Below are 144179 nucleotides of genomic sequence, written 5' to 3'. Positions count from 1 at the left end.
GGACAAGTACCAAATACAATTTTGATATTATGTACATCTGAATTTGAAACATATACAAATGGTGTGCTTTGGAAGTACTTTGTTCCTGTGAAACTGTACAAAGTAAATGCTTACTTTTGGTAAGTTTTTCATAAACATTACAAGTATACTGTAAACAAATAAGAGGGAATCCTCAACAGCCAAGACACTTGAAATTCTTCTAGGCAGAGTTGGAGTAAATTAATATACAATACTTGTGTTTCCCTTTTTACTACCTTTATTTTTGTGCACTAGCAATACCGAGCATGGGCCCCCATATACTCAATTCAAATTTATTACTCATTGGGACATGACCAGCCTACCCTCAATTTTAAATTATTTTAGGCACAATTAGAGTAAGTTAACATATGAGACCTTGGGTATGGTCAAATTTGTAAATTGAAAAGGTTTGACTTCCTGAGTCCAAAACTATAAGTGGATCTCAAATTGGTCAAGAGATGAGGAAGCTACAAGCTTAAAGTTTGTACTTGAAACAAAATGTTATAATAAGAGTTGTTCTATGAATCACAGTGTCACATCTAAAAATAATTATTTTTATATTTACACAAAAGATTTATTTATGAATTTACAGTGTTGGTCTGACTCTAATGCTGAATAATCTGAGTGCAAGATGATTTCCACATTAATAATTAAATTGCTTTTCAATTTAGTTTTCATATTTCATTTATTTAACTACTAGAAATCTCCTAAATGAATAGCAAGTTTTTCAGAAAAACTATTTTACCTATTAATTTCTCTACCCTAACACTATATACGTAAGCAAATAGAACAGTGTAGGATGAAATGAAAAGTTAAAAAACATTATAAAACTTAAAATTACTCACTTTCTTTCTAGAATGACTGCATATTGTATTAGGCAATTATACACTATTTATTTTTACAACCAAAGCTAACATTTTTCAAATCTTAAAGGTAAAATACATTTATTGTTCTACAGCTGCACTTAAATATTGCAAAAGCAACTTATCATAATGGAGTAGCTTCATGTGATCAGAGTATCAAGTCTCTAGTAAGCATAGTCAAATTATAAATCATGCTTTGTGCTTAGCCCTACAATCTGCACTTGCTATCTAAAGTAAATTTGTTATTTCTTCTCTTAAGTTTTCTTATCTTACCTAACAATTTTTACATTTTAGTTAAATGCATAACAATAATAAAAATTATAAATAAAAATTAATTTTTTTGAAACTACTCAAATTTATGCTCTCAAGTTTCATCAAAACTTAACCATACATTTTTGGAAAAGTTATCATTACAAATAGTAATTCCTATTTATTTCAAATATGCAACTTATGACATAATATATTCATATGTATATAAAAAAGTCATAAAATTGGCTAACTACTTTGTAAATAGGTTCAAATGTACCTTGAAAAATATACAATTTTGGTACTAATTACGGCCAAATATCACTTTCTAGTTTTGAAATTTAGAGTGAAATAAATGCACACTATAAAAATAGGGAAACAATGTAGTTTAGACAGAATCAATACTTTGTGATTCTTTTTTTAACTTTCATGACAAAAAGTTACATTACTGACATTTTGGGGGGAAAACAGGATGTGATAGGAGGGTGTGGGCATGCAGATTTGCTTTCTGGTCATATGTCAGTTAAGCAGTAAGACTGAAGTCTACAAGTTTACATTATGGCTTAGCAGTCAGTGTCTATATTACAAGTGTGGACTTTGTGAAAAACACAAAAAGATCATATACAGATAAAAAGAAAATCTAAAGTGGACAATTTGGAATGAAGAAGTGCCACATGATAAGTGAAAATTTAGAATTTATTCAAATATTTTCTTCCAAAATTAAGAAGTTAAAATAAAGAGTATTACAACCTGAATTATAAATATCTTAATACCAAGTTTATTTACATACATACGTTGATGTTAAAAACAAACAGAAACAAAAAAAACATTTAAATTAACTTCATAGATAATATTAAGATCATATAAACGGTCTAAAATTACTGCATTAGGTCGCCAGTTGAACACCCAACATTTTTATCATGAAATACTTTATTAAGTGTAAAATATATATATATATTTTTTTATTTCAGTCACTCTATTCGTGTTATGATACAGAAATAAAGTACTGATTAGACTTACCTCAGAGGGGAGAGTAAGATATTCATGTACTCAGGAGGATAAATTTCTTCAGATTTTAAGTTTTGCATGGAATGTGCTCTGCTTGAATTCTGCAGACCTTCAAATTCCTCTAACTGATACCTCTCAACTGATTGCTGAGAAGAGGAACAATAGCCAGTTCTTTCTGAGGTGTTTCCAATATTATTAGTGGATGGGTAATTGATACCTGACTCTATAACAACAATAAAAAAGTAGCATTTAAAAAATAGTTTGAAAAACTTTAATGGATATTGGCAAAAGTCTGCTTTAACTTCTCAAAACAACAAACACATTTCTGTATTGGAAGCTATTGACCTCTATTTTGAGAAGTGGGTCTCACCACAGAAAAACACACTACCAGTATTCTTTAATGGATTCTGTAACAAGTACTCATCATTTTCATTAACATTATAACACATAGACGAATCATGTGTGAACTAGACAGATATGCTTACAAATACTTGAAGAGGAAAACCATTCACATCCATTTAATTAAATCTTGCCTCAACTAGATGAAATCAAAGTTGTCCAATGTAGTTCACCAAATATAAAAATGATCTTGATATATAAAACTAATAAGACCATTTGTTTTAATTATTAAATAATAACCAAGATTTCCAATTATCAGTATGCTACCACAACAAACTTCAAAAACACAACTAAACAAATATAAAGAACACTGTGAATTTTGGTTATTTAGAGGCCTATGGAACAGAAACAATCTGTCTTCAAAATTTCATGACACACCTTAAAAACGTTGCCATAAAATTTTGCACAAGCATCTGTAAAACTAACAATGAAACCTGAGCTTGACAATAGTGCACCTAAGTAAAGTTACAGTTTGTTCTTCCAGAATATAAGAATATTCTGATACAAAACCATGTACCAAATATCACACAAACTGCTGGACAAAATCTTAAGGCCAATGAACATAAAGAAAAAATATGCATTTTGCATTGTTAGACTCAACCTCTGATTTGAGTAGAGCTTTGAAAGATGAAAATAAGAAAAGGGAAAAAGAAAATTAAAAACTTTTTTAGCATTTAACAGGGAAAATATGAACACTATGAAATTAGCCTAAATACTGGCTGGTCAAAAGTTTAAGACCATACTGAAACGAAGAGTTAATCGGTAAACACGTAACAAAATTTAGTTATTTGTATTCAAACATTAGCGTTGTCAACATCTCCCACTGACATCTCTTGTGTTACATTGGGTAAAAACATGGCAAAGGCTAGAAAGTTGACAGAGTTTGAATGTGGCAAAATTGTTAAGCTGCAAAAGCAAGGTCACTCTCAATGTGCCATTGCTGGTGAGATTGGGCAGAGTAAAACTGCTGTTGCGAATTTCTTAAAAGACCCTGAGGAATACGGAACGAAAATTTCAAGCGGTAGGACCAAAAAAATTTTGCCAGCGTTGAGCAGGAAGATTTGACAGGTTGTCCGGCAAGATACCAGCTAATTGCCAAACAAGATCAAAACCCTTAGGAACGCAGAATGCAGCTAAAGAACAATAAGACGGCATCTACGAGAGAAAGGCTTTAAAAACCGTAAACGTCTTCAAAGGCCACACCTCCTTCCACACCATGAAACATCTTAGTTAAACTTTGCTGAGAAGCACCAAACATGGGGCGTAGAAAAATTGACAAAGGTTTTGTTCTCTGATGAGAAAAAAATTATCCTGGATGGTCCAGATGGCTTCCAATGTTACTGACATGATAATGATATCCCACCAGAGACATTTTCTGCACGACATAGTGGAGGAGGTTCCATCATGATCTGGGGTGCTTTCTCCTCACATGGAACAATGGAGCTTAAGGTTATACAGGGGCATCAAACAGCAGCTGGCTACATTGGCATGTTGAAGAGAACATCCTTATTGACTGAAAGCCCTCGCTTGTGTGGAAATGACTGGATCTTTCAGGAGGACAACGCTGCAATCCACAATGCCCACAGGAAAAAGTACTTTTTCATGGCAAATAATGTGATTATTTTGGACCATCCACCGTGTTCGCCCAAACTGAACCCCACTGAAAATGTTTGGGGGTGGATGGCAAGGATATGGTCTTTTTGGTATGGTCTTAAACTTATGACCAGCCAGTATTTAGGCTAATTTCATAGTGTTCACATTTCTCCTATTAAATGCTAAATTTTTTTTATTTTCCCTCTTCTTATTTTCATCTTTCGAAGCTTTACTCAAATAAGTGGTTAAATCTAACAATGAAAAATGCATATTTTTTCTTTATGTTCATTGGCCTTAAGATTTTGGCCAGCAGTGTATTTACAAAAATATTTACACAACAAACTTTTCCATTCATTCATGGGTTAAAATAATAGGCTTTCTCATTATCCAAACTAATGTTTATCTTGAGGATTTTATGGGGGATGACCTGACACAGACTATTATTTGTGAAATTACAACATTACTAAACGCATTCCTGGAGAAAGTGATTATTATTTCACATAAAAAAATTTTTGAACATGTTTTTGCCTCTTTGTGTTGCACTATATACTGCTCAAAACAAATTTGATAAAATACAGGCAGTGCCAAACAACCACGAGCATTTGGCTCTGCTGAATAAAACCCAGACCATGAATACTTGCATGCAGATGCCACTGGTCTGAGTAACTCCTTACTTTCATTTTATATTTACTTGAAAGTGTTGTCTCCATTACATCTTTTTAAAGACAATTTGTAAAAAAAAAACTTAAATTCTAGAATCTAAACATTTACCTCAGTAATATTTTTTCCTTTGAAATACTTATTATAGTGCTTAAATGTATAAATTTATATTGTTGATAATTTATTTGATATTAGTAAAAGATACGAGTCTATGGTATGCAAAATATATCAAAGAGACATTTTGCTATATTCTGTTATTTTCTACAATTTTAATGGACAAAGACCCTCCTTGGAATCAATTTTAAAAAAAAACAATTTTATCAAATTTTACTGTCATCAAAAAATATCCAAGAACAAATGTAAGGACAAAAGTAGGCCTGAAGAATTAATAAATTTCAAGCATGTCTAAACTTACCCTAGATTCAAGCATATACTAGCTTTAGTACTTTTTACTTAAACCTGACCTTAGAACAACGTCATGTTTATTCCACTTCAAAACACTAGCAATCTATTGATAACACATATTACACGTATCAAATACTAAGATAAATACACGAGGTGTTAGTATTCAAAAATTTCAGTAAACAATTCCCTTCATCATATTTTGAAAATGCCAGCCAGGTGCAACTTAAAGTGTAAACGTCTCATTAATTTTGAATAGCACACAAAACTGCACATTACTTTTACGTGAGTTTGCAATTCGATTTGTTTACTTAATATGCAAGCTGTCTCACAGTCTTGATACAAATGCTGTTGTACAGTTGCTACTTTCAAACCCAGAAGTTTATAAACACAAAAGTAGCAGTTGTATCAATATTTCTAGATTTTAAATATATTTAAAATCTAGAATGATTGATATAACTGGTACTTTTACTACACTAAAACCTTCCAAAAATGAGCAATTTTATTTAACACAGAGAAATAGACTCTTTGCAAACTACTGTATTGGTTAACATTAAATAACATTTGTGAATATTGGTACCTCACTGCTTTTAATTCTTATATTTACACAAAAGAGCTTTTTGAAAACAATGACATGTATTCTGTTAAAACATTGAGGTCAATCTTTTTGTTATTCCTCCCAGTCTGCTGGTGGTAAGTTAACAAGATAGGCCTAATGAAGGTTATCAAGCACATACCAACTATGAAAAATGTTAAAACAACATTACAAAGCACATACACTTTATATGCAAAAATGGCTCATTTGGGTTGAAAAAATATTTTGTTCGCTCTTCTATGTAAAATATTTTCTCAACCCAAACGAGCCATTTTTGCATATAAATTTCTCAACAAGTGGGTTTCTCGACATCACTGAAAGCACATACACATTTTAACACTATTCACCTTAAATTGTGAAAAATTACAAGTGGAAGATCCACAAATATCACATTCCAAAGGCTAGTTACCATTATGGATACACTCTAGGTATCATACAAAGAAAGAGCATTGGCTCTGTTAAATAAAAACTAGAAATCAGTGTCAGAGCACTTAAATCAGGTATCAGCAATAGATACAGGTGAAAAAACTTTCAGGGGGTCAAAGTGGTTGCTGATGACTTTTAAGCCAATAAAACTTCTCATGTCTCACAGATCTGCCTTGTCCTTCGTAAAAACAGTATAGTACAGATGTTGATTACAAAAGTTACAGTACTTAAAAAAAAAAAAAAATTTGATATGAAAGATGCATTAAAGTACATTGATAAGGAAGTTCTTGTTTTGCAAACTGCTCCTGATAGAATGAGGTGGCAGAACTAAGTATTGTCCTGGAGTTGAGTCTGTGCATAAAGATGTCAAGATCCTAGTGGACAAACTGTTAAAATCAATAGCAAATTTGAATTTCAGAATTTAGCTTGAGAATCAGTAATTAACAAGTCCAACAAATAAATAACTTACTTTCATGTAGGTTAGAATTATCTGATTGTACTAAACAATGCACTTCACTGGGAAACTCCGACTTGACTTGATTGGAAACCTGTTTGAAAACAAATATAAATACAAAATTTAAGCTTCTGGATATTTTTCATGTTGTACAATTACAGAAATATGCTTAAATGAGGAAACAGTTACCTAAACATTACACTTAGACTCATCTGCTTGAAATAAAAAAAAATTCAAGGTACTAATTTTAGTACCTTACATTCTAACTTTTATTAAAACTACTTTCTGTTTATGTTATACCAATTAGTTTACATAAAATATTAATCAATAATCCATATTTCCATAGCATATAAATTTTAAATTCCTAATTCTACAAGGTAATATTATAAACAAATCTTGAATTTCCCCTAGTATGACATATCTAACATTTTCTCTGGGCATCTTGTCTTTTCAATTTTATCCACCACCCTTGGAAAAGCAGGAAATTAAGTTGTAAGTTACTATTATTATTACTACTACTCAGACAAACCATAATTTTTATAGCCTTCAATTCCATTTCATTACAGAGCTATCAAATAAAACATACCCACCCATCGCATCCTTTCTTCCAGGATTTGTTAACAGTTCTCTCATATTTAATTATACATTACCTGTAACCACAAAGTCAAGGCTTCCATCTATCAAATGATGCATAACATAACGTTGTCTTCCAAACAGATATTAATTACAATATTATGCTATACTAAGTGATATAAACATAAAATAGTTTGATAAAATTTTGAATGTATAACACAAAAATTTTCTGTCATGAGAACTAAAGGATACCTGGTGCAAAATGGTTAAAAAAACACATGCACACGTAAATAATAATAATAAAAAAAAAACAAAATCTAAAAAATATTTTTGCCTGTTTTAATAAATGAACAACACTTTTTTTTACTATTAAGAGACATTCCTGAAAAATACAAACAAAACACTTAATTACATAACCAAATGAAAAAATTACCTTTTGAACACCTTCACTGATCAAATTTTCATTAGATATATTTCCCCTGTAATGAGGATTTTCCTTCAAAGATTTTTCTTCTACTTTTTCAAACTTCTTCTTAAGAGTTGAGTTCCAGTGGTTTTTTATTGAATTATCTGTCCTGTAAAAAAAACAACTTCTATTTGTCAGATATATATAAATATACACACACATATCCAAGAAAAACTGAGACTAAAGTTAAGCTATAGTTTTTGTTATCCTATTATTGCACTAAAAATATCATTTTAAATATGAATAACAAATCCACACAGTTTATAAACTGAATTTCACATTTAACCAACTTGATTCAGGTGTGGTAGACAGAGTTCGCCTTCCATGAAAGTTGCTGCTATTGTATTTTTGAATTAACTATTCAGTTCAGTATGTTACTCATTAAAAATTAATTCACACACTTAGTTATTCCAGAAACTAAAAACGTTTTACATGTCTTATATTATATCTCTTACACACACACACACACACACACACACACACTTTAAATGAATAAAACAACAAGAAAGTGCAATGGACCAAAACATATAAAAGGACACTCTTCTAACTATTAAACATACAAAAATAGTAAGAATAATAACAATTCTACAAAAATGGACAGTTACTAGAAAAAATATACCAGACCTGACTTTACAAATGGTATTAAATTTCATTAGTTAAGATCTTTTCCCTTTCAAGGAAGAATCCTAGTGGTGGAATGAACAAGTGTGAGTGTAAATAAATTTAAGTGCAGATTTTATTTTGAAGCTGAATCCTTTATGTAAAAATTTATAAAGTATAACCTAATGCAACAAAAACTTTTAGGCACAAATTTTGTGTGAAGAGCATTTTTAAATACACAAAATGTTGTGTATATTGACTGATAGAATTAAAGCTACTGGAATTATGTATGTTTATACATATCAAAAACAGCTTTAATCCTATCAGTCTTAATATATGTAAAACTAGTGACAATTCTCTCTCTTAATTGTTCATAATCTATGAAATATAAGCCTAAAGAACACAGAACAGTAATTCTGAAAGGGTGGAAACAATCGAACACCCGGGAGTGATCATTGCTGTATTAGGTTTGATGTTTGCTGCATATGGAAATCAGGAATAATGACATTTTTATTATGAATTTTAAAAGAACGAGTAAAATTTGAATAAATGCAACAAAAATTATCTGTTGTGACCCAGCCAGCTGAGTTACAATGAGCAAATGTGGAAATATTTTAATGAAACATTTTTCAATATTCAAAACAAATACATTCCTTACAGAGAGAAAAGAGTAGCTGTAAGTAAAAAAAACAGGTTGACTGACAAGTGATATAAGAGATGAAATTAAAGAAAAGTATCAAATTTAATAAATTTAAATTCACTGGAATTATAGAGAACAAAAAAGTTGGTCAAACAACTGAAACATTCAAAAGGATGTATGTATTCCTTATCTTGCATAAATGACAGATGAAAACAAAGTTGAACAAGACAACTGCATAAATTCTGAGCTTGTTAAAATACAATAGGAAGTTTAAAGAATGATAAGGCTCCTGGACCAGATAATATTTCCCCAAGGGTTTTAAAGGAGGTCAAGAACCAGATATGCGAGCCACTTGTTACAATTTTTGCAAGTCCTTGAATACTGGACAAGTACTAACAAATTAGAAATCAAATGTCACTCCTACCTTCAAAGGAGGTAGTAGAAGTTGTTCTAGTAATTATATGTCTGTTAGTCTTACACGAGTTTTAGAAAGTCTAATGAAAGATACTTCTCAAAATCATTCAACAAAGTTGAGAATTCTATCTGATAGTCAACATGGTTTCACTCAAGGAAATTCTTGCCTTACAAATCTCTTGACATGCTTTAAAAATGTAGATGAGGGAAAGGAGTATTAATCTGGAGTATTTGGATTTTCAGAAAACATTGGACACATAAAAGGCTTGTAGAGAAACTTATCTCTAAAGATGTGGGGAATAAGATAGCTAATTGGATAGAAGAGTGGCTCAATGAAAGTAAGCAAAAGGTTGTTATAAATGAAGTTCAATCAAACTTACTTAATGTTGCAAGTGGTGTACCTCTGGCCTCAGACTACATTCACTTGTACTATTGTGGGCCTAATTTACAAATAATTTTTCAACAGAAATACTTTGATAATAATACTAACATAGAAATAAACTTACTTGTATTAGGTTGAGGAATAATTCGTGAGCGTTTTTAAATAATTTCATTTAAGCATTACATGCAAGACTATACAATACTTCAATGCATGAACACATTACACCCAAAACATTTATTATGATACTTTATTTCATGTAATACCTAGGTATATAGTATGCATTGTTTTAAATGAAATTGCAAGAAATTAAATGCGAAAAGCAGATGGTGTCGAAAATGCTCGATTTTGTCCACTTGACATTCCATTTAATGAGCTGAAAATGAAAGAAAAAATTAAAGACATATGAAAATCAAACACACCATCTATTAGAGCAAAAAATTATCTACCAAATGACATGAAATATTTTGCGAAAGCGTTTAATTTATGAATATATTTTTTTAACTTGAAAAAACGCTCACGAATTATTCCTCAACCCAATACAAATGCTAACTGTTTAAGTAATTAACATACATGATAACCAATATTTAAACTTCTGACACTCAACTAACTCATTGAGTACTCAATCAATTCTCAACAAATACTCAACTGACTTCATATTCATTCCTCATTAACTCCTTCACTAATATTGAACTGTAGCTGTATTTCTTGATATTTTGCAAACATCCTTGATCATTACATTGACATATGCAGCTGTCTCTAATAAATAAATGACTCCCAACATTGAAAATATAGCTTACAACATTATACTTGTATATTTCTCCTTATACAAGTAACAGCCTTGACACATTTTACAAAAAATATTTGGTGAAACATACCAACACTTACTGAAATCAGTTTTATCAACAAATCAGAAAATAACAACAAAACTGACAAAAACAAAGATACTTTTATATTTCACATATTTCATTTACTTTAGTAATAAATGAGATATATGATATTTGTTGTCCTTACTTCTGTGATTATAAAATTTCCTCAAGTACCAACAGTTTCAATTATTAATTATATAAAAATATTGCTCAGAAAGTGTTCATTCATAAAAGTCGCAGTTAAGATAATTTCTAAATATAAAAAATAATTGTTTTTCATTGTACACGAGAACACCTGAAACTGAGGAATGTTGGAAAAAATAAATAAACCTACACAATATTACTTTGTTTATAACTCCAACTGTGTGGAATATATTGTTTTTTGTTTTATCTTTAGTTATTAAAATACAGAATAGCAATTTATTATACTATTACAATTTATTCATGAAATACTTACTGAAAGTTTCTAAAACATTACACTTCATTTTTTTAGTTGATAGCAATATCTGAATAAACACTAACCTCCCAGGCAGTAATTTGGCAATTTTAGCCCACTGGTTTCCAAACAGTTTGTGTGCATGAAATATAATAGTTTCCTCACCATCAGTCCATTTTGACTTTTTAATAGATGGGTTCAAATGATTATGCCATCTGGAAAGAATATAATAAAAAAAAAACATCTATTCTATTTATTGTTTTAAAAAAGTGGTTATAATACAGCAATATATTACCATAAATTAATCAACTTATTCATGCAAATAATCTAATTATCAGTTTAAAGTGAAAAATATGAAAACTCAATCAGTATACAAAACTTTATATATAACTATTGTCATCATCCTGCTTTTGACTCCCTTCTTATTATAAAATAAGGTGAACTGTTTAGTTGAGACAGCAGAAATTGTATACATGATGAAAATGGACAGTTTTCTTTGAAAAGTAATCTAGTTTAGATATTTACTCAAACTATTACACAATAAACTTTTCTTAAACTCCAGCTTGTAAAAACAAGACTAAATTAAGGTTAACAGTCTAACTTATTTTCAGTAATGAATGTAAACCTTACAAACAGGTCAGTGCAAATTTCTTTCACATAAATTTTAATTAAAAAAATCTTTATAGAAGATTTTGATGTTAAAATTTTAAATTTTCTTCATCACTCTCACAAAAGTAAAAATGCACCACATTTTCAGTTTGAAAGAATAACAGTTTGTTTTTTTAAATAAAGTCTGTGAAATCTACAAATAATTTTATTAATATTGGTAGTTTTCCTAACATAGAAATTATGTGTAAATTATGCATAGAATAAACATTTCTAACTCATAAACAATCTGCACTTCCACATGCATTTAAGCTCTAGGTGTCATTAAGCAAAATAATGCTAACTACTGAAACAGCATTTCTCAAACTGAAGTCCAAGAAGGTATTCCAGGAGGACCACAAATTATAACCAAAATTTTAATAAAATAAATTTTTTTAAATATGATTTCTAGAATAAAAAACATTTTTGTGAAATTAAATTTATATGAATTAAAGCATATTTGGAACATATATTTTCATGCACACAAAACCTTGTTTTTCAAATAAAATATATGAATAGTTTTGGGAGTCTGCAAAAAAAAGTTGAAGTGAAAGGAGTCCTTGGTTTACTAAAGTTTGAGAACTGCTTCACTGAACATTTATAAACATTTCAATCACATTCAATTTCAAAAGACATGGATGTCACGTGGCTTTTTTGCAGTTCATTAAACTACTTACAAAGAAAGTTTCTCATAACTTCAATACAATTAATATTAAAACTCACACACAAGGTTGACAAAACTTTAACAATAATTACGATGTTGTGACAAAGAGAAATTAAACATAGATGTGATTAAAATTTTAAATTAAATGCATTGTATCAATGATGTATGGAAATTTTAACTACAGTAATACAGAAAATTATCCCTTTGAAATATTAACAATTCTGTTGTAATACTTTCTACCAAATATTATGGGAGGATTTTATGATGCAAAGTGCAGTCTACTTAATGATAATAAAAGCATTTAATTCTTCAACTGTGAGATCTATAAGTTAGTTTCATATCTGCCAGAAAGGACTATATTCAAGTACACTCTAACATACAAATTTCATACCAAATCAGTTCCAAACTCAAGGATCAAAATATTACATCCCTGCATTCCTAAGGAATTTAACTTCACTTGAATTTAATTTTATTAGTTTTTTTCTCAACTGGGAATGCACGGGTCCATCCATATTCCTTTAGTTATGACCAACAAAAATAAACATATTGCATGGATTAAATAAAAAATTAAAAAAACAATTCATGAGGCAAAGCAACTTTACATGAAATAATGTAATCTTCCAACAACATTCTCTCAAGTAAATGTAATTTCATTTCTATCCTTGTAACTTCACCTTACATGTTTAGACCAAACTCCATATTCATAAAAATGAGCTAACAGGTTCAGATTAACTAAAAAACTGACATACTTACTAACTGAATAACCAACTATCATATTCGTTAGCATAACTTAAATTGTTTCACACTACTCATTTCCTAAACTTTCAAAGTAGATTCTGGTAATAAAGTCATGCCTATTACACTACCTCTAATCTCCCTTTGGTTAAACAACAATATAAACATCTAAATAATAAAATATAGCATGCTACAAAATAATTTTACTTAAACAGTACTTACAGCAAAACATGTAAAAGAAAAAACTATGTACCATTATTCAGCATAGCTTTCAGGAAGCAATCTTAATAAATATGATGCAGACTTAATTCATCTTATTTGTAAAACTTACATTCATTACAGTTGAATTACAATTACTAAATATATTATACTTGTCATTAGACATTATGTAAGGCTTATTATGTTTAACACTATATTCTTGCTCTAATCCCTTGGAGAATTTCAAGAATTAGAAGAATTTGTAACAACTGTTATAGTAGGAAATAGCCTATAGAAAGTTTCACAGCCATTACCATGATACAATGAATTTTAGTCAATCTGAAGAGCTATTGAATGAGCAAAATGCATCATTGGCAATGGATGTGTCAAACAATGTGGCTGAAATACTACTGTTAATATCATACATGCTTCTAAATCTTGAAAACCTCAAAAATGTTCTGTAAAAACATAATATGGCTAACATAATGTTTTGTGACAAATATAATTAATTATAATCATAGTTTGTCAGCTTGTAAAAAGTGTTTACACTGTATAAGTTATTACATATTAGTGTTTATAAGCTGGAATGTTATATTATTTTAGTCTACAAATATATACTAAGTATTTCACAGATATTTTTAATTACAAAGTTTATTTAAGATTTAAGAAAAAAGGCCACTACCTTGTTTGAAAACCAATAAAAACATTTTTATCTTTCATATTTAATCAGAAAAAGAATGAATATTGAAACAGATTACAAATATTCCAAACTCTACGTGGATTCACGCTATCTGAATAGTTAGTTTTTTGCTAAAACCCTGATAGTAAAGCTTCTAGGCTAAACTATAATATACTCCTAAAAAATCCAATTTAAAACAAACCATTTGCCTTTTGAGTTAAAAGTATTAAATTACAAGAAGCAGATCATGATATTTGGGCCTAATTACAAAAAAAAATATTGACCTAATGTATATGACTTAGTATTAAATATGATTTGTTCATCTTTACTACAAATATGTTTAAAAGTACAAAATAATAAATTTTACCAAAACTGTTTGTAGACAAACTTATAAAATAAATGTAAGGATTTCTAATTTCTCTAAAATATAAACACAAGAATTTTCTTAAAACAAGTGAAACTGAAAAGATATAAAAGGTAACTACTGAATAATAAGCCTATTTAAACCATCCATCTCAAAAGACAAAATTTCCAATCATTTATGAAAAAAATATATACAAAGTTTTCACAACTATACCTCTCTCGACACTGTTTGCCAATTCGTCCCCTCAGGTGCTTTGCAATAAGAGTCCATTTTTTCGGGCCATATTTTTTAACTAACTCAACTACCTTTTCATCTTCCTGAAATTATTCAACAGTAAAGAATGAAAACCTGGCACACTTTTCCCACATGCTCAAATGCAATGCAAGAGACTGAAACAAATCCAGGGTGAAATATCTAATTACCTCACAAGCCCTAACTTACCAATCACATTACCAGAAATTTTATATGCCTAAAACAACATACAGCAAATTATGCATACCAGAATTATACTTTCTCTTGTTTTTCATTCATACATTCAGATTAGAACAAAACTTATCTTGCACATTTTAAAAATGTATGCTACAATTTCAACTTCTATTTTTGACCTTCCACCTAAACATTCAGTTGTTACATAGGAAACTATTCCCTTCCATGATGCCCCAACTACTTCCCTTCATTTCAGTGTATTGATGACAGTTGTGAAACATTAACTACTTTAAGTATTGGTTCATTCTAAAAGCTATAGTTTTATGTTTGAATTAGATGTCTTTTTTTTTCTTCACAAACTTCTAACCCTGTTGAAGAGTTGGAGGTTAAAGTGGGTATGCCACAACCATTAACAAAGTACCATTCAAGATGGTATTTCATATTTGATGTCAGAGTTATTAACTGTTCATTTTACCCTACATTGCTGATTGGGTAAATGATAGTTCATGGAAGAGATGCAACATACAGCAAAACTATAATATGCATTTCAGATGTTCCAGAGAGTATATAAAGGTAATATGCACACTGCAAAATGGACAAATATGTATACTATCATCTACACTACCATCATCTCACTTCAACCTGTCAGGGTTTAAGTCAGGTTGACTTACCTTGAGAACAAATACATTTGTAACACAACTAATTTTTTTGTGTACAGACTTGTACATTTTACTAAAAGCTTGTAGATACAGAAACTTGGAATTACAGCCAACAATCCTTCTCTGATGATTGGGTATGTTCAATGAACTGACCCAGCATACATTTGATTATTTGTTTCATTACTTCTAGCATTGTTTAACCTTTACTTGTTATGTATGTTGTCATCATCTACAACAATTGGAGTCTTTAAATATAGTTAGTTCTTTGTATTTTCATCAAAATAATACAATTCTGACACAAGTACTGTAATGTGTTTTCTCTCTCTAGAACTTTTTTGTTTAATTCTTTGGTAAAAAGAATGCAAAATTCAGTTTGTGTAATGGCTTGTTTTTTCCAATAACATTTTCTCTACACTACATTCACATTAATGTAGGTTGTAGGTTAAAGTTCACAAATAAAAGTTTAACATAAACTCTGAAACTACTGTAGACCTAATACAATAACATTTAACAACAGTTTACATGATGGATTAAACATGCTAACTAATTAATTAGCTTACAAAAGCACTAACTCTTACTGAATAGCTGCTCAATATTCTCCCAAGTAACAACTAACAAATCATAAATGACTTGTAACTTGTAACATTTTTATTAAGGAAAAAGTTTCTAGGATTATTTTTATTAAAGTTCTTGACCTAAATGTCATGCATACCCTAGCTAACATCTAAGTTAAAACATTAAAAATATTGCTTAAAATATTATACTCATGTGCCAAGTTTATAAGTATTTTTTTTTATATTAGTCTTAAATATTAAAAAAATTTCATAAACCAGACACAAAGAGAAACTAATTCATACACGGGATGGTTGTGAAGTCTTTATTGGTATTTTAAACAGTTCGTTGGATAAACTGTGCAAACTACAGGTGAAACAGTTTGTGAAAAGGCATAAGGAATCAAAATTGGTAAATTCTTATAAAATCTGGAAACAGTAATACAGAAACTGTACAATTCTATCACCACTACTTTCAACTGCTACATCCTTTCTGACAACATAAACAATTATAACATAAAATCTACCACACCTTTCATAAAGTTCTTCAGTTAAGGAAAATATCTCATCCTATGCTATTGACAACACTTTCCCATACTATATGTCATACACAAGTATCCATTCAACTTTATAACTGCAGTTATTTCAAAAGTATAATCTATATTAACACAAAAAATAGTGTAAAAAACTGTTTTACATATAAACTAAAACTTGTGTGAATTTTTTGGAAAAGTAAGTAACTCTGATAAAAAAAACAAAACAAATACCTTTTTATTTATGCTCAACAAAAAAAAAAAAAAAAAGGAATCTTCTAAAATTTAATGCATTCATTTTATGTGAATACAATCTACAGTTTAGGTAGGCCTAGTTTAAAATTGTACATATGCTTGAACAGATCATGTTTTTTTTAATACCCAATATAGAAAAGAAAGCTTCAACCCATTGTGTCATTAATAAACTTTTATGAGATGACGAAAATACTGAAACTATCTTACTTCTGCAATAAGACAGTTTTTTCCTTCAACTTTCTGTAATAAGAAAGTTTATTATTATTATTATTATTATTAGTCTACTAATTCTTGAAAGAAACAAAATAATTTTACAAGTAAACACAGAAAAACACTTCAACAAGTTAGCCAAATGAAAAATAGCCCAAAGCTTGGGACTGGGTAAACTCTTAAGTGTTTTAAAGTGTCTTGACGTGATCTCTCCTAAATGTAACCTACAAAATAGCCCACATGAGGTGTAGACTCAACAAGTTCAAAATAACAGTAACAATCTAACCCCATGTTTAAAATGTTTACCATACAGTACATCTGTATAATGCCAGTTCCTTTAAGAAGAAAATTTGACTCCACTTTTAACACCACTTATTTAAGTTGTGAACAAAGATACACGTATATCGAAACCAGATGTTTAACATTAAACCCCACCAGAAATAACAGGGGACTTCTTTCTGATTTACAGCTAAAACTGAAAATCTCTATATTGTCCTTTTTTATATTCTTAATAATTTAATAAACATTACAGTGAGTAATCTTGTAATATAATGTTTGACTGTTTTTCTAATTTAACACAAAGCTACACACAGGCTATTTGCCCTAGTTGTCCATAATTTAGCAGTGAAAATTTAAACGGAAGGCTCCTAGCCATTATTACCCACTGCCAACTCTTGAACTATTCTTTAAAATGAATAATGGGATTGACCATCACATTATAATACCCCTATGGCTGAAAAACCAAGCATGTTTGGTGGGGCATGGATTAGAACTCACAACCTTCAGATTACAAATCGAGTGACCTGACCACTTGACCATGCTGGGCCACTGCAAGGTAATTAAGCTTAAATATCTATAATCTCCCCAAGTTGTTTTCTTAACAAGACACCAGTTTCAGGAATACATTTGATATTTTACTCATTTTTACAACGAATGTTAAATTGCCATGTCAAGCATAGTTTTATTAAAACCAAACTAATTTGCCGATGCTTATAAAGCCAACCGTTACTACACAACATTCAATAACATTAACTGCATATTATTTATGTTAAAAACACAGGTAAGTGTGATCTGTAAACTGATCAGGTATAAATATAATGTTACAAACTTCCCTCTCTCTTTGACAAAATCTGGGTGGGGTGGTGCTAAAAAATTCAAGCAACATGTGTGATGGTAAGTTTCCATAAATCATTTATGTTGCTTTTCAGAAATTCTGGAAAAACATTTTCATCACCCCAAGTGTACCTAGGGGTAGAAAAAAAAAAGAGGAAGTAATCAAGGCTCTGAAAGACATACCACTCTTGACAGAGTACAGCAGTCAGATCCATTCCTGAATCTCCTACTTCTGATAACTATTAACAATTGGAAACATTGACAACAGAATTTTTAATGAGGCATATTAATTTCCACGATATAATGGTTTAATCGGTAAGTTTTGTCATTTCACTGTTTCACAGAATTACCCTCATATATGTAGATATTAACAAAACTAGGTTAGTGTTAATGAAAAAGTACAATGGTACAGAATTATATAAAGTTTTTGTGGTTCACAAAGTTTTGTGCAAAACTGCACAAGAATATACCTGCACATAGCTGACCTAATTTTTAGTGAAAAAACTTGAAGAGAGGCAGCTAAATGACAGTACCTGTTATCTACTTTTATCAAATCAACAGACCCAAATATCATGGCACTTTTCTTAAGGCACCTGATTAATAGTTTAGAGACATTAAAATTTAAGCCATGACTAGCATGAATAACAAAAGGTTCAATAACTGATTTACATTAGAAAGAAAAACCATTTATCTATACAAATAAGTGCAAGTCTCTCTCTCTCTATATAGGTCTGTTCCTTATGCAGAGCCACATCTCTAAAGCTATAAACTCCAAACTCAAAGTAGAGGAAAAACATTGTGCAGGAATTAACTCAAGCTATGTGACTGTGGCCTCAGATGCCAACAAGTGAAGCCAAAGTGACCAATATAGCAATCTTCAGCAAACAGAATGACCAACTGATTTGAAGTTGAAAAGGCCAGCTAATTTTTTGATAATTTCAAGAGGGCTATTATTTATATTTCTTCTCTATGTGGTAGTTTATCACAATCGTTATATCCATGAGCAATTGTATTAAGATAATTCTAAAAATTTGTGGAGCCATCATTTGCTTCTCTGCCCAATCTTTCTTTGTTTTCTCTCTCTCTGCTCTTTCTCCCTCTCTATTTCTTCTACACGTCCTTGTCTACTCTCCGATTCCCCCTAACTGAAAAAAAATGCTTGTACTTTCTCTCCAATATGTGAACACACTCCCTCAACTAAATAGGCTTGATTCAGCCCAATCTTTTACTTTGTTTAGATGTAGTCACAATAATTAGCTGGACAATGATTTTGTAGAAAATTTGAATTGTGTTGCAATAAGAGAATAAATTCTTCATGAAATGACTTTATACCAATAAATTAGTATGTAAATAAGAACAAAACAAGTTAAGACCATTTTCATCCAAGCAAACCAGCACTGTGTTAATAATAATAGAAATGTTAATGAACAAGACAGTTGATACTAAGAGGAATATCAAATATTTTATTTCAAACACAAATCTGCACAACAGGTTATCTGAGCCATGCAAATTACTCCAAAATTTTATAGGTGCAGAACTTGTCATGGGAATGGCCAGATGATGACACAAGGATCATAAAAATATATGAATACTTCAATAAAATATGGATTTTTTTCAGAAGTAATTTAAACAAATTTTACACATTTTGCCATTTAAGTTTGTAAAACAAAATTTCATAAAATACTCTATCAAAAATATGTAACACTACTGCTGCATAATATAGTACATAAGTCAAAATACTTGTTTTTCAATCACTAAAAATAATACACTATATAAAACAAGATTATTATTGTAAAATATTTGTTTTAACAATAACTGTAGTTAAAATAATATATATTATTACTTTTAGTAATTAAATACCAGGATATGTGATCAGTCATATATAAAAATTTTGACTTTTTTTTCTTAAATTGCATCAGGTTTAAGACTTCAATCCTATATGAATTAATTTTCTTTAAGAAATTATTTTTCAATGTACTGTACTTTGAGTGTATATAAATTATAAATTTCAAACACGCCTCACACACACATCTCCAAAACTTTACTTTTTTAAATTAGCATCCAAAATCACTATCGACTGCAGATATTTTCCTCTTTTAACTCACGATTAACCCAATCATATGCACATTCAAGTCTTGTAAAACAATTTGTCAGCTCTGTCAGGAGTCTTATGATTATTTGTTTTTCGATAATCATGTAAAACAACTCACAGGCAATTTGCCTTCGCCGTCTTTACTTTTGAACCGTTTGGCCAGTCAGAAGACATTTTCAGTGGGACTCACTGCCAATTCCTGAATGGCTCTTGTCTTATTGAATAGTGAGATTCCTGACTGACATTTAAAATGCATCCATGGCCCCAAAGTACAGAGAAAAATGTCTTTCGCTGTTGCCATGTTTCACAAAAAATAAGCTCCAGCTCTTCAATGTAGTACACTAATAACTTGAGCCTCACCTTCCTATTTGTTTTTATCACATTATTATACTCTATACAAAGTAATAATTTGGATGCACTAGTTTGTTTTATATTTAGTACAGGTAATGCATTTTCATACTAAACAACAAGCATGTTAAGCAGCAACATGTGGTGGACAAAAGATTTAAAATGTTATATTCATGTACTTCCGATTTGGAACTCACAGTGGAATATTTTAATATGAAAAAGCCAAAATTATAATATGTATGTATAAAATCTTTTATTTTTCTTAAATTACATCATGTTTAAAGATTTCACTCCTCCATGAATTAATAATCTGTGATGAGGAGAAAATACACTTGTAGAGAAAACTATATACAGGGTGGCCCGTAAGTCCCTACCTATCCATATGTTATTATGTTACATTCAATTACACATGTATTATAAATATGTTTCTTTTTTTTTCAGAGAAATATGTCCGATGTAAGCCCATGTTGAGGAAAATGTCTCACAGAACATGGCGTCGCATAATATTATGCAGCGAGAATGAGAGACAGCACACAGATACACTGGGTACATAAGATATATGGATGGGTAGGGACTTATGGGCCACCCAGTATGTATAAAACGACTGGTATGGGTAGAGAAAGCTCTATGAAGAAGAGTGAACAAAGTTGACTTTCTTTGGTCATCGTCAGGTTCACAAAGAAAGAAAGATAACTGACCACATGTTTGAAGGGGGTTGTGTAACTGAGTGTAGGAATGTAGAGGGAATGCTTAGATGTTGGATTTTATTTATTAATATAGGTATAAAGGTGTTCCTTTGTATTGGTTTATTTTGGACTTGAGTTGTTGTATAAGTAAGGCTTCTTTAATTTTGCATTTGTTTGTTTCTTTATTTAGTATTTGGGTGTTTACTATGGTTATCTTGTGTTGTGTTTATTTGATTTGCAGTGTTTGAAAACGTGTGGTGACTTTTTGATTCTTTGAATCTGGTTTCCATTTTTCTACTTGTTTCTCCAATACAGAAGTCGTGGCAGTTATCACATTGTATTTTATAAATAATGTTGGTGTTGTGTTTGTCAGTGTAGTTTTTACATAGTATGGCTTTTTGTTTTATACCTGGTTTTTGAATAAATTTGGTGTTTACTGGAATGTCATATTTTGTTACTAATTTTTGCCAAATATAATAATAATAATAAATTTATTAAGCAATAAATTAGATACAAAAAATCAAATAACAATATAAAACCACACTTTATTGGGTATTGCTGGGTATTTTTCTGCTGATGTCGGGAATAGATGGTATGCAGCAGTATATGATTTCGTGATTTTTTTAAATCATGGGGTATATTTACTTTTGTTGGTTGATTTTGCTTTCTGTCTAGATGTGTGCGTATAATGTTTTCTACAGTCTGTGGAGGAAACTTGTTGATGTTGATGAAGTATTGTTTTATTTTGTCTAATTCATCATTAATTTTATCTTGTGAGCATTGTTTTATGGCTGTGTTTATTTGGTTTCTTAGTATGTTGAGTTTTTGTTTTGTTTCATGTGCTGAGCCCCAAGGAATATATAGTCCAGTATTGGTGATTTTTCAGTGGATTCCCATTTTAAATTGGATTTCTGTTTTAAATTGTGTATCAGTTCTTGTAACAGAGGTAAAGAAATATTTGATTGCTTTCTTCCTGTTCACATGTGAGGTTAATGTTGGGATGTATAGAGTTAATGTGACTGAAAAAAAAAGTGTGTGTTCTGTAGATGTGAATCCTGCAATTGTGTCATCTACATATCTCTACCAGTATAGCAGTGGATGTAATGCTGTGTTAATTGCTTGTGTTTCAACTTGTGTCATAAAAATATTGGCTAGAACTGATGATACTGGATTGCTCATGTTCAGGCCATTTGTCTGTATATAGTTGTGGTTTTTGAACATGAAGTTTGTCTTCATCATGGTGAATTCTATGACGGTTTCTAATTGGTTGCTGGGAATATCTATTGATGGGTTACGGTCTTGGGTTCTAAGGCTATCTTGCAGGCTTCAGTATAGACGACACGACTGCAGGATTCACATCTACAGAATACACACTTAAATTTTTCAATAGCATTTACCTTCAAACACATTCGTTATACATACAACACAATAAAAAGTCATCACACAGGCAGTGAACATTTAACCATTCTGCATGCAATCTCTCATGCTTGGAAGATGTCATTTTTATCATTATAACAATGCCATTGTGAGAAAATACCATTTTTCAAAAGGCATGTATTAAACTAAAAAATAAATTATTCCAGACATAAAATAAGGTTAACATAGCATGTGTCTTTGAAGTAAACAGGTAAAGTTTTAAGTCAATCAATTCTGTTGATGTAATGACAAAGTATGGGCATAACATTAAAAACTATTATTTCAATGATCATTATTTGTTGAGTTTTACAGAAAACTGGGTAGAGCTTTAATCTTATACTTTATAAATTGTTACCCCTCACAGATGGATATATATAAACATTATCAAGGTTTCCCACCTAACTTCTGTCTTGTAACAAATCCCTTCCAATATTTCTTGAGGTTCTGCTACCCAATCCGAATTACACACTTCTCCACTTTCACTACCAAATCTAATTCATGATGACGGGTTTACGTACATAGTCCCTTGTTAGGAGTTCCAGTTTCAAGTTAATAGTAATTTAAACTGGTTCACAGAACTAACAAAAGCAAAGATTACACTTAAAAAAAAAAAAAGATTTTATCTATTTCTTTTACAGTACGAATGTACTGACTGGTACAATTTTGTTTAACATTTTAGGTTTCACTTATACTTAAGACTTATTTTGCTTTGAAGTCAAAATACTGACCTACAAACAAAAGTTGAGAAGTGCCAAAAACATTTCCTAGATGTTACATCATACCAAAATGTTTGGACTTCTTTTTATAGTAATATATTTTTTTATTATTACTTATTAAATTAAAAAAAACTATGTATTTTCAATGTTCAAGGATCTGAATTTTTTATTGCATCTTGAAGTGTTGACTTGTAATGTCAGTTTTGAACACTAGGAACAATTTTCAAAAGCCTTAATGTAGGTTTATTCTCATACAAAATTTTACCCTTGCTGTATAGCAACTGATCTTTGGACTGAAACTTTATGAAGATGTGTAAGCTAATAAATATACCGTTATTCATCTGATCTGGCAAGCTTGTGTTGCTGGATATTTTATTAATGTAATAGTCAAAGAAGTACCTCTGATATCCATTTGTTGAAAAACACTAATATTTTTTCAATTCCATTTATTTTGCAGATGAACTAAACTGTTCATAAAATAAATATTTTTATTTAATGGTTAAAAAAGTTGTACTTTATTTCAAGACAATCAAATAAGTAATTCTACTATATAGTAATATTTCATTAGTTATTGCGATACCTTAACCTCAATCAAAGAATCTCACAACTGCTGAGGCAATAAAAACACATTTATGAAGTGCATTCTTATATATATATTAATTCTACAAACAAACAAAAATACAAGCATGAAAAAACTTTTATTTTAGCATCATGTGTTTATTCATCTATCTATTCTATGATTTGTTTCCACATTACATATATAAGTAAGCCTTTTTCTCCCTTTTACCATTTTAAGATTAGGTGTACAAGTTTATAGTTTTCCCATAAACCAATAATTTTAACAATTTTTTTGCCTTTTAAGTTCCACTAATTTTATAGAAGAAAAAAGTAATAATGAAAATAAGTTTACAAAGTCATGTACAACTGTGTGATACTGATACATTCTGTTTATATTTTGAATGGAATTTAGCCTGGCTATGGACAATGTTTAGATTTCTACATTCAATTTATCTTTTGTTTAATTAAACAACTCAATTTCTAAATCATCACAACACAAATATTTTACAGCTGTACAGTTCTTAAAACACACTGGCAAAATCAATTTTTAGAAAAAAAGAAAAGAAAAAACAACAACTTACATTTTGCTTAGTATGGAAATAATGAAAACTACTCGTCCAAGGGACAAAATGCTAGAATAATGTGTCCCCTGTCCTCACCCCATAAAACATACACAAAAGTAGGATGTAACTTTTAGGCTTTTGCTTTTATTTAACAGCAAACACAATGCCATTAAAAGCTCAATTTATTGAGAACAGTGTATAACATGCTTTGCTAATCTCTTTGTACAGATAAATATTTGTTTGTTTGTTTGTTTTTTTTGTAACTTATTACATTACATATTCTCCCCAAAGCTGGCAGTCAAATTTCACTGGGCTCCTGCTCTACACAAAAGCAATGTAATAATACCACTGCATTAATTTCAATATATCTACTACATTGTGCAAGGTGACCGAGTACTTGTAACCAGACTTTCAAAGTTCAGATTTTTACCTTGTTTGTTTTTACTAGCAACAACTAGAAATGATGTGAATAAAACATGTTTATCCAACAAAGTTTAATGGGAAACGTAATTACAGTTCTTTACACGTAACAAGGACCATTACATTTCAAATAGAGAGGAAAAAAAACAAAAAAACAACTCAATCTATAATGTCACAAATAATTTATAATTTTCTAAAGCAGACATCTGATAACTGTGATAACTGATTCATAAAATCTATTTTAAAAAACAAACTAAATCTTTAAATAAACCTTCATAAATATACTTCATTTACCAACCTCCTTCGTCCATGGTCCCTTTATTAAATCAGGACTCACAACTTTCTGCCATCGTTGTTGACACTGTAACTCATTTCGATCAGGAAAAAAGTTTGCAATGTACATCCAATCATCAGAACCATGTTTTTCAACCAAAATCTTTAACTTTTCATCCTGTATAATATGAAAGTTATTTAAAATAAAGTATTTCCCAGAGTTTAAAATCAGTGTTTACTTTTTATCTACATGACAAAAGTCCTTCAGTCATAAAGAGCACCTTTCCTTGTCTTTCCCGAAGAATAAAAGCAACCTTCAACAAGGCATTTTAGTTATTACAAATAATAAATTCATGGTGCACACAAACTAATTTATATTATTATAAAAGTCAGAAATTACATACACTTTTATATTCAATGCACAATATTAAAGATTAATACTCAAACTCAAGTTCTATCATTGAAATTTAATACATGTAATTAGACATTGGATAATAACACAAAGCCTTGCTGTCAACTTTTATACAAGTGTGGGTTTAGCTGTTAATCATGCTCTGTGAACATACTTAACAGTATGCAGAAAAAATGTTGCAACCTGCTTTATAATTGGCATATTTAGTTACAACTGCCCCATGTTTTTTTATGGAGCTTTGTATTGAATAGTAGCTTTAAATTATATTAAAACATAATGCAAAAGTTTGTGTTCAAAATTAGGATGAATCATAATCTTACATTAATGACTTAGTATTTAACTGTTTCAAAAATACTGCATTTAAAACAGAAGTCTACTACTGCCAAGTATGGAATAAAAAAAAATTTTATTAATTGTATCCAACAGTTATATAATTAGGCTTAACAATCACATTCATTGTGAATATTGTATGTTCTGCAACTGTAAAATACGTAAACAGTGAGTGCTGATACAAAAATCTTTTATACAAGCTGTAAATCTTTATACATAACAAACTTATATGCATTATTTAATTGGTAGCCTTATCCTGAACAGTTAAAAAAAAGTGATATGCATCCAAATATGCAGAACAAAAAGAAAGGTGCTTTCTCTGACAAAAAAAATCTAAACTTTCCCTTTCAGATAATTAACATGACAGAGCAAAAAATAAACACATTTAAACATACCTGTATTCTTTACACATTTTAGGCATTTTCAATTAACTAAAAATTAAAATCCATAATTATAAAAAATTATGTATTGTTGGTAAGGGAAACTTGAGATGTGAAGTGCTGAATAAATTTTTTTTTTCTAAGATGGCACATTAACTTTCCATTAAAATAGCTTTCTTTTTAACCATAGAACTACCAGTGGACTCATATAAACATTGACTTTTAAAACAAAATTCCTCTGGATTGTTTATACACAAATTTATTCAGGAATCTGTTACTTTGTTAGTTACAGGAGTTCTATGCATTTTATACAGAAAATAAATGATTTCACAGAATGTTTTCTCTCAGTTCTTTATACTAAGTCATAACAAGCAAAGGCTGAAGCTATTCTGTGTGGTACAATATTTAAACATCCTTTAGAAGTGAATGACACACAAACAAGTGTATAACTTGAGGGTTCAGATAATGCAGTCTCAAAACACTTTTTTCCATTTCTATGTTAGTTACTCAAATATGTACTATATACTTGTGTGCATGAATTTTCATTATTTACATAATTAGTCACAAATCACAGTATATGGATACCACCATATAATACAAAAAAAATAATTTTAATATTGTAAGAGAATTTATGTAAAATTCTATGCTAAATTCTCAAGTAAAAAATAAGAGTAAACTTACAATGAACTTCCAATTTAAAAAAAAAATCATCTTACCAATTTAACATCCAATCAATTTTCTGTAAACTAGTTATAAAATTACATATAATAATGCATAATTTATATTTCTAGATTTTAAAAAATTATATCGTGATAGTTATATCACCTCATCTTTTGACCAACGTCCTTTATTGATATGCTTCTGTGCAGATGAGCAACGCCCCATTCCAATCTGTGACTCTGAAGTATCACTTAAGGAATCGTCGGAGTCATCTTCACTGGAGCTACTGCTATGCTTGCAAAGACTATGAAATATACAAACAATTCTTTACATGCATATGTGATTGTAATACAATTTACATCATGCTGTATTTTGTTATTTTTACTAAAACTAAAATACTAAACAATTTTAATCTGAAAAACCATTTATTTTTCTCAGTATACCAATATTTGATATTTAAAACTTTCAAAAGTCAAAATGTACAGTAACCATATAAAACAGAAGGTTGATCTTATGAAACTATAATTTTACACTTAAAACAAAACTTAATAATTCAATCATTGTATCAAGTCATCCCATAAGCAATGTCTGAAAATTTAATACAGAAAGTGCATCATCATTGTCTTTGTAGAAGGCTTTAATGACTAAAATATACAGTAGGACTTGTATAAAAATGTTCAAACAAATGAAAGAAACTAACCAAACTCCACTTTTTCAGATCATTAATCAAATAAACCTTTATGAAGATGGATGTGTTTGAGGAGCACAATAGGTATATAGTTTGCTTTATGAGTTTAAAAAAGGCAATAGTGCAGGAGAAACTACACGAAACATTCAGGGTGTTTATGGTGTAGAGTCTCTCAATGAAAGAAAATGTCGAAGGTGATTTCAGAAGTTCACATCATATGATTACACCTCAAGTGACGTGCCACGTTTAGATCATCCTGTTGAATTTAATGACGACTTGCTGCTGGCTGCACTTGATGAATATTGTGCTGTAACAGTTAAAGAACTAGCACAGAAGTTTAATTCAACTCATTCAACAGTTCACTGCCATCTGCAACAGTTTGGAAAAGTGTCAAAACTTGGAAAATGTGTCCCCCATGATTTGACAGAAGCCAACCTTAGAGCAAGAGTGAACATTTGCACTTCTCTGCACTCTCATGAATCTAACTCACCTTTTTTTGGACAGGTTAGTAACTGGAGATGAAAAATGGATATTTTGTAAAAATGTTGAACACTGTAAACAATGGCTCACTGCAGGTAACCTGGGTGAAGCACAGCCCAAAATGGGCCTCCACCCTAGGAAAGTCTTGTTAAGCATTTGGTGGCATCTTGTTGGTGTGATCCACTTTGAGTTACTGCCACTTAATGTAACAATTACATCAAACTTCTATTGTCAACAGTTAGAGCGTTTGAATGTTGCACTTAAAGAAAAGAGGCCTACTTTGATCAATCGTAAAGGTGTTGTGTTACACCAGGATAATGCACAATCACATTTGCAAAGACTGAAGAGCTAGATTGAAAAAAACTTCCACATCCTCCTTATTCTCCAGACCTTGCTCCATCTGATTATTATCTATTCCAAAGTTTGCATAACTGTCTTCATGGAAAAGAGCTTGGAAAACATGAAGATGTCAGAACTACTCTCTCTACACTCTCTTCCTCCAAACTCCAAGAATTTTATAGAAGCAGCATTCAGAAGCTTGAGAATCATTGGCATGAAGTAATTAATAATAATCGTGGAACATAAATTATTGATTAAATAACATTAAAAGCATTTGAAATCGTTTCTCTTTCTCTGAACCTAAAATCGAACATTACTTAAAGGTTAACCTGATAGTTTATTACAAAAACATTAATATTTTTTTTCTAAAAGAACAATTTAATTAATTATACACAACTCAGCTTTACTAAATTATTGAGAACTTTAAACAAAGCCATTTATTTTATTAAAATTAAATCGTCAAGCGGCCATAACTGTTCATGTCATGTTGATTATATATTCTGTTAGTACCATACTTAAACAAACTTGTGAGACTAGGAAGATCTATTAACTAAAAATTGATGAATCAACAATGCCCTCATACCATCTGCTCTAAGCCAACAAAAATGTACATAGTACATGTACACTAGCAGCCAGCAGGTGACAGTGTCACGAATTTCAAACGTTTTCAAAAATCGAATTATTACTGGTAAAATGAAATTTGCATAAGCAAAGTTGCACTGAAAAATATTTTTCTTTGTACTAAGATGGGAAAATCCATTTAAAAAAACAATATTTTGTAAAAAGTTCATTATCTGAACAATAAATCTGGTTCAACGTAATAATACTCTTTAATTACATACACTTTTTACTAAAACCAAAAAAAATGCCATTTTACGTTATTAGAATTATATTTCAATATAATGGCTTACCCCGAATGATCATGCCCCACTTTCTTCGCATTTTCAAAGTCAAAATCAGAAACGTTTAGATTCAAATCTTCGATCTCTTCAACACTGTCGAAATGATCTACTTCAGCCATATTAACTAATTCATACCTTTTAGATAAGTTACTTTGAAATAAACAAACACACGAATTTTACTATATTTAAAACTTGGCCAGCCTGCACTTATCTTAAAGTTGCTATAGAAGTTTATACAAATCTAACCACGATCACAATTCAGTTTTACAACTTTCAATATGATGAATCACAATCAGCCTAAATCTGTTAGAACTCGAAGTAACGTAAAACATGGCTTAATCTTTTTGCCTTATTTTTCACACATTCAAGACTGTTAATATTAAGTCTGCTTCAAATTCACGAAAAAAAAAAAAAGAGTAACTTAATCTATTCTACTTCTAAAAATACTTGTACAAAATCTAACTAAAATAATTTGCTTTCAGAAGTTTTAAATTCCGTAGTGTTATAAACTCCAACAACCTCTATAAAACGTTTTGTCTTTTAACTTAAGGTTTCCAATTAACAAGACAATAAATTTTGATCTTCCAACACGTGCCACATGATTAAAAATCGGTGCTTCTGATTCGAGTATATTTGAATTATAATTGAAAAACTTTGTAAAACAATAGTTTGTATATTGTTATTACTCAATATCGTTAATTCTGTGCAAAGCACAGAAATATACAAAACCTTATCAATGTTGAACTACTTTTGTCAGTAGTAGTTAAAAGTTAATAACAAACTAATTTTTCTGCAACATCTCTTTAACTTGTGTAAACGTTAGCTTGCCTGTTGCGTGTACCCATATTATTTAGTAGAACTTTAACTTCACGTAGAAGTAAAACATAAGAGGAATAATTTTACTTAGTTGTACACAAATTAGTCAAATTCCATGGTATTCAAAATGTTGAATTATAAAGAATTATAATTTATATGGTAACTATAAATCCATAATGAACAAATAACTACGCAGTAGTCTACTATTAACAGTAAGAGTATTCGCCTAACTAAACTTTGCTTCATACTTTGGTAATACTAGAACCTGTATATTACGATTATTACCATTACCAGAGATGAAGCGGTGATACCTTCCTTACATTACACGCTCGGTTATACCTAAGTTCCCTACCCAATCTCAGCACCTGCTTCGATACTCTACAAATAATAGTAATAACAGTCAGGCCTACGACTTATTATAACTATAATTAGGATGACTTTAAGGTAAAGTATCATACTAATATTGTAACAGCTAAAGTTAACTCGAATATTGACGCCAATGAATAAACAAAATAGTAAATAAAATTATTTGTGTTACAATGTAACTTTTAATGTTATACTCTGCACCAAAGCTGCTTTTCTTGTTTTCTAACCTTATACAAAATTGCGGTTAGCGATAAACTACGACGAGTTACTTCGGCTACATTACCGGTCGAGTACATCAAACATTTCAAAACTTATATTTATTTTACTTTTACCACATGAGTTTACTTACCGTGTGTATGAAGCTTTACGCATGACTAGACTTTTCTTCCAGACATTAAGTACTAAACCACACAACAAATGAGTCTGTGATTTTAACAAAAATAACCGTATCTTCACTACATCTCACGACGACAGAACTATGGCGGACAAGCGCGTTAAATTTGCGCGCTACGATATCATCTGCCCTAAGAGGCGGGTTTTGATTGGCTAAAAATTTCCTTCCAATGTTAAAGGCAACTGGCAAACTAACTTAGCTTGGCATTAGTGTGACTGCAGAATTATGTATCACTGACTCACTTTAATGTTGTTTAATTCTTTTAGTATTAATAATGTGTGAGTACCACAATACCTTGAAAAAGAATTTCGTTGCTGTTTTCGAAATGATGAAACATATAAATGGTAAAAAGTAAATGTTGAAATAGTTAAGATAATAAATTACACTATGTATTTTATACTCTTTATTTGTTTACTGGAAAAAAGATGGTCAAATGGTTAAGGCGCTCAACTAGTAATCCGAAGATCGCGGGTTTGAATCCCTGTCCCACCAAATATGACTGTGGGTACATTATAATGTGACTGTTCTTTAGTAAAAGAGTAGCCCAAGAGTTGTCGTTGGGTGGTGATGACTAGTTGCCTTCCCTCTAGTCTTAAACTGTTAAATTAGGGTCAGCTAGTGCAGATAGTCCTCGGGGTAGCTTTGCACGAAATTCAAAAATAAACAACGCAGTAAGTCGATAGTTTGCTAGAATCTTGGGATTCTCCAAGGCTTAGAAAAGGGTAATATAATAGCGAGGGTAATATAATATCCAGTTGAAAACAACCAAAAGCCAGGTAGATGGAACAAATAAGAACTACCAAAAGAAAGGTGAATTGTCACAGCTTCAGGTAGAGTGGCTAGTAGCACAGATATGAAGGGCACATACCAGACGACCAGCAAAGCCACCCAACCATGGGTTCGACCATCACACACCCTGTTTTTCCTATAGAGGGAAACTGCCAACGAGTGATGGTACTGGCAGGATGGAGGAAAGTTTCCTGTAAGGAGAAAGAGACTAGACGGTATGAATTAATCAGGGTCTTAATATCGTCCAAGTTGTAACGTGAGCCTTGACAGATTTCTTGTATCAGTATGGCAATTGCTATTTAGTAGAAGATTAGGGCAGAAAGCCCTTTGGTTTGCAACCACGCTATATCTCTTTAGAAGGCAGAGGTCTGCCAACGTTCATGGATTCTGCTCAATGTCAAGTGGAAAAATCTCTGTCAGAAGATGGCGAATCTACCTACTGTGAGCGCGACGATATCACGATTTTGCACCTCGGAACTAATTGAGAGGGATCCAAGCACCTACTAGAAACAGATGCAGGAACAGAGACAGGAATTGACAAGAACCTGCCAAATCTCTTTTTTCATAGAGGACATCAAACTCTGAAGATAAGAGGAAAAAGCTCTTCAGGAGGCAAGGAAATGTCAGTCTGCACACTCACCGAGGTGGTAAAACAGAGACCAGCAGCATATGTCTATCAGTGTGGAAGATAAAATTTTCCATGCCTCAAAATAGGAGATGTTTCTAACATTCCTCAAGCAATGTGCCTCTTTTTCCTCGATCCATTTGAACAAAAACAGAAAAGAAAGGATGGGAACCATCACAGTAAATGCAACGAGGCTCCTTGTCACTTAAATCTGCCAACGAGGTGAATTGTCACAGCTTCAGGTAGAGTGGCTAGTAGTACAGATATGAAGGGCACGTACTAGACGACCAGCAAAGCTACCCAACCAGAGAAATCATAAGAAAGAGAAAAGTTCCATGTCCACTGACCCTATCCACCTCTGGGGGAAGCGCTACAGAGACAAAATCAAAAGACTTGGCAGCAATGCCAAGGTTTTGTAAACACTATATCAAAATACCACCATCACACACAAAGTCCACAGTACCTGTTGAGAACGTCCAATAATGGTACTAGATTGACCCTAGCCCAAAAGAACCAGCTGATTGATCCTGGGGTGCTACCCCAAGGTCACCAGTCTACAGGAATTCAAGATCAATATGGTGCTGAAGTTGGACCCTCGACCACCAAGATACTATTCTTCTCTTCACGGATCGCCACTCCCGGCAAGCACATTGGTGAATGTTCAGAACCCAGAAGAGGTGAACTTAAAGGACAGAACCTTCTCTGGGAGGTCCTCTTTCCATGTACAGAAATCCACACTGAGAAAAATAATAAATAAAATGCACACAGTTAGCAAAGACCCTTGATAACAAAAATTATAGTGAAGCATAGTACTACTATAATGGAAGAAAATAAATTAACTTCAATAAAACGTATCAGCTTATTAAAATATACAATGAACACAGAAAAAAGAAAGCTGAATATATTAATTTTAGAAAATTTAAATATAAAAGTATTTAACAAAAAATGATAATCAAGCCCAAAAAATAAATACAAGAATAAAAATACAGAATAGAACCATGTCTACAATACATAAAGAATGTTTTAATAAAGATATGTAACACGAACTATTTCAGTAACAACACAAATTCAAATATAAATCAAATTACCATCAGATAATGCAAAAATAAGCCCTTTAGTATTGGTTAAAAAGTAAAATATCAATTTCAAATTATCACCCAATCCCTTTTACAACTGCAATAATAAAGAAATTATAATTCTAACTTCTTGAAAAGTCAATGTGTCACGTCATGCTTAATATCTTCAAATAGGATTTGTTTGTTTGAAATTAAGCACAAAGATAAATAATGGGCAATCTGTGCTCTGACCACCGCGAATATCGAAATCAGGTTTCAAAATAGGAAGAGTCATAAAAGCCAAAATTCATTTATCCAAATAGAATAGTTCGATAACTGTCTGCCCATTTATTTTAAAAATAAATCGTTTCTGAATTAATCTATTTTCGCTACATCATCAACACTTTAAATAAAAAACAAGCCTGTTTAATTAACAGAAAACAGAGAATATAAATTAATAAATCAACAAATATTTTTTTTTTCCAGTTTTGGTGTCCAAACATTTCGTTTTATTCTTCGAGTACACAGACTGAATATAATATTAAATTACACTTTTCATGCTAAACAATATGGCATAAAAGCCATTGTTTTACCGACCTTTGACTGCTTTCATTGCACTTTTCTATCTCTTTGTTGCTCAAACTTGGTTTCGCAAAATATATTTATTCTAATCAGCTATGAAATATGAGGTAAGGTATACTATGAGGTAGGGCCTGTAGTACTTGCCCCGTCATTTTTATTACGCTATACGTTAGTACCAAATAATAGCACAAACAATAAAATCTTAGTTAGTTAGTTAGTTATCACCATTAGATTCCGTCAAGGAACATGGGGCCGCAATCTCTTGCGGATTCTTCAACAGGTATTTAAGTGAGTAGGTTGTTAGCCCACTGCACCGAGCCGTCCCTAATTTAGTAGTGTAAGACTAGAGGGAAGGCAGCTAGTCTTGGGCTACTCTTTTACCAACGAATAGTGGGATTGACCGTCAAATATAACGCCCCCACGGCTGGGAGGGCGAGCATGTTTGGCGCAAGCCTGCGAGCCTCGGATTCGTCGCACGCCTTAAGCGCTTGGCCATGCCAGGCCATAATAAAATCTTACACATAAAATAAACCCTTTAACAAATACCATAATCACGATGCAGAAACTTAAATACAAAAAAATTCTAAATGGTAACGATAACAAGCAATTATATAGAAAAGAAAGCGTTAAATGTTCCAAGCGTATTATTGTGGTAAAGTCAGGTGAAACTACATATAACCTTGGAATAGAGGAATAGCTCTGTATTATAAAAAGACGTTCAAAAACATATTTTTTGTGAAGTAATACCGAATCTCTGAAGAACTGATATCATGAGAAATAAAATAAACGGACTGGATACGATCTAATGTATAATTGATCATTTTTTATCACAGCATAATTAACACAAAAATAATGTGTATACTTACACAGATTCTGGCCGAGATCATCTATCAGACCTGGTTAAATTTAATGTATCTTATATCACGGATGAAACTAGGTTTTCCAAAAGTAACTTGTACTACCCATGTGACTGATCGTTGTCATTCACCAAAACGAAAATATAACATCAAGATTCCACGTGAATTACCAATGAAGAACTTAGAACATTACAGCCACATGAGTTTATTTTTGTTTGTTTGTTTTTTGGAATTTCGCACAAAGCTACTCGAGGGCTATCTGTGCTAGCCGTCCCTAATTTAGCAGTGTAAGACTAGAGGGAAGGCAGCTAGTCATCACCACCCACCGCCAACTCTTGGGCTACTCTTTTACCAACGAATAGTGGGATTGGCCGTAACATTATACGCCCCCACGGCTGGGAGGGCGAGCATGTTTAGCGCGACGCGGGCGCGAACTCGCGACCCTCGGATTACGAGTCGCACGCCTTACGCGCTTGGCCATGCCAGGCCAGGACATGAGTGACGTGAATCGAATTACAAGAAACTAAGGCAGTTAGAACATCAACTTAACTTTCTTAGCCACATGTTATGTAAAACAACACTTCGAGTTGAGATTTCTAACTACGAGTGTGTCACTTGACAACAAAAATTGCAATTTTAATTATTGAGATATTTCTTTTTTTTTTTAAACAGCACAGATAGCCCTCGAGTAGCTTTGTGCGAAATTCCCAAACAAACTTTTTTAAATAAAGGAATAAAAACTTAGCATTAAACTTTGAATTATAATATACTTGATTAGAATAATTTCATCATAATACATTGATAGTAAAGTGGTTCAATTGAATTTTCAATTCAATTTTGAATGTAACCAGAAGCATGTGTAAAAAGGGATTTAAAGTGATGCCATTGTAATAGAGATAATAAGAAATAACCGACAAATTTATAATAAATTATATTGAAACAAGGAGGTAGAAATGTATGATATATCTACACACACACATATACATTAAATTACATATACAAATAAACAAAATTAGCATTTGAATATGTACAGCTATAGAAAGGGATAAACATAAATAGATTATGTGAAACGTGAAAATAAAAGAAAAATGCAGACATACATATTTCGAATACAACATTTAAACTTGACTTAAAAGAAGCATGCAAAATGTATACTTACCCACAGGTAATCAAGAGGTCCAACTACCATCATTCAGCCTCTTCATCAGGCTCTCTAATGTAACAGTTGAATGTTGACTGGCTGTGGTAATTACATGGACAGGGTCATAGGCTCAGGCCAAGGCTGTTTTCTTTTATGTTAGTTCTGCATACAACTGGTGCAATTCCGGTTTTAAATAACGCAACAGAGATTGTACAAGACTGGGTGCTCAGTCCACTTTGTGGCCATCTCTTGACAAAGCCACTTCAGAATCAGGAGATTCATGGTGATTATGTAAAATGAGTTCATCAGTAGGCTAGTCCTCAGTTGGCATTCGTGGTAGTTCATGAGGCATATTGTGCAGTAATGATTGAGTTGCTAACGAGATGGAAACCTTTCATTTACCTCAAACTTTTTAGGTACAGAAAATATTTATTTCAACATTAATATAGGTATTTGGTCAGTGTTTATGCTGCAGTTCGTTGCTTTACAGGTTATGATAGTGGTTGGCAGGATTTCTGTAGCTGCTTATAGGTCTTTCACCCTCAGCTTTGAAATAATGCCCTGAAGCCAGAGTTGATTCTCAAATAGACTTCAGCTCCAGAAGCGTCTTTCATGAGTTTGATATCAAGTGACCTTACAAAAGGTTGGCATATAAATGATAACACTTTTGCAAGGTGGTTAACAGAACATTTAGTAAATGGCTCTTGGTATCTAAATGATTACATAGACTCTTTCTTCACTGGAATTGTGAAAGGTACTGGGACAACATCGTTGGGCTTTGGGCCACCTGCAGTCCCAGTTCTGCTACTTGTATTGGGTTCACTGGCTTCTTGTCTGCTGTTGGCAGTATGTCCAAAGTGGTTTTGGTTTTGAGTAGTCAGTTCACAATCAACAGGGCCTGTCTGCTTTCATGAAACGTTAGAGCTAATCTGACAACCAACAAAGCATGGTCCCATGCACAAGATTCAACTGCAAATAGTGCATCTATGTCCATAGGATCTACAGGCCAAATATTAGAATAAAACCAGGGGTCTCAAGAAAAGCAGCATATAACAGATATTTGCCAAAAAAAGACTAAAAAAATTGTTTTTCCTTATTACAGTTGCTTATAAGGAGTTGGAAAAGGAAAACCAGATTCAAAGAACACAAAAAGTCACCTTCATACGTTTTCGAACACTGCAAATCAAATAAACACAACATAACCATAGCAAACACCAAAATACTAAATAAAGAAGCAAACATAAACAAACGCAAAATTAAAAAAGTCTTACTTATACAACAACTCAAGCCCAAAATAAACCAATACAAAGAAACACCTTTATACCTATATTAATAAATAAAATCCAACATCTAAGCATGCCCTCTACATTCCTATTACACAGTCGCTTTCAAATGTGTGGTCATCTATCGGTCAGTTACCTTTTTCTTTCTTTGTGAACCTGACGATGACCGAAGAAGTTCGAAACTTTGTTCGTTCCTCTACATAGAGCTTTCTCTACTCACACCAGCCGTTTTCTTACATCCATAATTATCTCTACAAGCGGGTTTTCTCGTCATAACGAAAAGGAAGAATTATTGACCACTGGCTAGTCGAATAAGGATATAACCATATTGTTAATAACTTGATCCCAAACAGTAAAGATGAAAATTTAAGATGTTAGGTCGAATGATTTCTAAATGGTCAAAAGGTCAACTAGGTGTATAGCTTGTAAAGATGGTTGCGTCTTTCCATTTACCAGTTAGATTTGGGTCTTTCAATTGCTCTTCTACATACATTCGTGCACTTCATTATTCCTGGGCCTGGTCTGGCTGATAATACCTCAACCAAAGACAAAACATGCTGATATTGTCCAACAATGCATACATACCCAAGATGTCAATTCTGGAACTGAAGCCAGCAACAGCTATTTTTATTGTATACATTATGCCTTTTTGACATAGTCAGAGTTTTACTTCTCCATTGGTATATAGTTTACCTCCATTTACCGGCCCAAGTGGTAGTTTCATTTCGATTACTTGGCATATCATGAGACATCTACGAGTATTCTGGCCACTCAACTAGCTTTGGGATAATTGAGCTGATCACCAATTCTTTTGTTGGATTTCATTTCTCGCTCTCAAACCAATAGCGACCAGGTCTGTCTTGAGCTCCATTAGTTTCTACAACTTTAGTAGCAATGTTCAATGTTGTTTTTCGCTGTTCGGTATCTGTTGAGTCATCAGTCAAACTAAAGAAACTTGTCTAACTTCTTGTGATCCTCAGTAAAAAAAAGTACTTTGCTTCTCTCTTAGAAAATGACATTTGGCCAGAGGCAAAATCATTATAGATTGTGACATATAAATAGGGAAGGGTCAAGAAAGCCCTGTCAATTCACTGGGTACTAAGGTGGATGATTAGTTAATCCTTAACTGGGGCTGAGCTTGGCATGGTGTACGTACCTGGATAAGATTGTCTGTTCAAGGTATGGTTACTACAGCTGCCTCTGAAGGATTCTTTCTCTAATAGAACTAGTTTGAAGTTATCAGTTTATACCGTATCTTTAAAAAATATCTTCGTAAGGATGAAATGGTCTCTCACTCTCAAGTTCTGCCTTATAATTTCACTGAATAGCTCTTCTAGAAACTTGTCAATGAGAATATCATTGTGTTCCACCAAAGGCATTGAAATATAATGCAAACATTACCTTGCAGACAATACAGATTATCCACATAAGTGGCCAAACTTTACAGTATATTTATTCTAAGCCTAGAATTCAGTTTGATAAACTGCTTGTTTCACACTCCTAGAATTTTACCTTATTCAATTACTTGATGTAGTCTTGAGACAGACCATATAGACTCAAGATCAAGCTGCATTCTTGAATAGTGGGGGCATAATCTGTTTTGCCTCACTCACAATGATCTATAACCATAGCTAGAGACTTACCCTCATGAATGTTCACCTGTCCAAGATATCTTTTATGTCGTGAGCACAGTACTGTAAGCATACTCGGAGACTCTGACACTTATGCAAGTAGTTGATTCACAATCCAGAGTGGCTGAACAACAAAATTGATATTGGTTTTGCATGACATCCATTTTTCTCTGATATACATTCGCCCAAGTAGTTTACTCCACGACCTGGAGAGACTAACCATTACCACATTATTCAACATCTTCGCCATCCAATACGTTGCATTTCACCAATCAGTGGAATAGTTCCTGTGGCTCCATCAGTAATACCTCTCCTTTCTGACCACTCTTTAGTGATTCTGACCATAACTGAGACTTCCCCCTCATTCAACTATTCTCTCAAAGAAATAGATTCTAGTGAATCTATCTTCTTATTATTCATAAGTTGTGGAAAACATCATTTACATAACAAAGAGTTCTTTTTACACTTAAAAAGAAAAGCAGGATTAAAGGGCAATACATACATTTACTATTAACTTAAAACACTGCAACAGTATAGTCTGTGGTCATGGCAACAATATTTTCTTTCTTCTAGAATCTGTGGAATTTTCAGGTGAAACTGGTTTCCCTTAAAGCAGATGCATAAGTCTGATTATGTTATACAGCAGTTCTGAGTTCTCTTAATAACTAAGTTTGTGAGAACGAAATGAAGAGATAGCACATATAAAAATACATAGGAACAATCTTTATTATCCCTACTAGCACAAACACAGTTTTAGATATTTAACGGGAGATAATTATTGTAGCGAACTTAGTATTCTATATTTATTTTCAAATCTGTGTTTGTTTGAGTTTAATATATTTCGAAATGCATGTAACATATATTGTTAAATGTGTATTGCGAAAGCCCCGCCCATTCTCAAAATTTGTAGAAGATTATTGAGTACAAGAATTAACAATATATGTTTTGCTATCGTATTTTTGAATATTGTTTCCGACTGAGCTTTCGAGAACCTCACCATAAAATTTATAACTTGACGTGCCAATTTCATATATTGTTGGCTTGCTACAGCTAATATACTATAAACCTCGGAAGCCTTAACTGTGATATATGCTTATTAATCGGAAAACTACAGCTACTTGACCAAGAACGTTAATATATTTCGAACATTACTAACCGTTTAACTTCAGAGAATTAACTTCAGACGTTAGTATTTCTACGAGAACATTTGATATTTACGTTGGTGAAAAACTTAAGTGTGCTCTGTTGAGCAGTTAGCTAGTAACCGTTAAGTGAACTGTACTGATGACAACCCGAGATTCATTCGCTCATCGTAAGCTGTCAATAAAATATTTAATTTCAGGCCAGATAGAAGACGCAGCATTGTTTGTAACTTGGTAAAACGTTTGTATATATTTGTAATAACCGTTATTATAAATTATATTGTTGTTTGTATATTTATTTTAGGAAAGAAAACTGTGTGTATCAATCTTGTTGGTAAATATCATAAATTTAAAACACATTAACATTCACTTAACTTCTAAGTTAAAATTTCCAGCTATTTGAAATTATAATACATAGTATATGTAACACAATAATTTGGAAACTCGTCCGAGATAAAATATCATACGTAACAATCACTTTAACTGAATCAAAGCCCCCCGTTAGTACAGCGGTATGTCTACGGATTTACAACGCTAAAATCAGGGTTTCGATTCCCCTCGGTGGGCTCAGCAGACAGCCCAATGTGGCTTTGCTAGAAGAGAACACACACACACACACACACTGAATCAGAGATAATTTTTATCAGACTTGTTTGGCCAAGATCATCTGCTTGACAGTTACTTACTTCAAAGTTAACATCAAGTTTACTCAGACTGACTAGTGCCTACTTACACAATTTGTTATTTTCATTTCATTTTAAGGAATGACGCAACTATGGTATTATAATGGAGTAATAAGTTAGGCAAGTTGACTACTGGAAGTTCACAGAATACCAAACTGTAGAGTATACTGATCACGCTAATATACATTCAGTGGCCACTTTATTAGGTACACCTATTTAGTAAGGGGTAAGACTCGCTTTTGCCTCCAGAAAAGCCCGAATTATTCGCGACATGGATTCAACAAGGTGCTGAAAACATTCCTTAAGGATTTGGGTTCATGCTGACGCAGTGGCATCACACAGTTCCTGCAAGTTTGTCAGCCACACATTCATATTACAAACCTCCCGTTCCAACTCATCCCAAAGGCGCTCTAATGAATTGATATTAGGACTGTGTGAGCCATTAGAGTACACTAAAGTCACTGTTACGTTCGTAAAAACAGCTTGAGATGAGACGTGCTTTGTGACATGGTGCATCATTCTACTAGAAGTAACCACTGGAAAACTGGTAGACTGTGGCCATAAAGAGATGCATATAGTCAGCATCAATGCTAGGATACGCTGTGGTATTCAAATGATACTCAGTTGGTATCAAGGGGCTTAATGTGTGCCAAGAAAACATTCCACACACCATTGCAACACCACAATTAGCCTGTGCTTGAAACATAGCAGAATGGATCCATGAATTCATGCTGTTTACACTCAATTCTGATTCTACCATCTGCATGTCGCAGCAGTAATCCAGATTCGTCAGATCAGGTGATTTTTTTCCAATCTTGAATCGTCCAGTTTTGGCGATCCGTGCACACTGTAGCCTCATCTTCCTGATCTTAGCTAATAGGAGTTGGACTCAGCGTGGGTTTATGCTTCTGTAGCCCATTGCTTCAAGGTTCGACGTGTTGTGCGTTCAGAAATGCCATTCTGCACACCATTGTTGTAAAGAGAGGTTATTTGAGTATTTTGTGGCCTTCCTGTCAGCTTAAATGAGCCTGGCTATTCTCCTCTGACCTCTGTCATTAACAAAATGTTTTTGCCCACAGAACTGCTGCTGACTGGATGTTTTTGGTTTTCGCACCATTCTCTGTAAACTTTAAAAACTGTAGTGCGTGAAAAATCTCAGAAATCCAGCAGTTTCTAAGATGCTGTAACCACTACGTCTGGCACCAATAATCATTCCACGGTCATAATAGTTTAAATAATCACGCATCTTTCCCATTTTAATGTTTGGTCGAACAACAACTGAACCTCTTGACCATGTCTGCATTCTTTATATATTTAGTTGCAGTCGCAAGATTCGCTGTTTGGCTAATTGCGTTAAAGAGCAGATGTACCTAATAAAGTGGTCATTGAGTGTAGAACTTGGACCATTTAGAAGACTCGATAACGGTAGAAATACAACTAGACAAACGTTTATCTACAAAAAATATAAAAACAAAAATAAAAATAAAACCTCAAAGCTTAAACATTACAATGTTTATTTGTTTGTTATTAAGCACAAAAATACATGAGCTCTGTGTGTTGTGCTCACCACAGGCATCAAAACTTATTTTTGTTTATTTGTTATTTGTCAGATTTTCTGCTGAGCCACAAGAGGGCAAATTCAAGTAAAACACTAAAGCTAGTATTATTAGGTCAAAATGAAGTTTAATAAAACTAAATGGCTGCTTCATAGCAAACACTGAACTCAAAGATGAACCAAACTAGGGCATGTTAAGAATATTTTCCTTACTAATCTTTGGTATTTCACATGCAAAATGGTTATCTTGCAGCATAGCCAGTTAGGCCTATTAATTATAGGATTAGATAGTACAAGTATACAACAAGAACCATTTATAAGAAAGATTAGACACAAAGAGAAATTTGAGTAAACAAATATTTATGTACAAAATAGAATCATAGTGCAATAACTAAAATAAAACAAATATAACTGTGTAGTGATGTATGGTGTGATAAGAGCAATGTGAAAACTATTCAAAATCTCTTATTAGTGCCTCTTCCCTGTAAATTAAACTGTAACCTTAAGGTTTAAAATCAAAGTATAATAAAGTTATTTAGTTAAACCAAAAACAAGTTAATAAGAAATAAATGTTTACCTTTAAGCAAACAATAAATTTAAATTAACCTTAATTTTTAAATACAAGTGAAAACAACACACAAATAACAATTAATAAAATTATAAATTAAACAAAAAATACTCAAAAATATGACCAACGTTATTAAGAACCTACAAGAAGAAAAAACAACCAGCTGGAACACCAGAACTACTTTTTGGTTTACTCAGAATAAAGATCTGAAAAACATTTGGATATACACGGATAAAGCAGAGGTAAAAAAGAAGCCTGTGATATGCTACACAATATTTGAAGATATCTTCCATAACTTTCATCGGTAAATTCTGTCACAATACGTTGAGCAGGTGTCCTGCTCTAAATCGAGTAAAATCCTTATTCACTGAATAGTAATGTGTACTGTGACGGATTTTCCATTATATATTTAATATTGATGTTTGTTTTAGTTAAATATATAGTTAGAAATGTAAGTAACTTATGTTGCTTAATGTTTATTGCAAGAAGCCCCAATTGTTCTTTAAATCTATAAAAGATTCTCGAGCGTACGAATCAACAATATACGACGTGTGTATGTAAAATACCATTATTGTTGCCTTAGCTAAAATTTCTATAAATTCTCTTCCCAAGCGTATAAAGGATATCCAACGCAACATGCAAAGACAGATATATTGTTGGATCACAGGAATCAGTATACTATAAACCTCGGAAGCTATAATTGTGATAAACGCTTATTAATCGGAAAAACAAACTACAGATGTTTGACCAGAAACATTTATAGATTTCGAGCATTACGAACTGTTTAACTTCGGACGTTAGTATTTCTATGAAGACATTATATAATTCCAGCTCCGAAAAAAAAAAAAAAAAAACTTACGTGAGACTAGACAAGAATCCAACGATCTAGCATTCCTGCCAAGTGAAATGTACCTGTGTACCAACGTAGAATTACACTGCTCTCCGTGAACAGTCGATAAAAGATTCAGTTCCAGACCAGATAGAAGACTCAATATTGTTTGTAAAACTGTTGTATATAAAATATTTATAATAAGAATTGTTGTAAGTGGTGTTATTTTTTGTACATTAAAATATGTTCATGTTAGGAAAGAAGATTGTGTGTATTAATATTATTAACCTTGGTGGCAAATATCGTAAATTTGATGCATATGGACATTCAATTAACATCTAAATTAAAATGTAAGGCTATTTGAAATCGTAATACATAACGTACGTAATAACATATTAAATTGGAGATACGTTCGAGATAAATTATAATACGTAGCAATACAGTCACACGTTTGTATCATGCGGTTACACTTCCACTAATTTTAAGTTTGTAAACCCATCTTTTACTCATATGAAACAAGCTTCTCTGCTATGATATAATAAGTTTTGCCAATGTTTCCATTATTTTACATTATCTGTAAATTGCTCTGCTGATGGGTCTGCGGCAGGCAACCAATCTAATTGACTATTGTCATCTACAAACTTGTTTAACACACATCATTACACTATTTACACTCTAGTAGCATAAAGGCTTATATATTTGTGTACATAGCTGAAAAGAACAAGTAATTAACCTTGGTATTAATTGTTTAAAAATTACTAACTAGAACTAGATTTGTTTGTTAAGCACGTAGCTACACAAATAGCTGTCTATGGTGTGCCTGCTATGCACGACAACCAACTTTATAACGTTATAAGCCTTCAGACACACTGTTGAGCCACTACAATGATGCAGGAGAGGGAGGCACTAAACTAGAATAACCTGTACTTCAGCTACCTGTATGGGTGTTCAAACATGGCATTTATTAAAAGCCAAAGAATCGTGTACACAGCAATCCATCTTTAAATAATTATGTAAATTACTTGTAAATTCTATCCTGATCAGCCAACCGAGCTTTTATCTCTTTGATAAGTATTATTTCATGACATATACTCTCCTTACTGTTATAAATTTCCCTTCTTTTGTATGTAATGTATTAACCATACTCAAAAGCGATGTACCAGTTATGTTTGCTACCAAGTCGAATTTTTGCATTACTCGCAGCTGCACGTTGAAACAATCCAACGGGAAGTTTCGTAAAAACAGTGAAGAATCAAAATAAAATGCACAGTCAACTCAATCCTTTGGATCAGTGTATATGCAGTATGATTGTTTAAGGGGCTATTTACAACCGTATTTTGTCATTCTATGCGTCATTTTAATAAGGACTATTGTTTTGTTTCTAAACATATAAGGCTGATTGTAATACATTGTTGGCAAGAAGGTTTGGGTTTCGATGCAATGGGTGCATCCAATACAACAAAGCTCTTGGATTCACTAAGTAACCGTGGGGATATTTTCCGCTGAATGCTACTGATCCTTATTATTTTACTGAGAGCCAGAAAAGACAGCTACCGGGATGAATGCTTTTTGACATTTATTATTTCTGTATATATAAACCGAAAATATATATATATACACACTCAGCCAAGTTCCAAGTGCTTTTTTTCTTCATCCGTGTTATCTTCAGAATATTTCTTTCAGTCAGTCTCGTTTTCTTGTGTATAAAAAAAGAGTAAACATTTTCAGGTTAACCATTCTGCACATACAAAGATTGGCGAATTGATACTGATATCCATTTACTTTACAATTTGCAAAAAAAATTAATAATTTTCCTGCAACATACTCCTGAAAATAAGCACTTAAATTTCAAACCAAGCCAATTTGTTTTTAAAATATAAGAAAACATCTTAATATTCTCAGTAGTAAAAAATATAGTCATAACTGTATTCTTCCTTCCATTTTGGGAACATTTTAATGCGCACATAAAGTAGTTACATCAAAATGAGAGTATTGTTACAAATAAAAATAAATTTTCTTGTGCAAATATGATCATAGGGAGTTACTTTTGCCTGTTTGCCCACTCGGATTTATGATTCACTTTGAACATATTGAATTTGTACTGTACGATTTCTGAGAAATACCATAAAACAGAATGAAATGACCCCCCCCACCTATACCCTAAATGTTTCACTGACCTCCAAATCGCCTAAGTCATTTTTTTTAAACAGATCTCAGGCTGTTATACATCTCTTTAATTTGCTGTTCTGACACTCCATATAAAACTGTAAATTTGAGCTACAGTGGAACCCCTCTAAACGGCCACCCCTTGCAAGCGGTCATTCAATCACAGTCACTTTTTTTGGTTTACATAATCAAATTATTATATATAGTGGAACCCCTCTAATCAGGCCAATTTGCCTCAGTCCCGAAGGTGGCTGCTTTAGAGGGGTTCCACTGTATTTAAGTATTTTATTGCATATGTTTTATCTCATTCATGTTAGATGTCTATACCATTTGTAATTAATTTCATTTAGGGTAACTTTTGGGTAATCTAGGACTCCAAGTAACTCTGAATAACCACATTCTTACTGCACTGTCTATTTTGAGTTGGTTTGTTTTTTGCATTAATTGTTATATAGTTTTCATCTTTAGGGTTAATAATTATAAATCAGTTTTTGTCCTTGGCATAACTAACGTCAGCAAGTAAATTTATATTGCATGTATAGTTTGACACAATTGAAAAAATCGTGAAGATATTTTTCAGTGAGAGAAACTGGTTAACTGGTAAACGAAGAGGAAACGAAAGTTTATTTTTCTGAGCATTAGCTTCCTTTTACTTCAAATACTGTAAAAAGTCAAACCAACCAATGACAGTTTTGATCAATAATAACTTCTCTTATAGTTTGAATGATAAAGCATAATAAGTTATAATCCTTTTTTATTTATGCAAATTTTTTATGCCACATGGACTAAATTTCAACATTCAAATTTGTTTCTGTTGGTTTTACTAACCTGAAATTGGTGTCCAAAAAATTCAAACTTTTCTTTGTATTTCAGTTAGGTACTACTTGAATAACAAGTATAATTTACTTTTAAAGTAATTTATACTATTTATAAATATCTTTGATTTGGTGTTTTTAAAGAGAAGCATAATATTTATTGATAAAAGAAAAAGAATTGCTTTTGGCAACTGATAGTGTAAGTCTTTTCTTTCTTCATAACAATTTTTATTAAACAAGACAGGGTTTTTTTTACTATAATTTTGATTTATTTGAAAAATAAAGCATACAAAAATCAAATCTGCTCCAATCTAGTTATTAGCATCTTAATTTTAAATAAAACAAAAACTTAAATATCACATGGAAGTCAATAATGTTAGTCTGAATATTAATGTTACCAGCTTCACTTATAAAATTAAAGTCTAGCTATTGTTAAAAAAAACAAACAAACTTCATTTCATCTAAAAAAATAATAATAGTCTCCAAACAATAAAAATTAGCTATTAAAATAAAGCTGCTTTACTGTCGTGTGTGTGTGTGTGTGTAACAAACTAACCAGAACTGGAAGTAAAAATAAGAACCCGTATCAAAGTTCTACTTATAATAATCACAAACTTTTGTAATACTTGCAAAAACCAAAAAAGTCATAATTATGTTCTTCTAAAATGTATTTTAAGAAACTAAACTAATGTCAAAAAGTTAGTTTGGTAAAATAAAAATGCAATGATATATTCATAAATTGGAATTGTGAAACTGCCAAAGGCAAATGTAAAGCTAACTTTTTAAGAATGAAACTTTCTTCTACATACGATACTTGTGTAATTTTTCTTTTTTGTTCATCTTGTTGGAATCGTTTTTTTCTTCGTCCCTTTTGTATTCAATATTTCTACAAGTTGAAATTGAAAGAAACTGATTTATGCTTATATATATGCCAACCTGGAATACTTGTATTCTTGCCATGTGTTACACAAAATGAAAATTCCAAATTATAAGATGGCAGACCCATAAGGTAAGTTTTATAGCTAAACAATTACTAAGTGTTGCACGCTTCATGTGTAACAGAGACAACAGTAAAATATACAACTGAATATTCCTTTTTCCTCCATATAGCATAAACAAATGTGTAAAACCTCTCACAATTTTCTCATAATAAAACATGAAAATGTAAATCAAAATCACAAAATTCCCTTAAACCATAAACATACATACATATTTTCATACAAAAATGTCTTATTAACCTTTGTTTTACCTTAACACTTTTAAAATAGATTAATGTTTATAACACACTACAAAGTTCTGGCCAGTTCCTAAAACTAGGACAGAAAAACTTTTTTCTTATTTTTCCACACTTATACTTTTGATGTTCTTCTAAATCATAAAAAGTAAAAATATATAAAATACTTTAACAGAAAATCCTGACAACAATATTTAATATTAGCAAATTAAGATCATTTACACTCTTCATATAAAAATACTTAATGAAAGACCCAATCATGTTCAGTGCGATTTACTCTTGGTTACAAATATAATAGATATAACTATCAAAATGATTTTACTAATCTTGACAAATGTTTAATGGAATGTTATGGTAATCTGTATCAATACAGATTTTCTACAGTTATCACATATAGTTATAAAGATGTATTATGAAAATATATTTTAATGAATAACGTTTCTTGAGGATGTAATGATATAAAAAAACAACCACCACACAACCTAAGCAAGATTACAAATGGCTGCATATCTAGCCACCTAACCCCCTATCTTCTACCCATGGTTTCTGATTAAAAATTTAAAAAGATCTAACCCTCCAGATGTAATTGAACTGAATGTTGACAATTTTTATGTTCAAATGACCTTCTGGGAGTTTTACATTGCAGGACTTTCTGATGTAAAGTTCCAATTATAAAACATGCCAGGCAAGCAATTATAACTTTCAAAAAGAAAAGAATATTGGTACTTTTGAGCCACCTTGATAAAGCAAGGAAAGCTACGATTCCAGAAGAGGCTAGTATATGGTAAGCTACCTGTAGGACATCAGAGATAATGAAGTTAAACACCTTCTCTTTGTCACGTAAACTATGAACACAGTGGTCCATTGCAGTTAAAGTAGGATCTGACTTGGACCAGTTAACAAGGTAACTTACATCAAGTTGCAAAGTAACAGTATACAACCAGGAATAACATCAATGGTTACAGAATAGGTTGTATGGCCTAAGCATTCATCCTTACATTCGTATTTTAGATCATGTGCATGTTTTCAAAAATCACTGTGAAGTACAATGAAGAAATATTAAACTTTCAATGTTACCCCACATGTGATATGTTTATAACTATAGGCAATACCCAGCTATATAGTCATTCTTATTTTATGAAAAACATATGTTCCAACTACATTTATTTGCACCTTTCTACCTTTTCTTCAACAGGCATAATCTTTAGTCATAACAGATTATTAATAGTTATCACTGATTGTTTTGTTATAATCACCTACAAGTGTCTCTAAAACCTTATGATCTAGTTTCTGGATAATACTCAGAGCAGTGCTTTCCAAACTTTTCACTGACAACACTCTATCCTACTAACGTTGATTTGCATGACATCCCTGCTGCTGCATACAAAATGTTTTTGTAGAGTTTTTCATTCTTAGCTATTCTTTGAACCAGTGCTTTACAAGCCATATATCACGACAATTTGCTAAGGGTGTATTGTAGCAAGAGTTCCACTGAATAAAGTCATTTACTTGGTTAAAATTACTTTTCAGAAAAAAAGTGTAGATACATCTAATGAACAAATTAATAGCTTTGACAATGGTGTTTCACAGAATAATAATGAAAATGTAAACTACATATGTTGAAATTTTAAGCTGGAAGCCATTTTTGATATTTTATGAGGGACTTGCATCAGAATTATTTAATCAATATAAAAATTTTAAATATTAGGTAGCTACATAAATTTTCCTTCTCCCAGAAATTAAAAGTGAAAAGTAATGAAAAATAGTATAATCTTTGTGGCAAAGATTCTAACAGATCTACTTTCAAATAACACTCAGTAGTATAACACCTACACTTTTCTTATCATTTAATAACAAAACTAATTAACCAACCAGTGTATACAACAAATAACAGACAACAATTGGTTACAAATGGCAGAATAAGATTATTGAATGCGAGATGTAATTAATATATGGTGTTGTTAAACAAATTCACCTTATGAAACTCGTGAATATATATTTATATTCAAATATGTTTTAGCTTGTAACAAGTAATATGAAAATGGAAAGTACTCTTTGTTCTTGGTCACCTCTTTAAAATTAAATCAGTACTTAAGTATATATGGTACATTATATTAAAATCTTTTAAGTTATAAGCTTGTTTATTAGTTTATCTTGGGCATACTTAGAATATATTCAAATAGGTTAAAAAATACTGTATAAACATACTTCATCCACAATCATAATTATGTTTAAAAAATCCAAGTTATGACTTATATTAATATACTTTTAAACATTACACAGACCAGTCACAAAATATTTTATTTCAGTTGTAATTAAATTTTATTTTTTATTTTTTTTTTAGATAGAATCAATTATTTTTCGCCAGTAGGAAAAAATAATATTCTCAAACGACTGATGTGGCTCATTTAGTTGTCACCTTGAATCCACTCTTTCTTGATTTATTGAGTGCACTTTTACTGAAAAGGATGAGGAAAATACTTGGTCATTCCTGAAGCCTTTGGGAAAACAAAACACACACAAATATAAATAAAAATCATATATTATGTTAGATATATAAACTTTACTGAAAACATTGAAGCTATGTAAACGTTTATGAATTACCTTTTGTAATTCTTATAAAGGCTCTTACATAAATCATTTTCTGAAAACAAATTTCAAAAAGTACAAGTATTGAATATACTGTGCTACTGTGGTAAACTATTGTTGTTTTTTTATTTGTTTTTTTCAGCAAAAGGGAAAGTTTTTTAAAATCTCACCATTCAAAAATTCAAACACTTTTACATTCCAGTTCTTAGAAGATTTGCTTGACTTCTAATAAATGACTTGTCTTATAAATGGGTGGTGGAAAAAACAAATTATATTATAAAATTAATGAACAGCATTGTAAAGGATGGTTAGCTCAAAAAAAAATATAAAATTTAATTTTGTTTTAAATAAAATGGAAAAACGAAAGTTAGTATTCAGTTTTAAAAATCATTTTTACTGAAAATAAGGATCAGCAAAGTATTTACAATTGCAGATATGAATTTATACCTTGCTTTGAACAGCTTAATGTTTAAGAAAATTACAGATAGCAAATAAACCCAGTATCTTTGCATCAAGAAAAAAAATGCAGCAAGATAGGAATGTGTGTGTGTGTGTGTGTGTGTGTGTGTGTGCAAACATCTACCTGAGAATTAGAAACCAACTAGTAAAATGAATGGATGCAACAAAAACAATTTTCATGAAGATACATTACTTATTTCTACAGAAAACCACTACTGGACTTGTAATGTTTTTAAGATTGGATTAGTTGTTTTTTTTCATGCAGATTTCATCTGTTGAATTCTATTATATTAATAATATCAAAAGTGAAAGATTGATACCCCCACTCTACCCACCATGGGTATCAAAACCCAGTTTGTAGTGATGCAAGTCCACAGACATATTGCTGTGCCACTAGAGGGAGTGCTGACATACAAATCGTTGTATGGGGCAGTACAGGAAGATTTTTTCTCCCAAGTTTCAAAACTTTTAGTTACAATTGTAGCAACCGTTTTAAAATGCGCCATTCAACATGTCCTCTACTTGTGAACTTCTTTTGCATACCAAAACCTGATTTGTATTCAAGAAAAGATGGTGTAGAAAACTAATCTATTCACTGATTTGCTAACTCAACAGCATGAGGCTACTTTTGCCAAATTCATAGCTTATCAGTGCTGCTTAGAAGAACAAAGCAAATAAACCAAAACCAAACAACCTGCTCAAAGTCGTGCTTTTTTTGTCATCAAAATTCTCATTTCAGTGAAGAAAGGAAATTCATAAATAGATAGTCTGCTGAATAATAGTGAATAATAAATTGTAACAGTATGACATGTCAGCAAAGCATTAAATATTTTTGGTTATTATTTGAGAGTTAAGGACTACGTAACAAAACCAAATTCTTAACTTTATATACATATAATTATTTGTTTACTTATATTTCTATGAAATACAGTAAGTTGCTAAATGCTTTTCACTGAATTTAAGAAATACTTACAACAAAAGCCATTCTCACAACAACTGCTGTTACAATACCCAGCAAAAATACCAAGGTATAATAACTAATTTTTGGACAAAAATTTGGTCGCTTCTTCATTAAAACCAACAACTTCTCCATATTCTTATCTGTATATGGTGGGTACCTCAATCTAAAATATTACAAGTTACAAAATAAAAAGCTATTAGGAATAAAGCAAAAGTTTATTTAGTAATCTAAATACATAGTTTTAACAATCCTTTTTTTAAAAAAAAAGTTGCAGTAAGGATTTAAAACTTTTGGCAAGCAAACTTGTCACCTATAGATACAGAAATTCTCAAAGGAAGAAAATCACCACTAACATACAAAATCACATGAATGTTTAACAAAATACAGGTGAATCACTGGTTAATACACAATTACATTAATTTTTAACTAGATACAAGAAGGTTGATGGTCTGATAAATGCAACTAAATGAATTTTTAATTAGACATAAGAGGGTCACTGGGTGCTTATTAAAGCTGCTTACAAGAAAGGTATGTTCTTATGGATTCTCTCATAAGCATTAACAAAGATAACCAAAAACTAAAAAACAAAAGCACGTGAAGCTATATCAAAACTTGAAAACAAGTATTAACAACTTTCCAGTGGGTCCACTTTACTTGATCATCTATGTTAAAAAAACAAAACAACAAATTATATATTTGGGCTTTCCACAAACTTAGTTTTTGTATTTATTCATTTTCTAAATCTCAAATTAGTAAAATTAGTCCATAAACACTATTAATTAAGAGAAAGGAAAATAAAATTTCCAAATATGAAAACTTTTTACCAAAATGTTTTTAAATATTTTTATTACGAGTTCTGTTATGAAAAAATACTTAACTGTTGATACCAAAAACTGAGTGGCAAAAAAAAAAAAAAGACACAAGTATTAACTTCACCTTTATCATCTGTTAAAGGATGTGTATAAACATTTTTAGAATTTATATGGCATATAACTGTAGTATACTAACTAATACAGCAGTTCTCAACCTGCGAGTTCTGAACTCTAGCTCTAAGTATTCTGTGGCAAAGCTACACAGTAAAACCTGTCTAAGCTGGAAATATCAAAATTTTGCAGCATTATCTTAAGATTTCTCTTATAAAAGGCCCTCTATATGGCAAAACCTGCATAACGCAGATGGAAAACTATCTTTCACCTACCTCATCTATATGAACAAGTAGGATTAAAACCTGAGTAAAGCACAAAAAAATGTTAATTAAATATTAATTTCTTGGACATTTTGTTACAGTAAGTATTGGTTAAATATATTCTGTTCTTTTTTCTGCCGTCATTATTTTTGCAGTTAAATTAGATTCATGATTTGTAGAAATATATGTGTCTTTTAAGTGCAGAATTCTACTCTTTAAATAATTCTCACGAAAAAATAAATTCCTATCTTCCCTAATTTTAAAATGTAGAGAAAATTTACTTAATACCCTCATTTTTTAAAAAAGCTACTAAATACCTTCATTTTTTTAAAAAAGTTAGTTGTTTGTTTTGATAATTCTAGTGAAATCCAAATTCTCAAAGACTGATGCAGATGATTCTATATACGTGGAAAGTTTTGTGAACGTTGGCAAGAATGTTTTAATAGAAACTGATGAAATTGATTTAAAATCTATAATAAAATTGCAAAATGGTAAAACTGAAGATTCAGAAGACAAACAAAACAGAAATGATAGTGAGGAAATAGAAATTTCTACTTCATTGCAAGTGTTATATTAACGCTACTAAATTGTGTGCAAAAATGAAGGGGGAAAAGGCCACGAATTGGTGTTCTCTTTTAACTGCAAGAGAAAGCCCATTAAAAAAATAAAACATCTGAAATTGGATATTTCATTCAAATAAATTTGATTAAGATTTTGTGTACTTGTGTATATTTTGAATGTCTATTTCTGTTCTTATTCTAATAAGTATAGCATAAACAGTCTAATAGCTTTATTCACAAATGTCTTACTTCCCTTGAGTCAAGCAAGTATGACGTTTTGCTCAAAATTTATATATAATAAAGGAAATGCATGTTCACTGTCTAAGTCAGAAATTTTACTTGTTACTGTGCGATTCCACCTTAGATTTTACTGTATAATTATGGAAAGAAAGCAGCAGCAGTGCATAGATCCCACAAGATATTAAAAAAGAAAATTTAGGTAGTTTGCAAACAAAAAACGTTTGAGATACTAGACTGTCAAATAAGTAAACAAGAATTAAAATGCCTGAAAAACAATATTTTCTTTACCACACTTGTATTAAATGTTCTTTGTAAAAATTATAATTAATACTGAATAACAAGTACCACAAGTGGCCAACAGCAAGAAATATTTATTCGAAAGCTAATGGAAGCCCCTCCAAGAAAAATACAGAATTTATCAATAACTTGCTATTATTACATGTTAACAATATTATTTATTACTTTGAAAATTTGTTTACTTGGGAACAGTCTTAAGTACTTATATCTGAAACATGATTGTAAAAAGTATATTATACATTACGACTTACGTATGCTTAGTACAATAAAAAATAGAAATAATTACTTACGCTCCAAGTTTTTCTAACAGTGGAATAAAGTTTCGTACGAGGACGGCCTTTTTGTGAGAAAAAGTATCAAAAGAAAACTTTCCATGATATCTACCCATGCCACTACCTCCAACACCACCAAATGGTAAGCTATCAACTATTAAAAACAGAAAATAAAAACTGTTATCTCAAACCTAGTTTTCGTAATGAACAAGTTGTAAAGTTTGTAACATTTTTGTACTGAAGCAAGTTATCCATGTTATTAATAATGGAAATCTAAAAACAATTATCCATCTCATTCTTGAAAAAAAACATTGACATTGTGATTTTGACAGATTTTAAGAGCTGTTTATTACTTTTAAAAAGAGAATGCCTTTACTCTTGATGTCTCTTTATGATAACAGTTAGCCCTCAGAATGTAAGGGGGGGACACTGTCTCACAACTTTCAACACTTACGTTCAAAATTTAAACTATTTATTATCAATGTACAAGAATAAACCTGGCTCACAAAATAGTTAATAAATCCAATGCTAATATTATATGTGCTTTCATTTCTTAATTTTAAAAGAATATTTAAATAAATCCTCAATCTTCACTTTATCACGCGATACTTTTTTGCTCCGATTTGCCCATTTTTGATTTTCTCATCATTCCTATACATTGTTCTGTGTTTAACAGAGATCTCACATTTATATAGATGCAGTCTAATCTTATAGCTTCCAATCTTCTTGGTTAAAAAAAACAAAAAAGGATACAAATCAGCTATTCCAACCCTATTGCCATGCCCTCGTGTCCCATCCTGTACTTCACAAAATATCAGTAATTTTCTGTAATGACTGACTTTGGATTATTTATAATCACTAGAAAGAGATTGTGATTTACTGTTTTCCATGTAAACTAACTTGTTCTGAGTGTGCATGTTTCTTATAGCAACACCACATCAAACTATCTGCTGTGTCCACCGAGAGGAATCAAACCCCTGATTTTAGTATTGTAAATCCGAAGATTAATCGCTGTCCCAGCAGGGAACTAACTTGTTCTGATGACAGTTTTCAAATTATTTAGCCTAGAGTTTCATCATTACTATCAATTACTTCATATCAACCATGTGAATTATTTTAAGGAACTTACAGTTTAGTCAGAAAGTCAGTTAAATTATCACAATTACAGAACATTGTTGCTTGTGCTTGTTATTATTAGTGTTTAGTTGCATATTTAAAATAAAATTTTTTGACATGTTACTACCAGTTATAAAAAGAGGACTCGAGAGAAAAAAAAATAACGCCAGAGGTATTAAATTTCTTGTTTTATTTATGTATTTTCTTAATTTACTGTTAGTTGTTTATTAGATGTTTGACAAATTTTGTGAAGATACACTCAGTGTACTAAAATTTATAGCAAAGATTAATTCATGATTATCTGGTGGTTGCAAGGTCAATTTAAAATGACCGAGTCCATAAAGAAGGGTCTCTTGTGGAGAATTTAATCTATTAGTTAGACATGAACTTTACATGGTACAATAAAATGATTACATTTGTTACTTACATGTGCACAGGACCAAAAACCTTATTTATTGTCTTTACAATTGTATTACTCTAAGTAAAAGTGTTATCACACTAACAAATATTGAAATTTTCTATAATGTAAATCACATGTTTTCTCATTAGAATTCATCTTTGAACTTGCATTTCCATCATCATTTTCATTGCTATAAAAGATACAAGTTTTTTTTTAAAGTTATACACTACCAAATTTTTTATCTTTTTAATTCAACCTTTCTTAAACTACTGATCATTTCAGAAATGGAACAGGTTGAATAAATTTATACAAGATAAAACATTAACATAATGAAATTCACAAGATAACTATAAATCTAACTATGTTAACTGTGAAACTTTCATAACAAAAAGTATACTTATAAAGATTTAAATGTATTATTTTTTGTGATACTTGTGTTCCATAACATTGCTTCTCAACATTTTCCAGTATTACTCACCCCTATAAATATTTTACAACAGTTCACACATCTCAGTTTGAACAAAAGACAAAAATTAAAAAAAAATACTAAATTGAAATGCAAAATTCTTTATTATGACTTTAAATGTACAAACTACAACTGTAATGAAGACAGCATAAAAAAAGATGTATTTATTAAATAACAGCTAAAAAATAACTTATGACTTATTTGCCCTTGAATTTGATATATGTATACATGGTTGATAATTCTCATTCACTCTCCCATTCACCCAGTCAAGAAGCAGTGTTATATAAAATCTAAAAATGTTTGTATTTATTGAAACATTTAAATCTGTGCACATCATTAACAAAGTGAGCTAAGTTTAAGGTTGAAAGGAAGCTAGGCCTATGTTTTAGAATGCAGTAAGATGTTTCAGAGAATGTGATTTGGTGAGATTTCAGCTATGTTGCTGTTTGTGTCTTATGCATATGGATTTGTTGCAGAAGTTTAACACAAGGTAGCATTATTTTCTCATTAAATGTTAACTATTTTATCAATCCACTTAATTATCAATCATTTGGTGCCATAATTTACTTACTTACAAATGTCAATATGGCAAAATTTCTTACAAATATTACTTACAAATCCACAAATTTGTGGAGCCAGGAACTAAGTCATCATATTACTAGTTCAACATCCCTTGTAACTTACCATGCTTAACTGATTCATGTAATTACCTTAAAAAATATTTAGTTGTTACCTCAACAACTGTATAATAAATAGCAGAATGCAAAATAACAAATTATCACAAATTAGTGAAATAACACATAGCTAAGTGTAAAGAAAACATTTCTAAATTATGAACAATAATATCAGTTACGTTACACCTCAAAAGCCCAAGATTTTATACATGAAATAAAAATTATGAAACATATGAACAAGACAGTTTTAACCCCTTGCAGACAAAAGATGGAGTGAAGGAGTGTTATCTAATACCCTGCTGGCTTTTTCCTTCTCCCAGTGAAAATACTTATTCAAATCAGATGAATCTTTTTCAAAAAAATTCTTAAATAGTGTCTTGTCTTGACAAATAGAAAAAGTAAAACAAATTATATGATTTATATTTTTCATGTTGTGAGATTTCCACAATTTTTTTTATGAGAGATGTAATTTTGGAAAAACAATGAAAATATTTCTTTTTATCTTAGATTTTTTATTGTTTTTTTAATTGTTGATCAGAAATTTATTTTATATATGCAAAATCAGTTTCACTTCAATTTATATTCATTGACAATATTTTCTTTTAATACTTTTACTGACTGTAGTAGTCACTATCACCACTTCTGGCAAACATTGTAAAAGTAGTAAAACAAAAACTTCTTAGGAACAAACAACCTAGCTTGTCATAGTAACAGTAGTTAAATTAGCTGACAATTTTGGACAAAGTCAATTTATATCTAATAAATATATTTTATCTTCATTATTTTAGAATTTCTTTTGCTAACATGCAATGTTTAAATAATAACAAACTGAATAATAATATTCTATAAACAAGTATTTGGGTCACTGGAATATTTTGTTATTGCCTACCTTACATTCTTAACCTAATAAGGCTTATTTGATGTCTTGATATAGAAGAATATTTCAACATCCTTCAAACAAATAACATGTAAATATTTTCAGAAGTGCAAAGAACTAAAGAAATTATACAAAACATCCATATCTATGGTTTGTTACAATCTTCTAAACTTCTCACTACCTTGTGTTTTTCTTTTCTTTAAAAACAAGGCCTTATCAATTTCCCACAAATCCACAAGTTACACTTCATGCCAACTTATTTACTGTACAGTGAAGTAAATATTTTATAACATGATCTATCCAAAGGTATATAAACTTTGGTTACAGTTATTTTTAAAGTTTATCAATGTTATTTTTTTTATTAGTATTTGTTTTGAGATGATGCAAATTCAAAATACATTATAGCAATAAAATCAGAGAAAGAGATTGAAAAAACATTGTGAGAAGCAAAAACTGATTCCCAAAGGATATATACTTTCTTAATGAATATAAGATGTGTTTCCCAATAGGCAGAAAAATTTTTTAAAAACTGATTAAGTGCATTGTTTACTTGCAAGGATTCTCAAAGTTGTGCAGAAAGTTTAAACTTTTTTTTTTTCATTTTTCTTTGCAAATTGCATTAGAAATAAAGGTTACAAAATGATGGTATATTAATTTTGGAATATTTTGGAGTAAACATTGCTCAAATATAGTAGTAATTATTATTGTTACTTAAATCTTGCATACAGAAGTGCACTTCACACCTGAAAGGTGGTCAATGGTTTGGGAAGGGTAAATTATAATACTGTAATGTTTTTTTCTTTTGTGAATTACAGATTATTGTCTGAGCAATTATGTTTTTTCATTCATATTTCATGAATTTTCAGTTTTACTTAGGATGTTTTCAAATCAAGAAAGCAAAAACAATGCCACAGCAGAACAAATATTTACAAACACATGCTGATCTCACCTGAGAGATGCACCACAGTGTCATTGACACAACAACTTCCACTTGATGTGTCATTTAGGAATCGCTTAACAACATTTTTGTTGTTGGAAAATACATAAAGGCACAGGGGTTTATCTCTGTCAAACATGAAAAAAAAAAAACAGCATATACACTGTAGTGTTAAAAAAAACAGTATATGACAAATCACACAGAAAAAAAATTTCAAAGACCTTAAAAATACAATACTAAAGGTTAAGGGCATAACTAGAACAGTCTTCATAGTATTACTAAACTCTTGAAACATAATATTTGAGTAGCTTCTTAGAAGAACATTACCAGGAATTATTTATTCATAAACATCACGAACAGATGTACATTGTAGCTGAAGATGGTAAAAAACATCCAGAAAATTTCCATTCAAAGAAATGTTTTACACAATTAAATTTATTATTTTCTTGATATATAAAGCACACATATATCAAAACATTCATCACGACTAACCTTTCAATTCAATGAGGAAACTATGAAACAAATGAACTCTGTATCCCAAAAATTTACTACAACTTGCTTTATTGTTATAAAAAACAGATTTATTAACATACTTCTTTTTATGTATGTAAAGAAAAACCTTATAAAAACAGAATAGTAGTTACCTATCGTTAATAAATCTTATTGCTTCTTCCACATCTGCTATTGGAACAATAGGAAGAATAGGACCAAATATCTATAAAGAAAATACATCTTAAATATGTTAACTTTTAAGTTTTGTGAGCATTACTTTTAAATACATGGCAATAATGTTTTGGGAGATATGAAGCATTTCAGACATAAAGGGCTGTTCATAATAAAGAATCTGCTACAAACTGCATCAGATGTAGCATTTGAGTTATTATTAAAGTAAAACACCAAAGAAACTTCAGTTTCTAAAATATGAGTTTCTTTAATACAGAGTTCTGTAGTTTTTCATTAGACTTTCCAGCAAAACCCTTCAAAGCCCAAATATTGGTTTTTATACACACAGAAGTTTTCACTTGAAAGTTAATCTATAAAAGCTAAAATTTACTGTACCAGCAAATGTACTTGGGCAATACATAGTGGGAGGTTTATGAAAGTTAAGTTATTTATATGATTCATATTTGATTTTATACAGAAGAGTAATTGTTTCATTTTGATTATGGGTGACATTTGAAAACAAAATGTCTAACAATTAAAATATAGAAATGTTTGGTTTTTTGAACTATGGCAGTGGCAATATAAAAGTACATAAAAATATACTCATTCAACTCCATTAGGCTTAATTATTTAAGTAATATTTTACTTTCCATTTTTTACTCAAAAAACAAGTACCATGTAACTTAAAAACATCTCAATACAAATATATAATTTGAAAGTACATAAAATATGAAAAAAAGTTTCTCAAATGACTGATGAGATTGGAATACAAACTGTTATTGTCAAATTAATGTTTTACTAGTTATGAAAATAAAGTGTTTCTATTCTTATGATGTTTGAAACTACACATTTTATGTATATGTCAAAAAAGTGAACAAATTCCATCAGTATCTCTGGCAGCCACCCCCCCCCACTGACATGATCTATATTTAACAACCATTGGAGCAATGAAATCTATGCATTTTAAAATATACTCTTTTATTTCTGGTTATCTGTATTTTATTATATACTTAGAGTTAGGAAACATATATGTATATGAAACAAAGATATACATATCTTTATGCATAATGTTTTACAAAAAACAGGAAAAAAAATAAAAAACATTATTCTTCAAGCTATAATGCATTCAGTAAACAGTTTTTCAAATGTTATTTTTTGATGGGACAGAAAAAATATCTATCTCCACTTAACAATAATCATTTAATGCATTTTAACTGAGCTAAATATAATAAAGTAACTGGTTACCAAGAAAAACAATTATCAACAGCATTCATACTGAAAGTTATAATGGTTTTTCAGTCATACATAAAAAAAAAAAAATTTTAAAAGTTAGCTACAGAGAGAATCTGAATTTAATATATACTTCTACAAATTTAAGCCATGAAGATTTTTCAATGCATGAAGCTATTCCAAATCCATACTGGATTGATTTACAAAAATTTTTTTTTGTTGCTTACAAAGTATTTCATCACACATTCAACACATGAACTGTTTTCTGTTATACAGTAACATTTTACTTCACTTACTTCTTCCTGCATTACTACATCAGAAGCTTTTACGTTGATAAGAACCGTTGGTGAGATGTAAAACTCTTTCTCAATACAAACACCACCTATTGCAACTGATCCACTAGACACAAGTCTTTCTATTCTTCTACAAAACAAGATTATATGGAAATGAATTTAAATCTCAGAGTGGAATATACATTTAAATGAACCTCATTCTTCATTTTTACATCACTTCAAGTTTGTGAAAGTTGATAAATGCTAATACTCATTTTCCTTTGTTATGAATATCACCAAATAATCTGGCCTTATTTCCTATTTTACAATAACAACTCGTACTACTTTCAGAATAGTTATAGAAATGTTATAAGGTTTATTAACTGTAGGAGAATGGAGAAATTAAAATACAGAATACAAAGTGAGTAATCATAATCTACATAATCTGAAATATTCACCACATACTGTGCTATCAACTTATTTTTGTACCTTCTACACAAGAAAAGAACTACTATATTTCAGCAAACAACTTTATATAAAACACTATTCACTGTGATATATTTTATGGAAGAAAATATTTCAACTGTAAAAAAAAAACACTTCAAAATGTGACCATAGATAAAGGTTCAAAATATTTTAGTGATCAAATTCCAATAGCCTTCTATAATAAAAAATTTAGAAAATGTGAATCTTTAAGCTGTATTGCTTCATTTAAGTATTTTCATGGGGATCCAAGTTGTTGAGTTTGAATGAAATACAACCACAGAAATGTTTTTAGAAGTTATTAAAATATATAAAAACTCATTTACTGTGTCACAAAAAGAAATGACAAAGTTCGAAAAAAGTGGTTTTTAGCTCAAAACTCTGCTTGAATTGATAAATTAAAAATAAACCTTATTGAGAAAAATGTTTTAAAAACTTAAAATTCAAAGTTACATATGAAGACTACACTAATAATGCTTATGTTAAATGACTATTGTTCAGGGCACTTAAATACTTACTTAAAATGCTTTTTATTGACAATCCTTGCTAAATCACCAGAGTCATGTGGATTTTCACCAAAGAATTCTTTAAGAATTGTCTTAGCTACTTGAATAAATTCTTCCTGCCTTTCTTCAGTGCAAAGAATGTAGTCTGGTGCAACACAGGTTTGTCCAGAATTAATGAATTTGCCCCATAAAATTCTTCGGCAAGATACTTCAATGTCAACTTCAGTATCAAGGAAAAGAGGACTGAAAATTTTTAAAAATACTTTACATACATTAGAAGAAAAAAATCACTTTTAATGAGTAAAGATAACTTAGAAAAAAATGTGATACTGCTATAAACTATATTTTCAATGTTGTAAGTTACAAGTTAGTTTGAGGGCATATGATAAGTTAGGATTAGAATACCTAGAAAGTTCTAATTTGACATCAAAGTTTCCTCATATAGTTGAAGCTAGATTATTAATATGATATAGGTGAAAAAACTGTAGGCCTAGAACAATTTGTGACAGGGTACAAGTGTTTATGCTTGCAAAGACGTTAAAAAAGAAAATGGCAGAACTGAAAGTAATGATTAAACAGAAGAAATAAACAACAGGACAACAGATGCTTCAAGTGCAACATGAAGGGACATACTGTGAGGAACTGCAGGCAAAAGCCTATCTACAATAAGAGTTTGCAAAGACTACCAAAAACAAGTACCGGCTTCAACTGTGGGAAATGGCCATTATGGCTGAGACTAATGAATTAACAGCTGTTATCAAAGCAAAGAGATAGAGCCCAAACAGCTCAGAAAAATAACACAGAGATAAAAAGACATCAAGAAAATGAGATATTAGTTGGATTTATGGGACAAAGTTCAGTTGGAAATACTCCACCTACCATAAATTGGAATAACAGTTCATTAATTCATAAAAATCACTCATGAATCTCCAAGCTTGTTGACAGAAAACCTTGCAGTATGCTGATCAACACTGGTTTGAAAACTACAATTGTTTTTTCTGGTTTGTTAATAAAACCTGGGAACTTACCTCCACAAACAAGTAAAACAAGATTCAAACAACAGGTAGACTTCAGGTTCCTACAATTTCTCTGTGCCTCATTATGTATGGGTAGTCTGCACTAAGAAAAATATAACATTCTAGGAGCTGACTTCACGTGGAGACATGGATGTAAGGTCATTACAGCCTTAAATATCTTCATGATATATGAATAGGAAATCCCTACACATTACATAGCAATTACTGTATTAGAAGTTGAACTTCTGGAAACAGGGACCGTAATCATGGAATGAAATACTCATATCAGAAGTTAATATCAATAATTTTTCATCTAGTGACTTAAACATAGTGGAACCAAATACTCTAGCATGTTATGAGGAAATGGTGATTGGAAGAACTCTTCTGGATGAGAAAAAAAAAAAAGATGCCATACATATATTTACCCAGGAAAACTTAACTTGGCTTGTGAAGAAGCAAAAGGTAGCTATGTTGTGAGCACTGATAAAACAAGGTGACATGGTGTGATTGAGTAGTTCTCATCACAAAGTAGGTGTCCAGAGGAGAGGTAATCCAAATCAAAGACATTCACTGCAGTCATCTTTGGAAGTATGCTAATAAGAGAAAGACCAACTGGCTAACTCCAGAGAAGAACTTACCACCAGAAACCCATACTGCTGAGAAACTAGAGTTCCTGTCAATACCATTTTCAGAGAATAACCAAGGTGAAACTGCCAGTAAGTTCACTCAACTACCTATACAAAAGGGGTTCTCGTAGCAACAGAAAAACCAGCAAAAAAACCTGAAAGAAATCATTCCATCCACATGCCATGCTCGAAAGAAGAAACAAAGAAAAAAAACTGGCAAATAAAAAAACTTAATGTAGTATTTGTTATATTTGATTTATTACGATTATATAGGAAATTCACATGACAGAAAATGGGTAGTGTTGTAAGGTAAATGTTTAATTTTGTAATTAGGATTAGTTAAAAGTGAATGATGTTAAAATAAGCCTGGAATACCTCAAAAGTTTTAAGCTGATGTCAAGTTTTTCTTGTACACTGAAAGCTGGATTATAAATATGTGATAGTTATGAAGTGTGTAGAATCATTTTAAGACAGTTTAATCAATTTGTGTCTCTCCATGAATTATATGGATATCTATTTGCTATTATTAATCCTATTATGGTTTATGAAAAATTTATCATAAATTACATATTCAGAGCTTTATACAGCATCGGTCCTGGTATCCCAGTAGCAATTTAAACACTCTTCAAAGGCATTTGAAAACTTCAGACAATACCATTTTGCTTTCAAAAAAATGGCAACCAACAATGAACTCCTTGAAAACTTCCTTCTGCAGCTGCCTAGTTTTGAAAGTGTTTATTGTTCAAAAACTTGTCAAAGTATTTGTAAAGTGAAAATCTGTAGGGTAAAAGTATAGGGAATAAGGTGGATGAGGCAGAACCTTGATTCCCAATTCATTCAATTTTTGGAGCATCATTCTTGACAGGTCTCATGACACTGATTTTATTGATTTTCAGTCAGCTCATGTGGAACCCACTTATCAAACCTTTTCATCTTTTCCAATCACACTCAGGTGGTTGGCAATACTTGATTTGCTTGTGCAAGCTTTTCTACAAGCTCATGTACTGTTGTGCAAGAGTCTCTCAACTGCTTCTGTTAATGGGTTTTCATCTAAGAATGGCTTACTTCCATGACCTTTGTGGTCTTTAAGACTTTCACCCCCATCAAGTTGTGATGAGATGAAGCTAAAAGGAGCCAATTATCCACGTAATGTTAGAATCTTAATTGCAAGCCATAAATGTGATAAGCAAAGATATGGATTATGTGATGAAAAAGAAAAAGCTTGGAACTGATAAACTTGACCTTAATGCTCAAACCAAAGGTAGTAGCTGGATTACCAATCTCGAAGCAGATGTGAAGGTAAACATTGGAGATATTCAACTTTGTTATCCAAAACTCTGGAGAAAATGACCATCAGAAGGTGAGAAAAGTCTTCATGGTAAATTGAGGAAGGTCTAAAAAAATGGCTGAGCCGTAAGAGTTAATGTTTTCTTGAATCAAAAATATATTTCCAATACTTACCTCCTCTCACATTATAGCTATTACTTGACTGCCAAGGTTTCTTCCTTTGCCCATCTAAGCATTGGTCCAATTTGTCTCACTAGCTCAAGTCTTTTATATCCCATTTAAATTACACTTGGCAATATTTGTTTTGAACACTCTCCACCTATGTCAATGCACCCTCTATCCTGGTACTGTATATAAGCACCTCATTCAGAGAATGTTATTTTTTCACAATTGACTCAATCCTCAGTCTCAAACACTGACTCTTAGTGGGGAGAAAAAGCAGGAAAGCATAAAAAAGATAAATATTATTAGAAATAAATTTTCGATTTGAGAAAATGTGTGTGACATATCTACCTCCTCTCATACTAATAATGTGAAGGGACCAGTGAGGACACTGTCTATACAAAAAGCATCTGCATACATCATGGGTGTGTCAACAGAAGGTTGGCACCTTAATGGGGGAATAACACTATATCCACAAAAGATATGCTTTTCACTTCAAACTTAATTCATGCACTTTGTTTGAAATTTTACATGATTTATCATCACTATTGGCAAGGACCCAAGCACAGAGCCAAGATTTGACTGCTCAGTGTTGGAATTACGTGGCCTTGGTACCTCTATCCCAGGCAAATGAACTGCAAAATATACATAGGGAGATTAAAAAAAAGTTAACACTTGCATGGGTTTTTATTGCTTTCACAAATATCTATGCATGTGTGAAAGTGGTCAAATCTTGCATCCAGAGCTCTAGAGCACATCCCAAGTCGTATGACTTCTGTAATCCTTTCCTGAAGATCATGTATGTCCTGTGGCTTTGTGACATACATTTTTATTCATACCCCATAGCTAAAATTTATGGGATGTTACATCTTGTAAATGGACAGGCCATCTCAGAGGACCACATCTTCCAATCAATTGCCTTCGAAATATGACCAAATAGTCACAAACAAAAAGTCCCATATGAGTGTCAACATGTAAGACTCACTGTGTGTGAGTGTATTTACACTCATGATTGGATCCCAACCTGTAGCCATGGAGTGATGCATTTCAAGCCGACAGTATCACAACAAGAATATTAACAACACCAGAAGGACAAGTCTTCTCTTCAACTTAAAGAAGTCCAAAAAGCAACACCCCAGCCTCAGAATGATGAGATCTTGTATGCCTTTCTCAACCAAAGGAAACAGAACTCATTTGGTCTGGAACTATGAAGATTCAACCTTTCTCCCCAACTAAATGGGCAAGGTCAATTCTATCTGCCCCCAGAATTAAGGGGAGGATGTGAAACAAACCATACTCATCTAAATTCCCAGAATAGGACCAGTCTTCATTCAAAATTACTAGGAAACAATGGATCATTTTCCATAAACAATGTACAGAACTAATATTGATCATAAAAAAGAGTGATGCTCATCCCAACTGAATAGTCAAACATCAAATATGAACTAGTGTTGCAAGAAGGCTTCTATATAGGCTGGAGTCTCTCCTGTTAACACCTGGGAAGAAACATGCAGGGATACAGATAGGAAGACCCCAATTTCACCCTCTTCTCCAAGATAGAAGAATTCACTTTAACATTTTGAAGGAAAAGCCTTTGTCCACCACACCAGCAACTGGAAACTGGATGTTGTAAGGACTCCCTAATTCCACAAGTAGAAAATAGGGAGTAATTCGTTTTGGGAAGTTATGAGGAACAGTGCTCTGAAAACAGTGCAATCATTCTCTAAATTTTTAAAAGCCAATCAATCCTGATTTATTCAACTCAATTATTGGCAGGGACTGGTAGAATCCCCTTTATCCATGAGTAGCAGTCCAGTAACATACATTAATACCACCCTGTCAGCCTCTAAATGGTCTTATGGAATACTTCATTTTTATAGAGTCTGTTGCAACCTGGATAGAGTACCCTTAATTAGTGGTTGCTTGTGTATAACTGTTTTGATAGATTGCATGGGCAATATTTGTAGGAGAGTGGGATCCTGTGAAAACAAGGTAAGGGGCCTTGGAAGGTAAAAATGAAAATACTCACCCCTCTGTATAATCTAGCAGAAATGGTTGAGAGAGCTTTAAGGATAAACAAAAAGACTCAGATGGAAATACTGCCAGATAATGAAAATAATGCAAGATAAAAGTATTGGGAGAGATCCATATACCAATCTGCAAATGTTTTCTGGATCAGATGCACCTTGTAGAAGATACTTCTCCTTCAAAGAGAGCCCAAAATATAAATTGATTGTCTATCATTTCTAAAAACATCAGTTTGGCAACAAACCTTCATTATCCTCACTGAACATAGAATAATTGAAATCTGATCAGAAATAGAAGTGAAAAATAGTGATCAGATGAATCTGTGAAACTGTTTTATCCCTTTCTCACTCTGACAATGTCTTGGGTAAGAAGAACTAATCTGAAGATATAGGTAGAATTTTAAAAAAAGTTCATTTGACAAATAGCACAAACCAGTCTGAATGTTGAGGCCTATATGTCAGCAGCTATGAAAAATAAACCTTCTAAAGTCACAAACAGATGTTAGAAAAGGCCATGCAATGTAAATTTAATATACCAGTTAGATAATTGGAACTGGTCATTTGGAACAAAAGCAAAATGAGGAATCAGTGGAGTACTGGGGATTCAAATAATATTTTGTTGTGAATATTGAATGGTAGTTGATAAAGCCACCTTATACAGAGCAACTGCAGAAAAATTCAAAAACCTTTGCAAAGAGCCAGGTCAAAAAATGAGTTAAGCTTGACACTTTTGGTCAAAGTGGGTTCAATCTTTTCCCAATATACCATTGCCAATATGTGTGTTATTTCCATTGATAAATGTCTATTACAGGATTAAACAAAGATCGAGAGAGATACCTGGCAATCTTAAACATTAAACCCCAATGCCACACAAAAGAGTGCATAATCTCTATACTTGAAGCTTAAACTTCTAGACAACCAGGTATACCATGTCAGTTCAACTGTTTTAACAGAGATAACCAAAGAAGAAAAGAAAGAGGTGTACACTCATGAAGATACCACAGAAGCAGAAACTAGGGTGTAGTTGCCATAGTTAGTGCCTTGGGTAACATATGAATTGGAGGTAGAAATCTAATGTTGTAATCCCATTCCGTTCTGAGAGAATACATCTTCTACTGGACACTAAATTGCCAGTAGTTGGATGTTCCAATGAGTGGCTCCCCAATCAAAGTTGCAAAATGAGAGCCAATCCAACAGAACATAGTGATGCAGCATCTGTTCTATTGGGAGAATCCATTTGGGTTGAGACAATTGATATACTACTATACTCATCACCTGTGGAACATGGAAAGCTAGTATGGTGATATGTTGAGAGTAATCCCATGAAAGGAGGTCCAAGATTCAAAAACAAGAAGCCCTGGACTAAGTACCTCCTTGATGAGAAATGTGAAACACCATAATGAAATTGTCACAATGAAGCTTGATGATTTTCCCCTTAATAAGTCCATATCATGATGTTTTGTCATTTGAAGAGCAAAAGGAACTAAAACAACAAGGAAGGAAGCCTTGTTGTCCATCCATAGACCCTGGAATTCCTGACTGTTGATATATGTTTGCCATCTGAACCAAGACACTTGTAACAACTGTAGCATTGGAAAAACCCATCAATAATACTTTGTAAAGAAAAAAAGTGGCAACACTAACTGAAGAGATCACACTAACCTGGGTGGAGAGTGTCATGAGACAAATATCACCAAGGGCAATTAATTGGGGCATAAAAGACTGAAGCAAGTAAGAAAAATCAGACCAGTTCTTAGATGCACAAAGTAGTGTGAGAGAAGGTATGCATGTTTTAGAAGAATTTATGATTTAATGTTTTACCCTGTTTTTTTTTGGGAATAACAGAGAGATGCGAGTAAAATCCCTGAGAAAGGCGAGAAACCCTTTCGATACCATCCTTGTTCAAAATCTCTGACACCATCTTGAAGGAATACTGGCTACAGACATGATGCCCTGAAGGAAGAAGGGAATGGGAACAGGAGACAAGGAAGAAAGAGAAGAAAAACAAAGGGAAAGGCCTATTGATAGGACTTGTAGCACACAACTGTTAGCCACAAAGGGAATCCATGGATCTGCAAAATGAGACAAATGTGTCTGCACTGTTCCTAAGCTTAAAGGAATAGTCAATGATAGCATTAAAGATAACAGATCACAGGAGAAGAACACGATGAAAAGATGGAGCAGAAAGGAACTGGAAGAATGAGAAATAGCAACTGGACGAGGAGTTTGGAAAAGAAGGGACACAAAGAAGAAACAATGCCTTGTGCAAGAGATAAATATAAATGGATAAGAATGATATCCCTCAACAATAAATCCCAGCAAAAATGTAACCATGTATGAAGGGGCAAAACCAAGGAGGAGAATGAGTGAATGCTAAAAACCCCTTAGAAGAATAGTAGGTTGCTTCTTAAAGACGAATGATAGAGAATAAATAATGTAAAGAGATAACAAGAGTAGGTGAAGGCACAAAAAATGAGTTTAAAAGAAACAAACATGCGACAATGGATTACAATCCTAATATTAAAGAAGGGTCTCCATAGTTTGGGGGTCCATCTAGATGAGATGAGGCATACTGACACCAGAGTGACATTAAAAATATTTTTAGCATGACTTCAGATATCAGGGGAAGGATCATAAGCATAATATTCCGAGAAAGGGAATTAAATAATAATAAGAACAATCATGGAGGAATGCAGAATACTTAAATAAATCCACATTTGCACTAGAAGAATCATTTGCACATATATATGGTTGGAAAGGCCATCTAAAATCCACATCCTCATGGATGGGAATTACAGGAGAGAAGTATGTCTCAAATCATGAAAAAGGCCCAGGCCAAATGAAAGTCTTTACCACCCACAATGCAAGAGCCATCACATCTACTGACAAAGAAGAAACATCTAAAGTCATTGTGGTAATCTGTCTAGGGTGAACAAAATCCAACAGCATACACTGTGGAAATGACTGTTTAATTCTTGTTGGAGAAAATAAGAGCCACAAAGTCTACAGGAGCAGAAATATTTTAGAAAGAAAACTATTTTCATAATATGTGGTTCTGTAGATACTTCAACCAAATGGTAATATGGTTAGGTTATTAAGAAATGAGTACCTACCTTGCAACTCAGTCAAATGGGCTAATGTATTAAAGTAATAAAAGAACTACATTGCAATAGGAGCAATATTTAGGAGATCTATAGGTAATGAATATGTCACATTTGTTACCTGATCATAACTAAAAATAATAATAAAAAACAGAAAAGCTACTAATGATGAAAAAAATAAATAACTTCATAAAACAAGACAAATCATAACATGTAAAAAAAGAAACTGACAATAAGTCAGAGTAAAGAAAAACAAAAAACAATCGCATGGAAAACCCCTCCCAATCCAATAACTAAACAGAGTCAAAAGCTTGAAAAGGAATGTTAGAACAAAAGTATGAGGTATATAAACACAGTTTAAAAAAAAAAAAAATATATATATATATAATCCTAATCTCAGGATAAAATTGAAGAAATAAAAAAATTAAAATACTAAAATCATCTTATGTAACATAAGTACTCTCAAGTGTAACAGAAATAAATACAAAACTTTGGAGAATATGGCATATTTGAGAGGAAAAAGATGAGATAAATACAAATGTCAACATGACTAGAGCTTGCAGTTATACAAATGTGATACCCACCATAAACACAGGTATATGACTTCAACATTTCAAACAATTAGTACTGATGACACATTAACAAGATTTTCCTCCACACTGAAGGAAAATTGCAGAAGTAAAACCTCCAACTACGTTGTATAAATTCTAATAATAATGGAAACATCTACATCAGAAAAAATACTGTAGGAAAGTCAATACCATGACTGTCAACAAAAACAACTGAACTATGAAGTTATCCTAATACTTACATCATTTGTTGGAAGTTGGGTGAGAGGAAAACTAAAGATAAATGACACATGCTTTGAAATGCGTAAACGACATTTGGAAATTTGGGTCAAATAACTTGTTGGTCAGCATGAGTGAAAACTCGAGGAAAAACTTGTATTTCTGGGGTTATTTGAATAATGTCTAGAGAGGCTTTGCCTTCTTGTATCATAATATTATATTAGTTAAAATAATTATTACAAAATACAAGCATATTATTCATTAACACTTGGAGAAGGTCTTTAAGATTGCAATATTTAATTCTTTTAACATTATGAAATTCATAGTTGTTCTTAATATTCTCTTATCAGGTTCCTTGTAAAAAAAAAAAAAGAAGAAAGAAACAAAAGCTGATATATCATGATAGTTATCACTACTTAAATATGACCAAATATTTATTAGAATACTAGTTGTATTGAAAAAAAAAAGATGTTATTTTAATCATCTATACTCCGTTACTTCTTTGATACCTTTTACAATTACAATCAAATAATACTAACTTCTAATAGTTTTACTGTAATTAATTTCTAAATTTAATGATATACCTTTTTCCACCAAGCTCTAAAGTGCAGGGTGTAAGATATTTATTTGCTGCATCTCCAATTATTTTACCAACTGATGAACTACCAGTGTAAAAAATGTAGTCAAATTTTTCTTTTAAAAGTTCTGTAGTTTCTGCAGCCCCTCCATTTATCACTTTGTAACAGTCCTGTAAGTGTGAAAACAGAGTTATAGTACAAGGTAATGTAAATCATTTGAGATAGATAAAAATTAATCCTATTACACACAATACAATGCATCAAGTTGTTCATTCATAAAAAAAGAAACATTTTAGATTTTGAAAAACTAATTGCACTGTTAAAATACTTCTAAATCACAATAACTATCTCCACAGAGTTAACAAGAACATTTCCAAGTAAAAAATTCCAAGCAAACATGTTTTCCTGCAATATATTACTTTTCTTAAAAACAAAATTGATTACATAGAAAAACATAGTAACACAAAAGTACTAGCAGTGACCACTTACACATAAATTAGTTTACTGCTATTAACAAATGCTAGCTTAAAATTTAGAGTTGACAATGTCTCTCTAAAATATGAGTTTCAGAACCTTAACAATTATCTTTGAATGAAATTAGCTAAGGAACAAAGATATGAATATCCTTTAAAACTGGTAACTAAAACTTGGTATATAATAGCATGCCAAATAATTAAAAAATGTGATACTTTATAATCAAAGTGCTCTGAAAAGATGGACCTTTCAAAAGTGCTCAGGTTACAGGGTATCATATTTTCAAACTAAATTGATTTCTTGAATATGTTTTTCTAACATCATGAATAATGCACTAATTTGATACACATTTTCAATTCACACATCAGGAGGATCAAACAATTCATTTTTGAAGCCACATTTATGAAAAAATTACAGTTCACAAGACAATTTTTTAGATTATTTATTGGCAAACAGAAATTAACTTTTAGAATTATCTAAAGTTTATCATTAATAAAATTAGGTAAAGAATGTTCCATTAATTAAAAATTATTTAGAATAAATTAAAAACATTGTTATAAACTAACAAAAATCATACTAATTGTTCCTCTGTTGTAGTACAAGATACAAAGATGTAGTTTGGGGTGTCTTAAAGCAACTGGGACACTGTGAAATACAGTGGAACAAGTTCTGTTCTACTGGATAGTAATAATTTATACATAGAAATAAACATTCAAGATAAAATAAATATTTAATCTTTAAGGTATTTTTTTATCTTGAATGTTTATTTCAATAATTTTCAAATTTTATTGAAGTACTATAAAACAGTATGTAGTATTTCAATCAATGATCAACCTCTACAAGACAGTGTAAAAGAAACTGAGGAAAACAATGTACAGGTGATTTACGTTGTCACCATCTTGAGGATGTGATAAATTAACAACCAAGAATGTAAACTTCACACCACCTGATGTCAAAGACATTATTTATTATTAAACTTTGCTTCTTGGATATCTTTTGGTCACATAATTTGTGTTATTGCTAAAAAGACATTTGGATAGATTTCTAGGGTCATGCTAGTTCCTAAAAATTCTGAACTGTGGAAGTCTAGCACACAAACATTTAGAAATTCTTTTCTTCCAAACTTCAAACCAAAACTAAAGACAATATATACATGTCCCTTTTGTTCACAAATTTCTAGTTACATAAAAAACCCATTTAAATTAATGCAACAATATTATCAAACTACACTAGGAGCAGAGTAGTCTGACTTCTAGCTTGAGGAGAAATATGAAAAATGGTAAAAATATTGCATGCACGCATGTATGCGTGTTAACTGCTATCTTGGTTCATGGCAGAATTAAAGTAAACCACAATTTCTTTATCACCATTTTGTACTTGAGGTATTTACATGGTGCACTGTACATTTTATTTAATTTTTATATATATACACACACACAAATTGATAATGGTTTTATTTAATTATTTCACTTATTACATAGAATGTTCTATGAAATCTGCAGAAAAAAAAAGATAGTTTTCTCAAAACAATAAAAGCTGGTTATACAGAATTTTTTTTTAGAAATATGACTATTAATATCCTTTATCCACTTTATCCTTTTCACACTGAAAAAAATCTAACCAGTGGCCACAGAAATGTTTCAGTGTTTCCAATTCTATGAATCACACATTTTAAAACCATATTTGTATACTAACATTTTACTAATTTTAAAGAAGCACTACGTCTGTGCACAGTACTTTTGTCTGCAAAATAATGTAATTAATATAGATATTATGATACTAAGTCTTGTAGATTTAAACAGAAAGTAGGAGAACAACTATCTCATTAGTGCATTTTACCTTTTTTTTTTTAAATATGAAAATCCAGGATTTGTTTTCAATGTTTACTCTTAAATAAAAGCAAAAAAAATGCATATTCTAATTTTCAAGATGTCTTCTGAGACAAAAAGGGGGTAAGTAGATCTTGAAAAGTGACACAGTTTTCTTTTAGCATTTTGTCCCTTGGCCAAAGTATCTTTTTTTCAATTCAACCTCCATTGTTTAACAATAATGCCATCAGAAGTGTTAAATATCTGAATAACTTCATATGGTCACAACTGATCTTCATTCTCTGAATTTTACTTCTTTAAGTGTGTCAGTTAAACTATATCAAACAGAGGTTGATTACATTATATTAAAATACTTTTTTACAAGCCTCGTCATGACATTACAGTACATGTCTGGTCATGCTCTGTCTTATAACTAACTACATATCAAGAATAAGCTCTACAGCATAATTTAGATTGCAAAAGATTCTGTCATAAGTCATCTAACGTAAGAGGAGGATGGATTCCTAGAGCCTCTTTCTAAAGTCCTTAATCAGTATGCCATTGTATAGAATAGCCTAAATACCCATTTCACTTTCCAGTTGCCTAATGTGTCAGACACCCAAACTGCTACATTATAGAATCAATTTATGCCACTTTTCCAGATGAAGATCTTTCTTGATTATCATGCACTGTTGCCTAGGGCACATGGGCAGCTTTTGCCACTGACTATTATGTTACAAGATTTTACATTTTGCTCACTGCAGGTATTAGTCAACTTATTGCAGGTCTTTTCCTGGGTGTTGCTGGTGTCTTAAATTGATTTAAATTACTTTGTTCTCCAGTGTTGTTAAATACAAGTAATATTCTTATATTAGAAATTCTAAATGCTCAGTATGAGCAAACCTTTATGATCTGAATGAATGTTTTGTGTCAGAAAGGAATGTTACACCACTCTTCCCAAAAGTGATCAGTTTCCACTAACCACAAAACACCACATAATGGTTGTAACATCATTGCTAATTCAAATATTCAAAATCATTTTAATATAAGGTACTTTATCCTCTGTATAGCAAAAGTGCTTCAAATGTTTGAACCATCACTTAAATGCACTGCATGATGGTTAGAGTTTTGTACATATTTCATTTAACATTTCTTGATGCCTCAACTTCACATTTCCTCGTAAGACTGTAAAGACAACTTATACACTTTTTCCATGTTATTTTGCGATAATACAGTTATTTTTTTACAAATTATCAGGCAAATATTAAACCAAATTTTGCAATTTTAAATTGAATAAGTCTATTTACACTTTTTTATAAAAAATTTTAAACATACTGGAGTTAACAGTTTAAAAGAAAACTAGTCTGCTTCTCTACCTCTTATCAACAAGAATATGAATTAATTTGTTGGTTCAAAGACAAAAACATATCAAAAGCTACCTTGTCAAGATAGAGAGGCAAAAGCTCCTCTAACACTCTTGCTGTTGCTGGTGATATTTCTGAAGGTTTCACAATTGCAGCATTTCCTGCACCAATAGCACCAACCAAAGGGCTAAGAGTCATCTGAATTGGATAATTCCATGTTCCAATAATCAAAACTACACCATACGGTTCTCGTCGAATATATGAAGAATCAAACGTCAACAAAATGTGTTTTGAAGTCTAAATGAAATCATAATCATATGAATAAGTATTTGAACAATGGTTTTTATTTTCAAACATTTGATAACTGGTTTAAAATAACTTAAAAATGTGATTAAACTGTTAATATATGCTTGACACTCATTGCTCTTTATAGTTTATAGCAAATATTATCTTTAAATTATGTTAAGAAATATTCAGGTAATTCTAAGAAACATATTTTATAAAAAAATTCACAGAAATGGTACTATAAAATTCAAGGACTTGAAAGTATCTCACTTCCACAGTTACATTATTTTAAAACAAGTTTAATTTTTTTTTTAACTGGATATGCTATTATACTGATGACAAAGACATAATAAAGTGAAATATTATAAAGAAAAATTCTAGACATTTGAAATTTCCAAAACTTATTTTTTGGATTCTGTTGAAATTTCACCCACAAATTATGCATTAGCTTTTGCTGGATAGACAAAATAAAAAAGTAGAAAGAACTCTGGAAAATTCAGCTTATGAATCTATACAAAATCTGTTCAGAAAATATATTTTATCATTTGAAATATATGAATATGAGTTTTTCAAATTTTGTTGTGACAAAGTGATCTTCACTGTTTCACTCTGAATGTGTTCAATGTGTATAAATATTTGAAAATGTACTGTCAACACCAATATTTCAACATAAGCTTTTTTAACAATTTTAATTATCACCCACTAACTTTCTTAGCAGATCAAAAAGTAACTTTGTTTTACTAGTATAAAAGTCACATTTTTATAACTATAACATTTACAAGTTCTGTACAAAACTGCTAGTTATTTTCTTATCAGTGGTTTCAAAATTACTTAAAATTATCCATAACAAGATATTTTTTAATTTATTTGAAGAATAAAGTTATACAAAAAGCATTATGTGCTCCAACTTCAGGGCACGAAATGAGAAAAAAAAAAGACATAAGCAAAAGAAATTATTTAAAAAGTATTTAAAAATCTTAAGAAAGTTAAAAGACTCCAAAATAAATGAGTTACTTATTTTATATATTGAATTACAATTTTTGAAACAACCGAATTAAAACAAAATCCAAAAATTATAGCAATATATAATTTTAACAAAACATACTTTCCTTTTTAAAAACAACTTGTTTTATTTTTAAAATGGTTCAAGTTTCAACCTTTAAAACAGTTTAAAGACTTCACAGATGTATACTTAATCTCTTAAGACTGACTTTATAACTGACTGAAAAGTCTCCTTCCCAGAAATGTAGATGTTTTTTTTTTAATGATAAACATTAAAACCCTACTACTGTGAAGAGTTAAAAAAAGTCATGTGGCTAATATGACTTATGTATATTGCTTTCAAATGTTTTTTTTTTAAATATAGCCATCAAGTGATAAAATAAACAGCCTATTGGTTCTATAATTTAAAAAATATTGAAATATACTGAAACAAATGTATCCATAGTTGGTAACAAAAGGTTAAGATAGAACTTGTATATACATTGGATTTTTAAAGCTGTGGAAAACTTATATAATGCTAGATGAATTTACAAAAAAACAACAGCTATTAGCTTCAATTAAAGTCTTTTGATCACAACAACTCTAAAGAATAATAAAAAAAAATTATATTATTTGAAGTCTAAGCAGTCAATCCCTTCATCAAAATATACATTACTGATATTTCTAATATGAGTCAACTAAAAATATATATTTGATACTTGAATATTAAAACTGCTTAGCATTGAAAACTAGGTCTTACATCTTCTATCACAAACATTACAAGAAAAGTGCAATTACATACATTTATTACAAAACCTTATGAAGAAAAACTCACATATTCTTCTTGTGCCCATTTCTCTAGGTTTATTAACATCCCTCTAATATCATTTCGTACAAACTCAATCTCACAAATCACAGATTCAAAGTAAGGCTGTAAAAAACAAGGTAGAAAACATTTTTACTAAAAAGAACTATTGCTGAATATTCACAAATAAAGTGAATAAACATGCAATTACTCTTTATTAACTGAAACAAACTAATCTGATCATAAGCTAAGTAAAGATCAAAATAATAAGGTGAGTTATCTTTCAGTGACTCATTATGTGAACATACTTTATGTAAAAGATGCCATATATTATGAATACATAATGTTTACAGTTAACATTCATGAGCAAAATGCTTTGGAATTAAAATAATGCACAATACTTTATAAGAACCATGAAAGAAATAAAAACTTCTAATAGCTTTGTATTACTGTCTTATAATTTCTAGTTTAAGTGTAATAAAGAAATTTCTACATCAAAAGCATTATCAACCATGTAAGATAAAAATAACCATAAAATTTTATCAAAAAACCCTATTTTGTGGTTTTGACAGTATTTTTAAAGGATTCTCAAAAAGCTTTCAATCTAGAACTTCACAAGTTTCATTGTTTTTTGGTTAAAATGTTTAATATTACATATTTATATAATTTTATTTTGTACCTTACCTTTATGAGGGTTATTTTGCATTGTTAGCTTAGTATATAGATTTAGGACTAACTTAAATCTCATAAACTGTTCAAACCCATGAAATTTTATTGGAATTACAACCAAAACAATCAATAATAGTGAGGATATCCAAATAATGAATCAATACACTCTAATCACCAAACTGCTTTATGACTATCCAAATTCCTTGTTAGACAAGTATATTCACTTAGTAAGATCTGTGAAGGTAATTTGCTTTAATAAATAATATCAAACTATCATATCTTTCAAGAAAGTTGCTCAATATTCCACTGAAAATTTTTGTTTTAAGGCTAGTCATCACCATTCACTGCCAACTCTTCAGCCACTATTTTACCAATGAATAGTGGGATTGACCATCACATTATAGAGGCTCCATGGCTGAAAGGGCAAGCATGCTTGGTGGGGCAGTATTCAAATTTTAGGCCTGTAGATTAGGAGTCAAGTGACCTCACCACCTGACCATGCCAGCCAATCATCGAAAGAAAAAGCAACTACATACATGGTAAAATAACTTACATTAGTGAGTACACAGAGGTTAATAACAATCTTAACATTTTATAAAATTGTTTTTATAGCTAAATCATTTCTAGTTCATTTACTTATGTAAATACATTATTTTCCCTGCAATTATTTTGTAAATATTTAGCCTTAAAATGATTTATATGAAAAATATATATCAAAATAACTCATGAACATTTGTATAGATACAGATATAAGCAAACATTATGTACTTGCACTTCAAACATGTCCTCATTGTTTAGATATTTGTAAAGCTGTTTATACATTTAAATGTATTGAACAAAAACTTGTCATTTTGACTATATGGAAATATGTAGAAGAGATAAAACTGTAAATTACAAATTAAATGTAGATGGTCATTGTAATTTGCTTTAGATGCACAAGTGCACCTTTATTATATTAAATTTGTTAAAACCAAAAACAAGCCAAAACAAAAATACAATATGCTACACTAATTTAAACGATCCCAAGGTACAAACTATGATGTGAGAAATTTATAAAATGTATCCAAGGTTTTGGAGGCAACTAAAAAAGTAGAACCCACACTGACGTGGGGATACACTATTTATTAGTCTTCACCTCCATTTGCCAGTCTCACATCAAGAAATAAAATAAAGAAAAGGAATAGCAATTAAAATAAAAATAATAGATACAGAAATAGAAATTAGGAGAGCAAGACTTGGGTGATCAAGCCCACAATATCTCATCTATATCACCCTTCACTGCCTGCAGACAGATGCAGGAAGGTAACTGCTCTCTAAGGTAAAGAAAAAAAAATTGAAAAATAAAAATAAGATACTACCATTTGGGAGTAAGTAAGTTAAACAAACTTACCTCTTGAAGTCAGCATTCCACCCCCTTATTATGGTAGAAAGGCACTAATTGGTGGCCCACTAAACAAATTATACTAGTATGAAATTTAATTTAGATAACTGGATGGGACCTATTTTTTATTATTCAATTAATTTTTTTCTTCTTTACTTTGGTTCTCCAGTCATCTTCTCACAACTGTCTGCAGGCAGTGAAGGGTGATAGAGAGGTGGGACATCATGGGCTTGAGAACAAGCATCTCACTCCCCTAATTATTATTTCTATAATTTTAATTTCTATTGCTATTCCTTTATTTCTTTATGCAAGATTGGCAAATGGAGGTTAAGACTGATAGATGGTGTATCCCCACTGTAATGTGGGTCCTATTCCTTCAGTCACCTCCAAAACCTAGGATACATTTTATAAATTTCTCACATTATAGCTTGTAGCCTGGGATCCTTTCAATTAGTGCAGCATTTTTAATTTTTGTTTTAGTCTGTTTTGGGTGATAAAAAACTAATATCATTACCCAGAGGTTTGGATTTGCTGTTTTTAATGCAGTCCTTCCCTTTGATTTTGCTTTAAATTTACTAACTGTCAGTATTATCATTCTCTTAAAATATATGTATGGGTGTCAAATTGCTGTATGTGTCATTGAAAGAAGTGGTATATATACTTAGCTTGGTTTCTTCCAAAGCTCAGTTGAATAAATTAGTGGACATAAGATGTACTCATGTTTCTTTACTGTAGTACGAGGGGTTTAAAGAGAAGCCTCATAGATTGGCTGGCTTTTTCCACTTGTTTCTCTTGTACAATGTTTTAAATGTTACTATCAAAATCTAGTTTCTCTAATGTTTGTTTTTTTATATTTAGTATACCTTATTCAAGTCATCTCTCATTGCTTTCACTAATGCATTTTCATTTTCTTTACATAACCGATACAAAGCTTTAAGCTGCTGAGTTCTATAATCTAAAGGCTTTGTGACCCCTTGTTTGAACTTGGTTTGTAGCTTGTCAATCACCTGAAAAGAGAAAACAGAAATTGTGTTTTCATTAATTTATCTTAAATTCATAAACACCTTACATCTTAAAAGGCCCTTTACACACATCTCATAAAATACAAAAAGAAAACCTCAAATAGTATGAATTATTATAGGATAATGTACTAAATATATACAAAAATATGTACTTTCATAAATTATTTTCTACATGTATTAAAAAATGAAAGTTATATTAATGTTAAAATTATCTTCAGTACTTCTGACAAATAATTTTCAGGTTATAACTACTATTTAAAATAAAACTAGAAAGAAAAAATATGTATTTCTCTAAAAAAAACTTAAAAAAGTGAGCAAAAACTGTGCTTAGAATTAATTACAGTTTGACAATGTAACAACAAACCAAAGAAAGATTCAAGCTGCCCCAAGCTACACCTCCACAAGAGGAGTGCAATAAGTACATTATTATTAAATAGTAAATTGAAAACAGGGATATTCCCTAACAAGCTATATGATATCTTACTGAGAATGGGCATCCTACCTCAGATATGCATTTCTAATGCCGTGCAAGAATGTGTATGCAGATGTTGGAAAGATACCCCAAAGACATCATCAACCATCAGATGCCCTCTGGAATTGAAAAAAAGGATGATATCATCCTCTCATATACCACCAGTGCAGAGAGTGGAACTTGTGTTTGGGTTAAAGGTAGAAACTCTTGAGTAAAATGCAAGAATTGCAACTACAAGAATCTCTTAAAAGAAAGAGATAAAAAGGTGCAACAGTCCTGGCTGTAGTAAAATGTACAAGTACAGAATCTCCTAAGACAAAATACTTTTTTCCATGTTAATAAATTGACTTATCAATCCCAAATATTCATATAACTATTAACAGGAGTGTTAACCAGAACAGAAATATCTGGGTCTCACCATATGCAACAAAGAAGTGGGCACAAATAACAAATTAGCATTTATTAAGGGAAAAAATCTCCTGGTATGAATTCCACCCAGTTTGGAAAATAACTGCACATGGCAAATAGGATCTCAAAGCTTAAGAGAAAGAAATGTAGAACAGTGGCATAGCTAGGGTTTTCAGTGCCCGGGGACAAAGTCAGTTTTTGTGCCCCCTCGTGACAAATATAAGACATAATTTCCAATTATGTAACATCAATTTGGTGTCCCTCCGATGTTGTGCCCAGGTGCAGATGTACTCACTTGCTTCCCCCTAGCTATGCCACTGCTGTAAAAATGTATTTGGATTCATCCATGTATTGGCCTGTAAGATTTTCTCTATTGGATATCAAGATTGAGAAGACAAAAGACATCAGTAAATTTCAAGTTGGAAGAGATGCATCTTGAAATTAATTTTAAAGATGTGCAGGTACATCACATAAAACAATACAGTAGACCTATTCTAGCAAATTCATTATGACAAATGGAGCAATGTCCATGGTGCATGTGTTTACACACACACACACACACACACACACTACAAGAATATCTAAAGTAGTCTTGTGGAGCATACCATCTCAACAACAGCCACTGGTAAAGCCAGGGCATATGGTATGAACATTTTCAGTTATCCTGACTCAATGCAGGTTTTGGGTTAGTATCACCTAAGAGGCAACAATAGCAACCTGGTGGGATCCTATTAAATTAAAAATGGGTTATGAAAATTAAATTATGTTTACTCATCTAGAGATAGTAGATTGAATGAAGAATGGCAATTGTAGAAAGTCAAACATCCTTTGGAGATGAAACAGTCAGATGTGGGATGCAAGAGAATGAGTAAGATGACAGATTTGATGTGAAGAAACATGAAATTGTCTGTGAGCATCCATGTCCAAGTATGCATAGACCAACCAAAGAAGTTGATAGATCCATCCAGTAAGGGTAGAAGAAGAGGGTTCCAAGGTATGAAAAGATGATGACAGGAATCACAAAAGGGAGAAGTAGGTGAAAAGTTACATCAAGCAATCCTAACAGGACATAGTAGCCAGTCCAGTTCTGAATGATTACAGAGGTGAGAAAAAAACAAAAGGAGATAGAAAAGAAAGCACAATCACCTTCTCAAGCTGCAAAAGCCTGAGGAAAGAAAGACTGATCTGGATAGAGTATACAGGTATGATGGAAAAAAAGGGTATGAAAAGAGCCAATTGCATATATATCTGAAAAAAGCATGGTAAGAAGAAGGAAATAAGACTTGATAGAAAGGTGGCATAAAGAGGAAGAAGCTAATGGCTTGAGTGCGTCTCGTATAAGAACATGCAAAACCATAATAAAATCTTACTCGGGCATAGGAATTGGGCAAAAGAGAGAATAAAGGATTGGAATAAAGTGAACAGGGAAAGAAAACACCCTGCAGTAGCAGGAATGGTGAAATGTGGATTATACAGCCCAATAATCAGCAATGGGGAAGACTGACAAACTCTGGTTACATAATAAGGTAAAGAAAGCATAAAGAGGGTGTACAATGGACTGGCAGGAGGAAAAGAATAGCAGCTGAAACAATAAGGACAAATACGCCCTTTATGCTGATACACCAACAAAGTGGAAGAACAACAGGAATGGCACAAGAGAAAGGCAACATAACTAAAGAATATGACTCAACAGGCAAAGAACTGAACAAATCCCATACATTATGATAAAGGGATGATATCAGTTGATGAAACTGTAAAGTTCAAAGTTGAAATGAAAAAGAAGGGATACTGGGCAGAATAGGGGGGTAAGGCTGTCAAGCAAGTAAACAAAACAGGCATTACCAAGAGGACCTGGCAAGGACCTAAAGCAGGAGATAAAGAAGAGAATACGCATAATGAAAAAATAAGACTAGTCTTGACTGAGACCATTAACAACCACAACCAAAGGATGAGGATGCCATCACTTAAGAGGGGTGGCAGAGGCATCATTGAGAGGTGTGCCCAAATGAGAGCAAACCAAACTAAAAATAGATAGTAGTTATCAGGCTCATGAGAGAGGCAGTCTGCAACAAGTTTCATAGCTCTCAGAATCTGACATGTAATCATATAAATACAATAAACATGAGCCAAAAAAGTAGGTCAAAAGTCTCAAACAGCTGTTCCCTTCATGGGTTATGTATGAAATGACTGTGGAATTACACAAATGGTTCATAACTAAATGATCCATCAGAAAGGGTAGATAATGGAAAAATCCTTGATAAACAACAAGTATAGTTTGAGTTTACTGATATAAAGTGTGTACTAATTCTCTGTGTCCAAAGACCAGAATCCGTGTTGTCATTCAGTAATGCTCCTCAACCACAGAGGACAGCATCGATGAATAGGTGAATATCTTGTCAGGTGGGGGTCTCTGGAGGTAGTGTTAGAATGGTCCAGCTGTCAAGACAGTTCAAGTAGAGAAGGAAGTAGGCAGAAATCTGAAGACAAGAGAACTTATGAAAGATGTAACTGGTCCTGCAACATCCAGTGTAGGAGAAATGAGTGTTTGACCTAAAGGAATGTGTGGTTCTAGGGAAGCAAGAGTCCCCAAAAGAAAAAGACCTTCCTGTACTGGATGAAAAGGAGAAGCAAGAATCTTGGTGACCAGACGCTTTATAGCTCTCAGGTTACAGAGAAAAGGCTGATCTTGGTTGAGATGAGTCAAAGAAAATACCTAGATGTATAAAAATCTATATACCATCACAAATGAGCAGTCTCCTGAAAAAGAAAAGTGTGAAAAAAGAATTACTCCTTGGAATGGACCAAGAAAAGACAACGGTCTAAGTAAAGGTGGAATCATAGACCCAGTTTGTTAAAATGGTGAGAAAATACCATCATGAAGCAGCTGAATGTATAATGAACTGACACAATGCCAAAACAAAGAGCATTGAATTAAAAGATAATTCCAGTGGATGAAGCCCATAAAACATCTGGAGGATGGAGCAATTAGAATGTGAAGGAATGCATCCAAAATATTGACCTTTATTATCCACAATCTGAGTGAAAAGAACTGATGGACAGAAAAGAAATTTTCCATCTGAAAGTGTAGGAAAACCAGAGAGGGAATGATCTTTGGATATGTCAGTTACCAGATGCTAGTCTCAGATCTTCAGGATCACAAAGAGGTAAGACTAAAAACTCAAAGAAGACATTTACCCTCTTGAAGGCTTGTTTCTCCAAAAGATGCAATTTTGACACTGAAAATAGACATGATTAGATGAAAAAAAAAAGGAAATGGGAGAAGAGAGGGGATGGAGAAAAAAAGTAAAGATATAGTTCATGGGTGAGAACTTGGAGAACCCATCTGTAATCAACAGCATGGGTACCATACTCACAGGATAGCCACTGATTAGACATGCAGCAAGCCTAACAGGAGGAAGAGGTGTGATAGGTAGAGGAGGAAATCTTGGAAGGTGTAATGTTAAAATGAGAGAGAGAGGAAACTGGACAAAGAATGAGAGTAAAAGGGCAAGGTTGCAAAATGTGAGAAATAAAAAAACCAGGAACACCACTAAAGATATTTGGGAGGCAAAAGAAAGCATGAAAAAACTCAACAAAGAAAATAGGTAAGCATGCATAAGCAAGTAGGATATACCTCCCTAACAAGACCCAACAGCAAAGAAACCAGGTAAGTAAGGATAAGGCAAAAAGAGTGGTACAGGCCATAACAGTGAATAAAAGGAAATGCCAACAGAATTACCCTTCAAATATACTTGGAATGCAATGAATCACCTCATTAATGAAAAAAGTATTAATAAAAAACAGAGGAAAATTGGGCACTTAAAAGCAAAATAGACAGCAGGTAAAAAAACAAAATTTAAGAATCAAGAAAGGTAAAACTAAATGACTATAAGCTAAAACAAGAGAATCAGACAGATGAAAAGGACAAAGAATAAGGTTGTGGATATGAAGTTATTCTGGAAAAGAGTCGGCAAAAACTTACCAGGTGAAGGATAAAAAATTAAAATTACAGAGATTGGGATTGTGAAGCAAAGAATGTACAATATTACAAGACATGGGAAAAAGTAAAAGAACTGAACATACCAGTTAAATTATGTCTTGAAATGGAGTAGAAGGTTAAGGACTTTCCTAAATTAGTGAGGGGGGTACCTAAAGAATGTGCAGGGAGTGGGAACTGCAATTGAATATGTCTTCCCCTTGTTTGAATTGAGAAGAATAGATAGGAACAGAAAGATCAGTGAGCATGATGGACCCCAGAACTCACTGCACAATAAATATCAGTTAACAATTCTCCTGATGCCATAATTAAAATAGATCCTGATGTGTCAAATTTCTTCATTCACATAAAAGTAAGAAGTCGCATTAAATTGTGAATTTATAATAACAAAGCAAAGCAAAGAAGACAAAATCCAAAGTTTTGTTAATTAGTGCAACTCTCAGCAAATTAAAGTTCCAAAAATATGAAACATGTCTGTGTCATTCAGTGCTGAATGAAGAGTGAAGAGAATGAAGTTATCACAAGTGCAAGCAAGCACATAGTATGAATTAGTATGTATGGTGATTGCACTGTCCTTCTATTGTTGGAGTGCATTTGTCACATAATGACATCAGCTTGCAAGGACAGTAAACCTTAAAACATCAAATTAGGTACCTTTATGTACTTTTAATGTTTATTATGTTCAGAAATAAACAGATAGAAGCACAATTTCCTATTCTTTGTTGCAAATGAGTATTTATTTTACCTGTCTGTAGGATGGGCACTCCATCCAGTTCAACAAAATTTCTTAGTATCATAAAGAATCAACTGTGAATGCAAAAAATGAAATCCCATTGCTGTAATGCTGTTTTTGTGGGTTTTTTTTTTTTTTTTTAAGGTGGGTTATTTTAAATTAACCAATGAAAATAATTCAAAGTACAGCCTACAGAAATTATAACTGAGGAGTTTATTTCCTCCTTTAATGTTTCTATAAAATTGAACACTTGCACACTATCATAGATTGTATAGGCCTACAAGTAACACCATTTAATGTAAAACAAATCAAAGTAACTTAAAACATGAGATAGCACATAAAGATCCAAATACTTCACAGGAATACACTAACTGATTCAATTTTATCTCTTGAAAATCCATACACACTTCACATGAATCTCTTTCATATTTATAACCAAGTATCAAACATCCTTGAAACCTTCTAGACCTATCTTATTAAATATTTTGATCTGAATATTATCAAGAACCACAATCCCCTCTAGCTAATATTTAAATTAGAACATTAAAAATATAGATATAGCATATTAAGTCAAAGACAAACATGTTTCATAAGTATTCGTTATTATATTCACCAAAAATATTAAAAGAACTGCTTGGTTCAAAATAATGTAATTTTACTATCTTTCATTTGTTGGTTTACATACTTATAATCAAAATCCTTATATTTATGACTTACATACAATAGCAAATGTGTCAAAATAATCCAAACAAGTGTGATAAAAACATTTAACAAAATATCAGTTTTGCAATAATATGTAACTGTGCTTTAAAAGATGTATTACTTATAATGATTAATATCACAAAAACTATTTTTAAAAGGGAAATCCCTACCTCTTTATAAGTGGATGCCATTTTTGTTTTTGAAATATGTTGTACTGAACAGATCCTTAATGTCCTCCAGTATTACTATCTTTTTTTCAACACCTTTACTTGGAGAGATACAAAACTTATTTTTATTTGAAGAGTGACTGAAATCATGCCATTTTTTTAATTATTTAATCTATACTTATATATTTACCATCATTTACCAGCTTATAAACATAGTAATATATAGGCTAATTTTATATGACTTATTAAACCTTCTATAAAAACAAGTCTAGTCAAGTAGGAATATAAGAAAATGGTATAATTTAGTATTAGCAGCAAAAGAATGGGATTAAATTACAAAGGAACAAAAACAATTAAGATTAATCTTGAACTTCAACAAAAAAAATTATGGTTAACAGGTTAAAAAAGTTTCAATAACAATGTATATTGTTACTGTATATATATTACAAACTGTGGTGTTTGCTTCTACTTGAAAAGGTATGCATAAAATTGAATAACTCTCAATATTCAATTTTAATGAATATTGTTTATGCAAAATTCTATTTCACAAACAGGATATTCCACACTAAGTTGTTAAAAATTAATAACACCATCATTTACATTTCAAAATCTGGTATGATGTTAAACCTGCAGGCTGACTGTTTTGTCCCTGAGTGAAACCAAGAGTGCAACCCAACATTTTTGAAGTCCAAAAAATAATGTAAATTGATATAAACTTTTCCCATCACTGAGGGTGGATTCTTTTGTGTGTGTATGTTTGGGTGCAAAACAAATTTATTGGTGATGCAATAAAGTTTATCACAAAAATATTTGAAATTCCAATAGAAGATCAAACAGTAATTTGCACATAAACATACCATATTACACTTAAAAATATGTATTAAATAATAATAATTTCACAATTACAAAAAACAACTTAAGCTACAGCAATTGGAAAATAAATGAAAGAACTGTATTTTCATTAAAAATAATTATCTTTTGATTAAATATGAAGACAATTTTGGTTAAACATTTAATGTTGTTAACATGCGACAATATTATACTCAAACATTTTTAGTACGATTAACCCAACAGTCTGCTACACTGAAGATGACAGTTATCAAACAAAGATAGAATTGATACAAGTTTTTAATATTTTTACATCTTTTCATATCAATAACATTATTTTAAAAGTACAAAACAAAATACAACAAATGTGGAATACCTAGTTAGTCCTATATTGTAATTATATACTCCTGTACTAATACTTATCCCCAATTATACTAATTATGGACATATTAATTTGATCATCCTCATTCAACTAATTAATTTGAATTTACTTTTATTTATTTGTAATTGGTCAATTATGGAAGAAAACCATTCTCACCAATTTTACCCACACTTGTAAAAAATTTAACAAGCCAGTCATTATTTTTCAACTTGATGTCCACAATAGTGAGATGAATGCAAAAAAATTAGAATCAGTATTCAAACAAAAATATTTGTTTGACATTTCCTATTAGAATCTTGAATTTCAATCATCTATAACTTGTTAATTATATTTCTTTATGGTGTGTATCTTAATTGAAAGCATGTATTGCAAGTTTTACAGTTTTTCATTGAACACACAAAATTAGCAGATACTATTTAATTAATCTTTAATGGTTTACTTATCTTTAAAAGTTTAATAATATTAATATCAAATTTTACATTTTTTTTTTTTTTAATAACAAGTTCAAAGAATGTCTTTAATTCAGATATATTAAGGTTATTTTCAAAATTTCCATACAAGGGTTCTGCATGCAGTTATGTGTCTTCTTGGTAAACCAATGTATGAAAGTTGTAAACACACTAATCTTCTACCTTTTGTAAAGGTTACATATTGGAAAGTCAATTCCACAGAAGCTTATACCTGTTTGGCCTTAAATCTGCTACCTGTAATAGTGTTAAGCTTATTTCAAGAGGTGATGAAGAGACTTGTAGAAGTTATGAGTTGAGGATTCTCTTGAATTTTAATGCAATTATCATTCGCAATCTCAGAATTGCAGCATACAAAATTAGGATCTTAGTTTTACATAAAAGTAGATGATCTACAGGGTTTTTGGAAAGCCATTGTGCAGTTTTGTAATCATATTTTAACAGTATTTATTTGTGTCATTCAGTCTATTTCAAGCCAGCAACTGATAGCAGTGTTTAGAAACAAAATAAGGATTCAAGCCTATATTGATGCCAACAGGGATAGGGGGGTCACTTTCAACATTGTTTATAATTGTCATTCATATTTACCTCCTGTATTTTATATTGAAACATGTCTGTTAATAAATATAAGTGCACAGTGACTTTCCAAACACCCACTATAATGTTTTTGCTCTATCTATCACCCCAGCTCTTGCTTTAAACCTGTTCATTTTGCAAAGATGTGAAGTACCTTCTACTCCAGCAGTCAGTAGTTTTCATAATGAACTAGAAATCATTTAATCAAGTGAACAATATCCAATAACTTTTTGTATCAATAAAGACTGTTCATTTGTAAACATCTATTTCCTTTGCTATCTGTGTTTGAAATTTTACTCTACTTTTGATCACATTTCCATATGGCAAAGTCCAAAGCTCAAAAGTAAGGGCACAATGAAAATAACTGCTTACATAGTTGACCTAAGAAAATTGCATAGAAAGGCATTCCCAAGAATATCTACTGAAAATTGAAATGAAAAATTCAACAATAAATTCACTACTTGCAACAGTGTTACAAGGCAAAGTCACACTTTTATTGGTTTCTGCAAGATCGTTGCATTCTCATTTACATAAAACAACACAGCACTATCACCCCAAAACATGCAAAATTAAGCAAGATCCTCAAGTCTAATGGTTAGCAAAAAAATGTTTCAAAGACAGCACTGTAAAAAAAAAAAAACTAGATTTGAGCATACAGGGGAAGTAGACAAAAAAGTGCTCCCCTTAAAAATTTGTTGCATCTTTTATTAGACAAGAAAAACATACGTAAAACATGTTAAGAACACTCTCGACAAGATCTGTTCAAATATTATCTCAAATCCTAATTTTAACACTGACTTTCATAAATTCCTGAACTTTCATAATTTTAGTTACATTTTCTAATAAGTGTTGTGCACCTGCTGTAGTTTTAGTTCTCTGCAATAATCAAGTTTAAAAATGAAACTCAAAATAACACAAACCAGTTTATCTTCCATGTTTGGCTTATGAACTTCCATTAATCAGTTTAACTCAGCTCATAAATTATCAATCAGATTGATATCAGGTGAATGATCTGGTCATTCCACAAAAATCAATTATCTTATTTCTACATTATCTTTTAATGACTGCACAACTGCAGAAAAATTTGTATGAAAAAAGATTTTTCTTTCACAACACTATTAATGTTATTCCCACCCAAATTATACATATAATTCAAATTATTACAATTCAGGTACATTATTTTGCATTTGTTATAATTGAAAACCCTCTGCCATTTATTTGCCCAACTTACTAACTGAATCTAAAATCTCTTTGTAAATTGAAAGCACCTTCTTTGCAATTAGCAACATCCAAGACATTAATAGAACCTGCAAATATAAAAAAAAAATCTGATTATAATTCCTTCATCTATGATATGAATCAAAAAGAATAAAAGGTCTTTACAATGAGCCTGAAGTACCCCACTTGTAATGTTAATCCAGCTGATTGAACTTCATAACAACTCGTGGCTTCTTCAAATTAGCTAATTGTCTATCAAATGAGCCAACATATCCCCCACATTTAGAGATACAGCCTTTCAAGTGGCATCTTATCAAATGCTTTTTGAAAATCCAAACACATACCCATATGCTCATCTACATAAGCAGCAACCTCTTCAAAGCATGCAAAAAGATGAATAAAGACTGCTTCCTTTTGAAACTATGTTAATTATCTTATTTTAAAATATGCAAGATATTTTGCAAAGCACCTTTTACCAGAATTTCAAAATCTTTTCCCAGTCACTGATGTAACACTACTAGGCTTATAATTATTGAGGAAATTTTTATCACCTCCTTTGAAAAGAGGAGTAGCATTAGCAATCTTCAAATATTCTGGCTGTACTTACTTATATTTCCATTCCACTGGTACAAGTTTTACAGTACATTTCAGTTAAATTCTCTGATGAGAAAAATCAATGTTTTATTTAATAATAAAACTAAAATCTCATTATCATAAGATCTGAAAAATAAGAACCATTCTGTCCTCAAGACCATCGTTGTATACCTATCTCCAAAGAAGGAAATGTAAAAATTTTAAAACACACCCTCTGTTCTTTAGAAATTTGTCAATTCCTCTCTTTAAACTCCTGTGATGTGCAGTCTTCCATTATTAATGATAGCAACTCATTCCATAAAGTTATTGTCCTGTTAGAAGAACAAAAGCCATCTTAAGTGAAGACTTGCCCGTCTTTCCCAGGTTTTAAATTTGTATCACCTTGGTCTGTTGTCTTCAAGATACATCATATAGGATTGTATCTTTCAGATAACTTTGTAAACTACAATAAGATCACTTCTTACCATTCTATTTTCAAGAGAAAAAAAAAAAGTTATATTAATCAAAATCCTCCAAAAGACAACCCTTCCATCACCAGAATACTCCTAGTAGCCATATTTGAAAAAATAAGTCACTATCCTTTATTGTACAAGAAAACCAAAACTATACATGATACTCCAATACAAAAACCTTTAATTAATGATATGTATATAAAGAAATAGTTAACTGAAAATTTATTTTAAATCCACAGTAACAGAGTAATACCAAACACATTTGAATACAAATTTCAACACTTTCAAAGTTTCTTCATCAGTACATATGTGTTTGTGCTTTTTTCTTTTACGACTAGTTCAGTTCAGTGATTAGTACAGTGCAGGTGAACTAATAGTAGCCTTGTCTATAAATGTAATGTAACGAAGGGCTACGAGGAAGATTTCTAAACTAATGAAATTACCCAACACTATTAGTATTACAAATGCAAAATGCATTAAGTTGAATAACCGCATTTTTATTCTAGAGTTCTACACATTAGTACATTAAAAATACATTAACATAATACATAACCTTAAAAGTACACACTAAAAAAAAATACAATACTTTACTTTTATCCTCCCGTTGCTTTATTGAGAAATTTTTCTCGCTGCTTTATTTAACTATTCTTCTACGTCACATCTACGAACTCAATAAATTACCCTGTGAATGTTTAAAAAGCTAAAATCCCCATCTGGTGACCAAACTCGAGTTATTTTTATATAAAGTATAATAAACGTGTTTATTAACTATTTCTCTGTGTGTTTCACATACATTTGTACTGTGAAAGAATCGTTCGAAACATGTATTTTAAAATAAATGGATGAAATGAGCGCACCTTCTCTCATCTTATCTTGTTTTTATTATGTTTCGGGAATGGTATAACTAGAATTAGAACTATTTCAATCGATATTTCTGAGATGCAACTGGGTTATTCTAGGCATATACTTTGCTCCAGTGATATCACAAATTTCAATATCATTGAGTTTTATAACAAGGAAACGGAAAAATATAAAAGCTATAAACCAGGGATTTCCAACTTAAGAGTGCCCGAGGGCCACAACTGTATTCACGAGTCTAGTAGCGGGCGGCATTATATTTTTGTCAAATTAGGGCTTGTTTGAGTATTATGTAATGCAAAATAAAGAATAAATAGATCCATGGTAGGGTTAATTTATGTCCTTTCAACATAGTAAAATAAATTACGATTGAGGAAGGAGTTAATCTGAATGTGATTTACTTTACGTCACATGATATATGGTTTGTTTGTTTTTGAATTTCGCACAAAGCTACTCGAGGGCTATCTGTGCTAGCCGACCCTAATTTAGCAGTGTAAGACTAGAAGGAAGGCAGCTAGTCATTACCACCCACCGCCAAATCTTGAGCTACTCATTTTACCAACGAATAGTGGGATTGGCCGTCACATTATAACGCCCCCACGGCTGAAAGGGAGAACATGTTTAGCGCGACGGGGATGCGAACCCGCGACCCTCAGATTACGAGTCGCACGCCTTAACACGCTTGGCCATGCCGGGCACATGGTATATGGACGAGCATATTTGTGAAAAAAGATGTATTTCATTATGAAAATAAAAGGAAAATGTAATTTATACATGCTCAATTACATAATAAATAAATTTAATGAAAAATGCTGCATATAAAAGAAACAAAAATAGCAAACATATCTATGATATTTAACGTCATAAGGACATAAAATTTTCAATGTGAACTTTGAGGTCGCTCAGCAGCACTGACCAAAACGGGTATGTCGACACGGAGTTCTGTCGTTGCTAGTTTCAGGAAGTGAAGCAGAGAAGAATCCGTGTGGCGACTTCTGTTGTGGTTCTTAATGAATTTCATCGTGAACGCACTTTCACATATGAATGTGCTACCAAACACTGATGTCATTTTCTGTCCAAAAGCGTGCAGATTTGATAATCGATTTTTTGAAAGTAGTTTAAAGAAATCTGGTCCTTTTTCTTGCCTGGTTTGCAGAAATGGATCAGCTGGCAAATCAAATAATTCAAGTTGAACGTCAGCTTTTCGATTTTCTATGCCAACACAAAGTGGATTATTGAAAAGCTCTGTTCTGCTTTTTAGCATTTCATATTATTCGAATCTTGCGTTAAACTAATCTATGATATTTTCAATATTTACACAAAATTCTGAAAAATCAAGTGGCTCGTCATCTTTGAACTGTTCTGTTAATTGCTGAAAACCTGGAAAGTGAGCAAAGTTTTCTAAACATACTCTGAAAATTCTTAACTTACTTCGAAACCCATCTATGTTTCCCATTAAAACTGATACCATCTGCTTCCGCCCCTGGAGCTTCAGGTTGAGATCGTTAAGGTGAATGGTGATGTCTATGAAAAAATTCAGTTGTTTCAGAAAAGCTTTACTTTTGAGCTATTCTTCCAATTGTGTTGTCTCCGATAAAACAAACTGATCGAGGAATGCAGGGATTCATTTCCTTATTCTAAAGAATCTTTCAAGACAGTGTTGAGCCACCTTACTTGTTTCTAAAGAGCCAAATCCCTGTATTCTGCCTCCATATCCTTCAAAAACTGCTTCAGCTGCCGATGTAAAAGAGCTCTTATCATGTTAAAAACTTTAATTTTTTTTCACTGTTTTTCCACACAAAGCTCCTTGATGAATAACACAATGAAACGTTGGGCAAGTTACTTCATTTTCCCTGAGAAAACCAACAAAGCCTAATTTTTTTCCAATCATCGCAGATTCACCATCTGTCACTATTGCTGACCACTTATTTAAACCTCTGATTTTATCGACTGAATTTTTCACTGCCTCAAAGATATCCTTTACTTTCGTGATCCCACGAAGAGCACATACATTCAACAATTCTTCTTTCATTGAAAAATTTTCATGAATAATGCGTACAAATATTAACAGCTGACTTACATCTGCTTGATCAATACTTTCGTCAAAACAAAGCGAGAAATAAGTACTAACTAATGAAACAAGTAAATTTTCTCATTGTTCTCCCATATCAGTAACTCTTCTTTATATGGTTTGGTTGGGAAGCGGCACTGATTCAAATTTCTCAGCAATTTTGGCATTCTCAATCTCCTTTGCCGTTTCAACAGCACATTTCTTTACTAAACTGCCATCAATAAAAGATTTTTTTGCTCTCGCAGGTTCAAGAGAAACGTTGTACGAAGAATTCAAAGCAGTTGTCTGACTTTCCAACAACTTGCTAAACATACTCGTTGGTTGTTTTAATTTCTTGCTGAAATCCGCAATCCGAACTTTTCAAGTTTCTTCTTCATATTTTTTATAATTTTCTTCGTGCATCATTGAATAATGCCTATTCACTTTATATTCTTTGGACACTGATATAATTTGCATACAAACCAAACACTGCAACTTTCCATTATTGTTTGTAATTAAATAATCAAATTACCAATATTCCTGGTACACTTTATTTTCACTGTCAATCTTACGTTTCTTAAAAACTTTGCTCATGTTTATATTTACCACGGAACTGAACAATAATAATTTACTACACGTCAGCCTCCACAACAGCAAAGGCATAGAGTAGCAACAGCCACCAAACGCAAACGAACTTGGCAGTGGTAAACCTTAGAGAGAGAGAGATGTCTGAAGAATTTTCTCCCAACAGGGGTGGTCAGGAATGTTGTGGTTCCTTTTCGTCCCCTCACATGAAAGATTATTTAACTGTGCTTGGAAATTTGCCTGTATTTAACTTTTACTTGTTTAAGATGATCACGTGCGGTGGGGCATTATAAAAATGGCGAGTGAGAAAGGAGAGAGCGAGGCAAAGGCGGCACCGGAGAAGTGAGCCAGGCCAAAGCCCGAAGTCCGAAAAGCAGATATTAACATAAAACTACCCGATTCAGGGATGTGCAAGAGAGTTGCCTTGGCTGGGATCTAAAGATCCAATGCCCGAGATTTGGATGTGGGGGAAACGGGAGTGCCTTGAGAAAATCCACTTTCATAGGATAGGCACCGAAAGTTTCACCTATTCTGTGCCAGGATCTGAAACGAAATACATATAAATATAAACATATATTAACTTTATCTGTGATTATGTATTTTGTTGAGTAATTTGTGATTGATGAAATATGTTATATGGTGAAATGTATTTTGTAGGTGTACTGGCTAATTTACATAATGATGCAGTTAGTTGACTTATATGTTTTGCTTTTAAGTAATATTTGTATGATATTTTTGTGAGCCTGTTTCTAAGGGTGGGTAAATTACTGATTTTGTGTACATAGTTTACGGGTATGTATGATGGTAGTCGGTTTGCTGCTCTTAATATTTTATTTTGTTGTATTTGGATTTTCTGTAGTGTGTTGTTAGACATATATGTGACTTGACATCCATATTCTATTAACGGACGGATGTAAGCCTTGTATATTTGGATGATGGTCTCTGGTGAGCAGTTTGCGTGTTTGCTAGATATGGTCATCAAATGTGAAATACGTTTTTTGATGGATAAGTGTATGTTGTTAACATATTTTTTTCATGTTAAACTTGAGTCGAAAATGATGCCAACGAATGTGATGTGTTTGTTCATGTTGATAGGCGTATTGCCGAGTGAGATGTTTACTTTTGTCAGAGTTTTTCTGTGTCTTTTTAATTAAACGTTATTGCTTGCGTTTTTGTTCGATCTAAAACTACTCTACACTTGTTGCTCCAGTTGGTCCAGCTCGAGACAGTATTTAGTGTTTCCTGAACACGAAACATGGCCATTAGTGGGTTTCTGGAGGTACTCCAGATAGCAATATCGTCTGCGTATTTTGAATTGCAAGTGTACGTTAAACTGGGAAAAGGTATATCACTGACAAAATTAATGTACAGGAATGGCGAGAGGACGGATCCTTGGGTCACTCCTGCAATTATATTGAAAGATTTTGTTGCCTTTTACTTGAGCTGTTCTGTCTGTTAAGAAGTTTGATATCCATTTGATAATAGTTTGATTTATATTCAGGTGAGTTAACTTATACTTAATAGCGTTATGCCAAACACTGTCAAATGTTTTTTTAACATCTAAAAATACACCTATAGTTACCTGATTGTTATTGAATGCTTTGTGAACTGATTCAGTGAGTCGTGTGAGATGATCTATTGTTTGTCTGTTTTTCCTGGACGCATTTTGAGATTCGGGTGGAATGTTATTTATTTCAAAGAAATGAAGGAGGCGATTTAAAACGATTTTCTCCATCTGTTTGCCAAGACAATTTAACAGACTGATGGGTCGGAAGTTATCAGGATTAATTCTGTTTGTTTGTTTATTTAGTATTGTGGTGATAATAGCTGTTTTCCAAATGTCGTGATAATAACCTGTTGTTAGTGAGATGTTCATGATGTTTGTGAGGTGTTGTGGTAGAAGGCTGGAACCTTTTTTGAGAATAATATTTGGTATTTGATCATATCCGGGTGAAGTGTTTTTCAAGTTTTTAATGTTAATTTTGAGTGGTGGTAATTTTTCTATTGATTGAACTTTAATAGTTTTCTAGTGTCTTACCGGGGAATTGTGGTGTGAAAGAAGGTTGATTTGTATGTATGTAGTTGTTAACATGTTGTTGGTGTTGCGTGTCAAAGTCGGCAGAGTTTAGGCCACTGAAGGAGAATTCGTAGTAGTCGGCTAATAGGTCAGCTTTCTCCGAGTCCGTCCTTGCGATTGTGTTGTTGTGGCAACAGCCACCAGCTGGGTGAGTTCAATTTGTCTAGTAGAGGGGAGGTAGTATATAGCTGAACGAGTCCAGGGGGAATGATGGTATAATACGCCGAGGTGTATGTAATATAATTTAAAAGCTATTACTATCAAGCTATTACTGTAAAATTATAAAGGCATAAATAATAAACATATAGATGCATACAAAATAAATTTAAAATTTCATTAGTGACTGTCGGTTGGAGCTTGATGCATTTTCACCTCGCAATTCAGAATTTTATTTCTCACTCAAAATAAAAATATTAAAAAAGTAGGTTATTTTTCAACAAATCTTCGCGGGTCACAAAAAAACATGCCGCGTGCCGGTTAGAGGCCAGATCCTTCATAGTGACTATTAGTAACTCAGGTCAAATAATAAAGTTTGTTTGTTTGTTTTTGAATTTGCACAAAGCTACTCGAGGGCTATCTGTGCTAGCCGTCCCTATTTTAGCAGTGTAAGACTAGAGGGAAGGCAGCTAGTCACCACCACCCATCGCCAACTCTTGGGCTACTCTTTTACCAACGAATAGTGGGATTTACCGTCACATTATAACGCCCCCACGGCTGAAAGAGCGAGCATGTTTGGCGCGATGGGGATGCGAACCCGCGACCCTCAGATTACGAGTCGCACGCCTCAACACGCTTGGCCATGCCGGGCCCAAATAATAAAGTCGACTTCACATAAAATTGTGCCTGGTGTTGTTTCTATTAAGCACAAAGCTACACAGAATGCTATTGAAATCCGGTTTCCAGCAGCAAAAGTTTACAGGTATATTGTTATACCACTGGGATGCATTTGCATAGGGCAACAAAGAACCTAATAAACTGAACAACATTAAGATTTACAGTTTGCAGTTTGGTCATGTGTATAAAAATGTACTAATAGAAAAATATGAAAATAGAACAACAAAAACTACAGAAAAAAAAAAGAGAAATGTTTAACTTTTGCTTGCACAATGTACCCAAAGTTAGGTGTTACATCTGACAGAATCGCTTATAAATGAAATTTCCTCACAGTGCGAGGAATGTAGCTATCAGAACATCTTCTTTAAACTGTAATGAATTACATCAGAACATCTTCTTTAAACTGTAATGAATTATATCAGAACCATCAGTACCAATTCTAATGTCATATTTGTGTTGCAAAATAATAACATGCACTTTTGTGCATAACAAATTTGATCTGAAAACCATGCTTATTGAAAATTATGAATTTATTAATTGAATAAATTATATTAACGCTTTTACAAGTGTACAATTTTGAGTAAACATACTCTAATAAAGAAAAAGCTGTTTACAATATCATTATATAAATTACAGTTCAGAAAAGCAGGTGTAAATTATACCCATTGCTTCTGTTTTACAAAACTTGTTTTATTATTCACAATTATAAAAGCCTAGTGTCAGTCAGTCATCCTCAATTTCTCTTAATTTTATGAGTAAAGTAAGTCCAATTCGACTCTTTCGTTTACAATAATTTCTTTTTCTCATTGTCCATTCGTATTTTAATTGAATTCAACCGTTATCATAGGCACAAATAGTTTCTAAATTTCGGCATTTTTTCTGCTGTATAAGTCTAACAAGGAGGGAGTTTTTATACTGATAATTTATTCAGCACCGAAAGTAATTAGTTTGGCGTTTCTAATGAAGAGAAGCTTTTGAACAATTTTCAAGTATTTACAATAAATGTGGTTTTAAGAGAAATATTACAGCAACGAACAGATGTGATTGGAAAATAACTGTGATCAATGAATGCTGGGACAAAAATCATTGGTGGGAAGAGACACTCTTTAAGTAAAGGATATACTGTTTATGACAGGCTTTGGTATCCCGAAGCTATAAGATTTTTTATTTTTATTATCATTGTTTACGGGCGACAAAGTTGCAAATGCATTTTAGAATATTCAAATTTGGTAGGCTTCGTTTTCCTGTAATGTTTTACAGGCTTTAATGTTAGTTTGGCCCGGCATGGCCAAGCGTGTTAAGGCGTGCGATTCGTAATCCGAGGGTCGCGGGTTCGCATCCCAGTCGCGCCAAACATGCTCGCCCTTTCAGCCGTGGGGGCGTTATAATGTGACGGTCAATCCCACTATTCGTTGGTAAAATGAGTAGCCCAAGAGTTGGCGGTGGGTAGTAATGACTAGCTGCCTTCCCTCTAATCTTACACTACTAAATTAGGAACGGCTAGCACAGATAGCCCTCGAGTAGCTTTGTGCGAAATTCCAAAACCAACAAACAATTTAATGTTTGTCGTTTTTATATTTTGTCTGGTACAATATGCTATTTAAAATTACATAATACTTAAGATATTATTATTTCATTTCAACTGACTAATTTGGGTTCACAGTTAGTAATTGGTACAGTTAGTCTTCCCTTGTTAAAATTTGAATCCAATATTTCAGTTATTTTTCGTTTGATCTTAGAGAATCCTGTCTTTTGATATTATTACATCCAGGTGTACACATTTGATAGATGGTATTTATGAGTAATATTGCACTTAGACTTTTTATTACTTCTTTAAACTGTGAAATTTCGCTTTATGCTACAACTACTAGTACTACTACAACAAACAAGTTAACAAATGATATAACTCAGTCGACTGTCAACGCTCTCCATGTGGATAACTGTGTAAATACTCTGTGTGTGTGTGTGTTTTCTTATAGCAAAGCCACATGGGGCTATCTGCTGAGAGCCCCTCGAAGGGAATCGAACCCCTGATTTTAGCGTTGTAAATCCGTAGACTTACCGCTGTACTAGCGAGGGCGTGTAAAGACTGATAGATTAGTTTTTAAAATAAAAATAAATCACTCAAAGTCAATACTTATTATTCAAATATTTATCAAGCTTTTCTTTCAACACTCTTAAATTAATTGCATTCAAAATATTTGAAAGGAGTTCATTCCAAAAACTAACCATTCTGTTACAAAATTAAAGCTTTCTTAGCTGAATATAACTTTTACCCTGCCAAAATTTGTTATGTCTCTTAGTTCTACTAATTTCATCAGTAAGTATGAAAGAAGGTGATGCATCAACACTATCAATTTCCTTAAACCCCTCTATCTCTCCTTTTTCTTTTCTTTTTCCAAAATAAAACAATATCAAAATTCTTACTTGCACTCGTATGATAACCTTTTCACCCTTGATATCAATGAGGTGCTCCACTTGTGATTTGGGTTCGAATCTCCTTCGCACCAAACTTGCTCGCCCTTTCAGCTGTGGGGATGTTGTAATGTGACGGTCGATCCCACTATTCGTAGGTAAAAGAGTAGCCAAAGGGTTGGCAGTGTGTGGTGATGACTAGCTGCCTTCTCTCTAGTCTTACACTGCTAAATTGGGGACGGCTAGCGCAGACAACCCTCGTGTATCTTTGCGCGAAATATGTATAACAAAACTTGTGATATTATTTCAGTTTGATTAGAATCCATTAATAACAACCCGCGCTCTCTTCCATTCATGCAGTTTTCTATCCAATGAGTCAACATAGTCTCAATATCTCCAGAGGACATTTTAAAACAAACATTTTGTCCGATACTTACTGAAAGTCCAAATATACCAAATCCACACTTGTACCTTTATCTACATAAGAAGTAACTTCTTCAAGGTATATAAGATTTCAATAACAGTGAAATTTTTAATAGATGGCAGTACGATACAGGTGGTTCACTGTCCTTCTGTTTGCCGCTGCTCTTATGAAATTTTAATTCTTTCGCTATCTTAGAATCATATAACTACCACAGAGTTGTTTGGCAAATTGATCATGATCAAGTTAACAACATTTCAAACCAAATTTTACGTTTTTCAGCTAAATCATTTTATAGCCTACCTTAACACCAGCTTTCTTGACTTTTTTCTTGTTTATTTTTTCAAACTTCAGCATCTTCCATTCCACTAGAAAATTTAATATTTTTTACAGTTAGGTGTTTTTGACAAACTAATACTATTTACTAATGATTTTACAGATAAAAAACACACAGTATTTTGAAATGCATTTGTCTGAATTGAACTGGCTTGATTAAACTCGCAAAATATATTTGGCTTCATTACATTTTTTCACTTGGATTAACCATTAACACTCCAACTCTTAAACTAACTTGCAGAGTAAGAAAGTTCACTCTCCCAATATAGGACACTACGCTTATTAATTTACAACATAAAAGAATAAAAAATATTATAATAATTTCCACCCTCAAGTGCTTTTTGCAACTAAATTTTTAATTATATCGGTGTTAATGTTTTGAATTACAAACTTACACATGCTGAATTAGAAATAATTTACCTGATGCTTATGAAAGTCTTCAATATCATGCAAGAAAATACTCTAATTTAATTAATTTTCCTAAAATCAAATATCTTATAAACCTCCTTCTGTTGGCAGTGTAACTAATTTGTTTATTGATGATCCTCATCAGTGTCAAAGAAATCATTCAAAGGGTTATATAAATTGTAAATAAATCGCCTTGGTTATTTTATTTTGGCAACTTCAATTCAAACATTCTCAACGTTTTGCCGTTCTCATTAGTGCAATTTCTCTCATATACTTTCAGTCAAATCTTACAAATATCAATCACCTTCCTGTTTTTTAATATAGCAGTTTCTACGAAAGTATCTAAAACCTTATGCAATGAGATCGTCGTACAAAGTGGCGCTACAGTGCACTGCCTAACGGCAAGGTGTTGGTGGTGGGGATTGTGTAGTGTTATTGTACATTAAGAGTTTAATTTATGAAAGAAAGAAAGACTATTTTATGTATTTTTGGCTTGATTTTTAAGTGTGTTTTAAATTTCAGGTATTGTCTTTCCGACTTAAAAGTCTAATTAAGCATTAGTTTCACGTTTAAGTTATAAATTTACGTTTAGTTTTCGGGAAACCGGTCGAGGCGTCGGTCAAGTGTTTGTGTGGGATGATTATTCTCGGGGCAACTATCCGATTTTGAGCGTAATTGACACTGCCAAGCAACTTCAGGCATAAGAAATTTCACGTAACTGGCACAAGTTGGTAAGGTGGTTTACAGGACACAGACGTGACAGTGCCCTCTACGGCAACATGACTGAATATAAACTAGTTGTTGTTGGAGGTAAATTATGTATATTTATTTATTTTTCTTTTCTAGTGAAGACCGTGTTTACTATATTTGAAATATTTTTGTTTAACTTGAAGTTGTAAAAAAATTCTAACTTGGTTAGTCGGTAATTTTTGTTATGGAGAAGGATAAACTAAATGTTACTGTACTAAAATTTAGTAGAAACGAAGTCCATTTATCATTTAACACTGAGTTATATTGGTTTGGGAATTCTATTTGCCATAAGTTACTCTTGGTAAGAGTAAATTGAAAGAATAAGACAAGGCTTTATAATCATATAGTGGTATTTTGATGCATTAACTTCACAAGTTTTCACAAAAATACTGTAAATAAAGTAGTTTATGTTAAAAAACATTGTATTTAGATTTTATGTGATAAAACTAGTGAAGCTTTTTCGTATCAAAGTGTGTGAAAGCTAATATATAATTCGTTGGTAACAAGTTCACTTAAATCACAGAAAAACAGTACAATGGTTACTATTTTCCACAAAAAGTTTGATAATACTACATGATCTTTTTATAGAGATTTTACTCATAAAGAGTTGCATGGGATGAAATCAGTGTTTTTAAAACAAATAAAAACACTAATGTGAAAAAGGTTTTTAATTACTTACATTTTAAATTGTTCTCTAATTCCATCATCAGCATAAAAGAACAATGGTTGGAAGAAAGTGCAGACACCCACATACATGTTGATAAACCAACAATTCAAACAACAGCTTATTGCACTAGACAGTGGTTAAATGGCACATGATGACAAGTTGACTTTTTTTCTTCATTTTAAGTGCTTCCTGTTCAGCTAGAGTTAGTAATAATTAAATGGGAGTCTTAATGTAAATAGGTTGGCTTAATGATGTTACGTATTGTTAAACTTTTATCACACTGGAAAACAATTTAAATGAACAAGTTATTTAGCAGGCAACATTTTTTTGAGTGAATAAAAATAATTTTAACTTACCATAATGTTTTTTAATTAAAACAATCTTTCCTTAAGTAACATTGGTTACTTTTGTAACTTGCTATAAGCAAACATTTTTAACTGTTAACCATTTCACATCTGTTTTCTTTTAATATCTTGAGATTACTTCTATACTTTGTATTTCTTAAGGTAATCTTGTGGTAAAGAAATAATTTTACAGCAGGAATCCACTAACTGTTTCATGTTGAATTAATATACAGCATGTTATTTGATTGACATTTTTCATACTGTACTCAAACTAGTGGAATTTCATAGGTTTTATTTTATTGAAGTTTTGTTAGGTTAAATTGAGAAGTTTGGTATTTTTTGCATTTTGGTTACTTTTGTTGAAAAATGTGTAGCAATCAGTAAAAATATAGATAAAAACAGAAAGTTCTGTAGTAGATGCTGCATATTCGAGCTATTTACACCAAACAAAAATCTTAGTCTTTTTACTACAAGCACTTTTCAGCCTCAGAGATACTTCCTTACACAGAGTAGTTTGATCCCTTATGTGTCTGCTTATGAGATTTGCATTCCACTAGTCTTGATCTGATGCCCACCTAAAAATCACTTTTAACATGAACTGAATTAGTAGTGCATGATGACATTGTGTTACAATAGTTCATCAATAGGAGGGTAACCTAATATCCTTGTGCAGTAACCTCCCTGAACCACTTGTGCTTGAAATAACATCTTTCCATGAATGAATGCTTATTTCTCTTTGTTCAGTTACATGAAATTTGTTAATGTGAACAGGACTGTATTTTCAGTCAGAGTAACTGATGTTTATATTATTATTAAAGTAGAAAAGAAACACTCGCTCTTATCAAAGTAGTTTTTGTTGGGTTCCTTTTCTTCACCCACTTGAAACACAGGCCACGGTGGTAATGATCTATTCTCATTGTTTTCCTTGGTTTTTCACTTTCCTTAATATTGTTCTTGTTATAGCCTCTAGGCCTACTCAAGACTTCTTTCTCCTCTTGTTTCCAGTTTTTCAATCTTCTAATTTCTGCCTTATAACTTTCTAACATTATGGTTGTACCTTGTCTCATCAGTGATTGTTTTATTAGGTCTGGTCCAGTGCATGCCTGTTTGTCTCACTTCACCAATTTTGGCTGATAGGTGGGTTCTTTAGGTCCTTATCCATTTCATTTCTCTCTCATACTCCTGTTTATTTTCATACTTCTTTAGAAGACATTATTTATCTTCAGTATCTTGAGGATATGGTCTTGGATCTCTTAGCCAAGAACACCATCAAGAAGGTGTTTACTTTTACTCTCAGATACTATTTTTGTCTTTTTTGTGATTCTAAAGAAGAATGGGAACTAGCATCTAGTTATCAATCTATTGTCTCTCAACCAGTTTCTAATCATTCCACACTTTCAGATGGAGGGTTTCTTTTCCTTATCATAGTTCATTTCATTCAATGTGTGGGTGACCAAGACTAATGTGTTGGGTGTTTTTTACATATTTTGATTATTCCACCATCCAGACATTTTTTGTTGTTGTTTTGTTCAACAGAATTGAGTTTTCTACTTTGCTCTTTCTTTTGGCATTACATCTTCTATTGAGTTGTAGGGGCATATGCTTGTCATATTCACAGGCTTATCCTGAGGTTGTATTACTTGCCCATTCTTTGAATGACTCTTTCTCCCACAACATCTCCATTCTTCAACAGAAGGCTGCTTGGTTTTCCCAGCCATTTCTTGGGCTTATAAAATATATGGTATATTTGGAAGTATTCAACTCTTGCACAAGTTCAGCCTTCACCAGTTTCCCTGTGAATGATAGGTTTAGTTAGCAAGATTTGCACTTCTCATTTAAACCCAAAGTACAAAGTTTTTTGTTTTTTTTTTATCACCCACACTTTCCTTGAACTACTCATTTCTTTGGGCTGCACATACATGCACCTTCTCTGATGTTGCTGGACTACTGGAACATTTCTCAGGATCCATAGTTCTTAAATGTGAATTTTCCATTTTGTCTTCTCAGGTACTTTCCTTGTGGTTTGACCATGCCATTATCATAGTGGTTATTTCCTTTGCTACTCCTGACTGGATCTCCATCTTTTCACAGATTTTTCCTGTCAAGCTAGGGTAGGTCTTTGACCAATGATGTGACTTTGGACTTTGTTGTATTTTCTTAAAATTAATAAATTTTTGGTTGAGATATTAACTGGATTGTTGTACATTCTAACTGAAATAAAAAAAAAAAAAAAAGTAATTAACAGCCAGTCATATAAGGTCACTGACATGATACTATATGGTAGTGCAAAGAAGCATGGTTGTTTTTTATATTAATTTCTGAAAAAAATGGAGGTGTAGATCCCATCATCTAGACATGTCTGCTTACACAGCATTAAAAAAAAACATTATCATACAGCAACCTTCCACCAATTGTTTGATGCACCTTCCTGATATATGCGACTCCCTCCGTTTGATTCTGAAATATCACTTCTTGTTAAGCAGTAATACAGATACAGACATTCTTCTGTTGTGCTCGTGTTTATTACATTTGTTTTTGATAAAGTAGTGATTCATGTGATTAATTCCACTGCTACAGTTTTTCTGTAACAGGTTGCCGTGATAACTTTGTTCATTGATTTTTTTCTCATCCTTGACTTCTTCATGGTTTAAGATGAATTCTAAAATTTGTGTTTTACAACGTCTGAAATTATTACTTTAAGTTCTATTATTGGTTTCAGTTCTGGAGGTTTGATTGAGGATTTTTTGCAATCATGCATCAGAAGATTGATCTTTATGTAAGGTATTGTTTTTTTTTCCAGTCAGTGTTGGGTTCCTCCTGCATTGTCTGAATCTGTTCATAATGAGAATGATTTTGACTGTTTTCTTTTCTTTTCCTAACTATGCTGTGCTTCCCCATGTATCTCCTACTAGATCTGCTAGTCCTACCTTTACCTTTTTGTATGTGTTCTTGTTTTTACAGTTTTCATATGATACTTAATGTTCTTTGTTTTTTTTTTTCTTTACCTGACATCAGGGTTCATGCTGGGCATTTCATTTCTCATTTGAGGATGGGTGTTAGTGTGTTATTTCCTCTATGGACTTCTGATCTTTATGTTTTGGTTTATCAGCAAGTTGATCAGTCCTATCTTAATTTCCAGCAGTTGGGGTTAGTTTTGCAAATGTGGGGACTGTCTCATGTAATCTTATCCATTTCTCTTGTGTTAATTTTTCTACCTTTGTCTTACCCTTATTAGTTTTCCTGCAGCACTTATCCAACACAAATCTCTGTTCTGAGACATGCTATTGATCTTGTGAGGAATTTCCAGGGGTTTAAACTTTTCCTTCATCCATCCTTCTCCTTGGTGTTTTTGTCGATTTTAGCCATATGCTGTTGGGATTATATTGGGAAGGATGTTATACTTTTACAGGTTCACCTACTTTCTCTCTATCCTGGTGACTTCTGGATGATTCCATTTCTTCATTGGTTTGTTCATGGAGATTTTCTAGAGCCTTTGAAATCGTGTGAACTTTCTAAGTCCACATTTGACCATTTAGTCTGTAGTTACTCATTCTATTATCTTGACTTCTCCCATCATTGACCAGTTCCTACCACTAAAGGTTACAAAAAATTTGTTATGTGTCTCAAAGTCGGGTTCATTGTTGCAAGCAGTTCCAGTGAGTTTCAAGTGGTTATGGTCTGGTGGAGGTATTTTGGCCAATTTTGTTTTTCTATGGTTGTTATTCACTTCCAATTCTTGAGTGATCCAAGTTTTGTGAAAACAATTTTTTTGTTCATTTCCAGTCCCCTTTGTTTTGAGTACAGAGTTCCTTCTCATTAACTTGGGATATCCTTCACTTTTCTTCTTCACATTGTCCTATTTATTGTCTTCAGCTCTGGGATCACATATGTAGTTGTTGTTTGTTTTTTTGTTGAGACCTTATAAGGAGGGACTTAAATTTTGCTCCTTTTCTTAAATATGTCTTTCCTACAGTCTTTTACAATATCAAGCCATGATCAACATCTGCCAATAGCCCATTCTTTCTACTTTTGTGGCCCATTTGTCTTGACTGCAGCCTTCCACATCACCTATACCTGTTTCCCATCTTTTATCTCGCATCAATTATGCATTCTTTGAAATCCAGGTTCTTTCTTTTGTTGAGGTCATCGATGATGTATTATCCATTGCCAACACCACTGGTAACTACCCAGTGGGTTTGGGTTTAATGAGAGCTTGACTCTTAGATTTTCTTTCTCATTGACTTCCTTTTGTTGAGGATTAGTGGATGACACAAGTTCTTTCAGAGGTTTTTGCTATCAAATTTTTCCCCACCTCCTGTTTCTTTTCCTCCTCCTCAAGATCTTTTGACATACCAGTGTATGTCAGAGTTTGTTCAAGATTTACTTTTGCAACAGGCTATTGAATTGATTTACTATTCACTGTGGGGTTTCTGTTCACATTTTTTTGTGATCCCCAAGAAAACTGGGGATTGGAGGTAGGTCATTAATTTATCATGCCTCAATCACTTCATTGCACTCTATAAGTTCACTATGTAGTCCCCTCTCAGCATGAGATGAGCATTTTCCCAGTGTTGTTGTGGATTACCAAAATGTACAACTCCAATGGCTATTTTCACATCTCAATCACACCTCAATCTCAACCTTTCTTTGATTTGTTCATCTCACAGTGGTTTACCAATTTTGAGCACTGCTTTTTGGAGTTAGCTCCATATGTGTTATGTTGTGTTGTTTAATTCTTTGCTTGTCATATTCATATGCTGGGGATGTGATTTCATCATTATATAGACAATTGGCTTCTTTAACTCAATCTGAGCAGGAAAAGTAAGTCCTTTAACCTGCCCAATATATAGTGCATTTGAGGGTCATCAACACTAACATCAGTTGCACTATACCTTCTCCTTTATGTCTATATTCCATGGTAATTTTAGTTCACTGTGTCCTCTCAAGTTTGGTAACTTAATGCTCACAAAGTTCTGTCACTTTTGGTCATGTGGTCCTCCATGACTGCATTGGTCCATTTGTTTCACACATGTATGAGTTCTTTGCAGTATACACTTCATGAAAAATGGAACCTTGCCTATTTTCCTTCTTCCTTCTCTGAGAGATGATATGCAGTGGTGGCTGCAATGGTGAACCATAAAGATATCCTTCTGAATGTGATCACTTACATTCAGTAAAGAGTAGCATTGTGGTGTTCTTCTGATGTGGATGGGATTTCGTCCTTCAGTCAAGTGCTCCACCTACATGCAGTGGGTACATGCTGTATGCTATTGAATATGTTAATTTTGCTCACTCTAGCCAGTTTGCCATAATAGTATCAGGTGCTTCTTTATTTCTTGGGGGCATGACATATTCTTCAGTTGATATAGGAGCTTGCATACATCTTAGGCTTTTTATCAGACCCTAACATAGACTTTTTTTTCTAATTATTGTCTGTGAGGATGTGGTTTTTAGGTCCTCTTTTTTTTTTTTTTTTTAGTCTAAATTTGAAGATAATCTTTCCAGTGCAGAAGTGGATCTATCTTGGCATTCAGCATCCTTAATTACTTTTCTTTTCAAATATGTTACCTTTCTTCAGTTTACCTTTTTATTTGATTATTCTTTAGTTTCTCTTCATTGTCAGTCCATTCACAATATTATGTTTTTTCTGTGATGGTCAGTCCCACTATCTGCTGGTGAAAGGATAGCTCAAGAATTTTTGGTGAAAATTTTCAAACAGATTTCTTTTTGTGACCATTTGACATGGTTGCTGAGTGCTTTTGCTGTGATATATGAATTAAAAACATCAGTGTTACGTATAAGAATCAGCACTAAGCCATTTGTTCCTGAGATCACACCAATATGCATTTTTAAATATTGTAGTTTACAAGGCTTAAAATTATTTAAACTTATTTTTTTTTGCATTGAGAGATGGTTTTGAAATCTGATTTTTGTTCTCTATATTTAATTTGATTTAACTCATTCCATACTGCCCCCTGATGATTTTAAGTATACTGAAATTAGCAATCTTCTCATCAGGAATTTCTCCTATTGCTATCAGATTTGTGCCTTTCTTTCTTATAGAATGGTAATACATCTTGAACATTGATTTTTATTGTTTCTTCAAATGTATTTAAACAAGGTACAAGTTTCACTGCATCAAGCACAGTAAGTTCCAGTGTGTGTGTGTGTGTGTGTGAGTGAGAGAGAGAGAGAGAGAGCTGTACAATGTATAACTGTATATAGTACACAATTTTTCTTGCACATAGTTGTATCTATTTTCTGTTTCATCAGTTTGCCCAACTTTCTTTTGTCACACAATCTGATTCATTCCTATACAATTAAATGCTAAATACATCTGTTTGTTTAAAATTTTTTCTTTTGACCAAAGACAACTTTCTTTCAAATTATAATAACAACAGTTTTTTTTTAACCACCTCCCTCTTGATGTTCTGACAGAGGTAATTTATTTCCAACTTCACTGCTGCTTGTAAAATACTACTTCAAATAATCCATATTTCACTATTTGCACTGAATAAAGGCTCACCAGTATTGAATGTTGAAAACAGTTTGAGGATATATCGTGAGGAAAACAGTGAAATAGCATGCAAGTTAATGGCAAAAGGTACATGTGTGATGCTACAAAAATCATTTTTGCACTACAGATGAAAAATGCTGAATATTTTAAATGTAATTAGTTATTATGTTTTAATTGAATGATCTGTACCTGTAGTCTGGGTTGAGAAACAATAGTTTAGTACATAATATTATGTTGTTTTAGTGGTATGATAGTTGCAGTTAAAAATGGGACTTTTATCAGTCTAAGAGCAAAAAGGGAAAAGTTATCCTATAGATATTTTGGCTATTTCTGTCAATTGGGCAGTGATTATGTGAGTTGTGAAAGTCATCAGTGTTTTAATTTTCAGACATTAAATGTTAGCATGGGAGTTTTTTACCTTTTTGGTTAACAAATTTGGAAATGTTGCTCACCTCATCATAGGACAGATATTACCTTGCACTACTTCTGAAAAGTTTTTGCACATGTATCAAGCCTTAACTGCAACTCCTATTTTTGCATCTATTAATGTGTACTGTGCCAGTCTATGATACAGTCTCTTTTAGATTGTAAAGATAACATCTATTATATCCAGTACTCCTTCATTTGCACAATCTGTATAATACAGACTTATTATTCATTAGTATCCTTTGGTTTCCCGTAATTTATCTACCATTACCTTAATGAGGTGGCTTCTCAAATTGATTCCCATTGCTTCTGCTGGGTTATTTGCTGTGAGTCATGCCTTACTAGATTTGTCATATTTCTTTGTCATTAGCTACCCACTTAAATTGCCCTCTGGAAGATGTAGTGTGAGCTGGTATATAGACATTTTCCAATTTTTTTGTCTCTCATTAATTAGATGGCTGCTCCCTGTAGCTGTTTTGACCACATTTACTAAATTTTAACAACGGGTGAGTAATTTCTCCACTATATGATCTCTTTTTCTTTCTTGGGTCCCCTTACTTTTTCATTGCGTTTCCACTCTGTGGTAAGTGATGCCTAGACAGAAGTGCTTTTATCATTCTAATCCTGTACTAGCAACCACTTGTGCAATGCTTACTATAGTTTGCAACAAGCTCTGTAGAAATAAGGTGTTCCATAAGACCATCTAGGCACTTACTGGATGGTATCATATTTTCAAGGACTGCCACTTATGGACTATCAGGGGATTGGTTTGCTTTTAAGACTTCAGGGAACTTTGTCACCTTATGCACTGTTTCTTTGGACTCTCCAACACACATTACTCCCTAGATTTTACTGATTGTGCTAGAGAGTCCTTATCACACACTGTTTCCAAATGCTGGAGTTGTGGACAGAAGTTTTTTCCCTTCAATGTTTGAGTGAGTTTCCTCTGCTTGTGGAGAAGAGGGTAAAGTTGGGGGCCCTTCTGCCTGAGTCCCTGAAGGTTTTTGCCAAATGTCAGTAGTAGGAGCACCAGCTTACATGAGAGTTTACTTAATACTGCTTCAGATTTGATGTAAAGCTATCAATTGGTGATGCTTGGCCCTTTTTGTTTTATCAGAATCAGCTTAGTATATTTTTCAAAGAAGTAGGTCCAGTACCTTCTCGTACTTTTGAACACAAAGCAGTCCCATTTTGGGCACTTGATTGACCACAGTGTTCCACATTCTCTGTAATTCCAGGGACGAGTGGAATTCTCCTTGCCTGCTTGGTTGGGGAGTGAGGATGAATGCTTATAATTCCAGATGAGTTCTGTTACTTTGGTAAAGCATTCACAATCCCATTATTCTGAGCCTGCGGTGTTGCCATTTAAACTTCTTCAGGTTGAGAAGAAAGTTTGTCTGCTTTGCTGTTGTGTACTTTCTCACCATGATCCTGGTGATTTGGAATGGTTCACCCCATAGCTACAGGTTGGGATCTGATCACATGTATATCTATATCTAACATTGTGGTCATGTTGCTCTAGCCACCAACATGGGATATATTTACCAAGATACCTTAATTCCAACTCCCAGTAGTGGAAGCTTGGCTATGTGGTTGAGGCTAACCTATAGTGATAATCAGTCATGTACTATTCCACCCTTGATGCAAGAACTATGCTCTGGATGAAGAGCATACCTGTTTTGGATGTAATGCAGTTCCTCAACTCAAATGACATTATCTTGGTAAACCCTTGATCTATGCAGATACTTTCTGTATGGATAATGCCCTCACCAACCTCTCCACCTTTTCAGTGTGAGATTCTAGCTTTTGTATCAGCGGCTGGTATGTTTTGGAAGTTAACATTTTTGTAAATTGAAAATTTATATCAAATAATACTTAATTAGGAAAATGTTAGCTTCTGTGCACAACTTCCCACAAATGTTTAAAACTGTGAGGGGGGTCATACTAAAACACATACGTCATTCAAGTGAATAATGTAATCAACCTAAAATATGGCTTTAAAATTAGTACATCATCAAGCTCATGTGTTTTCCATAGCTTGGTTCTTGTTTTATGACATAAACTTACATTTCTGGAATCAGTGTTTATCAGTAATGCTTTAATAATAATGTACACAAGGATTTAGTGCAATAGATGAGGCCTCAGTGTTTGTTATCACAAGGTTTTAAAAGCAGTTTCAACTATCAGATTTGGTTATTTGCATTGTGTGTGTGTGTGCTTTCAATCTACAGCTGGTGTAAAATAAATATATATAATTAAGTATATGCATTACTTATATAATGCATATATATATACTACTAAAATATGGGCTTGAACACTGTAACCTGCCTAATAAGCTGTTGCATTAGTATGAAATGGCTTTTGACAAACACAGAAGAATTATTGATTTTATCATCTTTCTGTTTAAGGGAAGTAAAAAATAAGTAGTTTTTATGAAATCTTGGGTATTATTACATTAGTTTGGGTCTAATATTGATAATCAATCTTAATATAAGAATTCAGATAGGAATTTATTGTTCATATACTTCTGCATGTTTTTAATTTAATGAGATACATCACTGAATTTGTATGTGTAAGAATGGCTGATGTTTATGCAGTATTTTAATAGTAATGATACAGTGTGGTAGACACGGTTATACGTTTTAATGACTAGGGCGTATCCAGTATGCTGGCATGTTTTTATACATGTATTTGGAAGATTCTGAGAAATGACACTCTTGGGGTTTAGTTTAGTAATGATGCATATGGCATGGGTTTTTACTTCTCTTGAGCACATATTGAACACAGTTATACACATCTGTATTAAACTGCAAATATACTGTTATCCACAGCTGTTTAGATATATAGATAATCTTATAAAGTACAATCCTAAATAAAACACTTCAGTATTTAGGGGAATATGAGTCTAATTTATTTCACCATGTAGTGACCTAAATTAATTTATGTGTGTGAATAACATTACAACAGGTCATCAGATTCATTATTTGATATATAGTAGGTCAATAGTTTAATAATTGTATATATACATTAAAGATTTATTTATTTTTCTTATCTTGCTTATCTATGCCACAGATTCTCTTTTCATTGCCACTGCTGAAACATTAAAACATAAGTCTTACACACACACACACACACACACACAATATACTGTCATTAAACAGTTGATCTGTATAATATTGAATAATAAATTCAATGAAATGATATAATATTATTCAGATGCATAAATTAAATTAGGCTACTATGTGGTGAAGTAAAATGGAATCGCAACATGTAATATTATGTGCACTTCACTACTATAAGAGGTTTAATCGTATTTCTTTGGCTTGCTAACCTAAGCAGTGCTGATGAGCCTTGAACAGCCAAAATTGCAGTCCACAGCAGAGGATATGGCCAATCAAAGAATATATTAGGTCTCTATGTCACAGATTCTGTTTTCAATTTCATTTCTTATGAAAAAGAAATATTTACCATACATATACAATTATTAAATAGTTCGTCTGCTGTATAATGTCAAACAATGAGTTTGACGAAATTGCATAACGTTATTCACATTCTTGAATTAAATTAGATTCCTATGTGGTGAAGAAAAATGGATTAAAAATGCAAACTAACGTGGCAGGGGTTTAGTTTAGAGAGAGAGAAATCAGAAGAATTCTCTCTCCAACTGGGGTGTTCAGGAACGTTGTGGTTCCTCTTCGTCCCCTTTGTGGAAGGTTAATGAATTTAGCTCTTTTTTTTTATAATTTTTAAACTCTTTTTGGGTGAAGGAGTGAAGTTGGTCATACTTAATACTATCCATGAACAAGGCAAAGGTAGCACTGGAGAAAACGGCCAGATCCCGTCCCGAAAGGCAGATGTCATAGTAAATGTGAACATACACATAAATGACCCAATTCATGGCATGGCAATAAAGTTGCCTTGGCTGGGATCTAAAGATCCAATGCCTAAGTTTTTGCTGTGGGGGGGAAACGGGAGCATCCCGAGAAAAACCCACTTTCATTGGACAGGCGCCGAAAGTTTTACCTGTCCTGTGCCCGAAACCTGAAAAAGAAAATGCATGAATTTTGCCCTTTAAGTGTTTTGTTGTGCGATTTGTGATTCTTGAAATATGTTGTATGGTGAAATAAATTTGATTGGTGCACTAGTTAATTTGTAGAGTGATGCTGTTAGTTTGTTTCTGTGTTCTGCTTTTAAATTGTGTTTGTGTGACATTTCTGTTTGTCTATTTCTTAGTGTTGGTAAGTTGCTGATTTGATGTATATAATTTACTGGAGTGAATGATGGTAGACTGAATGCAGATCTTAGTATTTTGTTTTGTTGAACTTGGATTTTCTGGAGTGTGTTGTTTGACATATTATATGTGACTTGACATCCATACTTTATTAGTGGACGGATGTACGCCTTGTATATTTGGATAATGGATTCAACACTCCATAGATATTATTTATACTTTGCAGTTATAACAGGTCTAATGGTAATTCTTTGTTTTGTTGACTCAATCTGTGCTTCAATAGGCAAAACTGCAGTCCACAGCAAATGGTATGGCCAATCAAAAAATACATTAGGTTTTTGTATCACAGATTCTTTTCTCGCTTTCATCTCTGGTGAAAAAGAGAAGAAATCAGTAACGTACATACAACTTCATTGTCTATTTTTCTAAGTAAACAAACTGAATTTCTCCACTATTAAGTGGCACCAAACTATTTTTATTTATGCTTATGCAGTCTGCAGTTTCCTATTAGTATTTTCTAAACTGATAATTATATAGAAAATAAATATTCTTGAGCTTGTACATATAAAGTAAAATAGTGGAACTGTGTGCGTAATCTGATACGTAATGTAATCATAAGAACTGTTCACTGGTATTTTTCTTTCTTTGTTATTGGACTGCATGGCTGTTTCCTAGTCAGGGCGGGTTGAGAAATACTTTCAGTTTCTTCAGGTAGTAAGTCAAGAAAAAACAAGTTCTTTTTCTGATGCATTTTCTGTAACAGAATTGGAAAGTGAGATGCTTTTAACTTTAATATCATGAGTGAACAAAAGTAAATTTCTAAAAGAACTTGACCCGTGAGAGTATACAAGTAGAAAAATACGAGGTGATCAAAATTTATCATTCCTGTTTAAAATTTAATATTTAAATAACTAAAGAAATTCACAGTTTTCAACATCTTGTAGTGAAACTATTTTTTATTCTCATGTTTTTTATCACTCCAGCGAGTAATATTACCCTGTACAATGGCAACAATGCAAGAAAAGTTCAGTACAATGGATTAGTCAGGGTGGGTCAATATTGTGGACTCCATGTTTACCAAGCCTTCTTTTTGGGGGAACATGTTGAGGGCATCGTATATCACAGAATCAAAGACCAGGATAAAGTGGGTTACCACCACTGTAACAACCTACAGCAGCAAAGATGAACTGAAATTGAATATTGGTTAGACACATTGAGAGACATTAATGGTGTATACATAGAAGCATACTGACATATCAATAAAAACTGTTTGAGTTGCACTATAAGATATTGAAAACTGTTTGGCTGTATTTCTGTAGTTATTAAATTTTAAAATTGGGAAGATAATTTTGGGCCATCCTGTACATGTACATACGAAACTACAATAAACTTGCTCAGTCATAAAGCACTCTAGTCTGAAGTTGTTTTTTTTAATTGTATTAATATGGTTTTAAGCTTCTATAGTAATTGTAGTAAAAATATAAACTGCTCAAAGGCCATGTCATTGCATTCAAAATTTTGTCAAACTGCTATTTTTATGCATTTATGTCATTAAATTTGGTATCAAATTGTAGATTATAATCCAAATTTTCATATTATATATTATTTAATTTCTTAATTCTAAAGTAAATATTTAAAAAAATACACTTCAACATCAATTTCTGTGTGCCACATGGAATGTTGAATACAGCACTGGTTCATATTAGATGGTTGTGATGTCAAACTCCAAAGTGTTTAGTTTTATATGAATTAGGAACTCAGGTTATTGATATTTGAATGCTAGAATATAAAATCCGAAACCTCCTGTCTTTTCTGTATGCTAATATGGATATATACTGAATTAAACATGGTCGCCACATTCACCTCTTGCGATTTATGGAAAAAATCCCATATGTTCACTTAATTCTATATAACATAAGTATAACTAATCAAAAGCTCATAGTGTCACACAAGTGGTTTTCTCAGGCATTTTCAAGTATAACAGCATCCTCTTTTTCTTTCAAGACAAATTTTTTTAGTGGAAAGTTGAGTCTTTATCCTGTTTGAAATTTCATATTTTTTTAGACCCAAAGTTACTAAATTATAATGTAATTCTATGATATCAACATAGTAATTTGCAATTTTTTAAATTATTCAAATGTATATATAAAACCAAAACAAAATTTTGTTTTACATCCTCCATATGCTAAGTTTCTTAAAGCTTAGCAACCTACAGCAAGCAGCAACCATGTGCAAATGTCATAACTAGAAGAGATAATTGTTTACTTTATTTCTCTATTTACTGTTCTGTGTTTTAATAAAAAAGTTTAAAAACTTATTTGTAAACTATAATAATGTGTATACATACAGAAGATAACTGAAATATGGTTGTATTTTACAAAATACTAGTACACTGAAGCACAGCCAAAGCAGGTCACTTTGTAAAAGTCAGATTTTTATTCTTGGAAAAGGTAATATGAATGCACATGCATCAAGTCATTGTAACTTCTATTAAGTTGGTGACAAATGACTGAAAGGTCAATATAGTAAAAATAATAAATTTATAAAAGTCTATAATGTTATCACTTTTGAGCTATTTACATTAAACATTTGTGTTTTTTAGTTATAATGTGTAGTCAATCTGGAAAGAAAAATGCATAATTTATATTTATTTTGCTGTGGTAATTACAAGATTGGTCAAATCTACTGAACGTGTACAGAGATTCCAATTCTATAGTGAAAATAACAGATAAAATGTAAAGTTTTTCATTAAAAAAACATTTTATAATTATCTTGAAGTTGTATAAATTTCACATTTGAAATTTGAAAATTTTCAGAAGCATAAAAGTATTTTTAATCCTAAAATGAAAACTACTCTGCATATTACCTAGTGACCATTCTGAAAGAAAACATTTTTCAAGAAAATTTATAGTAACAAAATTCTTAATACTTAATTCAAAAACCTGATATTTTGTGTATGAAAGTCTTGTAATGATTATCAATAACCTGCAAAAATTTGTAAAGGTATGCATATATTATCAAAAATTACAGTATAATTACTCTTGTGAATACTTTTGTGGTTATGAGCTGGGTGGATTATACTCAACCTGGAAGGAAAGGGTTAATGCATTTGTTTTATTATCTGTTTTGAGAGAAACACAGAATGAATATAAGCTCCTTAAATGTGTGTCAAGGATTATTCTAGACCATACTAGGTAAAATAATTTCAAGATAGAGAGATCATAATTATGAGTGATATATTGCAAACAGTTTCCTCTTTTGGATGTGGGGTTAATGGAAACATTTATTCTCATGAATATAAAAAGATTTTTGAACATACCAGATGATAGCTTTAGGTTACAACTAGAACTGATGTATGTTTTGTTTTGTGCTTGTAATGAAAACAATAACTGGAATAGGAACTACAAATGCCTTATTTTGTGTTCTTTCACATATTTTGGAAAAAAAAAAATTTAAAGGAGCAAATGGTGTAAATTCAAGATAAGCATTTTGTTTTAATGCATATTGCTGTGTTGATTAGTGTGTGAGCAAACTGTGATGAAATTTTAATGATCTAAGAAAGTGTTTCCTAAATTTATAGGTTTAATGCAGGGGCATAGATCCTGAGGGGATGGGGGTATACATCCCCTCCTTCATTTTAGGTGGGGGGTATGGTGCATATAATCATCCCCCCCCCTATAGTTTGGTTTGTTAAATTGTTTTATTGCATCACAGGCCTACAAATTGTGTGTTTGTTCTTGTTATTCTCATGTTCTTACCAATCGAATTACATAATTAGGCCTAGATGTAGGCTTTTTCAGCAGCTGAAATGTATATCTTTAATATAGGTGTGCTTCTAAGCTTTTCGATCGAAACGATAGTTTGTAATATCAGTCAGTAGGCCTAAGTATACATGCAAGTATCGTGGCAACAAGATTACTCTGTGACTGCATGTTTACAGCTTTCAGGTTCATGTAATCGGAGATTACCAATTTGCAAATTGAATAGTTCACATAAGTGGCTGCAAAAATCATCCCCCCACCCATCAGATGTAAAAAATCTACGCCCCTGGTTTAATGTAAGGAAGAATTGCCACCTAATGGACATCATCTGGTAGACAAAATAACAAACAGAAATATAATTGCATTTATAAGCTTATAACATACAGTTTTAAATCTACTTTTATCATTGTCTTCATTGTTTGTGTTCTTGGATTCTTTGTTTAGATTCTAGTAAACACTGAATTTTGCCATTTCTGATATTTTTCAGACAATCTTGTAGTTATGCAGAATATTGTGAGTTATGTTGTTTTCAAATGCTTCACGTGGATACAGTTAGTAAATGTTTTATTTTCTGTAGTAATTTCAAAGATCAGGGAAGCTGTAAATGTTCGTGCTTTCATGTTAATGTTAGTAAGTGTTAATGGACAAAATGTGCACACTTAAAATTATGCTGTGTACTGAAACATAATAAACTTGCATTATTTATTGAAGTTGAGAAAGATTACTGTTTAGAGCAATATCTTTAGTGAGGTACTTTGTTGCATAACAGTTGAAGTGTTCACTGACAGGTGTTGTTGCTGTGTGGTGGCTTTGTCATGATGGCTAACAGATTACAAATTTTGTGATTTAAATCAATTTTTTCTTAACATGGAAATGTGTTACATTTTACAGCTGGAGGTGTTGGTAAAAGTGCCTTGACAATTCAACTCATACAAAATCAGTGAGTATCTTTACAATGAAGAAAAATGTATTTTTAAGCCTTAATTTTTACATTATTTTATATATGTCTATATATATTTTATATTGTCTATATATATAATGTGAGTAATGTGTTTTAAGGTGTTCATTTTTATTTACTTATTTTACAAGTATTGCTAGATGTACTTTATATCTCCAAACTTACAGAAAGAAGATTTTGTTGTTTTATACCCATTTTTTCTTGATTTCTATTTCATGGGAAATTTTGTGTATTTAACACTATACACACTACATAAAACAAAAGTTTATTTTTAGTATAATGAATATATACAAATGTAAGATGACTTGATTTTTGTTGGCTTTATTTTTATAAACAGCTTTACTTGAAAGAAGTAATAGTTGTCTTAACAGTCTAAGATTATGCCAGTGATGGCAGATAGTTTGTTATCACACCTGACCATTTATACATTTAAATTGTAAACTTAAGTAGACATAATTTAGGCAGTGGAAAGATCTGGAAATATAAAAGGCTGCACTTGATGTTGAAACATAATTTTTGAGGTTTGGTTAAAGATTAGAGAGTTTTGCTGTATATTTTATAATTACTTTGGTATAGATGCTTGAAATATGAAATGTTTTAGAAACTTTTAAGTTTCAAATGAATATTTTATAACATTCATGCACATACTGTGCATGTTTTTAGCTGAAGCATGTCTGTAAGAATGGATGTGTACACTGAATTTTTTGTAATTAAAATGCTTATAGTTATTATTATTACCAATGATGTTTTTTAAATTTAAAACAAATAAGGATGAAATTTTTATTTTAAAAAGTGAACTGAAGTATTTGTAAATAAAAAGGAAATCTTATTTTAAACTTTCATTAAGGATTGTTATATTATTCTTTCTAGCTTTGTTGATGAATATGATCCTACAATAGGTAAGATAACATTTTTATATTTAATGTTGTTACTCTTAAAATTACTTCTAACAGAGAAAAGAATTAGTTCTATTCATCATTGATATATCTTATATGTGTCTGAGATCACAAACTAGATTGATAATTAACAGAAATAACAGATTTTTAAAATTTTAGTCTAAAATTGGAATCAATACAGTTTATATCCTTGACATGTTGTATAATTGATTTTAAAAATCAAAGGAAAAATTAATTTAGCCATCTATTGTTAATTGATAATACACATGATTGTAGATTAAAAGGAAATACCATAGTATTTTTTGCAATGAAACACAATAAGAATTACACTTTGGTTTTGAGATAAAACCAGTTTTTAACATAGGTTATCAGGTTTTATGAATTTTGATTTATGTGCTTCATTCTACGGGGTATTGTGAGTATTATGAAAGTATGGAATATAAATGAGTATGGTAATATTTTGTGAAAGCAAAAATATTTAAAATTTATACTATTTACACAAATAAAATAAACCATTATCATTTTAGTTCATGAAAATTATATATCAGTAAACTTATTTTTAACTAAATTAACTTATATTAATAATAAATCATGAAAAGATAAAATTAAGAATATGCTTTATTTTGTAATATATATTTGTATGACATAATTTACTGATATTTTGAAAGTGTCAAAAAATTATTCAAAAGTTTACAAAGATAAAGAATACTGAAATCAGCCTGCATCAGTTGGACTTGTTCAATAACTAACAGTTTCAAGAGTTTGTGACAATTTTGTTGACTTGTGTTGATGTAAGAAATTTTAAACTCGTATTAAAAATTTTAAATATATACCTCAAACATTTTTTTTTTTCCAAGCTGTTTGACAAGTAATATATCATTAAAGACTTGTAAGCTCTCGTGTAAAACTGTATGGTTGGCTAATAAATACAATCTCTGTTAATATACAGTAGCATTTTTACTAAAGACATCAACCCATCAAAGAAATTATGGTTCTTTTGTTATGGTTATTCTGTTAAAATTTGTTTTTTAAGTGTTAGTTTCCTAAGTAGAGGAGTAAGATTCTATATAATGTTTGATAAAAAAAAAAATGCTATTTTTACATTTTCATGACTGATGTCTCCCTTGTTTATAATTTTTGCTGTTCAAAATAAGGCTTTATGGATGAAAACTATCTGGCAGAGAAACTGAATAACAGAATAGGATTAAAAAAAGAGATAAAGTCATTTGGTGTCTCATAATGTCACCATTAACTTTATTGCAGTTTATTTCAAACTAAGAAATGTTAACTTGGAACTTTAATACTTAAGGTTATTTATGTATCAACCATTTTTTGTATCTACCAAAATGCAAAATACATTGCACAGGAGTTTATATTACACTATGCAACACAAATTTTGTTCCTGGATAGCATGCGTTATTTCTTAATTGCTTATGTTGTAAAAATACAGAAAATGGTCAGTATTCCTTTCAAGCTTTGCTTTAGTGGCTTGGATAATGAAATTTAGAAATTAACCTATTTTCTATGTAAAAATGGGCAAATTTGCACATTTTCATTTACATGAGATCTGATTAAAACAACATATAAATCAAAATTTACATGTATTTATACTAAAGTTACACAAAATGTTTAGAAGTAAGTGAGTAGTTTCTCAAGATTTGCGACTGTAATGTAAATCATTTTCACGTATCAGCCCCCAAATATAGTCTCCCATCATGTTTTCATTATATGCTCCCAGGTCACAAAAGCAAAGTTTGAAGAGAAAAATAGGTCTTTTCCATTTACTTTAAGCATAAGCATTTGGGAAATAACACTTTCTGTCCAGGAACAAGAAAAAGTAAAAATTTTGTTACATAGTGTTATTATTGTTGTAACACAACTCAGTGCTGAAACTTTGTGTGCTCTTTCACTGAAAAAGTTACATACACCCAGTGATTTATCATATTTAGAATAAACGTTTAATTATATTTTCACAGTTGAAATTGCTCTAGCACTTATATAGATACGTATGATTGTACATATATCCTATGTTTTATAGAGGATTCCTATAGAAAACAAGTGGTTATAGATGGTGAAACATGTCTACTAGATATCTTAGATACTGCTGGTCAAGAAGAATATAGGTAACTGATGTTTTTAGTGTGCTAGAAATTGAATGTTAAATGTTTGTTTTACAATTTGAGGTTATAATTGCTGGTTATTTGTGTTTTATTTTTGTATTATACCTATTTTTTTGCAAATTCCTTTGCTTATTTTCAGATGTTACATATATGATTTAGATTTATTTTATGTTTATTCTCATAGAATAAACTTTTATCAATTGCAATTAATTCTTGCGTGTGACATTGGTTTACAAAAGAAATCTTGTGCTGAAGTGTTTTTGGGACTGTGGTGAGTAAAGTTTTGGTCATACATCGAAGTGCTCAGATTGATTTGATGTAGTGTTAAAAAGTGAAAATTATGGAATAGTGTCTAAATTTCCCTTTAAGTGTTAGCAGGATTAATACATTGAGGTTTGTTTTGCTATATTATTATGTATTAGTGAAATCTAATAGAGAATTCATTGTCTAAAACCCTAAATAGAGTACAGCTATTAAATATTAAATGACAGTAACATATGCTTATTGGCTCTGTTTCTGTCTGTAATGTAGTTGTTATTAACATTTGCTGCATTGGATGGGTTGTAGTCATTTGTATATTTTATTTTGTGTTTGTATATGTTTTTTAAATTTGTTACTGTGCATAGGAGTAATGTATTTTAGTTTTTCTTTAAAAAGATATTTTAAATAAATCACTTTATTTTTATGTTTATTGTGTACGTCCAAGGATTTGGTACATATACTGATAATTAATTATTTTTTATTTACTCACTGTCTTGAGCTATCTAACATCTAGCTATTTGAGGACTGGTTTGTTCTAAATATCATAACATGATTCTTTGTTAAATTTGGTAAATTAAAATTAAAATTGAATGTTAATAAAAAAAATGTTATACAAAATTTTTTTCTAAAATTTGTTTAAAATTTTCTATAAAAGTTCAGTTTAAGTTTTAATGCCATAACAACATTATGAGTTGCACAGACTTAGTTGTATTGACTAGGTTAATGCAGTAAGTGCCTAAGTTTAAGAACTACTATCAGCATCATCAAATCATGCTAACAACTTTGTTAATCCAGCTAAAAGTAAAGCTACAATAGAAAAAAATTATTAAATTTTAATAGGTTAATGCTTCATTTCAGCTCACAAGACAATTTGTAATTTCACGAATTCATGATTTGACAAAATTTGGTGTTGCTGTTTTCTATTTCAACATTGGTTGAGTTGTCACTGTAGTCATAAAGGATGGATGGTACTTGTATTTAATTAATATCTTAGATTTCTCTTGAACCTGTAAGTATTATTTATGGTAACTGTAAATCAGATGAGGAAGAAAATTCTGGAAAAGTGGCAGATGTTTTGAATTTTGTGTGTAAAAACAATTGTGAGAGTTATAATTATTTTGGCTGTACATCTCATAAATGTTGTTTTTTAAATTTTTTTTTCCTTTTTCATTTCAGTGCAATGAGAGATCAATATATGCGAACTGGAGAAGGTTTCCTCCTAGTTTTTGCAGTCAATAATGCAAAGTCATTTGAAGATATCAGTATGTATCGTGAACAGGTGAGCATAGTTTGTTACATAAGCAAACTTACATGAATGGGTTTCATCCATTGGTAAGTAGCATGAATAAAGTAAATTTAGTTTGTTACATTAGGAAATAACATGAACAGGTCTGATGCATTGATAACCAGCATAAGTAGGAGATCATAGTTAGTTACATAATTTATATAGCAGGATAGAAATTAACTTGATTACTTAATACAATCAATTATCTATTAGCATCAACTATGTTGATTAGTAAAAGTTGTAATGTTGTCAGTTAATTGGATTAGTGTCACAATAATAAACTAGAGTGTCTGATTATTAATTCTTTCAATTTTTTTTCTAACTATCCAGTAGTCAGAATTATGGTTAAACTGGTTAATATTATGAAAATAATCAAATAAATGAAATTAATATTTACAGTTATTGTTGTTTTAGGTTATTCCAACAGTCCAGTAATTGAAATGTTAACATTATGATTTTTGTTATTATTTCTGATCAATTCTAATTTGTTCAGATGCATTTCACAACTCGCAAAAATAACAAATTAATCAAAATTAGGATTTTTGCATACTACTATTTTCAAGTATTCATTTTATCATAGTAATTGAAATATTGCCATTATATTTGTTTGTCATTAAGCACAGAACTACACAATTTATTGTATGTGCATTGCATGTTTTGGGCATCAAAACCCAATTTTTATAATTATAAATTTTTTCTGTGATCATCTAATTGAAAAATAATGGCTGTTTTTTCCTGCCCATTTCTTAAGAATAATCAGTTAGTTGAATGTAATCAGTTAATGAATGCACCTATTATTATTATTAATCAATAGTCAATTTTCACTATTCAACCGTGAATCAAAGTGTATACTTGAAAGATAAATGAAAGAGGTACCCTGTTTCTTAAATTTTTTTATTGTTTAATAAGAATTGTCATCAAAAGGCCTTTTGTAGTGAAGAACAGACACATATATTTTGCTTAATTTTCTTATTTCACTCACAGTTTTAATGGCATGTTCATATAACTTAAGGAAAGCAGGCAGACATGATGGAATACAATAAAAATGTCTGAAGGCTTTTGACACTGCTGTGAAATTATAAATTTAAGTAAAAATATTTGACATGTTAAATAAATAAGTGGTAAAATATCAAATTTATTTTTTTTATATTACAGATAAAACGTGTCAAAGATGCAGATGACGTACCTATGGTTTGTAAGTAAAAGTCCTAACCTATATTTTGATATTTAGACATGAAGAGGGTATCTCATGTTTTTATTGTTATTCTAATGATCATTCAGAGAAGTTAGGATTGTTACAGGATACGTAGCCTGTTATTTCATTGAAGGATATTGAAATTTTAGCCTCAACCAAATATTAAAGCATGAGGTAGAGCAGTTCATCCTTAAAAGCAAAAATAAAATGTCAAGTGGCTGAACAGGATATTACGAAATTTAACTAGAATTATAACATCGGTAAGACTAAAACTGATAATGTTTTCTATGATCACAATCTTTGAAAAGTAAGTAAAAATGTTACCAATGAAGCAATAAGTGTGTTTGTCTCTACAGAAGTAACGGTAAAATTTATGTATCAAAACTCTGTTCACAGCAAACTAATTAAAGTCATTTTGTGATTTAATGTTTTTTATAATTTTTACGGATTTGTTGGTGGTCATTGAAGAAATAAGGTATTTTAATAGTATTCAGGTGAAAGAAGCATGTACGTGTTCCTTATTCGTTTAATGTCTTCTATGAGTATTTTGCATTTTGGTGTGACATTTTGATACTGTAGTTGTTTATTTGTACAGTGTTCAGTCCCAAAATGTTCAATAAAATTTATAATGTGTCTCAAATATCTTAATAGTAAAAATAACATTTAGGTTTTTTTAAAATTGGTAGTAGGTCCATGTCTGTAACACAGAATGTAATTTATTTTTATTGTTTAAATGTGTCAAATGGTATAAGTAGTTGGATAGTTATTATCTATATTATCATATCATAAAAAAAGACCATCTTTTAACAATAATAATTGATTTACACACACACACACACACAAAATAAATGTATGTATTAAATGAAGGGCTTGCAAGGTTGTATTGCGGTAATTATTATTATGGAAATAAACTAACATTATGTGTCAAATAACAACAACAAACTAAGTAAATTCATAAAATTTCAACATTTAGCCAGTGTTAAGCACACACATTTGGAATGATTTAGTGCAGTCAGTTATGCGAGTACAAAAAATTCTTTGAATAGTTAAATACATGTCTGTGCACAGAAAAAAGTATACAAGTTATTTGTTATTGAAATTCATTGGTTGTATCAGTAAGAAAAAAATGGCTGTGAAGGTGTGGGCTAGTCATTTTTCTTTAAGCAAAAATGGTGGAACAGAACATAGCACTAACATTTTTTTTTACTTAAAGCTGAGACCAGTTTGATCCACCTCATTTAGAGAAGACAATGATTATTGTTGCAAAAATGACAGTGCAGAACCTGCATTGGATTAATCCTTGTGGAGAGAGAGATATATTTCAGGAGTTGTTGTGACCTATTGAGCCAGAATAATTTGTGCCAACATGTAAACCCTAACTGCTAAACATGAATAAATAAAAGATTATTTTGCTGTTCATGAAAAATTGGAAGCTGCAGAACGAATGGAAATTACAACTGATCCATGGACTGCATTATATATTGATTCCTATGTGACTGTTACATGCCTTTTTTACTAGTGAATGGAAACTACAAAGTGCTGTGTTGCACATTTACACTGACTAGAAGGCATACTGAAAAGAACCTTGCACATTTGCTTAGCATAGCTACTGAAGCATGAGATATTAAAAATAATGTTCTTGTTAGCATTCATGACATTGCTACTAATATAGTTTTAGAAAGAACTGAATTTCTCAACTGGGAATTGAATTTTTTTTTTTTGTATACACTCTCACCTTATTATTAATGATGGCTTCAAAGCTCATAGTATCAATCGAATCATAAGAACTGCAAGCCATTCTGTGGCACAAGTTTGTCACAGTACGGTTGCTGGTAAGGTTAATTAACACTCCTACGAAAAGACGTTTCTAGTCCTGATTTCTCCAAGCCCGTTCCCCTGGCTGTGGTTTTGCTATATAGTAGATAGGGACAGTGGGAATCTCGTTAATCCATTCATTAATGGATTTAAATGGCAATTTCATTTAAATACAAAATTATTAGCCTAATATTAACAACCTTTCAAGTTGCTTTGGGGCCTATTAGGCCCCACTTTTCATAGGAGTGTTAAGCAAAACAGCAATGGTAGAACCTTTCTGAAAATTGCGTTGTGCAATATTGTTGAGAATGTTGGAAGTCTATTGATGATATATTTTATCATCTACAGGAACAAGGATGGGTTATTCATGTTTTATTATCTGACAGAAATTTTCACAAAATTGAATGATGCATACACACTTCAGCTAACTGATAGCAACTGTTAGATAACTGAGATGTCTCTACCAGTTTTACAGACTTTGAAATGTGCAACAACTTTTCTTTCTGGAAAAGAGTTTGAGAAATGTGTCTAGTAAATCCAACAAGGTTGTGTAGTTCAATACTGCAGTTACATCACTTAAAAGACAAATGACAATGTCAAGTTTAGAACCACCTGGAAAAGTAGTGATTACAATATTTCTAGACCCATGGCATAAACATTTAAGATGTTTTGACCAAGGGTGTGGGTGGCTGTAAGAACAAAGCTGGGCAAACTTGTTTCAAGTATACCAAAGAACAAATACATTTATAAAGCACCATCTCTGGTTAGCAATACTTCTACTGAACACAGAAATGGAACAGAAAAGTATTGCTGCTGCACAAAACATGATGGCTGTTATATTATATTACATTACATTACTTGGGGAGAATTATTATGAAGGAACATTAGCATATTATGAATTTAATCCATACTTTACCAGTAAGTCGTACATTTCACTAGGTTAGGATGTGCTTCTAAGGTGGAAGATAAGAAATTGTTTCAAGAGGTTTGGAGTATCAGCAAAGGTATTTTTGTGCATTCCTGCAACTTGTGCCCCTGCAGGGAATTGTAGAATGTTTTTAACTGCAGGATTTATAGTTAATAGGCTAGACAGACATCTCCTGCTTGAACATGTGGATATGTTGATATTCCTAAACAAGATGATATAAACCAGTTAGTGATGTAAGAAACATTGAAATATTTTTATACTTCATCATGAACAGCATGTTTTTTATATTTTGTAATACTAACAGTAAAGGAGTAGTTTACTCTATATTTTCATAAGTGAATTTTGGATTTTTCTTAAGAAAAGAGAAACAACTACTTGGAGTTAAAAACAATTAAGGCTAAGGATAAACATGTTTATATTTTTCATTCAAACGAGCAACAGTCATAAGTGGATATCTAAATTGAAATGGCTATAAAATGGACAAAATGGATTTTTAGATTATATGTTTACTTTGCAAAGAAACATTCAGCACTTTATTGGCATTTGGGATTTTTTCTACTTTTGAATGTATTATAATACAATTTCTACAAGTACAACCAGATGTGCTGATTGTTTTGAATCATTTAAATACAGCTGAAGGAATAAACCATTTGACTTGGATATGGTGTTAGTATTTAATGACTAGTTATATTTGCTAGTTGTTAATGTCAAATTATTATGCTATCAGGTTGTAGTAGGATTATATGCATATACATTTTATTCCTCTGAGCATAATAGCAGGGACTAACCTTTGATTAATTAAATACACAAAAGTGTTTGTCCTTGTGTATTGAAATAGCAAACTATTTAAAGTACCCATCACTAGTATGTACACATGTCATGATATTATGTGATTGCTACTGTATGTCATTGTTTTCTATCTAGTTGAAGTAGATTGTTAACATGGTATTAGATAAATGTACCACAAAATAACAGTACTATGAAAGGGGCTACTTCATTTTTATCGGCACAACTGTTCAGAGAAAAACAAAATCAACAGCCAATACAAGGTGTTCTTCTGAACTGCTGAGACAAGTTTTACTAAATGTACTAAATAGTTAAGTACAGCATTTTATGTAAATATAAGTAACACATGTCAAAATGGCATTGAATATCAAACAGCTCATCCAATCAAATGTAAAGTTACAATATAAACTAAAAGAAATTTATCCAGTTTTTGTTTCAGTAAGAAATGTTTTGATATTGTCTTTTGGTTCAAAAATAAGACACTTTTTGAAGAGTGACTGGATATAACTTTTTAGTTGAAACATGAAAAATATTATAAGATAAAGTTTACATTCACTACTGTTGAAACAAGAAGTTTATATGGAAAGAAGTTTTGACACCCTACTTTATTGTGTATTTACTTGCCATGAAATAATACTAATTGCTTACAAATGTTGAAGCATTAGGTAGATCAATGCTTCACTAGAAAAAAAAGTGTCAGGTTGTTGAAGAAGATAATGTAAAAATTGAAATTATGAAATTATTTTAGATATGGTTGTGAAATCAATAGATAAATTAACACCTTGCAAAGTAGCATTTTTTTTATCAGAATTGTTTAACACTGTATTGGTTTTGATCTTATTTAGTGGTAGGAAATAAGTGTGACCTCCCAACAAGAGCAGTAGACATGAAACAGGCAGCAGAAGTAGCAAAAAATTATGGAATTCCCTTTATAGAAACTTCAGCTAAAACAAGAATGGGAGTGGATGATGCATTTTACACCTTGGTACGAGAAATACGTAAAGATGTAAGTGATAACTGAAACACATTTTGTAATGATTCTTTTAATGTTTGTTCAAACATTAATATTTGCAGTGTGTACTTATTAAAGTACTTAAACATTTGGTGTTGCTTTTGAATAGTTTGTCTAAGCTTCTTTTGTTTCTTGTTTGAACTCTGTTTCATGCTTTAGAATGTAGTACGTTTGGAGTTTTACTGGGGAGCATTTATAATAATCCCAAATCTTAGCATCTCACTTTTTTGTGCTTCTCAGTTTTTATAGTTCGTTATACATGTTCCATCTATTAAATTTGCTGTATCTCTTTGGCGATAAGTCTGGAGAAACTTTATATCTGTTTTTTCTCTTGAAATTAAGAGAATGTAGTTGGTATATCAAGAGGAATTTAAAGGTTTATGTAGAGTATGTATGGGCACAGTGTGACCCATTAGTTGGGTTGCTGAACTATTGATGTGTGGATGCATCATTTGGGGGAGAATATTACAACTCCACATTTTAGAGCCATTGGTAAAATCCCGCTATTTTGTTAGACAAAACTAGGCCATGATTTTATTGTGGGTATCCTGAATTTTCCTGGAATGAGAATTGCAAAATTTTTGCTCTAGGCATTTTCTCTTGTCTACTTTATCTACCCTTCCTTCAAGAAGTACAAAGTTTAATATAAATTACTCATTATAACATTGTCATTGCTTGGGCAAAGCATAATTTTTGTAGTCTTATTTGGTTACATAACATCAAATTGAAAATCAGACCCCTCTTACCATGCCCACCTATCACATTTTTTTGAAACAGGCAGTAGTCCTCCCTGACATTCAGTAATTCCAAAGCCAAGGTTTCACTATGTTAAATGAGATAGTATATTACACTTTTTGTTCTGTACAGAGAATTGTCAGTTTCACTTTCAGTTGAAGCTTTATTCCCAGTGGAAACACATCAAGAAGAGTAGCTGAATTTCCAACAGCTTTTGTAGCATAGTTACAAAGCCAGAAAATTGTAACAATTATGGGATGTATTTTGTTTTTTGCTTGTTATTATTCTGTGCTCTTTAGAGCATAATTTAATAAAATAATTATTTTGTGCAGCAATACCATTAGTGTTAAAAAAAACAACAAAAAAACAGGGTTAAGTTGTCATCAACAATTGACAGAAAAAAATCCAGATAAGTACTTATTTTATGTGTATTCCTTACCTATTATAACTTTTTAGGTTAGTTGAGGTTAGAATGGGTAAAATAAATAATAATATAACAAAATTTTCTCAAAGTAAATTAGTGAGAAAATTTTGTGCACTGTAATTTAATAGCATAACATGAGCCACAAACTTGCCAAGTGATTTAAAAATTATTATGATGCAAATAGTAGCAAAACATGGTTCAAAGAGGAATAAAATAATAAAACTTAAGTATAAATAAATGTATACTTTTATGAGTTTAAAGCTATTTAGAATAAATAAATTTAGTTTCATGTTACAATTTGAAGCCATTCTAGTAAAAAAAAGGGTAAATGTATCTTGATTTTATTTTTAGTGATTATGAAGTGTTTGAAGCAATTTAAACTTTTATTAAAATGAAGATTTATGGAATTGTGAAACATTTTAGTTTTCATTTATTAAAAAAAAAAAATCCAGAGAGAACGAAAAGGAAAAGATAAGAAAAAGCACAGAGATAAAATTGGAAAGAAAAGGTGTACTATTCTATAAATGGTAAGAAGATATTCATTTTTTATTCTTTGAAATCTTTAACTGACAAAAATTTACTTAGGTACTTACTTTCAGGTATTTTTCACTGTTGTTAAAAGGTGCATTCATTTTATTAGGATGTAGTAATTGTGGCTTTTGTTAATTAAATTAGCAAGATTAGGAAAAATTTTCAACATTAATTTTTGGTTCATTCTCAGTTTGTGCAAGAATCGAGTACTACTAGTATGTGTTGAATGCATTTAAATTGATGTAGAAGCTTTTATTAAAATAAAATTAATAAAAGTGACTGAAATGTAAAATATTTCCTCAGAGTGCACCTTAACTACTGATATAAAATCTACTTGATTTATCAAAATGGATACCAGATGATTAACAAGAAAATAGAAAGAATGATCTTGACATAAATAAATTAATTTTAAATCAGCTTTTCAGTCTAAAATCGAACAAGGCTACTGTGTAAGAAAGTACGCATTGATTTATTTTTAAAACTAGAAGTAAAAAGTTTTACTTATTCTTGTAAAATGCTGTAAGAAATTATATTAAATACCAGTGGATGGTCTAATAAATCATCTTATTGTTTGTAAGTGATTGAGGGAAGTACTGAGTTATGAATTAAATATATGAACATTATAATAAGAGTTAGGTGTAGAAAATAAGTTTTTGCTTTTTACACCATGAAGTTTTGTATACGCAGTTTTCTGGTTAATTGCTTTATGTGTAAACATAGTTAATGATTTTGTTTTTGTTGTAGATATTTTATTAATATGGTGAGAAACATATTAATGTTATTTATTCCTTTTAATTTTTCAGTATAGATTTCCAAAGCAAGTAATTTTTTTACAACCGTAATCTTCAGCCATCTTTGCAAGAAGTTTGTTGTTTGTGATACTTTACAACTGTGTTTGTGTGCTTAGTAGCAGAAAAAAAAAGTTCAGTTTTCATTTATGAATTTGAAAATCAATATGTTACAAAAAGTGGAAGAAATAATAATCTTCTTTTTTCTTTTCTAATTTTTAGATTAAATTAATTCTTGGCATTATGTGGCTGTGATTTTCAACTTTTATCTTCTTCTTAATGCTTGTTAACTGATGTTATTTCAATTTTTGTCTTTTTTGCTGATATTGACCTTGCCTGGGGCACATCCCAGTTAGTGATTTTAATCAGTTTAGTGGTAACCAGCTACAGTGAACACAACCTATACCAACTTTGGTCTTTCAGAAGTGTCTGCAACAGGAAGTGAAAAATATTAGAAGTAAAAGTGGCAGTTAAGAATTTTTTTTTTCATTTTTACTCAGTTTATTTGGAAGAAGGTACAAAGGAGTTTAGGTAAATCAGTTTGGTTGGAAGCAACAATTATCATGAACTTGTCCAAAAGAGGCAAGATACACTGACCAGTTGTAATTTCTAAGGTTAATCTTGCCATTCCTTGCTCCTGAGATGGTCTAACTGAACATTTAACAATTAATGTTGACTGTTGAAGTGATGGAACTAAAGAAATAATTATTTCAGAGGATGACTCAATATTGATTACTCTTGAACTATGGTGCAGCTTCATTGCAGGAATCTTGTAAAGAATTACAATGTTACATTTTTTTTTAATATTAGTTTATGAGATAGAGAAAGAGTTTCAATAATGAATGTCTTTTTATTTACCTTGTAGTTGAATTCTTTTGACTGTGACTTTAAAAATGGATATAATTTTGTATTTTAGATTAATTTGATATGTCTTTTTTGTGGTTAGACAGATAATTTTGTAGCTTTTGATATTGTGTTTATAACTTTAAAAGTTGGTAAATAAAGCTGATTTAATTGTGTTTGTTACAAAATTTTAGGAGTTTTGTCTTGGTACCTGTTTCATGGTCATATAATCTCATTGTATTATTATCTTATTTATAAAGTTGTATGAAACATTCTTTTTTTTTCTGATAATTCTTAACTAAAATCATGATGAGTAATAGTTACATTTAACCTAATTTTATATTATGTCAAGTTTTCAGTACTGCCTAAATGAAATGGATTAATTACACATATACTAACCTAAGAAACTTTTGTTACAGGTAGAATAATAAAAAAGGGCCCCCTGTAAGCAGTGTTCTGTGTATTTGTAATATGTTGATAATTATAAAAAAAAGCAACAAAACACTTTTGTTAATATTATATAATTACATGTGTAGTACATTCACACCTTTGTAAAACCACAAGTATTTTAAAAACAATTTATTTGTGCTACTTATGTTTTAAAAGTTGATTTATGTGATTAGATGCATGTGAAACTCTTAAAATACTTAAAAGGTGACATGGTGTAAGATTTCTTGTGGTTTAAGAAAGTTTAGCATTTGTATACAATATTAAAAAACCAAAATTACAGGAGTCTTTTTTCAGGTTTCTCTATTTTATTGACAGTTATAAATCAAAGGTTTTGTTATATAATATGTTTTAGATATGAAGTATTGAGAAATAGTTGTGTTAATATTCTTACAACTTGTATTACCATTCATAATTTTTGCCAAAAAAGTGTAAAAGTAATCGTGGTAGTATAATATTTTTAACAATAGTACTGCATTTTATGACACACATTATTTTGAGTTCCTTTTGTGTTGCATGTACTTAAAAGTACAAAAATGGGTACCAACCAGTATTTAACATCATATTTGGTTCTTAATGCTAATGTTTATATCTGAATTTTGAAACCGAAACTTACTGACCTTGTATCACTGCTACTATTAAACTAAACTTTTTACATTTGTTTTTAGTTTTTATTAAAATGCTTCTTGTTTTCTTTCATATAAGGAAAAGGGTAATAACAAACTTTGAATATAGAATCTGTTAACTTGTAAAAATGTTAATGTTAAAAATGTTATTAGTTTGTCATATGTCAAAGCTCATGGAGTAACATCATGGTATAAAACTCAGAAAAATTACTTATACTAGAATGTTTAATATCATAATACATGGTGAATTTTTACAATTGATTATGTTTATTAATGCATCAAAACAAAGATTTTTATAAAATTGGAATACTTCGTAATCCCTTCTGTTTTGTGACTTTTTTAGTTGTAGCACAGTGACTCGTAGAAAGACTTGACTTTTTGTTTGAAGGACAAACTTGTAGCTCCATCATCTCATGACTGATTTGAGACCTAATTACAGTTTACAATCAGTAGGTTAACAAAACCTTTCAATTGATTTATTTGACATGTCCAAGGTCTTGTAGATTAATTTACACTAATCCTGCCAAAAAGAATTTATAGTTGAGGGTAAGTAAGTGGATATTCTGATGAACAATAAAATTTAATCAGGTTTATAAGTGATCCATACTTGATAATGATAGCATGCAAAAATGTAGCTAAAAAAAGAAAAAAATGTATTGTAGATTAATTTACTGTAATTCTGCCAACAAGAATTTCAAGTGCTGTGGCTGTTCAGAATTCCCTTTTGTTCATTTTTGGAAATGAGATTTTAAAAAGGCTGAGTTTTTTTATTTTGCATTTTGGTAACCTGCACTTTTATATTATTGAAACAAAAGCTGTTTCATAATCTGTTGTTATATTTCTGAACTAAATGTACTCAGTAAATAAATGTTATACATCTGGATTTATATGTGATCTATACTATTTCAGTAAACCTACAGTTAAGAATAGGAATGCTTTTCTCCAGTGTTTATGACATAATTCAGACTAAATCTAATACAGTTCAGCACAACTAAAATTTCCAGTGCCATGTAGTGAGCACTGTATTTAATACATAATAAGATGTGAATAAATTTGGGCAAGTGATTAAAAATACAGCAAGAAATATTTGGTCCAAAATAAATTGGGTAAATCACAAAAGGGATTAAAACTTTTAATTAATACAGTGTTCCCCAATGGATCAGTGGTAAATTTATAGACTTCCAGTGTTAAAATTCATGGTTTGTTTCCCTGCAATGGACAATGATCAGGTAGTCCATTATTTAATTTTGCACTTAACAAAACAAACAGAAACGTAATATAGGAGTACAGTGTTGCTCTTTATAAAGTTTGACTTGTTCCTGAACATGTGTTTTAGTTAGGACTACAGTGTGGTCTTATATGATATTGACTTCTCCCGTAATTTGTAATGTAGGAATACAATATGGATCTTTATAAGACTTATTTATTCCAGCACTTGTATTCTAGTTAGGACAATAACAATGACCTTTGTAAAATTGAATTATGTAGAAATTGTAGGTTAATGTATAAATATAGCATGTGTTTTTACAATACTGGCTGACCCCATAACTTGTAATGCAGGAATTCACTGTATATTTATACAAGACTGTTTATCCCCGAACTTGTAGCTTAATTAGGAGCACAGTATGAATATTACAAGACTGGCTGATCTGTTTATTTTTAGCTCAGTTAGGAGTACAGTGTAGATTGTTAAAAGACTGGCTTATCCCTGAACCTGTACCTTAATGTATGAATGCAGTATAAATCTTTGCAGGATTTATTAATTTTTGAACTTAAGTTTGACAAAATTATAATGGTGATTGTATAAGCTTGACCTTCTTTTAAATTTCTGGTACAATTATCTCGTGTGATATAAATCATGAAAACTGACTTTTTCTTATAACTTGTGTTTGTGATTTTTGTTGTTCATTAATGGTTTTATAATACTTACTTATTGTGCAACTTATAGCTCAATATTATAAGTTATAATTAGATATAAACTTTTTTTTATTTTGCTTGAATGTTGTGATGGTGTTTGTATTACATTAAATTTTGAAACTTTAAATATAATATACGTACAAAATAATATGCAACAAGCATGAAGTTTGTAACTCCTGAGCTGTATGCTACTGAGAAAGCATTTAAGATGTGCCGTTAAACTCATATCAGGAAGTTTTTCTCATTTGGGTGAAGCGTGACATTGAACACTCTCCAGCTCTCTTGTTTGTAATGTGCCATCTAGAGAAACTTCAAAATCTTTACTTTCTTCAGATAGTCTACCAAATTCTATTTTTTTATAAAATTTAAGTGTTCTGCACCTTATAAAATTTTAATTCTGTTAGCAGAAGATATAAACATTCATATTTGAACAACTACTATTTGTAGTCTTGTAGACATAGATGTTTTTATTGGAATGCCGTACACTTCTTTTTATATGTGTGATTTGAAGAATTTCTGAACTATTTTTCAGCTATATTCAGAAATAATTTGACTGCTTTGTTGTTCCACTCTCCTGATAAAAGGAAATAATGTTTTTTTACATATAGTGGTGTGGGAAACAATCTGATAGAAGCATTTCCTGGCCTGGCATGGTCAGGTGGTTAGGGTGCTGGACATTGTTTGAATTCCTGTCACACACCAAACATATTTACCCTTTCAGTTTGGGGACATTATAATGTGGCGATAAATCGCACTACTTGTTGGTAAAAGAGTAGCCCAAGAATTGGCAGTAGGTAGGGATGACTAGTTGCCTTTCCCTCTAATCTTACACTGTTAAATTAGGGATGGCTAGTGTAGAGAGCCCTCATGTAGCTTTGTGTAAAATTCAAAACAAACAAACAAACAGAAGCATTTCTAAAAGTCTTTTAGTTGAAAGGGACTTGAAAGAACAGTTTAGAGTAGGTACTGGCGATTTAACCATAATTTGTCATAAAATTGTCATGTAGATACATCAACCCAAAACAGATATTTGGGATGACTACTAATTTAAAGCATGATATTAAAGTAAAAATATGTGCATCTACTAAACTGCAAATAGATGTATGCCCTACTGATATTGTATGTGTCAATAATATGAAATGTGACAAAGCTTCAAGAAAATATATTATAGTTTTAATCAGACTTTTAAACAATTTCTAAGTAGGCAGATTTCACTGTATCCATTAGAATATGAAAACTTATTGAAGTTTTTATACAAAAAAAGTGTTTATAAGATTAATTTTTGTGTATGTTGCAGCCAACTTTGTAATGTTAATGCATTTAGCGCACAAGTTTGTATGAACTCTGATAGAAATTTTTGCACTTCTTTGCCATTATATATTTCTTCACTTTATTAAGAAAGCTTGCATATGAATAGTATGTACTCTGAGGTTTGTAAAAATATGAAAGCATTTGATGATATATGTATACAAAATGATTTAGTAACCTACCTAAAACTTTGTCATGAATATTCTTAAACTATTATTTCTAATGTTTTTGTTTTTTACACAAAAAAGTTAGTTGCTTATATGGCATGAAATGATCCAATGTTTTAAAATTGTATGTTAAATATGACTCCATGGTGTAAGTATTTTATTAAAATTTGTTTAAAGTTTGACAGATTTTTCTGAACTGTACTTGTTACAAGATCTGGCATTTTCTACAAGTGATGGATTTGTAAAATGCATGTTTTTCATTAGATATGATATTGCAACTGGTTTTACATAGAATGTTTATATTTGCTCTTTGTCAGTTTTATGATGTTATAAAACCATTTTACACAGTTTAAAGTCACAAATAGTGTAAATCACAAAATATATTAAATTAAAAGCATAAAAAAATAAAATTCAAGATTGAACGTCTGTATGTGTTAAACAGCCTAGCTCTTGAGGGATATAAAATTTTGAATATTGTTATTGATATTTTTATTTATAGATTACCTATAGTAAGCTGAACTACTGGATGTATTTATAAAAAAAATAGTACTTGCTGTGTTTAAACCTTTATATTTTTTATTTTTAATAGCCATATTTCTCTTGATATGGTGAACTTTTATGTTTTTAAGTTTTAAAATCAAAGTAAAAATTTTTGTTATATTGTAAGAAACTTTACTCAGTGTTTCATCACTAAAAATTTGCATTTGAATTTTCACTTGCTTGAAGTAATATATTTATCAGAACTTTTCTTGGATTAAATATTTCAAGAATGTTGAGTGACAACATAAAGTTAAAAATGCATATCAGAAAATGGCCTGGTGGTCAAGGTGCTTGACTCAAAATTGTGTGTTACAGGGTTAAAACCTGTTGCCAAATGTGCTTGTCCCTTCAATCATGAGGGTATAATAATGTCACAGTTCATCTGTTTTACTGTTAGTTGGCAAAAAGTAGCCAAAGAGTTGGTAGTGTTTACTGTCAGCCTTTCTTGTGGTTGGGTGTTCAGAATTAGGGGTAGTAGAAAATAGCCTTAGCAGCTTTTTTCCATTGACAACAAAATTATAATATATCTTTTTAGGATGAATATGAGATAATCAAAGTAATAAAAATAACTTCTACTGATTTTGTAAATAATAAATGCAATTGGATTAAATTTGGGAAGCATCCCAGGAGCATAATTAAGAAAAAAATAGAAATATTAGTCAACAGATTTCTTAATTGACAAAAACAAAATGTTTGAAATTTTAATCTATCTCATCAATGGAAGTTGACAAGCAGTTCAAAAATGCAGTCTTTTTTAATAATTAAATACACTTAATGCTTTTCACAAGTTTAGTAATACTGAGGAAATGTCTTAATTTACATAGTATTGTCAAGAATAAATGTGTCTGTAGCAAGTATTTTACAGGTGTGTTTGGAATCTTTACTTTTTCTTTTAAGTTCTATAATACTAATATTAAAGAGCCAGTATTATATTCTGAAATAATTTGCATTTTTTTTTTGGTCTTGTATCATTTCAAACCTAGCACAAAAGAGTAGCGTTTTATTTTTTTATTTGTTGAGCATCCAGTGCTCAAGTACATTATTTTCAATTTACCTCATTGTTCAGTTTTTCTGTTATGTCCCTGTCCCTTCTATTTTAACATATTGTAAGTCTTCCTAATTATTATGAGTGGTGTATTGATATTTTTTTTTATGTAATTTGTGCATCATGTTTTGTGCTTCATACACTTAAGAGTGTTCATGCAATGTGATGATGGAGTCTGAAAATCAGTATTTGTTAGTGTTTTCAAGTCACTTATAGAGTACAGATGTTACACTATTATTAATTTCTATACCAAGACAAGATAAATCCCTTAAGGTACTCTCTTAGCAGTGAAAAATTTAGAAAATTAAAGAGAATCTTCTGGGCTTGGTTTATTATCTGATATGTATTTTTTGTAACAAATTACTGAGAGATTTAACATTAGTGTAGGAGAGTATTAGTTTATTTTTTTTCAATTGAATATTTTAAGAATATTTCAGCTAATTAACAGAAAGGTGAAACTCTTATCATTCAATTTTATTGTTGTAAGACAATCTCTTGTATTTTTAATGGATTTGTTATTACATAATTTTTCAACTTCAAGTAACTTAAGAATATTGATATTTTTATTGAAATTCAGTAAAATAAAAATGGAAATTTAAAAATGAGCTTATTTTGATCATGTGTGTCACAACACCAGCATTATTTACTAATTTATGACACAGCAAAGTTGCCACATTTGTCTTGATGGAGGAATATCTTTTTGCCAGGATTTTGTAACTGTTAGGTTTCAGCCAAGATTGAGAGTAAACTACTGCTTTCAGTTACAGTCAGTGCAAGCTGTAATATGAATGATTAATGAACATTTCATATGAAGATCACTATAAATAATATTTAGAGTAAATGTATTTTAAAATCTTCCTGAGATATAAGCTTACAGTTAGTGAGAACAGATCAGCATGCACATTTTAATCACTGTAACTTTATAATAAGCTCAGGGGATGATTGTTACTTTTAGTCACTGTAAACTCATGGACAACTCTGGAAATAAATAATCACTTTAATTTTAGTCACTGTGAACTCATGGACAACTCTGGAAATAAATAATCACTTTAATTTTAGTCACTGTAAAGTCATACATTACTTTGGAAATTATTTACCATTTAATTCCAGTCACAAAATTCAAGTCAACTTTGACAATGAATCATCACTTAGGTCACTGCAAATTCATTGGAAATTGGAATTGAATTATCACTTTAATATTGGTAAATTGAAATTTGTAGTTAACTATGGTTGTGTATCAGCACAGATTTTAGTAATTTTTAAATTTATTGTTATCTTTGAGAATTCATTACATATGTTATAATAGCTAAGATTATAATGAATGCTAAAAATTAAATGTAACTTTCACCAGTTAGTGTAATTTTTCAATCAACTGTGATGATTTGTCATTCAGTATCAAAGCCATTACTCATCAGAATATGCCTTCAGAACAGGTCAGTGTTGTGCAAATGTAATATCAAGTAGATAATGGTAAAAAACAGTGAATCAGTTACATGTGCTTTTCAAACATAACTGAAAACAAACAATGATGCAGAAGTAATGTTAGAACTTGTGTTTGTAAATTTTGTAATAAAAGGGGAAAGACCTAACAATGTGTGTGCATGTGTTTCATTTGTAAGGTATAATTAAATTGCAGCTTGTATAAAAAAAATGTTCCAAAGAGATTGTCTTCTAATGTTATGTTCTTATGTAATGTAGAACAATTGCATTTTTATTTACTTTTTAGCAGTGATAATGTCATACCTTTTGATTAAACATTAAAGTAATTTTTAAAGTTAAACAAAAATCCTTTCTTTGTCAAATTCACTGTACCTCAATAAACTGGTTAGACAATGCATTACTAAAGTTTTTGTATTATTTATACTTGTCTTTAATTTTTGAAAGGTGAATTGGTGCTTGAAAAATTAATATTGGTTACGTGGATGTACATTTTGTACTGTGATCACTTATTCAGAAATAGAAGTATAGTTTTCTACCTAGTACACATTTATATATTTAAATGATAGTCACCAACTTACTGTAGCCTTCATCTTGTATGTTATGGCCAATCAAGTTGAGGTAGATTTTCGAGAAACAGAAATTATATTTAGCTTGTTGCATCAATGAACTTGTTAATTTCTTAGTTTGAACCATTTTACATTATTTAGTAATTCAAAAAGCATGGTTATATTTCATTCATGACAAACAGTCTTAAACCATTACAATACTTAGTAAATCAGTGCAATATTAAAATAATGGAACTGGAAAACTTGAATGTTTCCAGAGCAATGTCATAAAAATGTTTTGAAAACAAAAATGTTGGGCAGTTTTAGTACTTAAATATGTGGTTGGTCTCTGCTCAGATATTTTAAATCTGTGGCATGGCCATAGCTTATGTGTCACATTTAAAAATAGTGTTTGTTTTCAGCTGAATAGATTTATAAAGCAAAAAGTGTCTGTGTTCAAGAGCTACATGCAAACTTTCCAAACTTGTTCTCCACAACTAGTAATATAGCAACATTAGATACATTTATTTAGGTAGAAGTTATGTTTCCTGAGTAATACTATGGAAGGTATGCTTTTACTAAAATATATTTTTTCAGTTAATATTTGATAAATTCATAATCAACTTTTCATGAAATGTTAGTGTTTTTCTTTCACAATAATTATATTTTTAGTAGTATTCTGTTCATTTAAAAAAATGTAAAGATGATGAATACATACTTCACTTATGGAAAACATTGTTTCAATCTTGTATCCTTTTTTTATGATATTAATAGCAGCAGTAAAATGCATCTTGGAATTGTAATTTTCCAACCTGAACAACACCTTTAACCAAATGTGTTTGTGGGTCACATATAACCATTTCTAATTTTGAACTGACCAGAGGTAGGACAATTAGCTAGGAGCATTCATTGTTTGTACAGCTTCTCTTAATCAAATAGAAGATATCATATTTATAATGCATCCATAGCTTTAAGTGTAAAGCATATTCACTGCCATAGGCAGCTTGAATTCTGAACTTTCCCCTACCTACTGTTTAGCAGAATAATTTGAATTTACTTATTCTGGCTGAATTACTAAGAATTAAAGATACTGGACACAATGTAAAACATGGTTAACGCAACGTATTTATTTCACAAACATAATTAAAATGAGTATATTTACTAAGGATGGCACCTTTATAAAGGAGCTTCCAGAGACCTATGTAAAGAAGAAAATGTGTTGCAGATAGAAAATATAAGATTATATAGATGTATACAATGTTACTATTCTCAGTGTATTTGCTACCAATACCACTGTTGGTCATTCTCAATGAAGAGTAAGGAAGAGTGCAACCTCAAGGTATCATCTGACTCACTAGTGGAAAAGTTCAGACTACTTTTATGTAGTGTTCAACTTCATGTCTTTTTTATGACAAGGCACACATGATAGCATAGGTAAATGACCCAGAGCAAAGGTTACTTAGGACAAAAGGAACTAGACCACTTTGTTAAACAAATTTCGACATTAAACCATGTACTTGTGGGCATGTACATTTTGGAAAACAAATTTATGTAAATATTTACTGAGTTAAATAAATGGGGTAGAAAACATCTAGTATGCCTACATGTTACACACTTGTAAAACACAGTTACGTGAACTGCAACATAATTAGTATTCTCAATATATTTATTGGCGTTAAGGATAACCCAACCTATATTTAATGATTCATATTTGTGATTACTGTAATTAAACTTGGAAAATAACTTATGAAAGTATAGTGATTAATATAAAAGTTAAGTAACACAATTCATGAAAATAATCACAAAATAATGTTTAAAACCTTCACCTAAGAAAACTTCCCTATTAAGAAATAAATCTTAACACTTACAGGAATGATATTCACATATATACAGAACATTTTCAATTTAAGTCTATTGTAATTTCTAATAAAAGAATTTCAAACTTTTTATACAAAATGATTGTCAGTTATTTCTTTCTATTTCAAAATATATGCAATATGCTGGCAAGAGAAACAAATGTAGTATAGTGGAGTACCTCATTTACAGAGTAACTAAGCTATAATATTGCACAAGTAACGGTGTGGTAAATATACTGATAGAAGTGTAAAAACTACTTTTGCTGGAAAGGAATAAATAGTCAGATGAGGCAAGTGCTTGAAATGAATTATCAAGTTCAACGTACTTGGTTTGAGTCTTCACGTGGTGTCTCTTATACATTGCATCATGTAGACCTGAAGCAACAAACACAATTATGTTTGGGATAGAAGTGTTTGAGAAACTGTATGACAAACAATATGCAAGCATAATTCTCAACACATGTTCCAGCACTGCAGTGACAGAACCACGCCAAAGCAAATGGATTAGAATTTTCAAAATACTTTATTCATAGGGTATACTTCTAACTGAATACGTGTTAATTTAATATTTTTCTGTGTAGCAAGTTATTTTTTGTTGACACCCAAATACACATTACAGCTCCACAAACATGTTTATTAACAAACAAGTATTATGAACTGTGTACTATTTGCAAGATGAATGGAAGGCTTTGTTAAAGATGCATAGATAGTGATGTAGTAAATCCTCATTAGTTAAAATGTTTACTATAGCTTGAACCAATTGGATAAAAATATCAGAATATTGGATTGTATAACTGGCTACAGTAAGCCTACAGATAACACTGTGTTCACTAACTAAATTCTATGGTGCACCCTATCTTATGGTTATACTTATTTTTATATTGGTCACGTCATATTAGTAATAAACGATTTATAAGTATTAGTGGGGTTAATAGTGATATGGAAACTATTTTTTAACAAATACCCCAAAGATGATGAGTTTACATTATCAAAATGTTTCAATATATTATGTAACTTACAATGATCTAAAGGAATAACTTAGACTGCACTGGTGTTAAAAAATGCTTTCAAAGTAAGAAAAAATGAACTAAATGTTAGCAAAAGTGGAAGATAACTGTTGTCTAGGGTTCTAAATACCATATCATATAATTATAAAATCAACCAAAAAGTTTTTCACATCATCTGAAAATATTCTGCAATATTTCTTATTCTAAAAAAGTACACATGATTACAGCTTTGCTTTACTTGTTGGCACTTTGCTCATCTTGCATTACTTTTTCCATTAGTGTATAAGTGCATATTTTCCTTTGGGTATTAAAATTCTCTCTTGTTCTCTGAATAGAAAATCCAATAAATGTTGTGCATGCTCATTGGAAATCCCATAATAATGATATAACTCCACTTAATGTCACAAATTAATCAGTTTTAGTTAATAACACACAATCATAAAAAATCGATTTTTTTTTTCTGCACACATTTTTGCAATCATGTTTTTGAGGCATTATTTATATAATCTTGTTTAACATTCCTACGGAAAGTGGGGCCTAATAGGCCCCAGAGCAACTTGAAAGGTTATTAATATTAGGCTAATAATTTTGTATTTAAA

The 144179-nt window shown here is 31.4% G+C and overlaps 3 protein-coding genes across 9 annotated transcripts in view; 1 reads left to right on the top strand and 2 right to left on the bottom strand.

Moving 5' to 3' along the window:
* Positions 1 to 31118, bottom strand: part of LOC143245076 (transcriptional activator Myb-like) — a 53870-nt gene extending 22752 nt beyond the window's left edge. The window contains exons 1-9 of one of the 3 annotated variants that reach the window (XM_076490901.1): positions 30868 to 31118; positions 29346 to 29429; positions 27093 to 27231; positions 25171 to 25323; positions 14540 to 14643; positions 11128 to 11256; positions 7671 to 7812; positions 6680 to 6758; positions 2148 to 2358 (exon numbers count right to left, since the gene is read on the bottom strand). In XM_076490901.1, coding sequence (XP_076347016.1) covers positions 2148 to 2358; positions 6680 to 6758; positions 7671 to 7812; positions 11128 to 11256; positions 14540 to 14643; positions 25171 to 25323; positions 27093 to 27231; positions 29346 to 29429; positions 30868 to 30890 — 1064 coding nt within the window. In that variant the 5' untranslated portion in view covers positions 30891 to 31118. The remainder of the gene's footprint in view (positions 1 to 2147; positions 2359 to 6679; positions 6759 to 7670; positions 7813 to 11127; positions 11257 to 14539; positions 14644 to 25170; positions 25324 to 27092; positions 27232 to 29345; positions 29430 to 30867) is intronic. The other 2 variants (XM_076490900.1, XM_076490902.1) reach the window with 2 other exon arrangements.
* Positions 31119 to 46879: 15761 nt separating this feature from the next.
* On the bottom strand, positions 46880 to 92141 carry LOC143245074 (aldehyde dehydrogenase family 3 member A2-like). 5 transcript variants are annotated; one of them, XM_076490894.1, is made up of 13 exons: positions 92017 to 92141; positions 86912 to 87004; positions 80271 to 80414; positions 77388 to 77483; positions 75362 to 75583; positions 71647 to 71810; positions 62068 to 62298; positions 61091 to 61217; positions 59546 to 59616; positions 58914 to 59029; positions 54450 to 54585; positions 51889 to 52039; positions 46880 to 50326 (listed from the first exon to the last, which is right to left on the bottom strand). In XM_076490894.1, the coding sequence occupies exons 2-13, from the start codon at positions 86930 to 86932 to the stop codon at positions 50324 to 50326; spliced, it is 1482 nt and encodes a 493-aa protein (XP_076347009.1). In that variant the 5' UTR covers positions 86933 to 87004; positions 92017 to 92141; the 3' UTR covers positions 46880 to 50323. The 5 variants fall into 5 exon arrangements, with proteins under 5 accessions (XP_076347009.1, XP_076347011.1, XP_076347007.1 ...); XM_076490896.1 differs by having other exon boundaries at positions 86912 to 87009; positions 92017 to 92120; XM_076490892.1 differs by having other exon boundaries at positions 50188 to 50365.
* Positions 92142 to 101791: 9650 nt separating this feature from the next.
* Positions 101792 to 134635, top strand: LOC143245073 (GTPase KRas-like). Its single transcript, XM_076490891.1, has 9 exons — positions 101792 to 102219; positions 118997 to 119045; positions 119934 to 119962; positions 121998 to 122082; positions 123517 to 123619; positions 124781 to 124820; positions 129195 to 129355; positions 130973 to 131047; positions 131855 to 134635. Exons 1-8 carry the CDS (start codon positions 102189 to 102191, stop codon positions 131042 to 131044), a joined length of 570 nt encoding a protein of 189 aa, XP_076347006.1. The 5' UTR covers positions 101792 to 102188; the 3' UTR covers positions 131045 to 131047; positions 131855 to 134635.
* Positions 134636 to 144179: the final 9544 nt, after the last annotated feature.

This window comes from Tachypleus tridentatus, chromosome 2 (assembly GCF_004210375.1).
Source record: "Tachypleus tridentatus isolate NWPU-2018 chromosome 2, ASM421037v1, whole genome shotgun sequence".
In the NCBI taxonomy this organism is placed as follows: Eukaryota; Metazoa; Arthropoda; class Merostomata; order Xiphosura; family Limulidae; genus Tachypleus; species Tachypleus tridentatus.
Note: the sequence above shows the minus strand (reverse complement) of the source record. Positions and strands in the feature narration are given on the sequence as shown.

Coding starts and splice junctions, on each gene's coding strand:
- LOC143245074 (XM_076490892.1), bottom strand. CDS start 86,932: ATGGCATCCACTTATAAAGAG. Junction 80,415..86,911: donor TGGCATCCACTTATAAAGAG/GTAGGGATTTCC, acceptor TTCTCTTTTCAG/GTGATTGACAAGCTACAAAC. Junction 54,586..58,913: donor CACTGTGGTGCATCTCTCAG/GTGAGATCAGCA, acceptor TGTTTTTAATAG/TTGATAGCTTACCATTTGGT.
- LOC143245073 (XM_076490891.1), top strand. CDS start 102,189: ATGACTGAATATAAACTAGTTGTTGTTGGAG. Junction 119,963..121,997: donor TGAATATGATCCTACAATAG/GTAAGATAACAT, acceptor TATGTTTTATAG/AGGATTCCTATAGAAAACAA. Junction 129,356..130,972: donor TACGAGAAATACGTAAAGAT/GTAAGTGATAAC, acceptor AAAAAAATCCAG/AGAGAACGAAAAGGAAAAGA.